Source organism: Magnolia sinica, chromosome 10 (assembly GCF_029962835.1).
Source record: "Magnolia sinica isolate HGM2019 chromosome 10, MsV1, whole genome shotgun sequence".
Lineage (NCBI taxonomy): Eukaryota > Viridiplantae > Streptophyta > Magnoliopsida > Magnoliales > Magnoliaceae > Magnolia > Magnolia sinica.
The window spans coordinates 45,717,649-45,861,827 of NC_080582.1; the positions used below are offsets into that span (position 1 = coordinate 45,717,649).

Here is a 144,179-nt window from a genome sequence, read left to right on the forward strand (position 1 = left end):
ATGCATGCGAGGCCTAGGCTTGGCCCAAAGCTGGGTGGCTTATTGGATTGGGATGGCTACCCAGCCCATAACCACTCTCCGTCAGATTAGGGGTGCACACGGTTCGGTTTGGTTCCGTGATGAAATCGGAATCAAACTGTTCCCAATGGTTCTAGGAAAACTAGAACCGGAACCGGACCGTTTGCACCCTAGAACCAAATTGGAATTGGACCGTAAAAAACCGGTTCAGTTCCGGTTCATTTCTACGGTCCTGTGCTTTTAATAATCTAGCCCAATTGCATGGTTTGTTTTTATAATCCAGCTCAATTGCATGGTTTTTGTGTTTTTTTAACAATCCCTAGGCTCCTCTAGTGAAAATTTTCACAAAGAGTAATCTTGTCATGATTTGTTTTCACAACCTTTTTGCGTTCCAGAATGATTTTGCTGTCAATGTCTATTCATGTTGTGATCCATTTGATATATGGTCTAGTTTTTTATGTTTTAAAAAATAAAATTTAAATATTTATAAACCAAGGGATCTGGTTTCAAGTTCGGTTACAGGGTTTGGTTGTACGGTCTAGTACGGTCCTGCGGGGCCTCAAACTGAGAATCCAACTGAATTAACCGGTTCTTTGATTTTCAGAACTCGAACCGGAACCAGTGCACTTCAGAACTGGATCAAACCGTGTGATCCGATCAGTTCCGTGTGCACCCTTGTGTCAGATCATGTGAGCCCACTTGTACGGACTTTTCAAGGGCGTGCCAGGCTAGATCTAGTCCCTGCCTGACATTTACCAGCCCAACCCGAAAAATTTGGTTGGGCTTAACCCGGCATTAAAGATAAATGGTTGCCTAAGGATTAAATGGACATGTTTGTAGTTTGGAAGCGGATCGCCTGGTGCGTTGACGTGACAAAGTTCTATGGCCTCAATATAATGTATGTGTTATATCTACACCATCCATCCATTTTCTGGGACCATTTTAGGGCATTATCTAAAACAATGAGGCAGATCTAAACCTCAAGTGAACCACCCCACAGAAAGCAGTGGGAATTGAAGCGTATACCATTGAAAAATTCTTGGAGGCCACAGAAGCTTTGGATCAAGCTGTGTTTTTCCTGTGTTTTTCCTTCATCAAGGTCTGTGTGACCTTATGAACAGGTTGGATGGCAAATAAACATCATGGTGGCCCTGGGAAGGTTTCAACCATGGCTTTAATTGTCCCCATTGCTTTCTTTCTGTGGTGTGGTCCACTTGAGGTTTGGATCTGTCTCGTTTTTGGGCTCATGCGGTAAAATGGTCTTTATATATATATATATATATATATATATATATATATATATATATATATATATATATATCGAGGTGGGGCTTACATAACTTTGACAAGTCAACACACCACCGAGGTGCAATCCGCTTCCAATTCGCAGGAGAGAACACATGCATTGTATAGAGGTCTTGCGTTGGGATGAGTGGGAGTCGAGGCCAATGCTGTAAGTAGGGGTATACATCGAGCCGAATCGAGTCGAGCTGGCCTCGGCTCGGCTCGGTCACCAGGCACACTCAGCTTGAACTCGGCTTGGCTTGGTGACCAAGCCAACATCTCCAGCTCGGCTCGGCTCGGTTAGCAATCGGACCAATTTGAGCCAATTTCGAGCTTTCGAGCCGAGTTCAAATCCAGAATAAGCATATCAAAACAAAGACAATCCAAGAAAAATATAAAACTTGGGTTCTTACTCTTGCTCGGGTGGCAGACTCTCAGGAGTTTCAGCTCCCTGTCAAGAGTTCGAGTACCCATAAGTGGTGAAATTCCACTAGGGTGAGTGTGTGGGGTGTTGTGTGCATGTGTCAAAAAAAAAAAAAAAAGAAGAAGAAGAAGAAGAAGAAAGAAAAAGAAAAAAAGAATCAAAATATAAAAACTTAAAAGGAAAAAGAAATCAGAACCAAATTACTTTCGAGATCGCATGCCTAAGGTCTTCAAGCTTCACCATCTACTCCGATATGACCCAATCCTCGAAAGGGAACCGTGCGAGCGGCTTCCTTCCCAGGTCCATCACCACTTTGATCAGCCGCTGGATCTCTTCATGATGGAACAAACCATTCCGCATCATCGGCGGGACCAGTTCTAGAAAAATCTCCAGCTTGGAAACATGCGACCGATCTGGACAATGACAACGACGATGCCGACGTGGAAGGCGTCGAGGGGGATGCGTTGCCATTGGAGAAGCGATCGGCAGGCCGACGGATCGGAAAGAGAGACGAGGAGGAGGTTGAAGATACGATCCCTTTGCGTGTGCGAGGTATTGACGGAATGAGGAGGAGAGGGAAGAGAGGAGGTTGAATGTGTGGAGGTACGTGAAAGCTGAGTAGCCCAACCATCACTGTGAACAATTTTTTGAGGCGGCCAGAGAGAGGAGGGAGAGACCAGAGAGAGGGGAAGGAAAATGAGTTATGGTTTAGGGGTGCCGGGTAAGGGAAATGGCCAAATGGGTTAGGGTTCGTGCGGGCGGCTGTGCAGGTAAGGGAAAATGAGTAAAGGATAACAGGATAAGTAGGGTTTTTTTTTTTTTCGAAGGGTATATATACCCTGCATCGAGTCAAGCTGAGTTCGAGCTGGATTCAATCCGAGTCGAGTCAAGCAGGGGCAAGCTCGAACTCGGCTCGAAATCGTTTTCGAGCTCCAAAAATCAGCTCGACTCAGTTCGAACTCAGCTTCGATCCGAGTTGAGTCGAACCTTTTCAAGTCGAGTCGAGCGAGCCAACCGAGCTAGCTCGGTTCGTGTACACAGTACACCCCTAGCTGTAATACTCTATAGATTCTTCTATAGTTAGTTGTGACAGGACCACCATGATGTGTGTTTGAAATCCACCGTGTTCATCAGGTGACCTTCATCCCAAAAGTCGGTGAAAGGATACCCACAATAGAATAAACCAGATTGTGTTGGGCCCCACCGTGGTGTGTATATGCCATCCTACCCTGTTCATAAGAGACGCCCCACCAAGATGAAGGGACAGCCCAAAAATCAAGCCGATCTAAAACACAGGTGGGTCATACCCACTTGAATTCGAAGGGTTTTTGGCACATTTTATATTGTGCCAGCTTTGTTTTTTAGGAGTCCCAGCTTGATTGATGGTTGGGTGCACTTGAATACAAAGTTTGGATATCACAAACAACATCTCAACCTTTTTTTTTTTTTTTTCCAAACCAAAAAAATCCCTTCCATCTGTTGGTCCACCATTACCAATGGATCATGCTCCATAAGAAACGTTGGCTACTGAAATTTTTTAAAACTAGATTTGGTCTATTTATTGAATGTGGACTGTTAAATGCACCTAATTTATAGTGTGGCCCACCAGATGAAGAAATGGTCTTGGGTCACTGAAAGGTTGTCACACTTACATATTTGCTGGGATGAACCTGAAATGCTGTTTTGGACAGCCCAACATCTCCAGATAATCGAAAAACACAAAATGAGGATTGAAGGTGGGGAACCACCTATTCTTCAGACCATAAAAGCTTACATAAGAAATCATGTTAAATCAATACAATGAAGACTACAACAGCCAGTGAATTAGAATACTTTCCTACATACCCCCGACCCTAAAGCCTGTAGGAAGCCGCTTGCTAGGAAATGGAGTGCTTGGGCTTTAACAGAGAGGATGTCCGTACATCTGAGCTAGAACCTAGAATTCGTTGGGATTCTCACTGCCCCTACACCCGACATGGCAACAGTACGTTTTCGCCTGAAATATACAACCAGTCCGCTTACAAGTAATAGAACCACCATGATTCCCTGTCCAAGAAATGGCAGCATATATAAACTATACTAAAAATAAAAAAATAAAAATAATAAAAAAGAAGCCAAACTACATAAGTGAATAGGAGACAGATATAACCAATAACTCAGTCATGGGTGTCGGGATGTTACACTACAAATTTAATTAAATGAGAAGAGTTTATTGACTGAGCTGTTACTCATGCAGTTCCATCATATGTCAACTGATGGGCCCCACATGGATAAATGATTGACTGATCTTAGCTGCCCCTATCATGGATTGGCCACAATCCAAAATCAACCTGATTAACCACCCTGGCCATCATTCGACGGCATTCAAACAGATTGTTGACATAAAAAACAGAAAAGAAAAAAGAAGCAATGGTACTATGGTCAACATTCATGGAAAAGAATGTGGGATGAGATGCATCATCCATGCTAAGAGCCACCACATGGACAGTTCTGATCATCTGAATATGCGACCATGGGGGTCCACTCAGTGATTCATGATGGTGGATCATGACACAAAATAAATGCATGAAAGTTGTGGTAAACCATAGGGTCATAATGCTAATGCTGGCCAACATCAGAGATTATTTTGGAACCTGTAAGCATCATTTAGCTGGAACATTCATAGTGCTAGATGGGTTCTAATATTCCAACACATCAAAATTTGAAGGGGTATGTGAAAACAAACAAAGCAGCTGTTCAAATTCAATAAACAAAGCATAATAAAAGATTTAAGATGGCATAGAGCTTCTGACGCCAGTTCCTCGACAACATTTGTAAACTTATTCTACTACTATTTGTGGGGCCCACTGTGATGTAGGCCCACATCCTCTCTGTCCATAACATGTGCCCCTTAAAGTTCACGTATCCCAAAAATTAGTCTGATTCACAGAGAACAGTTGGCATGGGGATGCCCACCATTAAAACCTTCAGTGTGTGTGTGGTCCACTGTGCTTTGTATACAACATCCAATCCATTGATAAGATGTGATCCATCAGGATAGATGGACACCCAAGAATCAACCCATTCAAAAACTCAGGTGGGACACACCAAGTGATTTTAGAAGTTTTAGGCATGATTTTTCCTGGTGTCACCCACCTGAGTTTTCGATCGACCTAATTTTTGGGCGTCAAAGAGAAAATGACAGGGATCACATGATGGATGAGTGGATATAGGCACTATATTAGGTAGGCCCAAATATTTAGTTGAAGGATTAGTTTATTCTACAAACATTGTAGAGGAACTAGCCTCACAGCTTCTAGCCTGCTACACCGACACAATATTCAAGAGTTAAAAGACTGACAAGAAAGACAATTAAAAAATGCACTGCTTACAGTAATAATATCCCATGCCAATCAAATAGCTCACAGTCATACGGCAGAATCAAAAGCATCCAGAATGTGAATATAATTGGACAGACATGTTCCTAGTGTGTGCATGCATGAGAAATTGCATGTGCATTTGAGGCTTACCATGTATTTGAAAGATACATTGGGTTCGGAATAACAACATATAGTGCTCAACCAAACCAACTACCGCTTTTGGTTCAGCCATGCAACGAATAGGTGCAGCCCACCTTTTGCTGATCCAGACCATTCATCTGATCTGGTGAGATCAAGTAACAATTGGTAACACCACAAAATTTTCTTCTATTAGACAGGCTTAACTGTCTGGTTGGTTGCCAGCAGAAGTATAGTTTGCATAAAGGTTCTCATTCAATAGGAAAAAGACCAAAGACCATGTGGCGACGATTTTCTACCTGAGGGATTTTTGGTGCCTGACTCACTCATGAAGAGGGCACCAAGATAAATGGTCCAGATCACGGAAACTTGAGGCCAACTTGTACAGTTTCTGATCTAACTGCAAATGCAATTCCATAGGCTGATGATTCAATATTTACTCTCAAATAAAGAATCAATATTTTCTATTTTGAATGTCTGAGGAAGTCCTTGAACACTGAGGTATCAGAAGGCAGTGCTTGACTTCAAAAAGAGAACAGGCAGCTGAAGTTCAACAATAGAAGGCCGAATATTGAAGGCTGATTTCGACAGAATGCTCCTATTGGTTGACAGCCACAATGAGATACATAATACAAAGACTATGATTCACATACCTCACCGATCAAATGACTTTCTGATATCTTTTGAGAAGGGAAGTTTGTTATTGTTTTTTTGGTTGTTGGCTCATCTCATTCACTACCTTGATGGATTATGTATTGATTGATATATATATATATATATATATATATATAGAGAGAGAGAGAGAGAGAGAGAGAGAGAGAGAGAGAGAGAGAGAGAGAGAGTAATGGTTTCCTGCACACTGTACTGCAGGAGACCTTTTACGCATCTTTTCCCACCGATCATGTAACTTGTCTAAGTGTGTTTGAGGTGGGCCTTACTATGACACGTCCTTAAAATCCACATTGTTCATTAAGTTTATGATAGAAATTAAGCCACAAGTCACAAAATTTTGGCAGATTTGTGAGTTAGGTGGGCCACAAAAGGGAAACAATAGGAGAGGAGGGTGCCTACTTTTGAATTTTTACAGGCCCACCATGATGTTTATGTAAAATCAACTCCAACCATTGGTAACCTTGTGGCAAGGTGTCCCGTATCGGTATCGGTTGGCGTAACGGTGACCTCCAAAACCGATACGGATACGGGGGCGTAACGGTGATACGGGGGTGTAACGGCCCATAACGGCGCAAAATTTTTTTTTTGCCAAAAAAATATGAAAAAATATGGATTAAATCCGGAATATTCTAAGCTTCATTTATAAATTGGAACATGTTTATGGTGGTGTAACGGTCCACTCTTTAGTGAGAAGTTGTATCGGACTGTCTGATGAATTTATGAACCAGATAACCTGAATTTGACTACAAATTTCATATATTTAATTTTCTAACTATCTACTATCAATGATAGATATATTAGAATGAATGTAATATGAAAATATCTTACATTTAGGTGTTTGCAATTATTTTTGAGGGCCAAAATTCATGCGTAAATAGAAAAAAAATATAAAATGGCACCCCAAATATGTAAAATGCACATTAACATGTTCTACTATGATTAACACATCATATGGCATCATTAAAACAGCAAAAGAATCATTAAAAAATGATTTTTCGAATTTTCAAAAAAAGGGCCGAAATAAATGCGTAAATAGAAAAAAAAAAAAAAAAATATATATATATATATATATATATATATATATATATATATATATATATATATATATATATATATATATATAAAATGGCACCCCAAATATGTAAAATGCACATTAACATGTTCTACTATGATTAACACATCATATGGCATCATTAAAACAGCAAAAGAATCATTAAAAACGATTTTTCAAATTTTCAAAAAAAGGGCCGAAATAAATGCGTAAATAGAAAAAAATATTAAAAAAATATAAAATGGCACCCCAAATCTGTAAAATGCAAATTAACATGTTCTACTATGATTAAAACATCATATGGCATCATTAAAACAGCAAAAGAAACATTAAAAAATGATTTTTCGAATTTTAAAAAAAAGGGCCAAAATAAATGCGTAAATAGAAAAAATATAAAAATATATAAAATGGAACCCCAAATCTGTAAAATGCACATTAACATGTTCTACTATGATTAACACATCATATGACATCATTAAAACAGCAAAAGAATCATTTAAAAATGGTTTTTCGAATTTTCAAAAAAAGGGCCAAAATAAATGCGTAAATAGAAAAAAATATTAAAAAAATATAAAATGGCACCCCAAATCTGTAAAATGCACATTAACATGTTCTACTATGATTAATACATCAAATGGCATGATTAAAACAGCAAAACAACCATTAAAAACTGATTTTTCGAATTTTAAAAAAAGGGGCCAAAATTCATGCGTAAATAGAAAAAAATATTAAAAAATTATTAAATGGCACCCCAAATCTGTAAAATGCACATTAACATGTTCTACTATGATTAACACATCATATGACATCATTAAAACAGCAAAATATATTAAAAAAGTATAAATACATATTTTTGACGAATTTCTGAAAAATGGCCCACCGAGCTTTGATTCAAAAAAATCTATAATATAATGTGTTTTTCTATCAAATACCTAGCTAAGGTTGGTCGAAATTAGTAGTAGAAGGAGTTAGAAACAGTTTGGAAGCAAGAGGTTTCAAAAAAACAGCAAAAACAGAGCTAAAAAAAAAAAAAAAAAAGTTACCGTTTCGGGCCCGTTACGGCCCGTTTCGAGCCGTTACGCCCGTATTCGGCCGTTTCGGCCCCGAAACGGGTAACGGTTCGTACCGTTACCGTTACGTATCGGCCGATACGGCCGATACGTAACCGATTTGGCATACCATGCCTTGTGGAAATTAATTTATGGAGACCAATCATTGGGCCCATTTGTGATGTAAGTCAGCTACACCAAGTGAAAAAGTTTGGATGGTGGGCATCCTGACACTCTTTCTGCTCATGTGGCCCAGCAGAATTATGGATGTGGCTAATGTTGAATTCACATGTCTAAATTATCTTCATGACCTTTACGATAAGAGTAGATTTTACATGCACATCAAGGTGGGCCCACCATGTATTGGTTGGGATGTTGTTGTTGCAGGTTGAGATGGCCAGTAGCCATCTGGTTGTTCGTCAGTGGTAGTGGCCCAACAACGATGTATTTATTTAATCTAAGCTGTCTGTTCCATTTTACAAGCCCATTGTATAGCATGATCCCAGGAATGAGCCAGATTCAAATCTCAGGTGGACCATGGCACACAAAACAGTATAGGGACGCCCCACGATTAAAACTTTCTTTGGGGCCACCAAAGTTCTAGAAGAAGTTGATATTGTTGTTTTCCCTTAATCCAGGCCTACATGACCTAACCAATAGGTGGGATGGCAAATAAACGTTACAGTGGACCTTTGACCTAACCTATAAGTAGGATGGCAAATAAACATTACAGTGGACCTTTGGAAGTTTTTAATGGTGGGAGTTCAATCCACTGTTTTCTTATGGTGTGGTCCACCTAAGATCTAGATTTGGCTCATTTTTTAGCTCATGCCACACATTGAGTTAGAAAAATGGATGAACAACTTAGATTAAATACATAATTATTGGGTCCGCCAGCACCTGACTAGAAGCAAGGTGGCTACCGACCGTTTCAACATGCAATCCGCTAGGGACCCACCAATACAGAGACGGTTGGAGGTGGGCCCACCTTGATGTGTTTGTAAAATCCACTCTGACCATAAGGGGAATGACGCTAATTTAGGCATATGAATTAAACATCAGCTGCATCCATAATTCTGCTGGGCCACATGAGCAAAAATAGTGCAGAGGACTCCCACTATCCAAACTGTTTCACTTGGTGGGGCGCACCTAAATCACAAACCAACGTATTGTTATGCCCTACGGCTTAATTACTATCACGGATTTAACAGCCGAAGTGGATTTCATAGACACATTACAGTGAGGCCCATCTCAAATACACTTATCTAAGTTGCATGACCGATGGGGAAAAGGTGCGCAAAAGGTATCATGTGGTACGGTGTGTAGGAGACCATCACACTTATATATATATATATATATATAAAACTGTGTGTGTATAAGTTTTTGTATGCTCTGCTAGGGCACCGTATGTATATATTTATAAACAATATGAGGGTTGTGGAAGTGTGTGGTTTTTGTAGATCTTGATTTTAGAAGGATTATGGTGATTTTTGTGGAATTTTTTGGATTATGAAACACACACAACAATTGCCCTAGCTAACTTTTTCCTCCTCTCTTTCTGCACCTTTTCCACTTTTCTTACTGATTTCGTCTCCAATCTAACTCGACTTGGTATTAAAGATTGGATTCAACATGCCGTTTTGCTCGTAGCTGTCACATCTTGCTAACGTCAATGTCCGTATCGCTGATGTCAGCGTTTGTACTATCTGTATGGCCATGTAGCAAATGAAGTGTATGGTTTGGTAGATCTTGATTTTAGAAGGATTATGGTGATTTTTGTGGAATTTTTTGAGCAAGATTAAGGTGAGTTTTGAAGCCCCCGAGGTATTTTCTGGAAATGGCCCATTTTGAGTTTTTTTTTTTTTTTTTTTTTAAGGATTTCTTTCAATTGGATGAGTTTTTCCAATGAAAATCAAAAGGGTGATGGTCGGTTTTTTTTTTTTTTGCATGGAGAGTTATCTTTCCTTAGTTTTGGGGGGAAATTTGGGCGCGGTTATTAGGGGTGCATGTCGAATTGGTAGAACCTTGGAACCAGACCGGAACCGACCAAATGGTCTAGTTTGGTTTGGTTATAGAGTGCACCGGATCCGGTTCCAAAAATCAAAGAACCGGTTACATCGGTTTGGTTCTCGGTTAGGGGTATGTAGAACCGAACCAAACCAGGAACTGAACCTATATTTAAAAAAAAGAACCTAATACCCTAACCCCTATTCACGCTGACCGCCTGACCCTGCTGCGGCTGCTCTCTCTCTCTCTCACGCCGGTCCTCCCTCTCTTTCGTCGGTCCTCTCTCTCTCTCACGCCGGTCCTCTCTCTCTTTCGTCGGTCTTCTCTCTCTCGTTGGTCCTCGCCCAGAACCATGGAACCGATCCGGAACCGAACCGGTTTTAACGGTCCGGTTCTAGGGTGCTAACGGTCCAATTCCGGTTCCGAATATCCTAGAACCGTTAGGAACGGTTCGGTTCCGGTTTCACCCCAAAATCGGACCAAACCGACCTGTGTGCACCCCTAGCGGTTATGACAATTTTATCCTTTTCCTTCATTGTTCATGCGAACTCAGTTGGGGACTGGTGTCCAACACCCTTATAGGCATGTTCTGTCTCTTCAAGGTTCTGGGTTTGGTATGTGGAATTTTATTTTTATTTTTTATTATTTTTTATTATTTTTTTCGAGCTATGTGGGATATTGGCTATACACTGGAAGTCGGGTGACTTGCATCATTCTTGTGTTTCATATGTATCTTCTCTTTCGATCAAGTATGAAAGATAAGCTCTTTACTGAAGCTCGTATGGGGCCTTCTGATGCTCCCATAGTGTTGATTATAACTATAAGTTAAAAGGGAACAATTACTTGCAATGGGCCCAATCCGCAAGCTTTTTAACAATGGAGCACCCCAAGTTCCAATCATGCTCTTGGTTATGGCAGTAGATCCGAAGGTCGAGTTTCTAACAAAGGCGGTTGCAATAACGACTTTCTTAGTGGTCGTGGATGTTGTCGTGATGGATCTTCCTAGACTTTCTCTCATTGCGGTGGCACTAACCATACAATTGATCGTTGTTGAGATATTGTTGGTCATCCTTCGTGGGCAAGCGCTTATATGGCAGGTGTTATATCATCTAGTTCTAAGAAATATCGTCAAGTACCTTCAACATTGCCCTGTGGTATGTTGCCCTTAGGTGATTCAATTATAATCCCTCGAGAAGTATATGATGCATTGATGCACCACCACTCATGTGACCTAATTACTTCTTCCACTACTGGCTTATCCCAGTTAGGTACTACACTCCATGCGTCATCATCTCCCTCCTCGGTCATCGACTCAAGTGCCACATTTGACATGATTGGTAAGCTTCATCTTTTCCAATCTTATGAACCTATTAGTCAGCCTAGTTTTGTTACCGTTGCTGATGGTAATCACTCCCTCATCTTTCGAACTGGATCCATTACCCCTTCTACTATGCAGCTATCTACTGTTCTTCATGTTCCTTCCTTTCCATTGAATTTGTTGTTTGTTAGTCCTCTTACTAAATCATTGCATTGTTCCATAACATTCTTCCCTTCTCATCGTGTATTTAAGGATCTCCAGACGAAGTGGACGATTGGTGGGGGTAGTGAACGTGGCAGGATTTACTTCATCAACGATACCCCTACTAGTCCTATGGGTGCTTTGTCATTAGATAGGGAACTCGTGTAGAGATGACATTGCCGTTTAGGGCATCTACCTTTACCAACACTGAAACTTAATTTTCCTTCTATTTATATTATTGAACCATTATGTTGTGATACCTGTGAATTCTCTAAGCATCATAGAATTGTGTTTCCTGTCAGCTCAACTACGAGGAAGTCTAGATCTTTTGAACTGATTCACTCTAATGTTTGGGGCCCTGGGCCTGTTGACTCTACTCTAGGTTACAAATACTTGGTGTCTTTTATTGATGATCATTCTCGCATGACATGGATTTATCTTATAGAATTTAAACATGAAGCTTTTGATATGTTCAATGGCTTAATGAAGTCACTAATCAATTTCAATGTCCCATTAAAGTTCTTCGTTCTGACGATTATGGCGAAAGCCTTCTTGACATTTTTTGCAGGATCATGGAATTTTATCTTAGACTTCTTGTCCAAGGACTCCTCAACAAAATGGAGTTGTCGAAAGAAAGAATCATCTTCTCGAAATTACATGTGCGCTCATTCGTATGAATGTTCTGAAACGTTTTTGGGATGATGCTTTACTTACTGTTGTCTTTCTTATTAGTTGCGTCCCATCTAGGATTCTACACAAGTCTTCCTTTGAACTTTTATATCCTCATGATAAAGCTTTTCCCTCATCTCAAGTTTTTTTGTTGTACTTGTTTTGTTCATAAACTTGATGGCAACAAGTATAAGTTAAGGCCTCGATTTGAAAATTGTGTATTTCTGGCATATTCTCAATCCCATAATGGGTGTAAATGTTATAATCCCCTGACTCGCAAGAAGTATGTGTCAGCAGATGTCACCCTTTTTAAAGATGTCCCCTAATTCTCATTTGAAGGACGTTCATTACACGATCATCTTACTAATTAGGGTAGACTTTGCTAGATCCACTTATAGCTCTTCCACTTCCCTCTTTTGATGAAGACTCAAATCCTCCTAAACATCAAGCCATTACGTGTGCACCAACAACGGAAGAAAGCCCCCACCACTCAGCCTTTCATCATTCCATCTACTTTCGATGGAGATCCAAGTACTATCCCTTCATCTTTTGATGATCTCCCTATTGCTTTATGCAAACCTAGTCAATCATGTACTCACCATCCTATCCATCATTACGTCTCCTACTTTCGGGGCTTTTGCTACCTTAGTCTCCTCTTCATCTATTCTTCGCACTCTTAGGGAGGCCCTTAGTAGTCTTGATTGGAGGCAAGCTATGATGGAAGAAATGCAGTCTCTTGAACAGAATGATACGCTGGAGCTAGTTCCTTTACCCAAGGGTACGTAGATAGTTAGATGCTGTTGGGTTTAAAATATTAAGTATCTTTCAGATAGAAAGCTCGATTAGTCGCCAAGGGCTACACTGAAAACTTATGGTGTGGATCAATGTTTTAAATATCAATGATATCGGCCGATATATCCCACAATACATCTTGTATCTCACCTGTGTGATACAAAACGTACAAGTATATCCCACATGTTTGATCCAGTGAGCATTTTCAATTTACGATCCTTTTAAAAAAAAAAAAAAAAAAAAATTTATGTTAAATCAGTGTCAAATTATTATAAATCCATTTATTCTTCATGTTTTGCATGAAAATTCATAGAGTTGGAGCTTTTATTTCGATATCCATTGGTTATTCTTGTTCTCCATTTATTATTATTATTATTATTATTGAAATTTTCCTTCAACCAGCTATCAATTAGGACTAATTTCCAATTATTTAGGAGTATTTGATGAAATGATCATCACATACACTCTAATTATAAAATTTGAGTGTAGGTGATCTGATTTTGGAAAAATTCGAAATTTCTCCAATTTATCCCAAATTGCTTGCAATGTTGCACTCCAAACATGAAATCAAGCATGTATGTTAGCTAATCTACTGATTTTTTAAGTCGTTGTCAATTTTCGAAAAATAAAAATTATATTTTAATTAAAATTAATAAAATATTATTATTTTTTTCAAAATTTCCCTTCAACCAGCGATCAATTAAGACTAATTTTGAAGTATTAGGAGCATTTGACGAAATGATCATCACATACACTCTAAATGTTATGCATTCAATTTGAATATAGTTGCATTGGTTTAGTTAGACAATGAATAGCTTAGGACCCCATACAAAGGAAACCTATTATGTGCACTTCTTTTTTGAGATGTTATGATTTAATAGTGTTTATTAAGGTCTTTTTTAACAATCGTCGAAGTTTCATTGAAAAATTCAACCATTTTCAAAATGTTTTCCCATGTTTCCCAAAAAGTGAGATAAATTACCCACTACAAACGATATATCCCATTAGATAACCGATATGTATCTGTATCTCAAGGATGTGATACGTAACGTGATACCGATATTTCGAACACTGGTGTGGACTACTTCGAGACCTCGTCTGTGGCCAAGCTTAATTCAGTTTGTGTGATCATCTCGTTAGTTACAAATCTATCTTGGTTGTTATTCCAACTAGATGTGAAGAGCGCATTTCTTCATAGTAACCTTGATGAGGAAGTGTTTATGGATAAGCCACCAGGATTCTCCCTGACCAGTGGCTCGCAACGGTTTTGTCGCCTCAAGAAGGCTATCTATGGTCTTAAGTGATCCCCCCGGACCTGGTTTGACAACTTCAGCCGTGCACTATTGGACTTTGGCTTTGTTCGTAGTCATTCAAACCACTCTCTTCATCCATTGTCGTACTGCAGGGATTATGGTTTTATTGGTCTATGTAGATGAAATTGTTTTCGCCAGTGATGATGCTGAGGGCATTACTACTCTTAAATCCTTTATTCAAACGCGATTTTCTATCAAAGATTCGGGCACACTTCATTGCTTCCTTGGCATTGAAGTGGCTAGATCCAAGTCTGTAATTGTTCTATCGTAACAAAAATATGCCCTCGATCTCGTCTAAAGGCTAGCATGCTTGGGTGTCAACCTATTGCCACTCCTTTAGATGTTGTTAAGAAATTTAATCTTGATGATGGCAACCTTTTATCTGGATCCGAGCATGTATTGTCGCTTAGTTGGTCATCTTATTTATTTAACTATTACATGGCCTAACCTGTCATTTGTGGTAGGCATTGTCAGTCAATTTATGCACGCACCTCGTGTGGCCCATCTTTCTGTTGTGCATCGGATTCTCCGTTATCTTAAATTGGCTCCTAGTCAAGGCTTACAATTTCAGCAACATAGTCATCTTCATCTCTCTGGTTACTTTGATGTTGACTTTGCCGATAATTTTCATGATCGCCGATCTACATATGGCTATTGCACCTTTATGGATGGTAATCTAGTCACTTGGAAGAGTAAAAAGTAGTCCGTGGTTGCTCGGTCCATTGTTGAGGCTGAATATAGAGCAATGGCCCATGTGGCGTGTGAACTTATGTCGTTGCGCACCTTGGTCACTCTCCTTCTAGTCTGATTCCTTTGTACCGTGACAATCAAGCTGCCATTCATATTGCCAGCAATCCTATGTTTCACGAGTGCACCAAACATATTGAGATAGATTGTCACTTCATCCAGGAAAAGGTGGCCGCTAAAGAAATTGCAATTCCATTCATTCGTTTCGAGGAGCAGCTCGGAGATCTATTCACTAAATCTGCAATATCTGGTGACAGGTTGGGCATTATTGATATCTATGCTCCACCTTGAGGGGGAGTATTAAGATATATATGTAATTGTGTGTATATATGTTTTTGTATGCTCTGTTGGAGCATCATATGTACACATTTATAAATAATATGAGGGTAATTGATGCAATCGTCCCGCATCCCACACGTGCACGCTCTGCACGTGTGTACAAGAAAAGGACCACCTTCCTTTTTTAACCATCCTCACTTTCCATTTTTTCAAATTTCTAAATTAGAAAATCTGCTCTTTCTTTCATATCTTTATTTTTAGGCAAGGAATAATCTTAAATATTTTCTTCTCGAAGTATCTTCTTATTTTAGAAAGCTTTGTTACTTAGGTGCTTTCCTATTTCATAGATTCTTATTTTAGATATTTTCTTAAATATAGAAAGCTTTGTTACTTAGGAGCTTTCCTATTTCATAGATTTTTAGATTTCATATATTTTATTACAGATTGTAAGGTTGATTATAAAAAGGCTTCTGTCCTGTGGAATAAGACAACTTGATCAATATTCTCTTTATGAAATTTTCTTCTTTTCTCTATGGTGGCTGTTGAAGGGAGGGAAAGTGGTCTCTAATTCTAGACTAGAGGACTATTGAGCTTGCTCACAGTCTTGCATTGTGATCTCTAGCATCCGGCTAGAGGATTGTTGGATCTTTTCCACAATCTCTTTATTTTCTTATTGATTTATTTGCTTTCCTTTTCAGGTTTGCATTAGTTGTGCAGATGAAACACGCACAACTATTGCCCTAGCCATTTTTTTCCTCTTTTCTCTCTTTATACACGTTCTCTTCCACTTTTCTTATTGATTTCTTCTCCAATCTAACTCAACTTTATGTACTCAATTTCTACTAAACAAAATTTTGCATTATCAATGAAATACCTATATGCCAACCCCAAATAGCTGGGACAAGGCTATGATGATGAAGAAGAATCAAATATATATATATATATATATATATTTATTTATTTATATGCACACACGACTATATAGGGAAGAGAGTAGAGACCAAATGCCTCTAGAGGATCGGAACTTCTGTGCCTCGACATTTTGTACCGTTCAGGTGGCACATGATTGATGATTTGAACAATGCATCCTGTGGGCTCCAAATTTTTTTTTTTTCTTCTTTTTTGAACTTTCTGTGGGCTCCATCATTGACTAGCTGCAAATTAGAAATTGCCTTCGTCGGACCATCCTGTGTATCTAACGATGAACTTTCTCCTCATTGAATGTCAGTTTTTGCTGACTTCTGTTTTTCAGTTCCATGCGAACGTTGACGATTAAATAGTTAAGATTGTCTAGTCTACTTTTCTTTTTGCCTACTGCCCATTCACCATAGGACTACTAAATGAATGGTTGCAATCTCATCCATGTATCTTAATATGACATGTCTCAACTTGCTATGGAACCCCCATGGTGTTTAGTCATTTTGCACTTGGATGATGTTCTTTTTTTATAGGTACGGGCTCCAACACAAGACCTTGATGTTGAAATGCACTGTCTACAAACACTTGAAATGATATTCTTTGTGGCCAAATTAACTTAAAGGATGTTTACTAAATGTTTTGAAGTCCCATTATTTGAAAAGTTTCCACAAAATGCATTTTCAAAATGCTTAAGTCTGCAATGCTTTCTAAAAATATAAATTAGCATGAATCTATTGTTCACACTTAAACAGAGCGTAACTATTTTTTGGAATAAAATGATATTTCAAATTCCAAGGGCATGTGTTAAATATCTGGACACAACTAGAAACTCACCAGCCGTTCCCAAGCCCAGTAAAGGAGTAGGGTTCATGTTAGATGTAGGCACCTAGTTGTAGAAATTTCGATGGACAATACATGTATGAGGTGCTCTCCAGTCATATTTGGGCCACCGTAAGCTATGGTGGTACTGGGCAAATGTGGGGTCCATGTTATGCAAGAAAATCCAACCTATCTATTAGATGACTCACCACATGTTACCCCTAGGGCCCAAAAATCAAGCTTATCCATGAATCATGTGGACCACAGCATAGGAAACAAGATGAGAGGGAACACCTGTAAGTGCTATAGTATAAATCTAGCACCCGAAGTATTGTCAAATTTTGTTGTGCCAAACCATTTAGAATTTGTATCATACTTTGAGTTGAATTGATCAGGTTCGTACATTTCAAAATTGTTTGCATCTTCGTCAAACTTGTCTACATTTTCAAGTTGAAGAGAAGATTGTTGAAGTTCATGGTTTCAAGTTCAAATTCAAGAACTAAGGCTCTAGAACTCAAGTTCAAGTTTGAAGTTCACATATTGTACGTTAAAGACTCAAGAACTCAAGCGTAACTCAACCATCAAGTTCAAGAGATCGAACTCAAGCTACACGTATCACAAGAAATCAATGTTCTGAAGCAAATGATGTTTCAATTGTTCCAACTCACAAACAAGGTATGGATGACCCTAGATTGATCATAGGTTGTGTCATATTCATTACATATTTTATATGAGTCATTTCATAAGTTTATAGGTCATTTTCTCGACTAGTCTTAGTCATTGTTCGACTAGTCCAAGTACTAGCTTGACCAGTCTAAGAGTTTTCTCGACTAGTCCAAGCTTTGTTGCAATTTTTCAGAATTTTCTGTTGGACTCTCGACCAGTCCTGGAGACTGCTCGACCAGTCGAGTGAACAGTGCTCGACTGGTCGTGCAGGCTCGACTCAAAGTCCAGCAAGCTTTTTTGGTCCCACTCGACCAGTCAAGTACATTGCTCGACCAGTCGAGCAGGCCACTAGACCAGTCGAGTAACGATTTTATCTTATCACGCCAGAAATTTTGAAATATTGTTGATCCTTCAACCAATTGATCCAACCATTAGACCAGTCGAGTGAATAATATTGTCACCTATAAATAGAGCACGAATTTCAGAGTTTATTCATTCATTCTAAGCAAAATCAAGACACCACTCTGAGAGATAAGTTTGTGAGTTTATTAAGTTATATTGTGCTCATTTTAGATTCTCTTTAATTAGCTTTTGTAATTTGATTTTGTGATCTTCATTCCAATCTTATTTTAAGAAGGGATTTGTATTTTACCCTTTCTTGAGATCAAAATCAAATCAAGCTAGCCCAGGTTGATTTAATTAAAAATCATTTAGAACTAGAACCTTTTCATCTGTGAGACTGGACATTGAACATCTTCGTCTACATCGGATTGGTTCTACCGGGCTTCTTCAAGAGGAGAATTTCCAGATAAGTACATTTACATTTTGTATATCTTTTGTGGTTTGGTTTGTGAGGTTGTACCAGAAAATCTCATTTTGGTTTTGTTTGAGGTGATCCAGAAAATCTCAGAGTGTGGGGTTTTTGTAATTGTGTAAGCCCAACTAAAGACACAATTGTGAAAGTTTTAAGGCGAACCTTGGAAAACCTTTTTCATAGTGAACGCTAATATCTCGAGGGAGTGGATATTAGGAGTGGACTAGTTGTGTGGCTGTTTTCTAACAGTTGGTGTACACACAAGTGAACCACTATAATTCCTGGAGTTGTGGTGGATGATTGAATGTACTTATGTGTGTGAATGTTGTAATTTACTTTAAAGCATTTGTGGTGAATGGTGTAATTTATTTTATGCACATGTGATGAATGTTGCAATAACTTAATTTATTTTCTTTACCTATTTATTGGTTTGGGTTTTTAATACTTACAATGTTCTAGTAAGGTTGTCCTGCCATAAGCCTTTGGTTTTTGGTGTTAGGTTGTCCTTAGAACTAAGTTTGTATCAACCTCTCAAGACTAGTACATTTGAGATTGCTATTTACTTGTGCTTCTTTCCTTTTTGATTGTGCTATCTTTCTTTCTATTCCGCATTAAATTTTAATTTGGCATAGTCTTATTCACCCCCCCCCCCCCCCCTCAGGACGTTTAGCTCAACCTTTTCAAGTGGTATCAAAGCCTAATAGCTCTTGTTATTTGGATTTATTTCCTGAGCTAACCGATCTGAGCTTATAATATGTCAAATTTTGATAGCCTCTCAATCACTAGGCCTCCACCTTTTGATGGATCCAATTATGCCTATTGGAAAGCCAGAATGAGGATCTTTTTAAGGTCTATATATGAGAGCGTGTGGCAAGCCATAGTGACTAGATGGACCCCTCCTACCACTGAAGTGACTGACACTGATGGATCCAAAACTATAAAGGTTACACCATATTTTTCTTGGACTACACTTCAGAAAAATGAGAGTAGCGCCAATGCAAAGGCTTTAAATGCAATTACTTGCGCATTATCACCGGATGAATTCAAAAGAATTATATCTAGTGATACTGCAAAGCAAGCCTGGGACATTCTAGAAATGACACACGAGGGTACGACTATTGTCAAGAAATCTAAACTTCAAATCCTCACCACTCGGTTTGAGGAAATTCATATCGAAGAAAGTGAAACTTTCATGGACTTCTATACTAAGTTAAATGACATAGTCAACTCTATGTGGGGTCTTGGTAATAGCATCCTAGAAAGTAAAGTCTGTGCAAAGATACTGCGCTCATTGCCTGATAGGTTCAATTCTAAGGTGACCGTGATCCAGGAACTTCGTGATACGGATAATATGAGGGTTGAAGAGCTGGTTGGTTCTTTACAAACCTACGAGTTAAACTTTAAGGCTCCTAAAGATAAGTCCATTGCCTTTAAGTCTTCTAAAAATATTTCTCATGAAAATGCTAGTAATTCTGATTATGAAAACTCTGAAGATGATACGGCATTATTAGCTAAGAAGTTTTATAAAATTTTCAAAAGTAAAACGAGGGTAGATTTTCAAAAACCTTTAGAAAAGAAAATGACTAGATCTAAAACTTGGAAATTTATTAAAGACAGCCAATGTTTCAACTGCCATGAATACGGGCATTTGGCAAACAAATGTCCAAAGAGGGACAAATCTAAAAAGAAAGGCATGTTGGCTACATGGGATGAATCGTCTTACTCTGAAGCTTCTTCTGAGTCAGATGATTCTAAACTTGAGTCTACTAATGAAGTTAAAGCCTTAATGACTCTAGCCAAAGTCACTTACTCAGACAGTTGTGATTCAACTTGTGATGAAAATCTGAGAAGTGATCCTGAAAATGATGAGGATTTACAAGATGGCTATGATGCCCTATACAGGGAAAGTTGTAAGATAGTTGTAAAATTAAAACTTCAAAAAGAAAAGTTTTTAAAGTTAAAAGAAAATTTTGATAACCTACTTTTAGAAAAATCGCACCTTTTAGATTGTTTTGAAAAAACCAAGTGTGATTTAGATTTCAAAACTTCCCAAGTTAAAAACCTAAAATCTGAAAATGAAAAACTGAAACTAGAAGTCTCTTTTCTCTTGAGTATGAAGGATACTTGGAGGTATGCCTAGGGTGATCCTAAACTAGAAAAATTGTTAATCGGATCAAAGAAATGTGGCGATAGATCTGGTCTAGGCTACGATAAGAATACACCTCCTAAATATAAGAACACTCCTCCAAAATTTGTTAAAGGGGAGTCCTCTAACTCAAAAGAGAAAAGTCTGAATCAAAATACTTTTAAAAATCCTAAAATTTTTCAGGCTATGAAACCTGAAAGCAACCATATCAATTATAGAAATCAAAATCATGACCCCTTAGCTGAGAAAATTATGGATTTACTCAAGGCGCTTCTAAAATCTAACTTGAATGGTAGAATATACAACAACTACATGCATAGAAAAACCAACTATGCCCCAAAACCCAAAACTGTAATGAAATGGCTCCCTAAGGTTGCTTGTCTCGTTGCCAACACCGCTTTCAAGGCTACGAGTCAATCAAAGTGGTACCTAGACAGTGGTTGCTCTAGACACATGACAGGTGACAAAGATTTGTTCACCAATCTCAAAGATATGATTGATGGTTCAATCACATTCGGTGATGGTAGCAACTGCAGACTTGTTGGCCAAGGTACGGTTCAACTCTTTAATCTTCCTCCATTTGAGAACGTCTTGTTTGTAGGTCTTAAACATAATCTCTTAAGCATTTCTCAAATTTGTGATAATAAGCATTGTGTAAAATTCACCAAGAGTGTGAAATTTCTAATGAGAATGGTTTTGTGATATTAACTGGTCGCTTAACATCTGAAAATTGCTATATAGTCAGTAATTTGAGCTCATCTAAGTTATCTTGTTACATGGTCCAAACTGATGAGACCGATTTATGGCATAAACGCCTAGGACATGTATACTACCGTAGTCTTTATAGACTGAGCAAATGTGAAGTAATAAGAGGTCTACTTAAGATTAAGAAATTGGATAAAATCTGTGGCGAATGTCAGATTGGAAAACAAACTAGGAGTGCTCACAAGAAAGTGAACTCCAGTGCCACATCCAAACCCCTTTAACTCCTCCACATGGATCTCATTAGACCTACTAGAACAGAGAATTGAGGCAGTAAGAAATATATTCTGGTAATAGTAGATGATTTTACCAGGTATACATGAGTAGTTTTCATGAGAGAGAAATCTGAAACTCTCGATGAAGTGAAAAGGGTACTCAAGTGTATCCAAACTGAGAAGGAAACACGTCTCTAAAATCCATAGTGATCATGGTTCCGAATTTGATAATAGCAGTTTTGAGAAGTTCTGTAGCGATCACGGAATATCGCATGAGTATTCGGCACCCAAGACACCTCAACAGAATGGGGTAGTTGAAAGGAAAAATCATGTACTTCAAGAAATGGCTAATGTGATGTTAAATAGAATGAAACTTCTTAAAAATCTTTGGGCTGAAGCAGTGAACACGGCTTGTTATGTCATTAACCGTGTTTATACTAGAAAATTTAATAATAAGACTGCATATGAACTATGGTTCAATAAGAAGCCTGCTGTCAAATACTTTTGAGTTTTTGGCAACAAGTGCTACATTTTACATGATCGGGAAAATCTGGGAAAATTCAACACTAAGAGTGACGATGCTATTTTCCTAGGATATGCGCTAAATAGTCGAGCGTATCGTGTTCTCAACAAGAGGACTGGTGTAATTCATGAGTCCATTAATGTGGTTATAGATGATCATCTGAATACACCTGTCTGAAGTTCAGAAGATGATGAAGTCTCTTTAATTGATAAATTAGACTCTTCATCTAGTCAAAATGACACTGAATTGCGGTCAGTTAAAGATCATCCAATTGATCAAATCCTTGGGAATCCTCTTACTAGTGTGCGCACTCGTCGTCAATTAGAAAACATTTGTAATTATGTGTGCTTCACATCCTAGATTGAGCTGGCCAACGTAAAAGAAGCACTTGCTGATGAAAACTGGATAGTAGCAATGTAAGATGAACTTAATCAATTCGTAAGGAATGATGTATGATACTTAGTTCCTAAACCTAATGAAAAACACATTATTGGAACTAAATGGATTTTTAAAAATAAGTCTGATAAACTTGGTAATATTATAAGAAACAAGGCTAGACTGATTGTACAAGGGTACACTCAGATAGAAGGTATCGATTATGATGAAACCTTTGCCCCAGTAGCTCGTCTTGAATTTATCAGACTGTTTATATCCATTGCTTGTTACAAAAAATTCACAATTTATCAAATGGATATTAAGAGTGCTTTCTTGAATGGTGATCTATATGAAGAAGTATATGTAGAACAACCTACTAGTTTTGAAGACCCTAAACATACTGATCATGTTTATCGCCTGAAAAAGGCACTCTATGGATTAAAACAAGCTCCCAGGGCATGGTACGAGAAATTGACTAAGTTTTTACTACGTCATAACTTTATAATGGGAAGTGTTGATAAGATATTTTTTATAAAGAAACACAATGATCACATACTGATAGTACAGATATATGTTGATGACATTATCTATGGATCTACCTGTTCTAACATGACTATTGAGTTTGCAGATTTAATGAAGTCCAAATTTGAAATGAGCATGGTTGTAGAACTGAACTATTTCTTAGGTTTGCAAGTAAAATAGCTTGCTGATGGGTTCTTTATCTCTCAAACCAAATACATTCTAAACTTGGTGAAAAAGTTTGGTTTTGAGAGCGGTAAAAATTTCGATACTCTTATGAGTACGACACTTAAACTCTCTAGGGATTCGACAGGTAAAAGTGTAGATCCTAAGTTGTATCGCAGCATGATAGGTAGTTTATTATATTTAACTGCGAGCCGACCTGATCTTGCATTCAACGTAGGTATTTATGCTAGATATTAATCGGACCCTAAAGAGTCCCACCTGATTGCTATAAAGCGCATTTTGAGATATGTCGCAAGTTCGGCCAAACTTTGCCTTTGGTATCCTCATGATACTAATGTTCAATTAGCCGGTTATTCGGATGCTGATTGGGCTGGTAATATTGATGACTGCAAGTCTACCAGCGGTGGATGTTTTTATGTCGGGAACTGTCTAGTTTCTTGGCATAGTAAGAAACAGAGTTCCGTATCACTTTCCACAACTGAGGCTGAGTATATTGCAGTCGGTAATGCATGCACCCAGCTTGTGTGGATGAAGAGGATGTTAAGTGATTACGGTTTTGCGCAAGATTCTATAGTGTTGTATTGCGACAATTCTAGCGCAATTAACATTTCTAAAAATCCAATTCAGCATTCACGAACTAAGCATATTGACATTAGATATCATTATATTTGTGAATTAGTAGAAGATAAAATTATTTCTTTGGATTATATTCAGACTGAAAATCAACTTGCAGACATCTTTACAAAACCGCTTAACAGAAACAGGTTTGCTAAATTAAAATTGGATATGGGTATGTGCAATATGAACTGAATTGCTTGTGTTTATTTGTACTATATTGCATGTTTTTTTTTTTTTTTTTTATTGTTTTGCTATTTTAAATTTTAAAAATATGAAAAATGCAAAATTTATGAGGTGCATGACCAGTCGAGTACACACTTGACCGGTCGAGTATGTACTCGACCAGTCGAGCTGCTCGGGTTTGGGGCTTTTTATTGTGCAAAAAGCACTTTTTCTCTCATTTTTTCATCTTCCCCAACCAGCCCTACCACGACCGGTTGAACCCACCTTCGATTCCTTCATGGTTAGTACATCTTTTTCATTTTCCTTGTGGATTTAGGTTCTTTGCACTTCCATTTCCTTGATTTTGTAATTTATTTCAAGGTTTTTGGTGGTTTATTGGGGTTTCTAGCAAAAAATCTGATTTCCTTGAAACCCATATTTCCTTTCTTGCATTACTTGTATTTCTTGTATTCTTTGTGCTATGGAAGGTAGAAATAAGAAGAGAGCCTCTCGTGGTTTTTCTTCCATTTTGCTTCAATCACGGTGCGTCATCTTCATTCACCCGAAGAAGATCCCGAATACGTGCGGGATATTCGTCTACGCAATGTGATTGTTGAGCGGACTGTCATTTCAAATCATTTGGAACCATTCGACATTGTTCCCCTCCTTCAAACTATAGGTTGGGCTAACATATTAAATTGGGGCAGTGCTGCATATCGTTCCATTGTGCAAGCCATGTTTGCTTGTATAAGTGACTTTTCTATTGAGAATTTGACTTTTACTATTTCAACTAGAGAAGGTCCTATTGATGTAGACCGTCACTTGATATCTGGATTGATGGATATTCCAGTAAATGATGAAGGTATTCCCATTTCCACTTTAGTGGCAAGACCTTCTGAATTTGAAAAACGAATGCTCACTAGAGTGTTATGCAACATGGATGCTAATTGGAACTCTGGTATTGCACTCAGTTCCAAATATATGTTACCCAGATACAGGATTTTTCACCGTATATTCATTTCAAATGTATATCCTAGGTCTAGTAACAAAACTGAGCTAACATCTTTCATGGCTTGCATCCTTCATTCAATTGTTACTGGTGTTCCTGTATGTCTTTCATCTCTTATTTGTTATATTATCATTCAGTTTCGTCTCCATCCTGGTCATAGTGATATTCCCTTCGCATTTCTGATGACCACGCTAGCTACCCATAGTCTTGTGGTTATGCCTGTTGGAGAAGCTCCTATTAACCATTTACCCTTCAACAATTCAAACATTAATAAGATGAATCTGAGGTTGGCTCCTGGCCAAGTTGATGGGGGTGCTAGTGGAGCTGCTGAAGAAACTGGAGAGGAAGATGCTCTGCCTTCTGATGATGTTAATATGGATGAGTTATTTGATGAGATTGAATCAGATTTTGCGGCTGATCTAGATTTTCAACCTTCTGATTTTGATGAGCGATTGCGATCCCTAGAGGAAAAGGTGGAAGGCCTGCATGTGTCCCAAGAAAATCAATTCAAATACATGCGCAAATACCTTAGGCGCATTAACAAGGGACTACATCAGATAAATCCATCTATTCCTGCTCCATCATCTGGATCTGAGTATCTTTTTATTTCATTCTGGACATGTATCAACTCTTTCTACTCTGTGTTTTTGGATAATTCTTGGTCTTATTCTCTTACTTCTAACTATGTGGACATGATATTATGCCTTAACTTGATATTATGTGATACTCTTTCTTCTCTTATTTCATTTCCTTTGTCATATTGTGACAAAAAGGGGGAGAAATTGTGAAGTTTTGTGTGATTGTGGAACATGGAATGTAGTATGGAATTTATTTATTTTTTCTCTATAGGTTCTGCAAATCACCTCTCCTGGATTGAGGGGTAGTAATGGAATGAGGGGGAGACGTGAACTGTTGATCATTTGTTGCTCATATGGTGCATGATTCTTTATTTGGTTTTGTCACAAATTTGACAAAGGGGGAGTTTGTAAGTGCTATAGTGTAAATCTAGCACCCGAAGTATTATCAAATTTTGTTGTGCCAAACCATTTAGAATTTGTATCATGCTTTGAGTTGAATTGATCAGGTTCGTACATTTCAAAGTTGTTTGCATCTTCATCGAACTTGTCTATATTTTCAAGTTGAAGAGAAGATTGTTGAAGTTCATGGTTTCAAGCTCAAATTCAAGAACTACGGCTCCAAAACTCAAGTTCAAGTTTGAAGTTCAAATATTGTACGCTAAAGACTCAAGAACTCAAGCATCAAGTTCAAGAGATCGAACTCAAGCTTCACGTATCACAAGAAATCAATGTTCTGAAGTAAATGATGTTTCAATTGTTCCAACTCACAAACAAGGTATGGATGACCCTAGATTGATCATAGGTTGTGTCGTATTCATTGCATATTTTATGTGGGTCATTTTATAAGTTTATAGGTCATTTTCTCGACTAGTCTTAGTCATTGTTCGACTAGTCCAAGTACTGGCTCGACCAGTCTAAGAGTTTTCTCGACCAGTCCAAGCTTTGTTGTAATTTTTTGGAATTTTTTGTTGGACTCTCCACCAGTCTAGTGAACAGTGCTCGACCGGTCGTGCAGGCTCGACTCAAAGTCCAGCAAACTTTTTTGGTCCCACTCGACCAGTCGAGCAACGATCTTATCTTATCACGCTAGAAATTTTAAAATGTTGTTGATCCTTCGACCAATCGAACCAACCATTAGACCAGTCGAGTGAACAATATTTTCACCTATAAATAGAGCACGAATTTTAGAGTTTATTCATTCATTCTAAGCAAAATCAAGACACCACTCTGAGAGATAAGTTTGTGATTTTATTAAGTTATATTGTGCTCATTTTAGATTCTCTTTAATTAACTTTTGTAATTTGATTTTGTGATCTTCATTCCAATCTTATTTTAAGAAGGGATTTGTGTTTTACCCTTTCTTGAGATCAAAATCAAATCAAGCTAGCCCAGGTTGATTTAATTAAAAATAATTTAGAAGTAGAACATTTTCATCTGTGAGACTGGACATTGGACATCTTCGTCTACATCGGATTGGTTCTACCGGGCTTCTTCAAGAGGAGAATTTCCAGATAAGTACATTTACATTTTGTATATCTTTTGTGGTTTGGTTTGTGAGGTTGTGTCAGAAAATCTCATTTTGGTTTTGTCTGAGGTGATCCAGAAAATCTCAGTGTGGGGTTTTTGTAATTGTGTAAGCCCAACTAAAGACACAATTGTGAAAGTTTTAAGGTGAACCTTGGAAAACCTTTTTCATCGTGAACGCTTTTTCATTGTGAACGCTAATATCTCGAGGGAGTGGATATTAGGAGTGGACTAGTTGTGTGGCTGTTTTCTAACAGTTGGTGTACACACAAGAGAACCACTATAATTCCTGGAGTTGTGGTGGATGATTGAATGTGCTTATGTGTGTGAATGTTGTAATTACTTTAAAGCATTTGTGGTGAATGGTGTAATTTATTTTATGTACATGTGGTGAATGTTGTAATAACTTGGTTTATTTTCTTTGCCTCTTTATTGGTTTCGGTTTTTGATACTTACAAACATTCTAGTAAGGTTGTCTTGCCACAAGCCTTTGGTTTTTGGTGTTAGGTTGTCCTTAGAACTAAGTCTGTATCAACCTCTCAAGACTAGTACATTTGAGGTTGCTAATTACTTGTGCTTCTTTCCTTTTTGATTGTGCTATCTTTCTTTTTATTCCGCATTAAATTTTAATTTGGCATAGTCCTATTCACCCCCCCTCCCCCCAAGGACGTTTAGCTCGGCATTTTCAACACCCCCCCTCCCCCCAAGGACGTTTAGCTCGGCATTTTCAACACCCACCCTCAGCGTGGGTGGCCAACCAAGTGTGTATATAAAATCCAAGCGTTTAGACCATTCATTTGGCCTAGATGAAGAGCCAGGCCACAAATCAAATTGTTTTACAACTAAAGTGGCCCCTGGTGCAACTCAAGGGTGAGCATTCCCTCTCTCATCTTGTTCCCTATGTTGAGGTCCACTTGAGTGTTGGCAACGATGGAAACAATTCATGGAGGCACCACCATTGATTGCACACGAGGCCTACAATGTCGTGTATCTGCCATCCACTCCATATGACACATTTGAGGCTGATGTAACATATATGGATTGGATGGCATATCATATATACACATCAAGGAGGGGCCCTTCATGCAACCAAGATTGGGCATTCCACCTCAAATGTTTCCTATCGTGTGGCCCACTTGAGTCATGGTGGGCTTGATTTTTGGGTCCGTGGGCAAACAAAGGAGAGTGCTTCTAATGGTTGGAGTGGATGTCATTCATCACCAAATACATCATGGTGCAGCCCACACAAAATGTTCTCACCAAACTTATAGTGAAAATAATACCATGGAATCATATTCCATTTCCTTACAAACATGCATATACATATTTAAGGGCATGCTCCAATGGTACTGGGCAGATGTGGGGCCTACGTGATGTGTTCATGGGATCCAAACCATTCCTTAAATGCAGCATCTCAAGTTGCTCCCATGACCAAAAAATTAGCTTCATCCAAAACCAGGTGGGTCACAACACACTAACAAGTTGAGAGCAGACACCCACCACTAATTTACATTGGGGGGCCAATGTGTTATGTATATAGAATTTATGTTGTCCCTTCATCTAGATTGGATAAAAGTGATACCAAAATCAGTCAGTTTTACAGCTAAGGTGGGCCTCAGTGAAAATCAAGGGTAGGTGTCCCCTTCCACCTTGTTCCCCTTGTTGTGGGCCTGTGGCCCACCAGAGTTTTGGATCAAGCTAATTTTTGGGCCCTGACAACAACTTTAGTGACATATCTGATTGACGGATTGCATGGTGTTCACATCACATGGCCCCACATCTACCTGATATTATCATAAGCTAGGAGCCTGGGACCAATGTTGTCAAATCGCATATGCGATCGCGATCAGCATATCCCATTTGCATATGCGATCGCTTTTTTATATAATAAAAAACTGAAAAAAATCGAAAAAAATCTTTCAAAAATCTAAAGAATTAGGAAAAACTTGCCTAAGTGATTGGACAACTTTTTATTATTATTTCATTGTAGTTTGAGTGTTTCATTAAGTTATATATTTAATTACTTATATTATATTTAATTTTATAAAACAATAAACAAGCTACATTAAGAAAGAACTAATTATTAAAAACTTCGAACATTGCAATTTTATTGACAAATGGATAACTTGGTAACTTAAACAACTTTCAAATTACAACTTACGACTTAATATATACAAATACAATTTACAAAAAAAAGCACAAATTGCAAAATATAAAAATTAAACATACTAACATAGGCTACTAATATAGTAATACACTAATACTATATAGATTGATCCAGTTACCATTGTGGCATTTGATCACCACCATCATCACCGCCATCGTCGTCGTCATAAAAGTTGTCTCCTTCTTCGACATATACTTCCTCTTCTACTTTTTCTTCATCATCAGTTCACACTAATACTTCATCTACATCCAATGGTTGACTTTGATCATCTTTTTCTTACATCTCCTGTATCTCATCCACATCCAATGGGGGATTTGAGTGCCTATTTATAGGCAAAAGTGGCTGAATTTGCAATCCCATCACATCTCCTGCATCTCATCCAATGGGACATTATGTGATCGCATATATGTTTTGATTGCATATGCCATGATGGCATATACAATCCCATCACATATATGCGCAGTGCATATGCAGTCACATTTGACGACATGGGCTGGGACATAATTATTTGAGGTCATGATTCTTTGATTATTTTGGAAACCTAACAAGCTCTATGGGTGGTCCCACCTCCCTAGCCACAACACCCATGACCACACACAAGTTGTTCGTCCAACTAGCAATGCATTTGGTTGAAGTAGAAAACAACTTCTCTCAAAATAACTCTATGATTTTTAAATAATTCTCTCTTATACAATAGGTACCCCCTCATAATGGATTAAGTGAAACTTGACATGGTTTTGGAGGATGGGCACACATGTCAGAGAGCCGGGCCATTCATAAGGTTGGGTGTAGTAAGGAGATGCCATATGCCAAAAGTCGACGTATTATGCCCATCAAGTGAGCCACACATGCACATTGAAACTGAATGGTTGGACTGCTTTTCTAACCAGCTACTTTTCTCATTAGGTTTGACCTGGGAGATTCAAAGGACCATATTCCATGGTCCATGGTAACGTTGATAATGTACCCCACCTGGTGAATGGACCAGATCTCTGATACATGTGTTGATTGACACTATGACGTGTACAACCCCTCACATGCCTTACTCACGTCATGAGTCACAACTGCCAAAATCTCTCCCTCCATGGAAACATTTCCTCCCCCTCATTAACTCTCTTCATTTGTCAGTCTTGGAAAACCCAATTTTTATTTCAAACATATTCTACAACTACGTGCATGGGGTTCACTGTGATGTGTGAATGATATGCACTCGGCCTATCATGTGAGGCCCCTTGTGTTCTTCTTGAATCACAAAAATCAGGTAGATCCAAACCTTAGGTGGGCCACATGTAAAACATTCCTTAAACCTATAAAATACATGGTGCCACCCACCTGAGTTTTTAATGAACTAACTTTTGGGATGTGCATTCATCCTGGAGGGACAAACCCTAAAAATGGATTGGATACCATGTCAAAAAACAGTGGGCCCCATGAACGATTTGTAAGGTCTTAACGGTGGGTGTCTCCATCCCAATTGTTCTCTGTGGTGTGACCTGCCTGTGTTTTCTATTGTACTGATTTTTAGTATAAGAGATGGACTTGAAGGTTGCACCTTATGGACAATGTGGGGCTTACATCACAGTGGGCCCCACACAGTTTGTAGGTTGATGTGCTTTTGGTACACGTGGGCACATGCACACAGAGAGAGAATTTGTGGACCTTTTAAAAAATTATATACGTCGCATACAGGTAATTCAAATCAAACCATCCAAATTACATGTACCTTTTTTAAATATATCATGAACCAAAATTTACACATTTGATTATCTGACTGTTAGATTGGTGGACATCTATTAAATGGTTAAAAATGAAAAATCCAATGGTTTTATCTCAATAAATAGTGGGTTCCACAATTTAGCCAGTTTAATTTGAATTATATATGCTTGTACCATTTCTCAGTGCTTGCGTATCAAGCATCATACATAGCCGAGTATCAAATAACTCCCCAATTATTAATTCCCTCTCATCATACATGAAAAAAAAATCATGTCATCGTTGTAGAAAAAGATTACTGTTTGGAGCCCACCACGATATAGGGCCCACATCAACTCCCTTCATAACGTGTACCACTTCAGGTTCACCCCATATCCCAAAACCCAAAACACGGGTGGGTCCAATGTTTAGAGTATTGATACCATTACATGTACCAAAAAATAAGAATGCAAAAAACATGTATCAACATCACTGTTGATACCAGGAAAAATATTAGAGAAACATTGGGAAAAAGGTTGATTTAAAAAAAAAAAAAAAAACTCCGGTACATGTTATAAGACACATGTTTACACATTTTGGAATTAAATATTGTAAAAAAATTATACATAATAAGTTTCAATTTAGTAGGAGCCTAAACCATGTTTTGACGAAAAGTGCAATTTTAACCAAAAGAGTTTACATCATTCAAACAACATACAATGCAAATAATAAACATAAATAAAAAGTAGTTGTCGAAATTACCAAAAAAAAAAAAAACACTATAAAAACAATAAAATTTTGATTTTTGGAAAATTTTGGAGAAGTTCTTGTGAATTTCCAGATATCTCCCTAGTATTGGCGATAATATCATTGGTACTACCAATACCGGGGCAAATATATACTGGACTCAAGTGAACATATTGACTATATCCCTATCATCGCTAGATATGCTGCTATTGTAGAAAATATTGATAATATCTGGCAATTTCCTATTTACTCGAGGGTTTTGGTACCACTGACCCGTAAAACCAATATATCACTGATAACTGGAACACTGGGCAAGTCACTCATAGGGAACAATTGGGATGGGGACACCCTGCCATTAAAACCTTCCAGATTATGTGTGGGTCCCACAATGCTGTTTATATCCATCCAACACATTAATAGGATAAGCCCCACTAGGATTAATGTACATCCTAAAAATCAGCCAAACAACATAGTGAGGCCCACGGGACTTTTGGATCACCTGATTTTGGGGCTCTAAGGATAAAGTTACAAGGCGCACATGATGGACAAAGTGAATGGCATGCATGTTGGACATTGGTTTGTGGGGCCCACTTGTGGGCAATCACTAGTGGATGGGTCCCACGAGGTTTTTCCTATGATTTTTTAATCCGTGTTTTCTCTCGGTGGTTTGAAGTTGAATTTGAACTTCAACTTTTAACACAGATAAGAGAAGGAGATCGGATGAGACCAGATAACCTCTAGCCTCATCTAAACTCTCTGAGGCTTCCCTATAAAAGGGAAGGAATTCTCTTGTGAAAATCATCTGAAAATCACGAGAGCCCAGAGAGAAAATAGAGAGATAACTATCGTATCTCTCATATGTCCATCTGGCCCATCCCTTAAACGATCCAATCTGTAGATCGTAATCTTGGACCATCCTTACCATAGAATCAAAGCGGTGATCAGACCAATCTACTCTTGTAGTGGTCAGGTGGACCGCTGGACTTGCGTCATCTATCATTGGCTTTTGCAAAGGTCCCATATTGTATAGATCATTGGATCCTACAGGCCCACTCTTCTGCACCGACTTTCAGTGGTATCAGAGCAACTCAACGGCGGATCTCTGATTTAACGTTGAACGGATCGTATTGAGGTAAGTAGGCCTTTATTATAAAATCTTTAAAAATAAAAATAAAAAAATTGTACTTTTATTTTTAATTATAAATTGATCATCACCAAGATTAATTATGTTTATCTTGATTGTTCTTTAAAAAAAAAAAAATCTCCGAGGTATGGGGATTAATAAAAAAGAGAATAATATTAGATTATTTGCAAAGGCTTCCCGGTTGAGAGACATTGAGGATTTGAATGATAAAGAGATTTGGGGTTTATGATTTGGATTATCATCGATAAAGATAATTTGGGAGGGTTTTGTTTTGGTTGAAACCAGCTGTGTCAAAAAGAGGAACGAGATATCTGGGATCGATATTGAGATTAAGAAATAAAGAGATCAGGGATTTGATAAAGCCTTAAAATAATGACATGCCATGAATGGAGAATGGAGGAAATGACTAAGATGGAATGGTCATTTGGGTTTCAAAACCCTAATAGAGGAGGGAAGAAAGTTTGGACAGCTGCAACCCCTACCGCAACCTTCCTGTCTCACCCTCGCATATCCATACTAGACGTACCCCATTGCCAGCCGCGGCTGCAGCAGCAGCCATAGCTGCCGCCACGAGGGAGGCCCCCCTGGCCTGAGATCTCTCTAAATCTCTCTCTATCGGTGGCTGGGGCAAGTGCCACCACCACAAGTAGCGGCAGCACTCCCCCCCTCTCTCAGTTTTTTTTTTCCTTATGGTCCTGCCACCCGCAGCAGCCACGGCAGCGGCAGCCCTATCCACACACAAAAAAGGAGTATTCAGTGGCCCTTTGATTAATGGGAATGGCGGCCATAATTTTGGTTTGTGTGTGGTGGGTTTTTCTGTTGAAACCCTAATAAAGAGAGAAATTGGGAAGATGAGATGGGCAGTGGGCCTGTAGTACAGGCCTGTTTGCAGCCCAGCAAATCCTGACTTAAATATGGGCCTGAAGAACTGAACTTTCAGCCCCTTATAAACGATTTACTGGACTTCCAGCCCCATCAATTCCCACTGATTTCTATATGTTAGAGATGACGTTGAGATGGAGAAAAGGAAGGTTACATCTCTTGGGTTTGTTAAATGGCTTAAGAGGGCCTGGCTGGACTTTGGGTTAAGGTATTGTGTTTGAGCCCATTCGAAAGCCCAAGATTGTAATAGATTGCGGGCCTCCGCTCAAGTAAATCTACGGACAATATTTATAGTTTGTTTAAAATCTGTTCATAAATTTTATTAATCTAGTGGACCCATTTTTTTTGGCTTAGGCCCTTTAGCAATTAATATCCCTTTCTAATGATCTTAGTGAAGTCATTTAATATGTACATATTTGTTGCACCAAAATTTGGGGACCTTATTATGCTATCCTCGAGTGGTTATACAACTCACTAGGGCCCCCACATTTTTGCACAAATAGTATGGGCCAGATTAGAAGCCCAAACCACTTCTTTTCAAGATTGAGTGCATCTTGTTGAGGGCCTAAAATAAGCCATTTGTGGGCCGATTTAGGCCAAGTGTTGGGCAGTGACTTGGGGTTTTTCGGCGAGATCTAACCGATGGTGCGGTCCATTTTTCAAATTAACGGTTAAGATCTCTCATAATGATGATGATCGATATGTAAATAAAAGGACATAAAGTTTTAGATTTTCATAATCTTCATTGTGATGTATTAATATTATTATTGTAATCATGTTAGGTGGGCCACATATTTTGGAACACAATAACCAAAATGTGTAACCCCATGTGTCTCTTGATTATAAAATGCTAGGATGCATGCATTAATGTATGTGTGCATGCATGGGAATATAGATCCCTCTCTATATCCATCTAATCACTATTGATCATGGGTCCATTGACGATTGGAACCATCGTCAACTGTGATGATCAACGTTGATGAAAGGATCCATCATCAACGATGATCATTAATAGTGATGATCAAATCCACCACAAATGGAAACGATCAATAGTGATGATTAGATTCATCATATTTTAGCCCATGTTTCTATTAAATTTGATGATAAGGTTTATGTGTGTGTTAGAATTAAGCTTGATCTGATTAGATCTAAGCTCCATTTTCATTAGAAAGTAGAAAACTTAATGCTAGGATGACCGCTATAATTAAGGTTGCACATAACCTGAGTGGGGGTTAGTCTCCTCCACCAAATGATGCATGCACCCATAATGACAGGTAGCATGCTATACAAAATTTTTGTCATAAATGAGTTCTTTTCATCTTACATTAGAGAACTTAATTGATCTACACCACCCATTCAGGTATGTGGACTCTCAAATCTCATCTAAGATGGATTGATCATTTTTATAACTTGAAAATTTGAATAACAAGTAGAAACATTGATGATTAGTGCCAATACTTTATATCATAGCTAAGTAATAATACTTGATGCAATGTAGAAATGGTCACCAAGGCATTAATTGTTGAACAACTCGAGAGTCAACAATTCAACGACAACAACAATAAAGACTGGTCTCGTGCAATGCGAAGCCTTCTAAATGAGGATGACATTTCGCATACTCCGAATGAGGTTCAAGAAGAACCTATAATGTCTAAGAACAGAAATTTAGCAAAACATAGGGCCGCAATAAACCGCTACAATAAATGGTGTGAACAAAATTGTTCTGCCCGTAATGTCCTAATTAGCACCATGCATAAAGAAATCATACCGACGTATGAAGTGCATGAGACTGCTAAAGGGATTTGGGATGCACTAGTAAATGCTTATGCGCAGAGTTAGATGCAAAAGTTCGGACAATGGAACTAGAGTTTCAGGAATACAGGATGCCAGTCGGTTGTCCCATCAAGGATCATATCCGTAAGATGGAGTAGATGATAGGCACCCTTAGGAACGTAGGGTGCAAATTGACTGAAAATCAAAAGATAATCGCAATACACCGTTCCTTGCCTAAATCTTAGGCCCCAATCAAAAGGATTCTAAACCATATTGATTATATCACTATGTTCAGAGACTTTTGTAGCCACCTGGTATGAGAGGTTGAAATGAATGAAATTCAGTCGGGTTCATCCAAGGCCTTTGTAGCAGAGACCCACTCGCGAAAAGCTAATAGGAGACGGTCCAAAGCTCACAAGAAGGCGAAGAAGAATGACCGAGAATAGAAGTCCATAACGCTTCCTCCAAATCTCAAGAAGGGAAAAGGAAAGGAGAAGTCAAGAAAATCCAACTTGGTTGCTATGTTTACGGAAATTCCGGCCATTATGCTCGACAGTGCGCCCATAAAAATAGGATAATTCCTAGGTCACTAGATACTTTGTTTGTAGTCGTTTGTTCTGAAATCCTTTTCGTTGATACTCTATCTAACAAGTGTATTTTGGATTCAGGCACAACAAAGCATGTGACACGAGATCATCGAGGACTCAAGGAATTTCGGCCTATAGCCACGAGGAGTTACAAGGTTTACATGAGGAATAACGTTGCTAAAGACGCGCGCTAGGGATTGGGGTTTACCATCTCCGTATGCGCGTAGGGCGGATAATAACCCTCCGTGATACTCTTTTTGCACCAAGCATGCGTCGGAATTTAATTTCTATTTCTAGGTTGTTAGTTGATGGTTTTGATATTCGTTTTTCTGAAACAAGAGTCTCTTTAAGATTCAATAACCTTATCTTTGTATAGGAAAATTTGATTGTAGATCGTAATCCAGGACCATCCTTACCATAGAATTAGAGGGATGATCAAACCCATATGCTCCTGTAGTGGTTAGGAGGACAGCTGGACCCGCATCGTCTATCATCGGCTTTTGCAAAGGTCCCATATCGTGTAGACCGTCAGATCCTACAGGCCCACTCTTCTGCACTGACTTTCAATGCATACATCATCATAAATCCCACACGTGGTTGTACAATAAATTTTTTAAAAAGTATAGTCTTTTAAGACTAATAAATGAAGAGAGAGTGAGAGAGAACAAATGTAGGAAAATTTTCAATTGGGAAAGAGAGATTTGGACAATCGTAAGTCATGCATTATGTGAGGGCCAATACATGTTCGCAGATTCGAGCAGGTAACACGCGTATCGGAGATACCAGTCAATCATCCAATAGGATACATTGTTAACATTGCCATGGACAAAAAAAAGTGATGGCCAGCAAATCACGCAAGTCAACCTTTACTGAGAAAAGTGCTTAACCAGCAAACAATCCAACCATTCATATTCAACAAGTATGTGTGCCTCACATGATGAGCGTAATACACTAATTTTTAGTATATGGCATCTCCTTGTCACACCCTACCAGGTTTTTTTTGTAATTAAATGAAAGATGATAAAATTCATTAAAAGGTGGCAAAAACGCCAAAGACAAAACTGGAACCCGAAAACAACTGAGAGAAACAATCTGCGTGGATATTAAATTAAAAGCCCATTCTTTTACATAAGACTGAAGCCCTCCCTAATGATAAGGGGTATGACCCACTTTTGTCCCAAAAGCACCAATTATTTCTCTGATGCAGGACATGAATTTAAATATGATATGCAAGATTTCAGGCTTAGATCATACCAATTCAAAAACAATCACACAAATTCCACATCCCACATGAAAATCCAAACACTCAATTAAAGGGGAATCTATGCGGGTCCAGGCCTACACATGTTAGGGCCGGATCAATGAAAATTATGAACCAAACAATACTCAAAGAGAAATAGAAATCAACCACACATGCATAAGAATCAGTCCTTAATCCAAGGGATTCCCCCATCTCAATTCAAGGAGCCCTAGGGTGAGAAAATTGACAAATAACTTAGGAAAAACGTAATCTAGGGCTAGGATTCATGAAAAAAATGGCTATGAGAGGATAAAAGAAGATAAAAACCTGAGCTAAAAGACGATCCCGCGTGTGGACAGCGGGCCTGGGGCGCTCACACGTGCGCAGGTACCTGGCCGCACGAGGGAGGGGGCGTCGATTGCGGAAAAGCTCTCCTTGGCCCTGGTCGGGCAGGGGTATTCTCTAAAACCCCAAAGTTTTGGGTCGATCCGAGCTACGACGTGTGCGTGGTGCTCCGCCGAAGTTTCAGCACTCCTACGGGCCGAAATCTGGAAACCTACTGTAATGAAGAAAACTGATGCAACAAAGAACGAATTCGAAGTACGGATGGTAGTAGAAGATGGAAAAAAAGAGATGACAGAAGATGGAGTGAATTGGGATCGATGTGGCTTCGCACCACGGTACTTAGCCCTTTGAAAATGGAGGGCTTCGCACCCACTTTTGAATTCTTATACAACTCACGAAGAGAGCAGAAAAATAAAGCAGGAATTTTTTATTAAACTTGAATGAATCAAAAGAACTACAAGGGGTGCTTATTTATAGGAAAAACCCTATACCCCAAAAACTCGCACCATGTGCGCAACTTATTACTTGGTGATGAAGTAAACTAAAATAAAAACCAAACAGAAAAATCTAAAGCGTTCACGATGTTCTAAATAATAACAATAAGCAAAACCTAAAATATGAAATCAATCCGACGAGTGGGCCACGATCATGAGATCTCATGATGGACTTTTCTTTACTATCGGGCCCACTTTTTTTGAACCAAAACTTGTCTTCTAGCTAGGAGGCCTTCCCTGGACGTCGTCATTGAGCCAGATCGATGGTGGGGTCCTCCTTCTGCATACGTACATGCGTAGGGGTGGTGGTGTGCGGGCATGCGTGTGCACAATGTCCTTATCAACTCTCCCCGGCTGCGAAGATTTTGCCACTGGCAAAATAAAACTCCTGAATCACTCTATGATGTCAAGATCAAGTCTCTGAAGCTCCTCCTCAGTGAACCATGTGCTGTCTGAAGTTAGGCGTGACCTCCATTTAACTAGGTATTTCTGAAACCAGCCATCCGACGTGGAAATTATCTCATGGTCCAGGATATCCTCTATTTCCTCTCACGGTGTGTGAAGGCTAGGTATGGGAGGCAGAGGCTGGGATGAAAGGACGGGAAGAGGCTATGGATCAAAGGGTAAGTCTAGGGAATCAGGATGGGTGGGCGAAGGGCCGGACAAAGTATCAGTGGGTCCCTGAAAAGCAATTAGATCCTCCACATTGAATATGGAACTAATTCCTATGGAAGGTGAAAGATCTACCTCATATGTATTGAGACCGTTTCGCTTTATAATTTTGAAGGGCCTAACGCTACGCGCGTGTAACTTACGAACAGCTTCTGAAGGGTACCGCTCGGGCCTGATGCGGACCATCACAGAGTCCCCAATATTGAACTCTTTGAAACGTCTATGTTGGTCTGCAAAAAATTTGTAATGTTCATTACTAGTAGTGATCTTTCGCCTGATTTCTTGATGCAATAAATGTAAGTGACGCGCAAAAGACTCTGCAGACTCTAATGGCCTATAGGACAATGACATGGGGATAAGATCAATAGGCTTCCTAGGCTTGTAACCAGTAACGACTTCAAAAGGACTTAGACCTATAGACCTATTGATAGAACTATTGTATGTAAACTCAGTTATGGGTAGTACGGCGTCCCATGTCCTGGTATGCTCCCCCACTAAACATCGAAGTAAACTCCCTAGGCTCCTATTAACCACCTCAGTCTAGCCATCGGTCTGAGGGTGGTAGGCAGAAGAAAATTGGAGCCTAGTATTCATCATGTGCCATAGTGTCTTCCAAAAGTAATTCATGAATCTCACGTCACGGTCAGACACTATGGTTTTTGGTAACCCATGCAGTTTGACGACTTCACTAAAGAACAACTTGGCAACATAAGATGCGTCGGAGGTCTTAGAAGAATGAAGTGGGCCATTTTAGAGAAACGATCCACGACAACAAATATGGAGTCATACTTTCGAATAGTCTTGGGAAGTCCAAGCACGAAGTCCATACTGATGTCCTGCCAAGGGATGAATGGGACTGGCAAAGGTGTATATAATCCTGTATTCTGTTTCCTCTACTTTGCCAGTTGACAAGTACGGTATTGCCCTATAATTTTGCCCACGTTCCACTTGAGGCTTGGCCAGTGAAATCATTCCTCCACTAGGGCAATGATCTTGTCACGACCAAAATGACCCGAGACCCCCCCTGAATGTAACTCCCAGACAAGAAAATCGCGAAAGGAGGTACGTGGTATGCACAAGCGGTCACTCCTAAACAAATATCCGTCCAAAATCAAATACTCACTGTTAGCTCCTGACGGACTCTCTAATAAAGACGTATACATAACCCCAAAATCTGGATACTCAGAATACTCTTCTTTTATGCGCTCAAGGCCCGTAACTTCAACGCTCATGGAGTTGAGTAATGCGACTCGACGACTCAACGCGTCGGCAGGCTTATTCTCTACACTGGCCTTGTGCTTAAGCACAAAAGTATATTCTTGAAGGAATTGAACCCACTTAGCGTGCCTGAGACTTAATTTCTTCTGAGAGTTCAGGTATCTCAAGGCCTCGTGATCTGAGAACAAGACGAATTCTTGCGGTAACAGGTAATGTCGCCAATGGCATAGTGATTGCACTACCGCGTAGAATTCCTTGTCATAGGTGGAATATCTTTACTTCACCTCATTCAGTTTCTCACTAAAAAAGGCGACAGGGTGCCTTTCCTGGCTAAGTACTCCTCCTATGCCGACTCCTGATGTGTCACATGTGACTTTAAAAACTTTTGAAAAATCTGGAAGTCGCGTGACTGGAGCGTCGGTCATCTTGACCTTTATCTCCTTGAAGGCCTTCGAAGCGGCCTTTTCCATTGAAACTCTCCTTTTTCTATGCAGTCCGTGATGGGAGCCACAATGGAACTGAAGCCTCGAATGAACCACATATAAAAAGTGGCTACGCCATGAAAGCTGCGCACCTCATGAGTATTGCAGGGTTCAGGCCAAATAACAATGGCCTTGACCTGTTCGGGATCCGCCGATACGCTCTCAGCTGACACAATAAAACCTAAGAATATCACACTACTAGACAAGAACGCGCACTTCTTTAGGTTGGCGTACAACTTCTCAGCCCTAAGGATCCCACAAACCTGCCTCAAATGGTTGAGGTGTTGGTCCTTAGTCATGCTATAAATCAAGATATCATTAAAGTATATGACCAGGATCTTCCCCATGAAGGGTCTCAATACTTGGGTCATCACATGCATGAAAGTGCTTGGGGCATTAGTTAACCCAAAAGGCATAACTAGTCACTCATATAGCCCATCCTTCGTCTTGAAGGCCGTCTTCCACTCATCACCATGGCGTATACGGATTTGGTGATACCCACTTTTGAGGACAATTTTTGAGAAAATAGTAGCATTGGCCATTATATCTAGCATGTCATCAAGATGCGGTATGGGAAACCGATACTTGACTGTGATTTTGTTGATGGCCCTACTATCAACACACATCCTCCATGTGTTATCCTTCTTATGTGTAAGAAGGGTGGGCACGATACACAGACTCATGCTCTCTCGAATGAAACCCTTCTCTAGGAGTTCATCAATTTGTCTCTTCAACTCAGCGTGCTCTTTTGGGTTCATTCTGTAATGCGGGAGATTTAGTATTGCCCTAGGGATTAAATCAATGGCATGTTGTATATCCCTTATAGGGGAAGCTCATTTGGTAAATCATCAGGAAAGACATCATGAAACTCATGTACCACCTGAATGGCCTCAGTGGGTAATTCTTCGCTAGTCTCTGGTACACTCTCCCTAGCCACAAGGGCGTATATCATCGAGTCCGCCTCTGTCTCTCACTCAAAGTCTTTGGCATTCAAAATATGGAGCGGTTTGGACTTGGACTTCGACTCCTTCACTTCTTTTGGGCCGCTCACACCACTCTGTGTGGTGAACTCTTTTCCAGTTGTATTCTTGAGTGGCAGAGGATTTAGCTTGACCTTTTTGCCCTCAAACCAGAATGTACACACATTTGAATGACCAAATATGGAAACATCCCTGTCATAGAGCCACGGCCTACCCAGAATGATATGGCCCACACCCATAGGAAAAACGTTACACCAAATTGAGTCTTTATATGATCCGAACTGAATAGGGACAAGACAGCAGTGCGAGACTGGAATGGATGTTTCATCAACCTAGGAGACTCTATAGGGCTGAGGATGGGCTTCCAGCTTCAAGCCCAAACGACTCACAGTGCTAGTCGATGCCACGTTGGCACAACTACCACTATCCACGATCATCTTACAGCTCTTTTTCCCACATTTTGCATAAGTGTAGAAGATCGTGTTGCAACGCCAGTCATCAGTGTTCTTGGATTGAGTCAGGGCACAACGCACAATTGCAAGGGTCACAGACTCTTGTGCTCCCTCTTCCTCATCACTAGGGGTTTCGACTGGCTCATATTCCTCCTTACTATCACTCTCTGGGGGCACTACTTCTACTTGCCCATCAATAAGGAGTACTTTGGTGCCCTCTCTCGCGCTGCACTGGTGAGCAAGTGATGACTAGTTTCCCTTGATAGCTAAAACACCTAGTGGCCCTACTTCCATGTGAACTAGACCCAACAATCTCTTTACCCTTATCATCATTGGGTCTAGGCTGAACATTAGGGGAAAGTTTGTTTTGGAATCCCGTGTTAGGTCTAGCCCCAGAGGGGTTGGTCTTAGCACCGGATTCGCGAAAGTCAAACCGTCTTCCTACAGATGCTTTAAGGTATTGCTCGACATCTAACACTACTTAGTACAATTATTCAATAGTGTTATCTCTTTAGAGAGTAATTCTCTCTTGATGTCAGGACGGAGGCCCATTTTGATACGAGCAAGGGTAAGTACTGGGTCCTCATCAACCTCACAGCGTGTCGAGTTTTCTTTAAACTTCTCGATATAGTCTGCAACACTCATGGAACCCTATTGAAGAGACTGCCACTCCTCAATCAATCATCAGCGATAAGAGAAAGGGAGGTACTTTTCTTTAAGCGTTTCTTTCATCTTTACCCAATGAACTATTGGGAGTTCCCTCACTCTTTCTTTCTTTCGCGCAACCGTTGCCCAAAACCTCTTTGCTTGACCCACAAGCTTCATCTTGGCGAATCGGACTCGTCAAGTCTTGGGGCATTAGTTAACCCAAAAGGCATAACTAGTCACTCATATAGCCCATCCTTCGTCTTGAAGGCCGTCTTCCACTCATCACCATGGCGTATACGGATTTGGTGATACCCACTTTTGAGGACAATTTTTGAGAAAATAGTAGCATTGGCCATCATATCTAGCATGTCATCAAGATGCGGTATGGGAAACCGATACTTGACTGTGATTTTGTTGATGGCCCTACTATCAACACACATCCTCCATGTGTTATCCTTCTTATGTGTAAGAAGGGTGGGCACGATACACAGACTCATGCTCTCTCGAATGAAACCCTTCTCTAGGAGTTCATCAATTTGTCTCTTCAACTCAGCGTGCTCTTTTGGGTTCATTCTGTAATGCGGGAGATTTAGTATTGCCCTAGGGATTAAATCAATGGCATGTTGTATATCCCTTATAGGGGAAGCTCATTTGGTAAATCATCAGGAAAGACATCATGAAACTCATGTACCACCTGAATGGCCTCAGTGGGTAATTCTACGCTAGTCTCTGGTACACTGTCCCTAGCCACAAGGGCGTATATCATCGAGTCCGCCTCCGTCTCTCGCTCAAAGTCTTTGGCATTCAAAATATGGAGCGATTTGGACTTCGACTTCGACTCCTTCACTTCTTTTGGGCCGCTCACACTACTCTGTGTGGTGAACTCTTTTCCAGTTGTATTCTTAGGTGGCAGAGGATTTAGCTTGACCTTCTTGCCCTCAAACCAGAATGTACACACATTTGAATGACCAAATAAGGTAACATCCCTGTCATAGAGCCAGGGCCTACCCAGAATGACATGGCCCACATCCATAGGAACAACATTACACCAAATTGTGTCTTTATAAGATCCGAACTGAATAGAGACAAGACAGCGGTGCGAGACTGGAATGGATGTTTCATCAACCTAGGAGACTCTATAGTGTTAGTAGGATAGACAACAAACCTACCATATATTGTTGTACCATATATTGCTGTTATGCTGTAATTAAGGGCTGTAATTAGGGGATATAGATGCTGTTGTTATGCGGTAATTAAGGGCTGTAATTAGGGCACAACGCACAATTGCAAGGGTCACAGACTCTTGTGCTCCCTCTTCCTCATCACTAGGGGTTTCGACTGGCTCATATTCCTCCTTACTATCACTCTCTGGGGGCACTACTTCTACTTGCCCATCAATAAGGAGTACTTTGGTGCCCTCTCTCGCGCTGCACTGGTGAGCAAGTGATGACTAGTTTCCCTAAATCCCTTGTGAGGAGGCACCTATCGTATAAAAGAAATAATTTTAAAAAAAAAATATTTTGAGATTTATTACGAGAGGGGACACCTCAATTGTTACCTATCATGTGGCCAACTAAGCCATGGATGGGCCTGATTTTTGGACCCATGCCCAAACGAGGGAGGGTGCTTCTAATGGTCAGAATGGAAGTCATACATACAACATGATATACATCACAATGGGGCCCACACAAAACGTTTTCACTGATATTTCAATGAAAACAATACCTCGGAATCATTTCCCCTCATTGATGTATTGATATATTTATGGGAAATGATTCCATGGTAATGTCAACACCATAATAATGGTGGCAACGTTTTGAGATGGGCCCCACATGATGCATGTTGAATGTATACTCAAACCATCGTGCACAGCCTATCTTGTTTGGCCAAGGCCCAACGAAAATTTAGGTGGGCTGCACGAGTAGGAACAATTGAAAGAGAGGTGGACACCAACCACTGACTTACACAAGCCCCACTTCATTGTCAGAATGGCCTAACTGTTATGGCACCCCTACACCTAGGGAAAAAACTTTCTAATCAATGAATTGGATCACACATACACCACAATGGGCCCTCCACAAAATCAAGGGTCGGAGTCCCTTTCTTGATTGTTCCTTGTGGCATTGCCCACTCAAGTTAAAATAGGCCAGTTGCAAACCAAGCAGCTTTAAGTGTGTATGTGCGCACGCGCGCATGCATGTCCAAGCCCAGCCTTTCCATGCCCAGGCTTGGACCAATACATATGACAAGGCTCCAAAGGCCCATTCCTGATTAAAATTAATAGGCCCAAGCCCAAATCCAAGCCTAGGACTAAATAAACCTAATATGCACAACCCATTTCACATAACTAGATAAGAACAATTACAGGTTCCAATACAATTTATATTGTATTCACTTTCACATAGTAAATATAGGATGGTAATGTCGCTTCAAGCTGCTCAAATCAATGAAGGCCCCGCAATTAATCAGACAACCAAAGGAGAAAAGAGAAATAAGGAGAATTCAAGGAATTTGAGGACAAATCAACCCCCTCCCCAAATCCATCCATTCTAGGTATGCATGCTCCTCCATTAGTCTCCCCCATTTGGAGAGAACAACAAGATATCGAGTTGATCTATGGAATGAGATGCTTGACATTAAACATGTCGAGGGTGTAGATATGACTCGATAAACATAGGAAGAACGCATTGTTGTCGATCTTCTCAACAATTCTATACGGTCCAATCTTATGTGCATGCAATTTATTATATTCCCCAACGGGGAACCTCTCCTTGTTGAGAACAACCCATATGAAATCACCCACCTTGAACATGACCTTCCCATGTTGCTTATCAAACGCTGCTCTGTACTGCTGATTACTATCTCAAATTGAGCCCTTGCCTTCTCGTGTATAGCTTTGATATGATCAGCCAAGTCCTTGGCCTCTCCACACACTCAGCCCAAATTAAATTCAGAAGCATAGCTAAATCCAAAATACTTGCCAGATTCACACTATACACAATTTTGAAGGAGCGAGTTGTGTAGTCCAGTTCTTAGAACAATAGTGAGCAAATTTGGCTTGAGATAGCCCTTTATACCATTGCCTCTGCTTCTTTCCCGCAAGGCTTCTCAAAAGATTTCCCTAACTACTATGATGACCTTGGTTTGATCATCTTTTTGGGTAATACGCACTACTAAAACTTAATTGTGTTCTCATCCTCTTCCACAATGACCTCCAAAAATGGCATATGAATTTGGAATCTTGATCCAAGCTAAGGCTCTCTGGATCCCCTTGTTGGTGCAGAAGTAGAGAATGGGAATATTCAACACATCCATGGTTTTCCTAAATAGGATGAAATGTGCCAGTTTAGATAATCGATTCACCACAACCATGATAGAATCCACAAACCGTTGGCTTTGAGTCCTCGGTAACCCAAACACAAAATCAATACATCCTTCCGCAGCCCTTCCTTTCGACACTTGACAATCCTGACACCGATGGATCCATCTCGCCACAGTTCAATTTGAACTAGGCTAAAAATACCTTGACCAAAACAATGTATGTTTAAGTTAATGAGCCTGTCGGCTGTACAATCATATGGCCACTATAATCTGGACCGAACACTTGTATGGTCCATCTTATCTCTTTTCTCACCATCAATAACGAGTGACGTGCATTTTGTTTTTTAGCTTGAGTAGTTTGTTTTTTAGCTTAAGTGAATCTCTCTCTCTCTCTCTCTCTCTCTCTCTCTCTCTCTCTCTCCATCTTTTCATAAATGAGCATGTTCAATCAAGCTAAAGTCTTTGCCTCCTTTCTTCTTCTCCTAAAATTCATTTCTTGTTGTTCTTTTTCTCTTCTTGTTCTCTTTCTTTTCTCTTGTGCTGAGAGTTCCTCAAAGAATCTAGGATTTTCTTTTTTGTGGGCCGGGCTTGTCATGAAGATTTGATCATGTGAATAATGAATGTAGTCATCCTTGTGGTGTGAAGACATGTGAAACCATGCAGTCTATGGTGATGTGTTAGGCTGATTGGTGTGTCTCATGAAACATGTTGGTTGTACCGTTGGAAGTGATTGAAGCTTTCATGCGTACAAGAGTTTCGGCCTGGAGAGAGAGAGAGAGAGAGAGAGAGAGAGAGAGAGAGAGAGAGAGAGAGGAAATCTGCTTTTATTAGTCTATCTGACTTTCTAGGTGCTCAAATGACCTCTACAAAGTCAAATGGAAGAAATTATCTTCAAAGGTCAGAGTCATATGACTTCTTTACAGCTAAAGGGAAGTTAAAATATTTGACCTAACGAAGCCTGAAATATGATGAATGGGTTCAGGAGAAGATTCAAATCATGACATGCTTATTAAATAGTATGGAACAATCCATCAGCAAAAATGTTGTTTCTTGACATTGTGAAGGAAGTGTGGGATATTGTATGAGAGATGTATTTATCTGACAAAAACATCTCTCATATAGTCATATATATAAATTGTTTAAACAAATATTTACATCCCCACAACGTGATAAGCCCCTTGGAAAATATTTTCGAAGCTTAAAGGCATTTGGGAAGAGTTGAATGTATATCAGCCCCTTAAAACTGATCTGGAAAGACAGCATCAACAGCATGAAGAACTCATGGAAGCCACTAACTAGCTAAACATCCATGGAATTGCCAAAATAACCTCCCAACCCAGTGAAGGATATGGTATCAAAACAACCACAAAAAACATGAGTTGTCGTTGGACTCCAAGCGGACTACATCAGGTAGGTCATCATATGCAGCAAGCTGGTCCTCACTTCCCTCAACCCATTCATTCTAGATAGGTGTCAGGCACATGCCCCTGCATCAAATGGCCGTGCTCAGCCCCTGTTTTGGCCCCAAGTCTGGCAAGATTAGCAATCAGGCTTCAAATACTATGCTCGAGCCCAGCCTGCATGTAAAATGCCTAATAATCAAGCCTGAGCCTCACTAATGTCAGGTCAAGACCGAACGCCTGATGGCTGCCCAGACTGTTTACAGCCCTAGTGTACCCACATATTTGGGTACATAAATGAAAAATTCAGTTCGTTTTTCTCTTTTTCTTTCAAACCTGCAACTGGTTTAGCCTAGGGGTTTAGCACTCCTAATTAGTGGTTTGAATCCACTCCAGTTTTGAACATGAAGCGATTCCAATTCAAGAACTGCTCCCCGACAATTTTTCCCACCGTAAGGTCGTGTTTGTTTGCATATGTTTTGGATCTGCAATAGCTGATCAACTTCTCTCAGTTAGGGATTCCACAAACACATTGGATGAATTTAGCTGAAGGTTCCAATAAACCCTTAGTGCTCACGTCTAATTTCAGATTCCCACATCAGTAGTCAGATAGGCAGTTACAGGGTAGTCAACATCAAATACCAATTAATGAAAAAATTACCAGCACAATCTAATATCTAGACAAGATAAGCATGTGTGAGCAGGACCCAAATGCAAGAAGAGCATAACCAATCACAATGGATAGAGAAAGTAATTAGATTTCCATACCTCAAAACCTAGAACTGTCAACTTTTCCTCTGCTACTGCCGGTACACAGCTCCTATAAGTAATGTAAGTCTGTTTCCCACCCTCCGATGTGAATGAGACATCCAGTAATCTCCTCCATCTCAGACGTCTTAGTGCAGCATGCACTCGTGGGTGGATATAAGACTTAAATTTAGCGCCATCTTCTAACACAGACCGCCTTTTCCGAAATTTATTGCTTTTTGTTTCCTTTGAGACACCCCCAATTTCAATGCATTTCAGAGGAATACGATAGCCAGTTTCACTGCAGCGATACTTTTCATCGTTCTACCAAATCAAAAAAAAAAAAAAATGGAACTACAATTGAGCAAAATAAAATTTAAGAATCCTATTAATAGAACAAATGAAACATGGTATGACTCAAGAAGTCCCAACACAATGTTATATATGATGCAAGCAAGCATGAATCCCAATGCATGTGCATCAGTGTTCAATGCAACCAGAAAATATTGGACATTGTGTTCGTGAGATTCCATTAAGACACCAGAAATAAGTTTTGGTGAGTACAAAAAACCTCTGGATTGGCATTGCCAAGAAGAAAAGGCATCTGCAAAGCCACTTCTGTAAAAACATTGCCATATAAGTATGTAAGCTTGTCCACAATGTTAAATGCATCATCTAGGGGCAACCACACCTTTTCACCCATTTTCAATGGGTTTTAAGTATCAGGTAATAGAACTAATAATTGAGGAAGTATCTAGATCAAATCAATTTGCATTGGTGAAAGGCTGAAACAATAGGCCAGTTGAGGGAACGGTCTGGACTTGTAGTTTGAGTTGAAGTTTGGGACAGATTTTGTGGAAGAAGATGAGGAAGAAAATAGAAAAAGAAAAGAAGAATATCAAGATTGTGAGCAGTGCTCAGCAGCCCTCTAGTCAAAACTAGAGATCATAACTCCTTCCCAACATTGCAACTGTAATTTCTGCTCGAGAAAAATATATTATGATAAATGGCTTGGGCTTTATTTATAAGAAGAGGGATATCTCTATTACAATCTAGAATATATATATATATATATATATATATATATATATATATATATATATAAAAGGATTCATATCGGATTCGTATCTCTAGCAAAAATCTAGGAGATCTACACAAAGATTCTTAGCTAGCAATGATCTCTAGATTGATAAAATAAGAAACCTATAAAACAGAAAAATCCTAATAAAATTTATTCCTAACAATAAAATAAAAAAATAAAAATAAATAAATAAAAAAAGAAAGAAAGAAAGGAAACTAGATCTTTGATATGCTGCATGTAAATACTAGAATGGCCCCCCATCTAGTCCTTCTTTTATGTCCATGTGTGGAGTGTGCACATGTGGGATGGGGCATGATTGCATCAACATGCTGTTAAGAACCTAATCAATAAGCCAAAAGTGCCAAGACTTATGGAATGCCTCAAGTTAGGGTATTAAACCATTAGGATCCTAACATTCCATCACACTCTGTAGCTGACATCTGCAGCAACCTAATCTATGGCAACACACACTTTGACCTCTTTTCCAGGTAGCTCTTTCCACTCACAACATATGCACCCTAGTTGTCCAAGTAGCCCCCTCCACGTCATGGCGGCTTTCATTCTGGTCCAAGTTACCTTCCACGAGCCACCCCTTTTGTGACTCGAACATAGGACGTAGTGTTGGCTCTAATACCAAATGTTAAGAACCTAACAACTACGCCAAAAGTCTCAAGACGTACGGAACATGTCAAGTTAGGCTATTAAAGCATTGGGAACATAACATTCCACCACGCTCCGTAGCCAATGTCCACGACGGCCCACTATCTTGCGGCACTCACTCTAGCCTCTTTTCCATGTAGCCCTTTCTACTCATGGCAGTTGTAATTTGGTTGTCCGAATAGCCTCTCCACGTTGTGGCAACTTTCACTTTGGTTCAGGCTGCCTTTTTCCATAGGTCACCTCTTCCGTGACTCAAACATAGGACGTGGTATTGGCTCTAACACAAATTATTAAGAACCTGACAATATGCCAAAAACCCCAAGACGTATGGAACATGTCAAGTTAGGTTATTAAAGCATTGGGATCGTAACATTCCACCACACTCCACAACCGATGTCCGCGGCGACCCACTCTCCAGTGGCACTCACTCTAGCCTCTTTAACAGGTAGCCCTTTCCACTCATGGTAATTGCACTCTCCACTTTAGGTGTCCAAGTAGCCCTCTCCATGTTGTGGCGGCTTTCACTCTAGTCTGGGTTGCCCTTCTATTAAGAATCTAACCAATACGCCAAAAGCCCTAGCACTAATGGAACACGCCAACTTAGGCTATTAAATTATTGGGACCATAACATTCCACTACGCTCTACAACCGACATCCGCGGTGGCCCACTTTATGGCGGCACTCACTCTGGCCAGTTTTCCAGGTAGCCTTTCTGCTCATGGCAACTGCACTATTGTTGTCCAAGTAGCCCTCTCCATGTTGTGGCGGCTTTCATTGTGGTTCAGGTTGCCCTTTCATTAAGAACCTAACCTATACACCAAAAGCCCTAGGACTGATAGAATGTGCTAAGTTAGGCTATTAAATCATCAGATTGTAGCATTCCACTACACTCTACAGCCAATATCCGTGGCATCCCACTCTATGGTGGCACTCACTCTCGCCTCTTTTCCAAGCAGCCTTTTCCACTCACGGCATCCACGCTCTAGTTGTCTAGGTAGACCCTCTCCACATCGTGGTGGCTTTCACTCCAGTCCAGGTTGCCCTCTCCACAAGTTGCCCCTTCAGTGACTAGAACACAGGATGTGGTGTTGGCTCTTATACTAGTTGAGAAGAACCTAACAATACACCTAAAGCCCCAGGACTGATGGAACACGTCAAGTTAGGCTACTAAACCATTGGGACCGTAACACATGCTCCCAGAGTTAAGCCAGCCGAACCAGAAAGCAATTCGGGGCTGGAATGAGCTCTTTCAGGATGCAATTTCCATGAAAAGGACAAAAAAAATCCACCCACACCCAGCACATCGCTAAACAGATGTCCCCTACTTCACCATGAACACCCGACCCAAATGTGATTTTAGTGTACTGCCCTAAACAGGCCCTTCAATGAAACTAATTTTGGATTCAAACACCAACCTCAATTGAAACAAAGATGAAGAAGTTTTTTTTTTTTTTTTAATATTATATACGAGTACATTTGAAGCAAGAAGAGATGACAGAAAAATAGATAGGATTGGATCCAACCTTCTCAGAATATTGACAGGCGACGCAGGGTCCTGACGGAGAGCATTCGAAGGATGTGTTCCCACCAATTTCTCGGAAACTCAGAAGAAACCGACGCCCTTCTTCTTCTTCAACCCTATTACTGCCGCTACTAGTCCTGCAGAGATAATAATTCCAATTTTATTTTATTTTTACTTAAATTCAATTGATTTGACTTCCCTCATTCCAATATGATCATGCTAGTGTTTTGAATCTGACCTTTGTGTTTGAGATTGGCAGTGTATTGTCCATAGAAAAGATGAGAGCACAACTAGGGCTGTCAATAAGGATGGAAGAGAAGCGGTTACGTGAATTCTCATCTTCGGAAAGAAGAGCAGCTGCAGCAGCGGATTCAAAGGCAACAACAAACACACGAGGATCCTCTCCCTCTCTCTTCATCTCTCTGCCCGCTCCAGTTTCATCTGGTTTGCTTATTCCACACGCGTGACGTGTGCGAGATTCAATCTGTCCATCAGGTGGGCCTAACCCCGTAAATCAGGGTCGCAATGGGTCGCATTCCAACAGGTCGGATTCGGGTCGGTTCCTAGAGTTGCCGTGTTGGGGTTTCGGGTCTCGGATGTTGAGGGCCTCGACCTCGACGGATCAGGTTTGAGTTAGCGATGGCGATGGGCTGGGCTAAGCCGTGCCAGACCTAGTCGCCCATTTGGGAGCGTGGATTTGGAACCCTGGATTCAGGACACTTGGATTTGAAACCCTGTGGATTTGAAATCCTCCTATTGGCACCCTGTATTGGGAATAACTTTAATCCAAAAGAAGTTATGCTTAGTATATTTACATGAGTTTGAATTTAATTAGTAAATCCACTTAATATCTCTAATTAGCGAAAGTAAGTAATGTTTGACACAATGGTTGTAATAAGCCTACTGAAATATATACTTTGCCCAAAAAAGATGAAATTTCAAGTCTCAGATGGGCCTCAAGCACAAGATCATGTCCGAGTGACTAACCAACAATTTTTAACTGTTGATTTAAATAGACAATGTTTGGACAACGCTGATTATCATATTAAAATAATTATAGTGATGCATTTGATAATCTAGTTGTTTTGGGATATCATTAGTGGCATGTCCCCAATAATTTAATAGTCTAATGACACACATAGTACACATGCAACTTTTGAAAGGATTTTAGATGTAATCCAATCTTTGACCATGGATTTGAAACCTCCATTTACTTTGTGGTGCCCTCCGATGCCTAAGTAAGGACCTTGGGTCTTTTGTAGGGTAGGATCTCTTTAGAAAAAGAGTCACCAGTCGAGCATAGGAATATGTAATGTGTACCTTACATTGGTTGGGGGTACTTCTATTTATAGGAGAAGGAAAACAACCGTAAGGAGGAGTCGTTTCAGATACGCCGGAGATGAATCCGTTCAGAGATTCATCCGGGATCTTCTCGAGATTATCGTTGTCCGAGGTTCTCAAGATTTGATTTGATCCTCCGAAGATCTTAGGAGAGATCTTTGGGCCGTTAGAGAGATTCTTGGACTATTGATTCGAGAGAAGATCATACAAGCCATATTAAGCTTTTCGTTGAATTGGCGTTTGCCTTGTTTTAGAGATTATACCGAGCTATAACCGAGTTATGGCTGAGCTATGATCAAGATATGGATGAGCTGCGACCGACCTATGATCGAGCTATGGTCAACCTATAGTCGAGCTATGGCTGACCTATAGGTTAGGTCGGCAATTGGCCATTTGAGTGGACTTACAGTTGCATCCTCTTTGAGTATCCTTATAGTAGCACCAACCTCCTTGAAGGTTGGTCTGTTTTTGGAAGTAGATGTCCCTTAGGGCTCGAATCCCTTTGGGTTCGTGCTGATTAGTAGAGTTGGTCTATTCCATAAGTCGACCCATCAAACTTATCTGATTTTTCACATAACAATAAGCCCCCCTTACTTTTCGGGCCGAGCTATAGAGGCTTGGAAAGTAAGTTCAATATGGCTAGGTCGGGTTATGTATGATTTAGGTCGGGTCAGGTCGTCATAAATGCTAGGTATAGCGGCCAGTACGGTAATCGAGGTATGTTATTAATTAAACATGGCGTGATATTTCGTGGTTCGAGGTCATGTGGGGTGTCAGGCCACCGTTTTGGTGACAGACCAACGAGGACATGACACGTGGCTTAGTACTCGATATAGAGTCGAGCAACGCATGGGGTCGCGCCATGTGTTCGGAGGGGGTAGTCGAGGGGACATCGTACGGACCCAGCATTAATGGGCGTACTCGAGCATTGCCACGTGGCTTCCCTATATAAGAGAAGCCCTAACCCTCGGTCGCTTTCGCTTGCATTTTACCTCTCCTATTCAATCGTCTTGCCCAGCAAGAACAGGCGATTTCCGGCGACTATATTCACCGGCGTCTGGGTGTCCATTTCCCCGGTGAGCTTTAAACTCCATTTGCCCCCTCCTCCTTTACTTTCTCCTTTCAATCAGCGACTCTCAATAGCTATAAAAAAGCTGTCATGTCGGACTCTCTAAGTTCATGGGAGGAGGCCTCCGGCAGCGACAGTGGGGCGAGTAGCCTTCGGGTGATGTCAAACCCATTGTCACCATTGGTGATGATGGCCGATGTTGATTTTTCAGCATCACAGGCTATGGAGGGGTCCTCGACGGAGAGGCCGGTTAATGTAGAGCGCGACCTTTCTGGTGAAGAGGACCCGGAAGAGTCCACTGGTGAGGAGGGTCCGAGGGGTCCAGTGCCCTCAACCCTTACTAAGGAGGAGTTAGCTTGGATCAGACTTGGGTATCTGTAACGTCTCGAAAAAATCCTTATAAGGACCCGAGTACCACCTCTGGCAAAATCACTAAGGACCATATTCTATGGAAATTAGACGAAAATTAATTAAGTACTAAACTAAATTAATCGATGGATTAGTTTGAACCACTATCTATACAAATGGTAGGACCCAAAATTGTCAAAATCGCTGACTCAACATTACTTAAAAACCTAAGAGGAATCCCAAAAGCCAGTCGCTCTTGGGAGCACATTGAAACTCTATATCAAACCTGGACCGCACGTCAGAAGTCCAATAACCGCGAAACTATAGGGTTATGACCACCTTATTGAGCTTGACAACCATCGCGAGAATCGAGCCCAGATGGTGTCCCGAAACGCACAACTTGAGCCCTGAGAGAAGTGTGTGAGAAACACAAATATCCTTAGAAAAAGTATTGAAACTTAAGTGAATTGGATCATTAGCTTGCAGGCGAAATTGAAGACTTCAGACCGTCAGATTCTGACCGAACTTCACCCATGGATCAGGGAAATTTTCCTGCACATATCTGTATACTTGTGCCCCTATCAAGTGATAACGACCGTTGATCTGATACAGGTTCGTCACGGTTGATCGGCCTATCTAAACACACTTAAATCACATCCTGGCCTAAATTCATTGTTAGGGAACTTACTATGTGACATAGATAGGTAATGGACCCCCAGATGATCCCCATTCGTCAGAAACAGTCGCCCTTTGGCTATAACCTAAGTATACCATGGCCCTAGAGCCATTTACACCAGTTCTAAGCCTATATAATGCCCTAAACCACCCCATTTCTATTTCATACGAATTTCTCTAACCCTAGGAGATAGAAGAGAGAAAAGAATAGAAAAGAAAGAGGAAAAGAGAGAGTTTGGGAGATCGTTGCCAGGATTCACTCCCACTACTCCTCGAGCTGATTCGTCTTTCCACATCACTACATGACTCGTTTCAACTACGATTTGGGTAAGAAATCTTAACCCTAATCTTGATTTAGGAATCTAAATAGAGTAATCGACGAAATAGCTAACCTATTTTAATGTTTAGGTAATCGTTGTTTTGTATACGGGAGCGTAGGATTCAAACCGAGTTTGAAACGAGCAATCCGACGAAAGGCGCGGACTATAAACGTTTAAGTTATAGTTTTCAAGGCTTTCAATGTCAGCTAATGATTTATGTCTGACTTGATTGCTGTCATACGATCTTAGTTACAATGTTTTTGATAAATTATACATGTGTGAACTATGTTGAATATAAGATGTATTCCATACGTTTGTTGAAATGTTTAAATGAGTGTGAAATCCTGATTTGTGCTTGTCATGATTTCTAATCTAAGATCCATGTATGTTATATGCTTTATAACCGATGTTGTGTAATGATTTGTTATGGTTCATGTCGTAACTAATTTAGTCTATGTAATTAGTTATGTGTAGTCTAAGTGTTTGATAAAATGTCTGAATGAGAATTTGTTGATGAAATGTATTAAATAAGGGTATTGAGATGGAATTCTCAATTACCATACCCATATATATAGTTCCTTCACAAAATCTTAATTTCGACTATGCAATTTATGAATGAAATGCAATGTTTGATAACATGTTCAATATGTTTGATGAAATGCTCAAATGAGATATTGATTTGAATTGTTTGTCAAATGCTGATATGACTTTCACATGTATTTACATACTACATTTGAGTAAGATTGGGATTGCAACGTAGTCCAGGAAATCAGTAATGATTTCCATTGAGTGGCCGAATTCGTCTTGCCTCATTTGATACATTCGGTGAATCCGGGTCGTACGATGATTGTTGACAGTGGTTAGGCCACGGAGAGTGCTTACGCGCTCCATGTTGATTAATTCTTCGTACACCCGTACCAATCGAACTTGTCTAATAAACCGATTGGCTTATTGTGTGTTTACCATGTATGAATATTACCGCTTGAATCTAAGGTACCACTTACCAATATAAAGGCCCGTTTCAACCATGGTACCATGATCCGCTGAGACTCACGAGCCGGGTATGGTGGTATGGGACACCGTGGTTGAGCTGTCAGCCTACGCTGGGGTGACTAGCCTCCCCGTAGTGACCAGTGAGCAACCCAAACTCGTGAGCCGAATACGGTGGTATGAGACACTTATTCGAGCTTTCGACCTACGCTGAGGTGACGAGCCTCCCTGTAGTGACCTCGAGTATAAACTCTTGAATTTGCCTATCCACTACTTTTCATTAGGGGTGATGCCCTACAACTTGCCTATCGTATGTGATTAATTAGGATTGATGACCCTAGATGGATCCCCTTTTGGGTTAATGATGTAAAAGGAGGTACCTTAGCTTTCCAAATCTGCTGTATGAATAAGCCTAATTAAGTACTCGGGTAACACGACCATGCATCGCATTGCATGTGTTTTGGTGAGGAAGTGCACGTTTAGGGAGCTTGCCATGCGCGAATGGTTGATGAAGTCGCTTGAGGGAGTTTTGTGTGAGGGCATGCATCATTACTGCACACCATCCTTACATTAACAAGAGTAGCTAGGAAGTGATTGTTGTATTTCTTTATCATTACTGCTTGATTGAATTGATAACATGTTAACCTTTGCCTTATAGTACCACTAAGTTGATTACTCACTCCCACTCTGGGACGGTGTTTTAAAACACTAACCAAACTCTGTTATAGATGCAGGTGATGAGGACGTATATGCAGCGGAGTTGGACTTCGTAGACGAGGAGGAAGAGTTCTCGTATGTTCAGCTCTCTAGCAGGTCTATGTATACCTCGTGTTGCTTTGGTGGGATTACAGGGATACACGGATTAGCTGAATACTCCACATTCTGATATTTTATTTAGTTTGAACTAATACATGTATAAATTTCAGTCCGGTTATATGATCACACTCCAGAGGTTGTTGAACCCTTGCTTATATATATATATATATATATATATTTCAGTCTTCTACTTGCTTGAGTAAATTATATCTGGAGTATGATATGTTGTTTTAGTATAATCCCCCTCATGTTTAATGCACTAATATGGACAACATTTAAACATCATTATCTATGTTGCATAAGTGATGCATTGGGTCTCGGGAGTTGAGCATTGCTCGACCCTCGAAATCCAGAGGGTTATAGTATTACATTCCCGAGTTTGTAGTCCTTCGGATCCCCTCACTGGACGAGCTACCTGATCGGCCTCTAGAGGGAGCTGTAGCTATTTTCCACTTTGCTTTTCAATGCGGCCTAAGGCTTCCTATGCAGGGGTTAGTGAGACGTTTGCTCGCTTGTCTGAATTTGGCCTTGGGATAGATGATTCCCAACGGATGAAGGGCTTTGATCGGCTACGCGATTCTGTGGTTCGAGCTAGAGCAGCCCGAGCTAACTGTTGAGGAGTTCCTCCAAATGTACCAGCTGAAGTCGTACAAGTTACAGCCCGGCTGGTATTATCTCTTCACTTGGTGGGGGACTGGAGGGGGCCTTATTACTGACCCTCCGTCATCCAACAAGAACTAGAGGGATAAGTGGTTTTGGCTTTTAGATGTTGGGAGGTAATCGGCCTACCTTTGGCCTCGGATCAGCACTAGGTCCCTACAACATTTTTTGACCCAAGTAAGTGTTCCTCGGACGTAGTTATCTTTTAGCTCATCCTTGGTTGGTCGGTCTTCGAATTTTCTTAACCCATTTTCTCATGTCCTCTGTCGTAGTTATCCCTAAGCATCCTCCATTGCTTGATAGTGGATCGCTTGCTCGGATCAGAGGGGCAAAAGTACTAGGAGAGGAGAAGAGGTCTTGAAGAGTACTTCTCCAACCTGAGCTGCTCCTCAAGTCGGGCTTGGACCTCGCCCTCATCGGTAAGACCTCTGGCCGAGCTTTAGAACTTAGAAATTTTCGTAGATTTTCATAACTGATTTTTTGTGTGTTTTGATTGCAGAGATGCCTGAAGCTCGTCCTCTGCTAAGGCCTGCTTCCAAGCTCCAAGTGCCTTCCTGAGAGGAGCTAGCGGCGTTAAAGAGGAAGAGGCAGAAGACCTCCTCTAAGAGGAAGGGGAAGGTCGACCCCTCTTATCCAGTTGTAGTGGAGGTGGAAGGAGAAGGAATGGAGGTGGAGCCCTCCTCTAATGCTACTGGAACGGCAGGAATGATCGTCCTGGAAGGAACTTCCTCTGCCTAGGCACAGGGAGTTCTCGAGGAATCTCGCTCTTCAAGGGTGGAAGAGGTAGCTCGCCCTTCTGGAGCGTAGGAGGAGCGTAGGGGTCTCTGTTGAACTATTGAGGAGATCCTTCCTTAGGCGAATCGTCACGTGCCCGAGGCGGAGTTCAACAATTTGTTCAACTCCTCAATGGAATCAGCTCTCGCGTTCCCGATGACAAGTCTCCTTGGGGTAAGTATATCTTCCAAAGTTAGGTCCTTCTTTGTTTTCAGTTGCTCAGCTTGTAAGACCCGTATTCTAGCCCGTACCGTCTCCTAGGCTTCCATGGTCCTCCTGGTAGAATTCCGGCGACCCGCGATCTTTTATTGGCAGTTACGCGCGACCCCGAGTGGTATCCCGTATTCCAGAGTCAGTTCGACCCGAGACCTATACCCTTGCGACCGCGCAGTCGCTGCGATTCCAACGCCGTGTCTCGCTCGCCGAGGCGATACTCAGGCCAGAAAATGTGGGCCCGCGTTCGGTTCGAGAAAAACACCGGGCGTCGCAATTTCCAAGAGAATCTCTAGCCTAAATGTCACATCAATCATTAATCAAGTCTAAGTACACAACCTTACTTAGCCACTCCCTTTTCACCAACAAGGCATGGCACCCACTTCTTTTTCACCCAAAAGTCAACATGCACCATCCCTTTCTCCCATCACCCATCTCTTTCTCACTCCTCTCTCTCTCTCATTCTCTCTCTCATTTTTCCCAAGCATGGAACCGTCCATGGCATTCCATGGGAGAGAAACTAGTGTGGTCCCCTTCCTACCACTCAATCCAACCCTTGGATCATCATCTCAACTGTCGAAATTGTTCTCTTGGGGTTCTAGATTGCATAGGCAGAAGAAGGAATAGAAGATCAAAGGTGGGTGCTCATTTCTTTCTCCTTCTCATTTTTTTGTGATGTGTGGCCCACTTGGATGAACCACACCTTGAGGTATGTTTTATCCAAACCGTACAAGTCATGTGGACTTTATCTTATAATGGTGGAAACACATAAATATCAAGTTGATTCAATTATGGTGGGCCACGTTCATGTGGGACCCACCTTGGTGACAAGTGGGCCACCTACACATGGGACCCACCATGATGATTGTGTTATATTCAGACAGTCCAATGTCTAGGGGACGCTGGACAGGGAGTGCTAACGTGGTGTGCGTGTACTGACATGGTGGTGCACTAACAACCAAAGAAAGGAAGAAGAATAGTATTTTAAGGTGGGCCACTCATATAGGCCCCACCTTGATGTATGTAATAAATCCATGCCGCCCATTTCACTTCTCAGCCCATTTTAGGCGTTGAGCCAAAATATGAGGTTGATCTGACAATCATGCGGGCCATATCATAGGGAATAGTGGTATTACCATCGAAACTCACTTTGACCCTCCTATTCGCCAAAAACACATTGCATATTGGTATCATTTGGTCGATCATGGGCCGTAGAATACAATGGATGGGTCGGATCGATCTAAAGTGGGCCCTACCCCAGAAATCTCTAAAATTCTTTTAAAAAAAAAATAAATATAGGCAGCAGCTATTGCTGCCGCCGTTGACACAACGCAGCACCAGCGTCCTGCGCTGGCGGGCGTAAAAACGGACTGGGCGAACATCACACGTATGTACTGGACACAATCGGTGGGCCATACCATCTAAAACCATGTGATAACATGCCTAAAAATATAAAATCATCTGGTGGGGCCTTCTTGAGTTTTGGATGTGATTGAAACTTGGTTTGGACCCCTAATTATATGGGACACCTATAATGGACGGAGTGGATCTGATTAATGTGGGTCCCACATAGTATAAAAAAAGAAAAAAATAAATAAATATGCATGCATGTACATTGACGTCCAGACTCTCTGGACGTCCAACGTTAAGTAGGGAGGGTCCCATTGGCCCCAATGGTGGACCCTACCATGATGTATGTTCTACATCCATGCCATTCATTTAATAGGTCCCCTTTTTTGATACGTTGGTTCTAAAAATCAGTCATAAAAAGTTCTCGTATGACCCACACCATCACCTTTCATGCGGTGGTATGTCAAGCCACATGGAATCAACTGCTGGGGTCCACATGCAGCTTGGATCCACCTGAAATTCGGTTTGGACCCTTAAATTGGTGGGACACACACAATGAGTGGGTTGGATTTGTGAACTACATCACGGTGGACCCCCAGGACCACATAACCATACCAAAAAAATAAAATTTGGTGGACAAATAAATATTACAGTGGGCTAAAGGCCCACGTGACCTTATAAACTGGTTGTATGGTAAGTAAACATTGCAGTGGGCCCCTGGCCCATGCGACTTTATCAACAGATTGGATGCAAGTAAACATTCCAGTGGGTCCCATGATCGTGTGACCCTATCATCAGGTTAAAAAAAAATATAATAAAAAAATAATAATAATAAAAAAATGCTGTAGTGGGCCCCATGTCTGTATGACCTTATCAACAAGTTGGATGCAAATAAATATTACAGTGGGCCCTAGGCCCATGTGACCCTATGACCAGTTTGGATAAAATAATAATAATAAACATCATGTTGGCCCCAGTTTGGATGGACAGTATGTTGGGCCCTAGGTTGGGTGGAAAGTAAACATTTTGGTGGGTCTTGCTTAAGACCCATTTATGTATATTTTGTGTCCACAATTGTGGACCTCCATCACAGAATATGTGACTTATCTATACCTTCCATCCCTATGGGACCCACCATGATGCATGTGTTTCATCCAACCGTCCAACCATTTTTAGAAAATGATTTTTTTAAGGTTTGGGACGAAAATAAGACAGATTTATTTATCAAGTAGACCATAGTGCACGGTGAGGATTGAACGACTATCTTTGAAATCTTTGAGATCTTAGGATTAGATTGAATGAGAAATAAATGTCATGGCGGGCCTTGGAAATTTTAGTAGTGGAAATCATTATCACCATTTATATTTGAGTGTGGCTCATTTGATATACACGTGGCCATGTGGTGTGGCCCACTTACCATATTTATGGCCCATTGTTAAGGCCCACCTTGTTATATACGAGGTCCCTGTGATGCGGCCCATTAGATGTATTTGGGGCTCATGGGTCGAGGCCCAATATGATGTATATAAGGACCTTTTCAATGTGTGATTCCGCCATGATAAATGCATTGTATACCCGCACCGTCTACCCGACTTGATGGCGCAGGGTCCACTTGCTGCATGTGCTGGGCCTGCCTACACTGTACAGGTTCACCATGCTGTGTGTACTTCACCCACACCGTCCACTTGTGCGGCCCGCCTAGATGTTTCTATTTGGTATCCATCCCGTCCATAATGTTGGGATAGTGCTGGACAATGTTTGGTTGGCGCCGATTTACATGGATATGTTTGTACCAGTGTTAATCATCATACGTGGGCCATGGGTGTAGTGATACACATATTATACCTACAACTATTGAAATGATTTTTGGTGCGGCCCATTTAAAGAGGCCCACCTTGATGTATTAGTGCGGCCCATTGCGACGTATTTCTGGCCGTATGGCGTGGCCTATCGTGATATATTTTCGATCCATTTATTGAGGCCCGACTTGAATTGCATGAGGCCCATTGGTGCGGCCCAATGATGCGACCCACCATGATGTGTATATTAGGCCCAATGGTAAGGCCCAATGTATCGACCCACCGTGATGTGTAGGCCCACGTGCTATATGTGTAAGGCCCACCTGTGATGACTGTTTGAGGCCCACTTGTTGGATATTTGGGCCCATCTTATGTTTGACTCTATGTGGACCACTCCTTGGGAGCAATGTTGGTTAAATGTCCACATTGCTGGGCAGTGATGGTTAGATGTCCACATTGTGACCCTTCCTTAGGCCTTATCAGGCCCATTCTCATCATTCTCTTAGTGGGTCAACCCAAATAAGTGGGCCCCATTTACTATGGACGGATGGCTCCATGCTACCAGATTTGATATAACCATAGCTGAGGGCTGATATTTATATTATGATTGATCAGATGCTCATCTATGGACCCAGTCTTGTCTATGGACCAGTCATCGGTGTTGATTATCGATGCTGATTGTCGATGTTAATTATAGATGTAGATTATCGGTGTCGATTTGTCGAGGTCGATTGTATTGGCCGGTTCCAGTTGTCGAGGCCGATTCTGAGTATCGAATTCGATTGCCAAGGCCGATTGTCGAGACCTACATGATGTATATGTGACCCGTAGTTGAGGGCCATTGTGATATGTATTAAGCCTATGATGCATGGTCCATTTAATGTATTCAAGACCCATGTGTAGGGCCCACATGTCCTGTGTTTGAGGCCCATGGGCAAGGCCCATTGTGATGTATTCATGGCCCATGGGCAAGGCCCATTGTGATATGTATTAGACCCATGGCAGGGTCCACTTGTTGTGTATATGTGGCCCTTGAGTAAGACCCATTGTGTTGTATATTAGGCCCTTGTGTGAGGCCGTGGGCCCATTATAAGTTTGACTCTATGTAGGTCATTCCTTGGGGGCAATGTTGGTTAAATGTCCACATGGTCGAGGTCGATTATCGATGCTGGTTGTGGATACCGATTATGAGTATGTGTCAGCATAGCATCATGATACATGCCCATGCGCATCATCTGCATGCTTGTTATGAGAGGTGGTTGATCATTGCATATGTCATTGAGCATGTTGTTATGAGACTCCCTGATAGGTGGAGGTTATCTCACATGAGCACGCGGTATGTGCAGGACCGATGCATGACTGGATTGTATGACTCATGCATCTCGCATTATGATTACTGTATGCCCTAACGACATCAGGGCCGTAGCCTCCACAGACATATCGTGGATGGCCAAATAGGACACCGAAAATATTTGGTTCTAGCATACGGGCGCCATAGATGTCCCTGGGTGAAAATCCCTAAACCTCCGTGGCCAAGAGACGCCCCAACGTTGAGACCTTGTGGATACATGAGCGCCCGAGTGCCGAATACCAGGAGGCCGCGTCTCCCACTGTGTCGTGGTCGGTTGGGAGGGGGTGTAGCCTTACTCGCCCGAGGGTAGGGGGCAATACTAGGCTGAGTTTGACCAGCTCGTGAATGGGTCCGCTATCGACGTGCCGGATAGGTATTGGCAGACTATTGGCAAGGCGGATAGTGAGGTTTCTTATGCTCACTTGGGCTGTGTAGAAGAGCGGCAGTGCCATTTGGAGTGTACTAAACCCCGGTGATGATCCTAGAGATGAACTGTACTGATATGTGAATTTAGTGAGTAGGAGTTGCATACTCATTTATGCATTCATTCATTCACTATCCACTCAGGTTGGTGGTGCGCAACTATTTGTTACGAGTGCTTTCGCAATGGCCAGGATTTCGGTTGGGGCGCGCGACTAACCTGAGATCAGGAGTTTACCACATTGAGTCTAACTATCCAAATTTAGGTATGGGACTGGTTTGGATAGAAGTCGCTTGTGATGGACCCCATAGCCTGCGATACTACGTACCATCATCCCGACTTCACACTCCAGTATGGTCATTCCATTCGCACCGCATATTGCAGAACATTCGCGGCATATGGCATTTTGGGCTATTGTGTCTCTGCATTTATATGGTTTAGGTACGGCTGATGCTATTTGTGTTACTCATTAGGAATGTATATTGTATTGCATCCTCTGCATATGATATTCAGCTATCTATGATTCCTCATTTGCATAGTAGTTCTATATTGCATATTCTGACATTGATTGACTAATGGACTTTCCGTATTTTTGTTTACTCTGTTATCGTATGATCTTGTCAATATTCCTGCTTACTCTGATAATTCATGATCTTATCAACATTTCTGCTTATTCCGATATTGTATGATTTATGGATTACCAGTATTTCTGGTCTTATATGATGATGTCATTATGTTGAATACTTGGCACTTACCTTCTACGCACTTACACCACCCTCTAAGCTTTCTATAAGCTTATGCACGATAGATGCGTGCAGGCGATGTTAGGTTGCAGCAATGTTGAGCTTGGAGCGTGCGGCGGTCTTCCGGAGCTTGGTTTTTAATTATGTATTTCCTTTCAGCATTGTACCCAAATGATTATATTAGTGGATATGTGATGATGATGTTGCCTTGGTGAATTGGGTAATCTTGTGGTTATGCTTATTACGGGTTAAATGTATATACAAAAAAAAAAACCCTCCTTGTAGGACCCCAGGATCGGAATCTGGCACATGAATGCTAGGAGCCGAGAAGGGGGTACTACGGAGGCTGTCAGCACCGGATTCGGCAATCGGGATTCCTGTGAATCCGATTTCAGGGTTTGGGGCGTGACAGAAGTTGGTATCAGAGCATAACTTGGGAATACCTGAAGATAACATCACATATTTACTGATAGCTACCCTGCACTTTATGATTGTTGAGAACCTAGAATGGTTAGATCCCCGAGTTTGAATAACTTAGAGATTTCTAATATAGCTCCCTTTCGTTGAGATTGTAAAGCTGCATAGTACACCAGTTTCAATCATTTCTCATTCGGGATTTAAGATTCAGTAGAGTCACCATAATGTTAATGAGGCATCTTGGAAGCAAGAAGCTAAGATTCGTGGGTGTTATCCCCATCTCTTAGGTGTTGATTGTATTGTTATGGAGTTTTTTTTTTTATATATATAGTGATAGGTTTTCCCTCTCTTAGTAAGCTTTGTATTGGTTATAATTGTGATTTGAATTTCGAGGACGAAATTCTTATTAGGAGGGGAGAGCTGTAAGACCCGTATTCTAGCCCGTACCGTCCAGTAGGCTTCCATGGTCCTCTTGGTAGAATTTCGGCGACCCGCGATCTTTTATTGGCAGTTACGCGCGACCCTGAGTGGTATCTCGTATTCCAGAGTCAGCTCGACCCGAGACCTATACCCTTGCGACCGCGCAGTCGCTGCGATTCCGACGCCGCGTCTCGCTCGCCGAGGCGATACTCAGGCCAGAAAATGTGGGCCCATGTTCGGTTCGAGAAAAACACCGCGCGTCGCAATTTCCAAGAGAATCTCTAGCCTAAATGTCACATCAATCATTAATCAAGTCTAAGTACACAACCTTACTTAGCCACTCCCTTTTCACCAACAAGGCATGACACCCACTTCTTTTTCACCCAAAAGTCAACATGCACCATCCCTCTCTCCCATCACCCATCTCTTTCTCACTCCTCTCTCTCTCTCTCATTCTCTCTCTCATTTTTCCCAAGCATGGAACCGTCCATGGCATTCCATGGGAGAGAAACTAGTGTGGTCCCCTTCCTACCACTCAATCCAACCCTTGGATCATCATCTCAACTGTCGAAATTGTTCTCTTGGGGTTCTAGATTGCATAGGCAGAAGAAGGAATAGAAGATCAAAGGTGGGTGCTCATTTCTTTCTCCTTCTCGTTTTTTTGTGATGTGTGGCCCACTTGGATGAACCCCACCTTGAGGTATGTTTTATCCAAACCGTACAAGTCATGTGGACTTTATCTTATAATGGTGGAAACACATAAATATCAAGTTTATTCAATTATGGTGGGCTACGTTCATGTGGGACCCACCTTGGTGACAAGTGGGCCACCTACACGTGGGACCCACCATGATGATTGTGTTATATTCAGACAGTCCAACGTCCAGGGGACGCTGGACAGGGAGTGCTAACGTGGTGTGCGTGTACTGACATGGTGGTGCACTAACAACCAAAGAGAGGAAGAAGAATAGTATTTTAAGGTGGGCCACTCATGTAGGCCCCACCTTGATGTATGTAATAAATCCATGCCGCCCATTTCACTTCTCAGCCCATTTTAGGCGTTGAGCCAAAATATGAGGCTGATCTGACAATCATGCGGGCCATATCATAGGGAATAGTGGTATTACCATCGAAACTCACTTTGACCCTCCTATTCGCCAAAAACACATTGCATATTGGTATCATTTGGTCGATCATGGGCCGTAGAATACAATGGATGGGTCGGATCGATCTAAAGTGGGCCCTACCCCAGAAATCTCTAAAATTCTTTTTAAAAAAAAAAAACTATAGGCAGCAGCTGTTGCTGCCGCCGCTGACACAACGCAGCACCAGCGTCCTGCGCTGGCGGGCGTAAAAACGGACTGGGCCTCACGGCCCAGCTGTGGGCCCCACCGTGACGTGTTTCGAACATCAACACCGTGCATTGGGTGGACCCTTGTGGCAGTGACACCCCTGTCAAAAATCAGCCGTATACGGAACTCAGGTGGGCCATACCATCTAAAATCATGTGATAACATGCCTAAAAATATAAAATCATCTGGTGGGGCCTTCTTGAGTTTTGGATGTGATTGAAACTTGGTTTGGACCCCTAATTATATGGGACACCTATAATGGACGGAGTGGATCTGATTAATGTGGGTCCCACATAGTATAAAAAAAGAAAAAAAAAATATGCATGCATGTACATTGACGTCCAGACTCTCTGGACGTCCAACGTTAAGTAGGGAGGGTCCCATTGGCCCCAATGGTGGACCCTACCATGATGTATGTTCTACATCCATGCCATTCATTTAATAGGTCCCCTTTTTTGATACGTTGGTTCTAAAAATCAGTCATAAAAAGTTCTCGTATGACCCACACCATCACCTTTCATGCGGTGGTATGTCAAGCCACATGGAATCAACTGCTGGGGTCCACATGCAGCTTGGATCCACCTGAAACTCGGTTTGGACCCTTAAATTGGTGGGACACACACAATGAGTGGGTTGGATTTGTGAACTACATCACGGTGGACCCCAGGACCACATAACCATACCAAAAATTTGGTGGACAAATAAATATTATAGTGGACCAAAGGCCCACGTGACCTTATAAACTGGTTGTATGGTAAGTAAACATTGCAGTGGGCCCCTGGCCCATGCGACTTTATCAACAGATTGGATGCAAGTAAACATTCCAGTGGGTCCCATGATCATGTGGCCCTATCATCAGGTTGGGAGAAAAATAAATGCTGTAGTGGGCTCCATGTCTGTATGACCTTATCAATAAGTTGGATGCAAATAAATATTACAGTGGGCCCTAGGCCCATGTGACCCTATGACCAGTTTGGATAAAATAATAATAATAAACATCATGTTGGCCCCAGTTTGAATGGACAGTATGTTGGGCCCTAGGTTGGGTGGAAAGTAAACATTTTGGTGGGTCTTGCTTAAGACCCATTTATGTATATTTTGTGTCCACAATTGTGGACCTCCATCACAGAATATGTGACTTATCTATACCTTCCATCCCTATGGGACCCACCATGATGCATGTGTTTCATCCAACCGTCCAACCATTTTTAGAAAATGATTTTTTTAAGGTTTGGGACGAAAATAAGACAGATTTATTTATCAAGTAGACCATAGTGCACGGTGAGGATTGAACGACTATCTTTGAAATCTTTGAGATCTTAGGATTAGATTGAATGAGAAATAAATGTCATGGCGGGCCTTGGAAATTTTAGTAGTGGAAATCATTATCACCATTTATATTTGAGTGTGGCTCATTTGATATACACGTGGCCATGTGGTGTGGCCCACTTACCATATTTATGGCCCATTGTTAAGGCCCACCTTGTTATATACGAGGTCCCTGTGATGCGGCCCATTAGATGTATTTGGGGCTCATGGGTCGAGGCCCAATATGATGTATATAAGGACCTTTTCAATGTGTGATTCCGCCATGATAAATGCATTGTATACCCGCACCGTCTACCCGACTTGATGGCGCAGGGCCCACTTGCTGCTGGGCTTGCCTACACTGTACAGGTCCACCATGCTGTGTGTACTTCACCCACACCGTCCACTTGTGCGGCCCACCTAGATGTTTGTGTTTTGTATCCACCCCGTCCATAATGTTAGGATAGTGCTGGACAATGTTTGGTTGGCGCCGATTTACATGGATATGTTTGTACAGTGCTAATCATCATACGTGGGCCATGGGTGTAGTGATACACATATTATACCTACAACTATTGAAATGATTTTTGGTGCGGCCCATTTAAAGAGGCCCACCTTGATGTATTAGTGCGGCCCATTGCGACGTATTTCTGGCCGTATGGCGTGGCCTATCGTGATATATTTCCGATCCATTTATTGAGGCCCGACTTGAATTGCATGAGGCCCATTGGTGCGGCCCAATGATGCGACCCACCATGATGTGTATATTAGGCCCAATGGTAAGGCCCAATGTATCGACCCACCGTGATGTGTAGGCCCACGTGCTATATGTGTAAGGCCCACCTGTGATGACTGTTTGAGGCCCACTTGTTGGATATTTGGGCCCATCTTATGTTTGACTCTATGTGGACCACTCCTTGGGAGCAATGTTGGTTAAATGTCCACATTGCTGGGCAGTGATGGTTAGATGTCCACATTGTGACCCTTCCTTAGGCCTTATCAGGCCCATTCTCATCATTCTCTTAGTGGGTCAACCCAAATAAGTGGGCCCCATTTACTATGGACGGATGGCTCCATGCTACCAGATTTGATATAACCATAGCTGAGGGCTGATATTTATATTATGATTGATCAGATTCTCATCTATGGACCCAGTCTTGTCTATGTGACCAGTCATCGGTGTTGATTATCGATGCTGATTGTCGATGCTAATTATCGATGTATATACTTATTACGGGTTAAATGTATATACAAAAAAAAAACCCTCCTTGTAGGACCCCAGGATCGGAATCTGGCACATGAACGCTAGGAGCCGAGAAGGGGGTACTACGGAGGCTGTCAGCACCGGATTCGGCAATCGGGATTCCTGTGAATCCGATTTCAGGGTTTGGGGCGTGACACGGCTTCACCTAACTTTTCTGTCTTGCAGCTCGCCCCATGCATGTTGAAGGCGCGTGTTGAGGTTGCTCAGTTGCTAGAGCAGGTAGGCGAGACCAGCCAAAAGCTCGCCCAATCGGAAGCTCGTGCTTCTACTATGGAAGTCGAGCTAGAGGCCACTAGGAAGCTTCTTGAAGAGGCTTTGGTAAAGTCGGCTTAGAGGGAGGCCGAGCTGGAGGTGAAGCTCAGGGAATCTGAGATGAATCTCGGGGAGGCTGGGGTGAAGCTCGAGAAGCTTAAGGTAGGGACTCGAGCCACTTTGACTAATGCTTGGGAGGACGCAGTTAAGGAGTTTGAGTCTTCCCAGGCATACATGGAGGATAGAAATGCCCTCTATTGCTAGGGCTATGCCAAGTGTGTCAAGACCATGAAGGAGGCCTTCTCAGAGCTGGATCTTTCTAGCTTCGACGAATCCGAGTCGGGCTCCGACGCATCGGGCGATGAAGTGGCTCCTGAGCAGCCCCCCAAGGCTTGAAGATCATCTTCCCCTATAGTGCCTTTTCCTTGGCTTACCAATACCTTTCCTTGGCTCTGCAATACCTTTCCCTTCTTCCGTAAATGTAGACTAATGTAAATATGTCCTCCGTGGCTTGACCAATGTAAACACGCCCTTCGGGGTTTTATCAATGAAAACTTGTTTCTTTTTTGGAATGATCTCCCTTGTCGTAGAATTTTTCTAAGTTAAGTAGATCTACTTAATTTTAAATAGGTGGATCAGGCTAAATTCAAATAGGCCAGACCCTAGTTGGATCTGATAGGTCGGACATTGGTCCGACCTTGGTTAGATCCGATAGGTCGGATGTAGATCGGACTTTGGTCGGATCCGACAGATATAGTAGGTCAAGTAGGAATCATGTTGTAATAACTTTATTAGTACTAGCTTAAACTTGTTCGTCATACAATAAGCTTCATGCTGATCTACTAAGGGTAATAAATCTTGAGATGTTCAACGTTCTAAGGATGCAGCAAGAGCTGACCATCCAGATCTTTGAGTCGGTATGAGTTAGGTCGGCTTGTACTTATTACTATGTAGAGTCCCTCCTAGTTTGGGCCCAAGGTCCCCGATCCTGGTTCCTTTGTGTTTTAGAAGTTCCTTCGAAGGACTAAGTCACTGGTTCAGAATACTCTAACTTTTACCCTGACATTGTAGAAACGTGTCACTTGTTACTGGCGGACAACAGTTCAGACCCGAGCTTGCTCTCTCCTTTCTTCGAGAAGGTCGAGACTTAACATCATTAGTTCGATATTGATTTGTTTGTTGAATGACTCTGTCCGAGCTGTGGGTAGTCTGATCTCTACTAGAGTGACTGCTTCTGCTCCATATGCTAAGGAAAAGGGTGTTTCCCTAGTAATCATCTGCACAGTTATTTGGTATGCCCAAAGGACTTTGGGGAGTTCCTCAGCCCATGCTCCCTTGGCATTCTTGAGCTTAGTTTGGAGATGATGCTTGATGATTTTGTTAACTGCCTCGACTTGTCCGTTTGCCTACGCATGTTGCGACAAAGAGTAGACATTGCGAATTCCGAAATTATTGCACATCCCTTGAAATTTCTTGTTATCGAATTGCTTTCCATTGTTGGAGACGATGGTCCGAGGAATTCTGAATTTGCATATGATGTTCTTTTAGATGGAGTTTGTGATCTTTTGCTCGGTTATCTTCGTCAATGGTTCAACTTCAGCCCATTTTGTGAAGTAATCGACTGCTATTACGACGAACTTAGTTTGACTCTTACAGTCGGGAGAGGACCAATGATGTTGATTCCCCACTGAGTGAACGGCCATGATCCAGTCATAGAGGCGAGCTCTTTAGGTGGCTGTCGAGGTATGTTCGCGAAGCATTGACACTTATCACACTTCCGAGCGAATTGCCGAGCATCGGATTAGATGGTCGGCCAATAATAACCTTGTTGAATGACTTTGTGGGCTAAAGCTCGGCCTCAGAGTTGTTTCCACAAATCCTTTCATGGGTCTCCCTTAGGACATACTTTGCTTCCTCCAGTCAGAGGCATCTGAGATAGGAGAGATAAAATCCTTTTTTGTAGAGGACGTCGTTGAGTATGATGTAGCGGGCCGCTTTAGTTCGCAACTTATTTGCCTCCATCTGATCTTCGGGTACTTTACCCTCTTTGAGATAGTCGGTGTTGGGTCCATCCAAGTTGGTTCCAAGCTTACTTGAAGTACTGCAGCGAGGTCGGCCTCGTCAATACTAGGTCACGTAAGGAACTCGATTAGGACGAATCTCGGAATGTCGTCTTCATCTGTAGTGGCTAGTTTTGCCAGCATGTCGGCTTTGGAATTCTCAGCGTAAGGGATCAGGGCCGCACTACATTTTTGAAACTTTCCGATTAATTCTTTGGCTTTTTGTAAATATGCTTTCATGCGTTCCTTCTTGGCCTGGTATGCTTCAACTATTTGATTGATGACCAATTATGAATTGTTGAAGACTTCAAGGTGCTGAGCCCCCATGATGGCTGCCGGCTTTAGTCCGACGAGTAGGGCTTCGTATTTTGTTGTACTGTTGGAGGCTTGAAATTTGAATCTTAAGGCATATTTCATGCATGTATGGTCTGGTGTCTCGAGGACTATCCCGGCCCCACTTGCCTTAGAGTTGGATGAGCCATCAATATAAAGCGTCCACTTGGGTGGGTTAGGAAGTGCTTGGGAGTCGGACGATTCGGTAGATGTTTGGTTGGGAGCTACACTTGGGACGGGCTCTAACCTTGGTGGGTCAGTAATTTGCTCGGGTGTAGGAGTTAGCTCGACGATGAATTTGGCCACTACTTGACCTTTAATGGTGCTCGGGGCCTGTACTTGATGTTGAACTCACTTAACTCGATCGCCTACTTAGTCAGTTGTCCCGAAGCTTCGGGTTTTTGGAGCACTTGACATAATGGTTGATCAGTTAGGACAACGATGGAATGAGCTTGGAAGTACGGCCGTAAGCGTCGAGAAGAAATGACCAAAGTCAATGCTAATTTTTCTAAGGTTGGGTATCTTGTCTCGGCTGAAACTAGGGCTTTGTTGACGTATATATTAGGAATTGCTTTCCCTCATGTTCCCTAATTAAAGCCAAGCTGACCGCTGCATTAAAAATAGCCAAGTATAATAGTAGGGACTCCCCTTACTTGGATTTGGAGAGCAGTGGTGGTGACCCTAGATATTGCTAGAGCTACTGGAATGTCTCACATTCTTCTGCCTAGTCTACCACTTTTTCCCCTTCAACTATTTGACGAAGGGGAGACATTTATCTATAGCTCGGGACATGAAACGATTGAGGGCAGCGATCCTTCCTGTGAGTCGTTGAACGTTTTTGGTCATCTTTGGCGATTACATATCAAGGAGAGACTTGATCTTCTCGGGGTTCGCTTCAATTCCTCGTTGGCTGACCAAAAAGCCGAGGAACTTTCTCAAGCTAACCGCGAAGGCACATTTGTTCAGGTTTAGCTTCATCTGGTACTTGCAAAGGATAATGAACATTTTCTTGAGTTTAGCGATATGGTCTGTAGCTTTATGCTCTTGACGAGCATATCGTCGACATAGACTTCCATTGTTCGTCCTATCTGTTGGGCGAATATTTTGTTGACCAATCACTGATAAGTGACACCTGTATTTTTCAATCTAAAAGGCATGACTTGGTAACAATAAAGACCTTTGTCAGTGACAAAGGTGATTTTTGTTTTATCATGTGGATGCATTATAATTTGATTATAACTGGAGCATGCATCCATGAAACTTACCAGTTCGTGCCTAGCTGTGCTGTCGATCAGTTGGTCAATTCGGGGGAGAGAAAAGCTATCTTTGGGACAAGCCTTGTTCAGGTCTATATAGTCCACATAGACCCACCATTTCCCATTCGCCTTCTTTACCAACACAATGTTCGCTATCCAGTCTGGATAATAAACTTCTTCAATGAATTTGGCTTTCGGGACCGAGCACATAATATTTCTGTCGAATTGGTCGGTGAGCAAGGTCAATGTTCAGCTGGTGCACGATGATCATGGAGTCGATGTCGGGCATGTCTTCATGAAACCATGCGAACACGTCTGCGTAATGTTGAAGGAGAGCTATCATGTTGTCCCGTAATGGTGCCATTAGGGACGAACCAATTTGAACAATTTTGGAAGGGACAGATTCGTCCAGTGGGACGGGAACAGGGTCTTCCAAAGGGCGACCCCTTTCTTCAGACTCTTCACGAGGATCCAGTGAAGTAATAGTCATGGTCTGGTGCGAGGTTCTTAGTGCCATCACATAGCACTGTTGGGAGTCATGTTGGTTGCCCTTTACTGACCCAACCCCTTGTTCGGTCGGGAACTTCATAGCTAAGTGGTAGGTCAAGACCACAGCTCAAAGCGCATTCAGACATGGTCAGCCAAGGATTGCGTTATAAATGGAAGAGCAATCTACTACCAAGAAGTTGACCATTATGGTTACTTCATTTTGTCCGTCCCCGACCGTGAGCAGGAGTTGAATTGCCCCTTCAGATATGACCTTCCCACCTGAGAAACCGAGCAACGGGGTCTTAACGGGCTGAAGTAGAGATCGACCAATCCTCATTTTGTCGAATGCCTGAGTGAAGAGGACATCATCCGACGATCCAGTGTTAATGAGGATATGAAACACCTTTCGGTTAGCTATGGTTAGAGCTGGGCATTGGACCGAGTCGGATCGGATTGGGTCCAACTCAATTTGATCCGGATTCTATGGAGTCTGACCTGAACTTGATCCGTTTCGGGATCGGATCTAGATCATTTGCCTCGATTCGATCCGATGCGCTGATAGTCTGACCCGAAACTCGGTCGGGAAAATCGAATCATATCGAGTTGGGTACAGTTTGGATCAGAAGAGAGAAGTGGGGGATTGATCCAAACCGTCCATCCATTTAGAGAGCTTGTCTTAAGGCTTGAGCCAAAAAATAAGACAGATCTAAAGATCAGTTGGACCACATTACAAAAAACAATGGGGGATTGATCGTTTACCATTAAAACCTTTCTTTAGATCACAGAAGTTTTAGATGAATATGAAATTTGTTTTTCCACTTTATCCATGTGTTTTTAACAGTATTAATAGATTAGATGGAAAATAAACGTTAAGGTGGGGCCCATGTAAGTTTGATCTCATTTGAGCCGTTCTTACAATTCGGAGCTCGAGGTGCATACGTGCTCGCCTTTGCACGACACATATGTACTTGTAGGTTGCGTGTGAGAGCGGATTATGATAGGTGACGTTGAGTAGCTAGACTCCCTTGCCCCTGCTGAAGTGACGTGACCAAGTTATGTGGGACCCGCCATGATATATGTGTTGGATCCACACCGTTCATTCATTTGGAGATATCAATTTAGGGCCTGAGCCAAAGAATGAGTCAGATCCAATGCTCAAATGGACCCCACCATAGAAAATAGTGGAGAGAGTGACGTCCACCATTAAAATTTTCTAAGGCCTACAGAAGTTTTTGATCAAACTGAAATTTGTGTTTTCCCTTCTTTCATGTCTGTATTAACTTACTATATTAAATTGTGAACACGTTGGATCTCAGATAAACATCATAGTGGACCTTAAGAAGGTTTCAACGGTAGGAGTTACTCTTCCCACTATTTTCTGTGGTCGGGTCCACTCCAAATCTAGATCTAACTCATTCTTTGTCTCATGGCCTAAAATGATCTCTACAAATTAATGGACGGTGTGGATCCAACACATACATCATGGTGGGTCCCATAGAAACTAATGTCTTCACTTCAGCTGCTACTTAACCTGTCATTATCACTATCATTACTGACAGTAGCTTGCGTGAGATGCAAGCAAAAATTTGAAGTTATCCTGGATATATGGCATGTGATATATGTTGAATACGACTTAATTGGATCCTAGAGTTTCCATGCCGGTACCGAGTCATGAACTAGATGAAGAACACAACGCCTGGTTGGTCTTTCTGATCGTGACCCACTTGGAAAAAGAAAGCAATGCATATCTTGCTTGTGAGTGTACCCAATATCCATGAACTGGTGCCGCCCTGGCCAACCTCATGCTCACTCACTAAGCTATTTTTTTCTCTGGAGAGAGACACATGGACCAAGGGCCCGGTGCGGTCCGGATTGAATCGGATCAGATCCAAACGGATCGGATTTCGGTTTGGTTCGGTCGGATTTGCTACCTACTCGAACCCGATCCGATTGTTGTTCGGATCTGACCGATCCTACCCGAACCTGACTGATCCAGGCCATCAGTTCCATTTGAATCGGAGTGGATCGGGTCGGATCCGCCAGATCGGGTCCATTTTGCTCACCTCTAGCTATGGTTAAGGTGACCACGAGCACATCATTGTGTGGGTGATGGATTCCTCGGCCATCTTCTTCAGTGTAGGTCAGGTTATGGTTCTCCACTTTTTGTTCTTTCAGAGGTCTCCCAATTAGTAGGACTTCATCTTCGGGATGACCAATGCTCCTGGCATGTACCTTCCGAGCATCGTTTAAGTCTTCTTCGCCTTCGTGGCCCCTAAAGATAATGCGGATCTCCGTAGTTGATTTGTTGCTGACGGGCTGATTATCTTTCGTTGCGACCCGATCTCCTCTATGGTTAACATACTCCCCAAGATGGCTGCTACAGATGAGTGCTTTGATCTCTTGTTTAAGATCAAAGAAATCACTTGTGTTGTGTCCGTGATCCCGATGAAAGTGGTCATACTTGTTCTTACCTCTATTTTTGGGATCGGACTTCATCTTATTCGGCCAGTTGAGGAGACGCTTATCCTGGATTTCCATCAGAACTTGTTTGGGAGTTTTATTGAGGGGAGTGTTAGTCTTAAACTTACTATTGGGCTGCTTGTTGGGGCGGCGATTGTCCCGCGATTGGTTGTCCTTCATTTTCCTATTTGTATTGGCCAAATTTGGTTCTGCCCTTGCCTGCTGCTCCTTGGTCGGAGGAACCTTGTTCTGGACGGCCTCTCATAGGATTCGGGATTTCTCAGCATTAGCATACTTCTATGACCTATTCAATAGTTCGCCCATTGTTGTAGGAGAATTCTTATCTGGTCAGAAAAGGAACTGCTTATCTCTCAATTCAGTAATGATGGCGTTGAGGGCGAGCTCTTCTGAGTGCTTACGGACCTATAAGGCTTCCAGATTGAAGCGCTTGATGTAGTCTTTTAGGAGCTCGCCCTCTTTCTGGACGATCTGAAGGAGGTGGGTGTTCACATCTGGATTCATAAGCGCAACTGGATTCAAAGTCCTATCTTCATCCAGTTAGAAGATATTCCATTAAAATCCAAATCTGAACTTCATTTGATCCAGTTTTCAAGAGAAGATAGGTATGAGAATTAGAATTGATTCCATCACAAAACCATGCCCATGAGACAAAGCAAACAACAAAATTTAGCCAATCCACATCCAATCTAAGGGATGTATGAATGTTAGGAAGGATTCCGTCATCCAACCATGCCCAGGAGACGATGGTGAACAATAGGGTTCCCAAATTCACAAACCCTATAATGCTAAGAACATGCTCAAAGCTATCGCAGATCCACTATAATTTAAGTCACAACAAACCATTAAAAATTGAAAGCATTCCTTAATATCACACTATAATCAAAAGAAAGTTTAACTAAAGTATGAATCAAAGCATAGAAAACCATCCATTATGCTACAAGCTTCACCTCTTAGCCCTAGCTAAGAGGTTTAGTCTATCATAGACATGATTAGCCTAAAATCTCCTAGAAAAACATAAAGGAAGATGAAAGAAAACTTGAAGAGGAAGGAAGAAAATCCTAAGGATGTTGATGGCTGGCCACACCCTTTTCTCTTTCTCTTTTTCTGTTTCTTCCCTCCACAGCGGCCCGAGATCCACACGTCCTTAGATGGATCTTCACGTCCCATTCTCTCTCTCTTTTATAGCCCTCAGAGTCGGTCGAGTGGATTGAGTTGGTGGTGAAAGCATGCGCAGCAGCAATAGAAAACGCGAGATGAGTTGCGTTTGACATGGATTTTTGGGATAGGGATCATCTAATCCACCCATTCGGATACCATAGGAAGATGTGTGACCCCCTTCTCGAGACTTTGAATGGTCTGGATCATCAATCCGACCTTGCACTTGACCATATAACTGGCCCACAACGTCTAGTTTTCACGGACGCAGGGCCTGCATAAGAAATTGTGCTGCGATGATCCGTGGGCTCGTGATCTGCTTTGGCGAAGAAATCCACTCCGTTCAATGGGTTCACGTCAAAAAACTGGTCAGAGATGGATAGTTTTGGATCGGTTTAGGTGTGGCCCATGGGGTATTTGTTTCCACCATCCATCCTGCGTTAGAATGGTTAAAAACTGATCCAGCTGTCCTTTCACGAATGCTTCTCCTAAGCTTGGTTCGGACAGCCTGTTGGAGTCTAATGGATGGTCCAGATCAGACTGATGGCTCAAGATGGTGGCCCACAATGCAATCGCAGCGTCTGACCTTGCTAACGCTGCGTAAACAGAGGAAAGGGGTCGAGTCTTGCGTGCATTGACTGGAGTTGTGATCCGGTGTTGTGCGCATGCTCGTGTGTTGTGCACACACGCACCCAAGGTGGGTCCCATCATGATGCTTGTGGTAATTCTTCTCCATTCATCTGCTTCACCATATCATTTAAGGGGTTGAGACCAAAATTGAAGTATATCCAGATATCAGGTGGGCCCCAAATTAGAGTATTATCAGCTGATATGTCCATTGGGCAACTTCCACAAGGATCCAATGGCTAAAATTTGACGTGTAAGGTTAATTTATAGTCCTCAGACCATATATAAAGTTTCGAGATGAACGGATGATGGGAACCCTGTGATCTTGCATTCTGGACGATTTTCATGCCTCTTGGACTTCAATTACTTGATTTTCTCGGATCTTTGTCATGTAAATTCCTCGATCTCGGTCCCCCGGGGTCAGTCCCTTGCCTTGGTGACTTCTGAGCGTTAAATCTAGGCTTTTAGCATTCTTTTAAGTCCAAGCTCCTAATTCACCTTGCAACTAAAAAGATGATTAAAATAGGACGTTAAGCATTATCAGGTTCGTAAAATTAGGTTATAATTGGGGTCCAATATGCAATATTTAACCCTCAACACAATCCGCAACCAGCATTTTGCTAGTCACGAGCAAAGTATGCGAAAAATAAGTTGAGAACCACATGATAATTTCTATAAACTCGAGTGATTGTTGAAAACCAATAGGATAATTGATACATCAATGTTGGGCATTACCTTCTCCTAAACTCAAGCACATGGTAAACCTCATAGTCAAGTTCAAAGTATTAATCCATCAATTAGAAAAATTCTAAACATTGAGTTCCATGGGTGTATAGTGAAACCTAAACTTATCACATTCAAAGATTCAATTCTTTATTTTCATGATAATATTGATAATCACAAGAGGGTTGTGATGTAGTAATAATCTCGGTAAGACCGAGGTCGAATCCACAGGGACTGGATCTTGTATGTAATCTGAAAGTAAATCGAACTAGAACTAGGCGAAGATGTAATCTAAATTAAGAAATTTTTAAGAGAATAATTGTGAACTATTTATCTAAAGCTTGTAAAATTCAAAGGTGGGAAACTAGGGTGCCAAGGATCCACTTGTAGTGATCAGGGAAATCTATGCTTGATTTATAAGCGCAACTAGATTCAGAGTCCCATCTTTATCCAGTTAGAAGATATTCCATTAAAATCCAAATCTGAACTTCCTTTGATCCAGTTTTCAAGAGAAGATAGGTATGGGAATTAGAATTGATTCCATCACAAAACCATGCCCATGAGACAAAGCAAACAACAAAATTTAGCCAATTCACATCCAATCTAAGGGATGTATGAATGTTAGGAAGGATTCCGTCATCCAACCATGCCTAGGAGACGATGGTGAACAATAGGGTTCCCAAATTCACAAACCCTATAATGCTAAGAACATGCTCAAAGCTATCGCAGATCCATTGTAATTTAAGTCACAACAAACCATTAAAAACTGAAAGCATTCCTTAATATCAAACTATAGTAAAAAGAAAGTTCAACTAAAGTATGAATCAAAGCATAGAAAACCATCCATTATGCTACAAGCTTCACCTCTTAGCCCTAGCTAAGAGGTTTAGCTTATCATAGACATGATTAGCCTAAAATCTCCTAGAAAAACATAAAGGAAGATGAAAGAAAACTTAAAGAGGAAGGAAGAAAATCCTAAGGATGTTGATGGCTGGCCACACCCTTTTCTCTTTCTCTCTTTTTCTGTTTCTTCCCTCCACAGCAGCCCGAGATCCACACGTCCTTAGATGGATCTTCACGTCCCATTCTCTCTCTCTTTTATAGCCCTCGGAGTCGGTCAAGTGGATTGAGTCGGTGGTGAAAGCATGCGCAGCAGCAACAGAAAACACGATATGAGTTGCGTTTGACGTGGATTTTTGGGATAGGGATCATCTAATCCACCCATTCTGACACCACAGGAAGATGTGTGACCCCCTTCTCGAGACTTTGAACGGTCTGGATCATCGATCCGACCTTGCCCTTGACCATATAATTGGCCCACAATGTCTAGTTTTCACGGACGCAGGGCCTGCGCAAGAAATTGCGCTGCGATGATCCGTGGGCTCATGATCTACTTTGGCGAAGAAATCCACTCCGTTCAATGGGTTCATGTCAAAAAACTGGTCGGAGATGGACGGTTTTGGATCCGTTTAGGTGTAGCCAATGGGGTATTTATTTCCACCATCCATCCAGCGTTTGAATGGTTAAAAACTGATCCAGCTGTCCTTTCACGAATGCTTCTCCTAAGCTTGGTTTGGACGGCCTGTTGGAGTCCAATGGATGGTCCAGATCAGACTGATGGCTCAAGATGGGGGCCCACAATGTAATCACAGCGTCTGACCTTGCGAACGCTGTGTAAACAGAGGAAATGGGTCGGGTCTTGCTTGCATTGACTGGAGTTGTGATCCGGTGTTGTGCGCATGCTCGTGTGTTGTGCACACACGCACCCAAGGTGGGTCCCATCATGATGCTTGTGGTAATTCTTCTCCATTCATCTACTTCCCCATATCAATTAAGGGGTTGAGACTAAAATTAAAGTATATCCAGATATTAGGTGGGCCCCAAATAAGAGTATTGTCGGCTGATATGTCCGTTGGGAAACTTCTACAAGGATCTAATGGCTGAAATTTGTCGTGTAAGGTTAATTTATAGTCCTCAGGCCATATATAAAGTTTCGAGATGAACGGATGATGGGAACCTTGTGATCTTGAATTCTGGACGATTTTCATGCCTCTTGGACTTCAATTACTTGATTTTCTCGGATCTTTGGCGTGTAAATTCCTCGATCTCGGTCCCCCGGGGTCAGTCCCTTGCCTTGGTGACTTCTAAGCATTAAATTTAGGCTTTTAGCACTCTTTTACGTCCAAGCTCCTAAATTCACCTTGCAATAAAAAACATGATTAAAATAGGACGTTAAGCATTATCATGTTCGTAAAATCAGGTAATAATTGGGGTCTAATATGCAATATTTAACCCTCAACACAATCCGCAACTAGCATTTTGCTGGTCACGAGCAAAGTATGCGAAAAATAAGTTAAGAACCACATGATAATTTCTATAAACTCGAGTGATTTTTGAAAACCAATAGGATAATTGATACATGAATATTAGGCATTACATTCTCCTAAACTCAAGCACACGGTAAACTTCATAGTCAAGTTCAAAGTATTAATCCATCAGTTAGAAAAATTCTAAACATTGAGTTCCATGGGTGTATAGTGAAACCTAAACTTATCACAATCAAAGATTCAATTCTTTATTTTCATGATAATATTGATAATCACAAGAGGGTTGTGATGTAGTAATAATCTTGGTAAGACCGAGGTCGAATCCACAGGGACTGGACCTTGTATGTAATTTGAAAGTAACTCGAACTAGAACTAGGCGAAGATGTAATCTAAATCAAGAAATTTTTAAGAGAATAATTGTGAACTATTTATCTGAAGCTTGTAAAATTTAAAGGTGGGAAACTAGGGTGCCAAGGATCCACTTGTAGAGATCAAGGAAATCTATGCTTGATTTATAAGCGTAACTGGATTTAGAGTCCCATCTTCATCCAGTTAGAAGATATTCCATTAAAATCCAAATCTGAACTTCCTTTGATCCAGTTTTCAAGAGAAGATAGGTATGAGAATTAGAATTGATTCCATCACAAAACCATGCCCATGAGACAAATCAAACAATAGAATTTGGCCAATCCACATCCAATCTAAGGGATGTATGAATGTTAGGAAGGATTTCGTCATCCAACCATGCCCAGGAGATGATGGTGAACAATAGGGTTCCCAAATTCACAAACCCTATAATGCTAAGAACATGCTCAAAGTTATCGCAGATCTATTGTAATTTAAGTCACAACAAACCATTAAAAACTGAAAGCATTCCTTAATATCAAACTATAATCAAAAGAAAGTTTAACTAAATATGAATCAAAGCATAGAAAACCATCCATTACGCTACTAGCTTCACCTTTTAGCCCTAGCTAAGAGGTTTAGCCTATCATAGACATGATTAGCCTAAAATTTCCTAGAAAAACATAAAGGAAGATGAAAGAAAACTTGAAGAGGAAGGAAGAAAATCCTAAGGATGTTGATGGCTAGCCACACCCTTTTCTCTTTCTCTCTTTTTCTGTTTCTTCCCTCCACGGCAGCCCGAGATCCACACGTCCTTAGATGGATCTTCACGTCCCATTCTCTCTCTCTTTTATAGCCCTCGGAGTCGGTCAAGTGGATTGAGTCGGTGGTGAAAGCATGCGCAGCAGCAACAGAAAACACGAGATGAGTTGCGTTTGACGTGGATTTTTGGGACAGGGATCATCTAATCCACCCATTCTGACACCACAGGAAGATGTGTGACCCCCTTCTCGAGACTTTGAACGGTCTGGATCATCGATCCGACTTTGCCCTTGACCATATAACTGGCCCACAGCGTCTAGTTTTCACGGACGCAGGGCCTGCGCAAGAAATTGCGCTGTGATGATCCGTGGGCTCGTGATCTGCTTTGGCGAAGAAATCCACTCCGTTCAATGGGTTCACGTCAAAAAACTAGTCGGAGATGGACGGTTTTGGATCAGTTTAGGTGTAGCCGATGGGGTATTTATTTTCACCATCCATCCTGCGTTTAAATGGTTAAAAATTGATCCAGCTGTCCTTTCACGAATGCTTCTCCTAAGCTTGGTTCAGACGGCCTGTTGGAGTCTAATGGATGGTCCAGATCAGACTGATGGCTTAAGATGGTGGCCCACAATGCAATCACAACGTCTGACCATGCGAGCGCTGCGTAAACAGAGGAAAGGGGTCGGGTCTTGCATGCGTTGACTAGAGTTATGATCCGGTGTTGTGCGCATGCTCGTGTGCTATGCACACACGCACCCAAGGTGGGTCCCATCATGATGCTTATGGTAATTCTTCTCCATTCATCTGCTTCCCCATATCATTTAAGGGGTTGAGACCAAAATTGAAGTATATCCAGATATCAGGTGGGCCCCAAATCAGAGTATTATTGGCTGATATGTCCGTTGGGCCACTTTCACAAGGATCCAATGGCTGAAATTTGACGTGTATGGTTAATTTATAGTCCTCAGGCCATATATAAAGTTTCGAGATGAACGGATGATGGGAACCCTATGATCTTGCATTCTGGACGATTTTCATGCCTCTTGGACTTCAATTACTTGATTTTCTCGGATCTTTGGCGTGTAAATTCCTCGATCTCGGTCCCCCGGGGTCAGTCCCTTGCCTTGGTGACTTCTGAGCGCTAAATCTAGGCTTTTAGCACTCTTTTACGTCCAAGCTCCTAAATTCACCTTACAACCAAAAACATGATTAAAATAGGACGTTAAACATTATCATGTTCGTAAAATCAGGTAATAATTAAGGTCTAATATGTAATATTTAACCCTCAACACAATCCGCAACCAGCATTTTGCTAGTCACGAGCAAAGTATGCGAAAAATAAGTTGAGAACCACATGATAATTTCTATAAACTCGAGTGATTTTTGAAAACCAATAGGATAATTGATACATCAATGTTGGGCATTACCTTCTCCTAAACTCAAGCACATGGTAAACCTCATAGTCAAGTTCAAAGTATTAATCCATCAATTAGAAAAATTCTAAACATTAAGTTCCATGGATGTCTAGTGAAACCTAAACTTATCACAATCAAAGATTCAATTCTTTATTTTCATTATAATATTGATAATCACAAGAGCATTCAGGATAACCATAACCTAAACCAAAACTTGCCTTACAGTTCAACTTTTCATTCTTCTAGCTTTTGATTTCTCCATTGATGGCTTTCACGTTATGTCAACCTTTTAAAGGTAAAGCCAAGGAGGGGAATCGAACCCTCACTTATAGGGAGCAAACCCATGGTGAAGACCATTCGCCCAACCATTTCTGAAGACAACTGTTTTTTTTTTTTAGCTTGGTATTAATTTTTTCTTTAAACATGATGGACAAATTCCCTAGGTTGGCTCCTTCCATGTCTAGTGACTACCAGGTTAACAATTTAATATCGAACTGAAACCTTAATGTGTAAGCTAGATGTGACATATGAAATCATGACTCAATTAATGTTTAAAATTTCTAATCATGGATTAACAATTCGAACTTAACTGTGAAATTTAATAGATAACTGAATCCAAGGGTCATAAATCACTAATATTAAGTATCTTATAATTCTCAATCAAAGATGGCTGTGTCAAAATCACTTCGAATTCACAAGAATTTCTAGAAAAAATTTAAAAAAAATTCTCAATTTTTGCTTAAGACTGAGAAAACACTGATTATGTAACCTAATCTCCTATCCCCAACCTGAAATCTTCATTTTCCTCAACGTAAAAGAAATAAGCTTGCAATGCACATGGGACAATGAAAGTATAAGAGAAGTGATGGAAAGATAGTACTTGGTGAGGAAATTGAATGGCCTTTTCAAAGAGATATCAACGTGAGATTATCTCGAGCTATAGCCGAGCTATAGCTGAGCTATGACGAGCTATGACTGAGCTATGATTGAGCTATGGCCGACCTATAGGTTAGGTCGGCAATTGGCCATTTGAGTGGACTTATAGTTACATCCTCTTTGAGTATCCTTACAGTTGCACCGACTCCTTGAAGGTCGACTTGTTTTTGGAAGTAGATGTCCCTTAGGGCTCGAATCCCTTTGGGTCCTTGCTAATTAATAGAGTTAGTCCATTTTATAAGTTGACCTATCAAACGTATCTAATTTTTCACCTAACATATTACATATGCAACTCTAGTAAAGATTTTAGATGTAATCCAAGCTCTCACCATGGATTTCAAATCCCCTCTTTGAGGGGATTTGAAATCCACTGGATTTGAAACCCCCATATACTTTATGGTGCCAAACAATGTTGAGGGTCAAATATTGCATATTAAACCCCGTTTATTACTTGGTTTTATGAGCATGATAATGCTTAATGTCCTATTTTAATCATGTTTGTGTTGCAAGGTGAATTTAAGATCTTGGATTGAAAAGGATGCTAAAAACATGAATTTAATGCTCAAGAATCACCAAAGCCAAGGATAGATCTTATGAGACCACATGCCAAAGATCTAAGAAAACTAAGTGAGGAATGAACAACATTAAAGACTTGAAGTGAAGAAAAAGAACTCTAAAAATCTACATCCTTTGACTAGTCTTTTCCCATCTCCGACTAGTCGAAGGCCCCTGCTCGAGTAGTCAAAGATTCCTCGACTTGAACTCTAGTGACAAAATCCTCTAAATTCTAGTAATCCTCGACTAGTCGAAGGAGACCCTCGACCAGTCAAAGGTGAGCCTCGACCAGTCGAAGGCTATCCTCGACCAGTCAAGGGTTACGTAGATGTTGTGCGGACTGCGTAAATTTGAGGCGGTTTCTGAAATTTTCCAACTCGGTGCGAAAGGAGGTGATGCACAACTATAAATAGAAGTCCCCAGGGCATCCCTAGGCATCTTCTAGGGTTTGAGGAGTAAAACAAAAGCATGGAGAAGCCATCGCCAAAAGTTTTTCTTCTTTTTTCTTAGTTGTTTTTATGCTTTTCTTAAGAGATTTTAGTTTAATCATGTCTATGGTTGGTTAAACCTCTTAGCTAAGGATAAGAGGTGAAGCTTGTAGCTTGATGGGATATTTTCTATTACTTTGATTCATGTTTATGTTGAACTATCTTTGATTCTAGTTTGATATTTACGAAATACTTTTAGTTTTTAATGGTTTGTTGTGACTCAAATTACAATAGATCTGCGATAGGTTTGAGTCTGTTCTTTTCATGTATTAAGATTGTGAAATTAGGAAATGCTATTGTTCACCATCGTCCCATGGGCATGGTTGGGTGATGGAATTCTGCCTAATCTTCCCAATTCTCTTATGATTGGTTGTGGGATTGGTAAATCCTATTGTTTGCCTTGTCTCATGGGCATGGTTTTGTGATGGAATCACTTCTAGTTCTCACACCTCTCATCCATTGAGAATTAGGTCAAAGGAAGTTTAGATTTGGTTTTACTGAGATATCTTCCAATTGGATAAGATGAGACTGATTCCAGTTGTGTCTTTGAATCAAGCATAGATCTCCTTGATCTCTACAAGTGGTCCTTGGAAACCCTAGTTACTACCTTTGAATTTATTAGTTTTAATCACTTTAATCACAATTACTCTTTCAATTAATTCAGATTTAGATTCACATCTTTTTCTAGTTTTAGTTCTAGTTACTTTCAGAGCACACACAAGATTAGTCCCTATGGATTTGACCTCAATCTCACCAAGATTATTACTACATCGCGACCCTACACTTGGGGTTGTGAACAAACAACTAAAGGGGTTTGAAATCCCCTCAAATCCATGGTACCAAACGACTCCTAAGCATTGGCTCATGCCTTAACAGGTTGAAAATGCCTTGGCCCTAGTCTTAGCCCTGATGAGCTAAGATGTGTATGGATGCCTTATTAGAAAATATCTAAGTGATTAATGGTTTTTAAAACAGATTCAATTTAATAGCCCTGTTGAGCTAAGCCAGGCATGATGCCCTATTAGAAAATATCTAAGTGATTAATGGTTTTTAAAATAGATCCAATTTATTTTTATTCTTTTTAATCTTTTTAGATGTCATCTATCCATGATAAATCCTACATATAAACCGTTTAAATCATTAAAATATATCGCATCTAATGCTTATATTTAAACTACATGCAATGAAGGGGAATCATTAGCAAGTGTCTTTAAACCATTATGATGGTGGCCTACTTAATGATTAAATCGGGCCAAACGGGCTAGGCAATGCCATTCATCATTAGCCCTGGCCAAGCCGAGCCCAAGATTTTAAAGCTTGGGCCTATCCCTTAGGCCAAATTTAGGGGCCTAAGCCTTGGGCCTACAAGGCTGAATAAGGTAAATTATTTCACGTACCATTGGGTTCTTGGGCTTGGTTGGTGGTGTGTATTTTGGATCACTTGTTTATGAGTCTGGTTTATTCTGGATAATTAAGCATTCACAAATCATGCACAAACATTACTAGATATGCACAAACATTACTAGATATGCATATGAAAGGAGTACACATAGCTGATGAGTTTTATTGATGTTTGAATTCTTATTATATCCCAGTTCATAATATGGCATGGGTACTTGATTACATTCCATATAAAAATACCCTTCATTCCAAGATGCAACATAGAAGGCATGAGTAATAAATGTGAATATGCATTTATCTTGAATAAGAATAACAATGTTTTTGACCTCTGGGGGAGGCGGAACCCTTAAGTAATTGGAAAGGACCCTTAAATAATTAGAACAAACTTATCAAGTACATGGCATTCATGCAAGGGTGTGAGAATACATGAGCACGGCGGTTGTCGGGAGTGCACTAGGGGTAGGCCCATATGAGTATGTAGGATCCAAGTCAGGGTGTAACTAGCAATCTTCTTGCACAGGGGAGGTACAACTGGAATCCCACCCCAACCAATGGTTTGGACATCTTGGGGCACAATCCTTGTGGGAATGCAATCCTTTTGAAGGACAACAACCAACCTAAATGACAGGGTCTTGTACAGTGCAGACTACATAATGCGTGATCCGCATGACTGTGTTATCCATGTGAAGAACAAGGACTAGCCTAATTGGCTAGATTTTAGTGGTGGCGTCGACCTCTCGGGCATTGACTTACATGCTAGTAACTCAGGCTCCCCTTAGAGTCCTTGAGGGCCTTTGCAGGGTGTGCAAGGCTCGTTAGTGGAGCGCGGCTCTTATCAATGTGTGGTAATTGTAAAGTGTGATGTCTCGAGGGGAGAGTAAGAGGGGGAGATCAAGATTCAGAGAGAGAGAGAGAGAGAGAGAGAGAGAGAGAGAGAGAGAGAGAGAGCCCTTAATAAAGGGGGACTATGGGGTATTTATGGACTTATGAACTCGACCTTGGCGTGACCATTGCCACATGTGGCAACTTGTGTGGGGCCTACAAGGAGTCTCCATCAAAAGGCGTGCCACCGGGGTGGTATGTCATCTTTATGGCTTGGCCCATCTTGGTGCATCATACAGTTTGTCTTCCTTGTAGAATGCTTGTGCTCTAGCGTGGCCTAAGGCACGGCGTTTGTGTGACGCAATGATCGATTTATGCCATCTACTGGTCCTTGACGGTCCACGCTCCTATTTAGCTTAGGGTGCAAATTTGATATTTGTCTATCTGGTTTCCTCCTTTATACATTTGAAAGGCTATCCACGCTCTCATCAGCATGAACTACATGATAGTGCCAACATGTGTGCAACTACTTGGTACTTATCCAAATAGAACGCCTTTCTCCGATGCACGACAAGTAACTTTAGTGTAACAACAGATGGCCTCCACACGTTCTTGGTAGCCCCCTCTGTTTGAGGCACAGACTTACCGACCCAGGTGAACTTCCTGAGGAAAGGTGTGACTACGCCGCATGTTCACAACCCCAAGTGTAGGGTTGTGATGTAGTAATAATCTCGGTGAGACCGAGGTCGAATCCACATAGACTAATCTTGTACGTTTCTGAAAGTAATTAGAACTAGAGCTAGAAGAAGATCTAAATTAGAAATCTAGAATAAAGGGAGTAATTGTAAATATTGTAAATTGAAACTTGTGAGTTTAAAGGTGGGAACTAGGGTGCCAAGGATCCACTTGTAGCTATCAAGATGCTACCTTACTTGATTCAAGAGACACAATTGGAATCAGAGTCCTATCTTATCTAGTTGGAAGAAGAGAGATCAAATCTCTAAAATTTCATTGAATCAGTCTCAAGAGATGAGAATTGTGAAGATTTGGAAGGGATTCTGTCACCTAACCATGCCTAAGAGACTATGGCAAACAACAGAATTTACCAATCCCACAATCTCAAATAAGAAAAGAAGATATTCAAAGCTATTGCAGCGTCTATTGTAATTTGAGTCACAACAAACCATAGAAAACTGAAAATATTCCTTAAAATCAACTAGAAATCAATGAAATTCAATATAAACATGAATTACAGCAAAGTAAACATCCCAATTATGCTACAAGCTTCACCTCTTAGCCCTAGTAACCATAGACATGATTAAACAAAAATATCTTAAGAAAAGCATAAAAACAAACTAAGGAAGAAGAAGAAAACTCTTGGCGGTGGCTCTCCACCCTTTTGCTCCACTCCTTAAACCCTAGAAGATGCCTTGGAGCATCCTAGGAACTCCTATTTACAGTTGGGAAACTCCAACTTTCGCACCAAGTTGGAAAAGTCCGGAAACTGCCTTAAATTTATGCAGTCCGTGCAAAATCTGGTAACATTCGACTAGTCGAGAGAAATCTTCGACTGGTCGAGAGTCATCTTCGACTAGTCGAGTGAAATCTTCGATCAGTTGGATTTCACTCGAATTTGAAAGATAATGTTGTTGGTGTTTGAGCTGAAGTTTCTCGGGCTAGTCGGACGACAACTCGGGCTAGTCGAATTTCACACAAATTTTTAGGATTCCTTTTCTTCATTTTAAATTTTCGATTCTCTTCATTCCTCACCTGATTTCCTTGGATCTTTGGCATGTGAATTCTTCAATATTGGTCTTCTAAGATCCATCATTTCCCTTGGTGATTCTTGAGCATCAAATCCATGCTTTTAACATTCTTTTCAATCCAAGCACTTCGATTCATCTTGCTATACAAACATGTATAAAATATACCCATTAAGCATTATCATGTTTATAAAACCAAGATATAAATAGGAGGAAATATGCAACATTTGACATTTAACACACTCCCCAACTAGCATTTTGCTAGTCCCGAGCAAAACATGCGTGAAGTAATTATCAATTCTTAATGTTCAAACCCTTTTTTAGAAATCAATCATTTATGCAATCAAGTATGGATGAGTAAAATTAAGACGAGAAAGTGGGATTTTGAAAACCTAGATCCGAATCATATAAGTAATCCATCAAATAAGTTCTTTATCGATTAAATCAAAGCATAAGTTCATCTATCAAGTTTTTCAATGTGCTTAGTGAAAATTAATTTACTTTTCATAAGAATACTATCATTTCATAATGTTAGCCATGCTCACCATATCAAGATTAGTTGAAAACTTAAGTACTAATTCTGAACTTATCCCATTTTCCTTCTTTTTATAGTTTTTGATTTTATATCGACGGTCTCTTTCATTCTTTTTCAGACTGTACATTTTTTCATTTTCATTCTTTTTTAGTCTAGTCTTTTCATTATTCATGGCCTTTTTGTCGATCTTTTGTTTTTTAACTGGTTCTTTTCATCTTTTTAAGGTGGATAAATTTCTCTAGCCTCAATTCTCAACATCTATTAATGATTCTCATACTAACAAATAGAAATTCTAACACAACTCACAGAAAGTAGCTTGAACGTGTCTTGTGAATTAGATTAACATGATATTCAAACTTCCTCTTTATCGATTGAGTGCAAGAACTGTAAGTGATATACTACTTAGTTGATCAAACTCCAACAATTCAAAATTTAATCTCTATCTTATTATTATACTCAAAACATTCTTAAGAGCACAAACTATCGATCTCCAAATAGGTTTTTACTTTGAAAAATTGAAAATTTTCAGACTTTTTACTCAACGATTAAGAAAACACTGATTAGTTTACGTAATCCACACCCCAACCTAAAATCTACATTGTCCTTAATGTAAAAGAAATAAGCATGTAATGCATACGAGGTAACGAAAAGAAATGGAGTAGTGATGGAAAGATAGTACCTGAAAAAGAAAATTTGAGGCTTTGCCAAGGATCTCAACATGAAGATGGGTCAACAAAAAAGCTAGATAAATTGAAAGCAAACTATCCTAATCCTAAATCTTATGAAAGCAATAAATCTAACTACACCTCCATCAGACTAAGAGGTCAATCCTGATATACAGGATCAAGTAGAGGTATGGACATATCCTCTGAATCAAATTTCTCAATAAACGGCTTTAAACGATGTCCATTCACTCTGAAAACATTATCATTCGTTGGATTCTTTATCTCGATGGCCCCATAAGGATAGACATTAGTAACAGTGCAAAGGCTGGTCCAACAAGATTGGAGTTTACCCAAAAAAGATATAACTAAGAATTGTAGAAAATGACTTTTGACTGTTTAAGAATGATTTTTGAAGGATGTTCTTGTCATGAAATACCTTCATCCTATCCTTATAAATTCTCGAGTTCTCATATGCGTCATTTCAGATTTTCTCGAGTTCATTTAATTGAAGTTTGCGTAATGAGCCAGCATTGTCCAGGTTAAAATTCAGATTTTTGATGGCCCATTAAGCTTTATGTTCTAACTCCACAAGTAAGTGGCAGACTTTCCCATAGATAAGTCTAAAGAGAGACATTCTGATGGGGGTCTTAAAAGCTGTACGGTAAGCCTATAAAGCATTGGTCAAGCAGATTGACCAATCCTTACGATCAGGGTTAACTGTTTTCTCCAAAATGTGTTTAATCTTCCTATTAGAAATCTCAACTTTTTCACTTGTTTGCGGGTGGTATGGAGTGCTTACCTTATGAGAGCTGATATATTTCTTCATTAAGTTCTTAAATAGCCTATTACAGAAGTGTGAACCTCCATCACTAATGATGGGTCGAGGCATTCCGAACCGGGAAAGGATATTTTCTTTTAAGAATCTAATGACCATTCGAAGGTCATTGTTCTGGTACGGGATCGCTTCGACCCATTTAATGACATAGTCTGTTCCTAGTAAAATGTATAAATTCCCAAAGGATTGAGGGAATGGTTCCCTGAAATTGATGCCCTAACAGTCAAATGCTTCAATGATCAGAATGGGATTCAGAGGCATCATATTTCGACAGGACAAAGCTCCCAATTTCTGACAACGCTCATGGGCTTTGTAGAACTCATGAGTGTCTTTAAATATAGTGGGCTAGTAAAAGCTGCACTGCAGAATTTTGACCGTGGTCTTTTTAGCAGAAAAGTGACCACCATAAGCCTGAGAGTGACAAAAGGAGATAACACTTTGGTGTTCATTATTTAGCACACATCTTCTTAAAATTTGGTTTGGGAAATATTTGAATAAATACGGGTCATCTCAGAAGAACTTATGAGCCTAGGCGAAGAATTTTTTCTTATCTTGCGCAGTCTAATGTGTCGGCATGAAAGCTATGGCAAGATAATTAGCAATATCAGCAAACCAAGGTAATTGGGAGAGTTTAAATAGTTGTTCATCAGGGAACATGTCATTCATCGTTGTCATCTTAAGGGAATCAGGAAGATCATGTCGTGAAAGATGGTCAGCCACTACGTTTTTTACTCCCTTTTCATCTTTTATTTATAAATCAAATTCCTGGAGTAAAAGGATCCATCTTATCAAGTGGGGCTTAACATCATTCTTAGAAAGACGATATTTTAGCATCGTATGATCAATGTAGATGATGATCTTAGATCTAATCAAATAGGACCTAAATTTGTCCAAAGTGAACTATAAGACCCGTATCCTAGACCGTACTATTCCATAGGCTTCCGCGGTCCTCCTGGTCGAATTCCGGTAACCCTTGACCTGTATCCGATGTTTACGCGCAATCGTAAGCTGAGTCCTACATGCCGAGGTCGGCTCGACCCGAAACTTGTACCTTAGCGACCGCGTCGTCACCGCGGTTCTAACACTGTGACTCGCACACCGATCCGATACCTGAGCCTGAAGATATGGGTCCGCGTTCATTCCAAAGAAATGCCGTGCGTTACAAATTTTGAGGGAATCTCTATAACATGTTATATCCATTAAGTCAAGTACATTACCCATACCCCATGCCACCTCACCCTATCTTAAGTACAAATGACCACTCCCTCTTTTCCTATAAGTCAAACTCTCTCTCTCCCTACCCATCACTCTTTTACCAAAATTCAAACAAGCCCATACCATCCATATCCTTTTCTTACAACACCCATTCCACCCACCTATTTTCATCCCATCACTCTCTCTCTCCATCTCATTCCATTCCAAGCTTCCATGAGAGGAAATCTCTAAGGAGAGAAGAATGCAAGAGAGGACCCATTTTCCTAACCCCTCATCCAACCATTCAACCCTTCAAAATTCATCTCACTCCCTTAAAGAAGGAGCTTAGGATCCAAGGAGTCCAAGGAGCTAACAAAGGAGGCCATAGGTGGGTGATCCACCGTTGATTCTTATTTTAGGGCCCACTTGTTGGTGGGACCCATTTTGATGTATGTAATGTAACCATGAGGGGCCCATAGTGGCGGGGTCCCTCCATCACCATCTCTCTCTCTTTCTTTCTATCCATTTCAATGAAGTGGGCCCCACCAATCCGTATTTCATTCGCATCGACCATCATGGATGGTGGAACTCCACTATGAAATTTCATCTATATAGGGGCTGTTCAAGGTTTGGACATACCCATGTCCAAACAGCTCAACCAGCAGGCAGAGAGGAGATACCTCGTTTCAACACTTGGGGTCTTGGTATCAATCCCTAGTGGGGGTGGCTAGCGTGAAGTGCGTGCACTAACGTGGGGTCTGTGGGACCCATCCACGTTACCCATCCATTTAAATTGGCCACACCATCATGTGTGTGGACGTAATCCACACCGTCCAGCTATGAGGGCCCCACTGCATGATGTATGTGTTGCACAAAACCGTCTGTACATGTGGGCCCCACCATCAGCTATCCGTCCAGCGTCTTTGGACGCTGGGCGCTGACAGCGCTGATGCTACTCCCCTCCCTCTCACATGCATATGATACTTTATATAATATAATATAATATATACGTTTGAGATTTTTTTTGATGGGCTGCTCTTATAAGCCCCACCTTAATGCATGGTCCTAATCCAAGATGTTCATTCCATTTCCCAGATCATTTCAGATGTTGAACTAAAAAATGAACCTAATCTGACTATCTGTCGGGCCATAGCATAAGAAATAGTATTTCCTACCGTTAAAACCCACCCGATGATTCTGTGCACCTAAACATACCCAATATTGGGCTTGATGGGTTTGTATTGAGCCATGGGGACCAATGGTTGGGGTGGATTCATCTGATGTGGGCCCCACCTAGGAAATTCCTCAGAAAAATTTTTCTTTTAAAAAAAAAATCAAATAGTAGCAGCAGCGTCTGCTGCTGCTATCCAGAGACGTCTGTGCGTGGGCGAGAAAGGCAGGGACCCACGGTCCCAGTCGTGGGCCCCACCATGTCGTGTGATTAACATCAACACTGTGTATTTGGAGGGCCCCTCCTTGCAGCGGACCTACCCCAAAAATCAGCTGTATACAATACTCAGGTGGCCCACATGGCACGAATCAATGGTGATTGAGCGTCTGCCATTGGAACCCTTTTTGGGTGTCCCAAAAGCACTGGAACATTATGAAATTTGTTTTCCTATCCATCCAGGGTCTGTGTGACCTTAGCAACGATCTGGATGGCAGATAAACATTATGGTGGGCCCCACATGGGACCCACTAATGTATGTACGTATACCCACGCCGTCAGCCCTTTTGGTGGGACCCACCATGATGCATGTGTGCATCCAAGCCATTCAACCATTTTGAAAGCTCATCTTAAGGCTTGAGACTAAAAATGAGACAGATCTAGTTGTCAGGTGGACTACACTACAGAAAATAGTGGAGTGAATGCCTACCATTGAAACCCCTTTTGGATTATAAAAGCCTTGGATCAATATGATATTTGTTTCTCCCCAGGTCCTTGTGACCATGGGGATAGTGTGGATGGAAATTAAAAGTTGTGGTGGGCCCACTGGAAGTTGAAAGTGGGAAGTTAGTATCACCACTATTAGTTGTAATATGGTCCAGATGATCTTTAGATATGATTCATTTTATTATTTAATTCTCTATAATGATTTCTGTTGATGGATGATTGGCGCGGCCCATTCGATCGGTCAATTGATTCAGCCCGATGTGATATATGAGACCCAATGTTGATGCCCACTTGGATATAAATGAGGCTCACGTGATTAGGCCCACCTTAATGTATTTTGTGGCCCATTTGTTGGGCCCACTTTGATGTATTTTGTGGCCCATTTGTCGTGCTCACTTTGATGTATTTTGTGGCCCATCCGTCAAGCCCACTTTGATGTAATTTGTGGTCCATTCAAGGTGCCCACCTTGATATACTTGTGACCTATCTGTGAGGCCTACCTTGATATATTTATGGGGCTCATATAGTGCGGCCCATTTGATGTAGACGAGGCCCATGCAGCACGGCCCATCATGATGTGTGTTAGGCCCATGAGATGTGGCCCACAGTGACGTGTATTATGACCATATAATGCGGCCCATAGTGATGTGTATGTAGCCCTTGTATGAGGCTCAAAGGGGTGTATGTTGGCCCATATGACGAGGCTGATGTGACATACATGAGGCCCACGTGATAGTTTGTGAGGCCATGGGCCCACCATATGTTTGGCCCTATGTAGGTTATTCCTTGGGAGAAGTGTTGGTTGGATGTCCACATTGTGACCTTCCCTTAAGCCTAGTTAGGCCCATTCTCATCATTCTTTAGTGAGTTAACCTGAACGAATGGGCCCCATTGATATTGCTTGTACCGTCATCGGCCGTCCATTTATGGACCCCGCCTTGCGCTGATTATCGATCGAGGCCGATTATCGATTCTGATTTATCATTACCGATTATCGATCGAGGCTGATTATCGATCGAGGCCAATTACTGATTCTGATTTGTCATGGCCGATTGCCAATTATCGATCGAGGCCGATTACCAATTCTGATTTGTCGTGGCCGATTGCTGATTATCGATCGAGGCTGATTATTGATCGAGGCCGATTACCAATTCTGATTTGTCGTGGCCGATTGCCGATTATCGATTGAGGCTAATTATCGATCGAAGTTGATTACCGATTCTGATTTGTTGTGGTCGATTACCAATTATCAATCGTAGCTGATTATCGATCGAGGCTGATTATCGATTTTGATTTATCATTGCCGATTATCGATCGAGGCTGATTATTGATCGAGGCCGATTATCGATTCTGATTTGTCGTGGCCGATTGTGGATTATTGATCGAGGCTGATTATCGATCGAGGCCAATTACCAATTCTGATTTGTCATGGTCGATTACCTATTATCGATCATAGCTGATTATCGATCGAGGCCGATTATCGTAACCGATTATCGATTTCGATTATCGTGGCCGATTGTCGATTTTGATTGTCGGAGCCCAATGTAATGTATATGCGGCCGGTATTTGAGGCCTGTTGTAATGTGTATTCAGCTCGTGTTTAAGGCCCAATGTGTGATATATATGAGGCCTATGTGATGAGGCCCATTATGATGCATTTAAGGGCTAGGCGATAGAGCCCATTGTGATGTATGTTAGGCCAATGTGAAAGACCCATCGTAATGTGTATTAAGCTCTGGAGTGGGGCCTATGGTGTCGTATATATATTTGGCCCTCGTATGAGGCCATAGGTCCACTATATATTAGGCTCTATGTGGGCCATTCCCTGGGGACAATACTAGTTAAATGTCCACATTGTCGGGGCTGATTGTCGATGTCAGTTGTTGATACTGATTATGAGTATGTGACAGCATAACGTCATGATATATGCCCATACGCATCATCTGCATGTTTGTTATGAGATGTGGTTGATCATTGCATATGTCATTGGGTAGGTTGTTATGAGACTCCCTGATAGGCGGAGGTTATCTCACATGAGCGCACGACATGCGCAGGATTGATGCATGACTCATGCATCTTGCATTATGATTACTGTATGCCCAAGCGACATCAGGGCCGTAGCCTCCACAGGCATATCGTGGATGGCCAGATGAGACACCGAAAATGTTGGTTCTAGCATACGGGCACCATAGATGTCCCTGGGTAAAAATCCCTAAACCTCCATGGCCAGGAGACGCCCTGATGTCGAGACTGAGTGGATACATGAGCGCCGAAGTGCCGAATAGCAGGAGGCCACATCTCCACTGTGTCGTGGTCCGTTGGGAGGGGGTGTGGCCTTACCCGCCCGAGGGTAGGGGGCATTGCTAGGCTGAGTTTGACCAGCTCATGAATGGGTCCACTATCGACGTGCCGAATAGGTATTGGCAGACTATTGGCCAGGCAGATAGTGAGGTTTCTTATGCTCACTTGCACTGTGTGGCTGGGAGAGTGGCAGTGCCATTTGGAGTGTACTAAACCCCGGTGATGATCCTATAGAGGAACCGTACTGATATGTGGACTTACTGAGTAGGAGTCGCATACTCATACATTCATTTCATTCACTATCCACTCGGGCTGGTGGTGCGCAACTAATTATTGTGTACCTTCGCATGGCCAGGATTTCGGTTGGGCGCGCGACTAGCCTGAGATCAGGAGTCACCACATTGGGTCTAACTATCCAAATTTAGGTATGGGACTGGTTTGGATAGAAGTCCTTTGTGATAGACCCCGTAGCCTGTGATACTATGTACTATCATCCCGACTTCACACTCTAGCATGGTCATTTCATTCACACCGCATATTGCATTACATCCGTGGCATATGGCAATTTGGGCTATTGTGTTTCTGAATTTATATGGTCTAGGTACGGCTGACGCTATTTGTATTACTCATTAGGAATGTATATTGCATTGCATCCTCTGCATCTGATATTTGACGCTTTATGACTCATTTGCATAGTTGATTCGTATTGCGTATTTTAATATTGTGTGACTTATAGACTTGTCAATATTTTTGCTTACTCTATTGTCTTATGATTTGTGATCTTGTCAGTGTATCTGCTTACTTTGAAAATTCATGATCCTGCCAGTATTTCTGCTTATTCTGACATTGTACGATTTATGGATTAGCAGTATTTTCAGTATTATATGACTATGGCATTGTATTGAATACTTGACACTTACTTTGTGTACACACTTACACCACCCTCTAAGCTTTCTATAAGCTTATGCACGATAGATGCATGCAAGTGATGTTAGGTTGCAGCAGTGTTGAGCTTGGAGCGTACAGTGGTCTTCTGGAGCTTGATTTTCGATTTATGTAGTTCCTTTTTAGCATTGTATTGAAATGATTATATTAGTGGATATGTGATGATGATGCTGCCTTTGGGAATTGGGTAATCTTGTGGTTATGCTTATTACGAGTTAAATGTACACAAAAAAAATCCCCCTTGTAGGATCCTAGGATCGGAATCTGGCATATGGATGCTAAAAGCCGAGAATGGGGTACTACGGAGGCTGTCGGCACCGGATTCAGCGATCGGGATTCCTGTGAATCTGATTTTCGGGTTTGGGGCATGACACGAACACTACGGTTAGGAGTTCCTTTTCCGTAGTAAAGTAGTTCATTTGGGCAGAATTTAGAGTTCTACTTGCATAGTGAATAACGTAGGGATTCTTCTCTTTTCTCTGGCCTAACACTGCCCCAATAGCATAGTTTGATGCATCACACATAATCTCAAAAGGAATGCTCCAGTCGGGTGGCTACATGATGGTGCAGTAGTTAATATGCCCTTGAGCTTAGTGAAAGCTTCCTGACATTGCTCAGTCTACTCGTATGGTACATCCTTTTGAAGTATATTGCATAAAGGACGAGAGAGGTGACTAAAGTCCTTTATGAATTGTCTGTAAAATCCTGCATGTCCTAAGAAGGATCGTAGTCTCGTATGTTCTTAGGTGGAGGTAGGTTAGAGATAAGGTCAATTTTAGCCTTGTCCACCTCAATTCCCTTAGATGAGATTATATGTCCAAGAACTATTCCCTTAGAAACCATGAAATGATACTTCTCCCAATTTAGTACCAAATTCTTTTCCTCACATCGCTTCAACACTTTTTTTCAGATTTTCCAAATACTCGCTGAAAGATATACCAAAGACAGAGAAGTCATCCATAAAGACCTCTAAATATTGCCCTACCATGTTAAAAAATATACTCAACATGCATCGCTGAAAAGTGGCAGGGGTACATAGTCCGAATGGCATCCTTTGGTAAGCAAAGGTGCCATAAGGATATGTGAATGTTGTCTTTTCTTGATCTTCAAGGGTTATCTTGATCTGATTGTAGCCCAAATACCCGTCAAGGAAACAGTAGTAAGAATGACCAGTTAGCCTTTCCAAAATTTGATCAATGAAGGGCAAAGGAAAGTGGTCCTTCCTCGTGACGGTATTTAACTTCCTGTAGTTAATGCACATTCTCCAACCAGTAGTAACTCTAGTTGTCATGAGTTCATTATTGGCATTGGCTACGATGGTGATTTCAGACTTCTTAGGAACCACGTGAGTTAGACTCACCCATTAACTATCGGATATGGGGTATATAAACCCACATCCAACAACTTAAGCCCTATATAGTCAAGATAGATAAGGGCTTGAAAAGTGAAGCGAGCCAGAGTAGCGCGCTAGCTAGCTACTCTTCCATTTATCTCACCTTTTTCAAATGTCCACCCCGAACCGAAGGGGCGGAGGGCGCACAATCCCTTCTCTGCTCCTTTCCTGAGCGTTTCACACTAAGCTCTTCGATCCTGCCCTGTGCCTCTTTAGGCTTCGTTATTGCTCATGACTGGTATATGATCTCTCTATGTAGTGGTCGGCCTTTGACGAACTTCGCCAGAAGTGACTAGTCGCTTCCCGAATGCCTCTTGACTATAGTATGGTCTAGTCTTTCCAATGCCTCCTTCCTTGCCACTGCTACTAGGAGAGTCAGCAACGTCGCTTTCATTCTATTCTATAAGTTAAGCGACTTGTCGAGTCTACGAAGCTTCGTAGTTGCTTCCCCCCTTCGCCTCGCCATGCCACTAGATCCATAATGACCGGCGAGTCGGAACATGTACGAATATAACCACGCGGAGCGCCGGGCCGGCCTATCGAAGAAAGAGATCATTGAGCCTATTTAGCCGTACCGTAGGGCTGGGAATCGCAAGAATGGATAAGTCCTCTATTGAATTGAATGGGGTGGGAAAGGCAGGTTCGGAAATGGCCGGATTAGCAGGAGGGAGGGCGGCCCCACCCTGAAACAAAGGTGTACGTACATAAATAAAGAGGCTGGTTATGTCCGTCTCCTTCCCATCTATCTTGACCGGGAAGAGGGGGGAGGCTCTTGCGGAAGCCCTGTCCGCCCTTCTCTATTTTGAGGGATCCCTCATATTGATGATTCCAGGCTTCCCGGACTCGTAACAGACGGCTAGGAACAAACAAGAAGAGGGTCAGTAGTCTCTGCCGTTGCAGGTCCTTCTCCTTCCGCGGAGACGGCCCTCTTTTTTGTTTTGTTCGTTCACCGCGGCACGAAATCATGAAGAAGCTGGAATAACTCAGAAAGAGAGTGGCGCCTAGCCGTTGAGAGCGTCTGTTGTCTTTGTAGAGGAACAGTACGATCTTGGACTGGCCCCCTTCGCATGACCTAGAAAGAAAAAGAGGTCCGTGCTACTATAAGGCCTCTAAACTCCTCCCTCAGGACACTGTTGCGTTGCCATGGGGACGGGGTAGCCCCGACTTCCATAGGTCCTTGGTTCGACCTCCTAATGAGAATTGAGGTCCTTGCGCGGGCGTCTCATCCCTAAGACTTGCTTGCTCTGTATGGAGTGCCCCGTGGTTCCTCGAGTGCCAGCCGCAGAGAGGAATGCCATCAACTAGGGCGCTATTGGCCACTAACCACTCGCTCGCCGGCCGCTCGGGCTCCGCGTTTCAAGTTCGTTATCCTAACCGTCTCCTCTGCTCCACCGGGAGCCTGGCCCCTTCTTCTATCTTATCTACTGCCTTGCTCCTCGGCTCCCTACTGCTCCAGCCGCTCGCTGTAATAGCTTGCTTCTCGGGTGGCTCGCACCCCGGGTGGTGCGGCTGAGCCAGAGTGGGCTCAGCAGTCGGCCTATGTATCCGGGCGCACGCGTAGAGGCATGATTAGTTCCACGAATCTCACTGCACTGACCATAGTAAACTCCTTCTCGTTTTACCGAAATGGAGGTCTGATTTGAACGACCAGGTACAGCATCACATTTGACACCTGAGGAAGGTACAGCCCAACTATGAAGTACATCAGCAGGTGTTACAATCATACGTAGATGAGTTTTGGCTGGTACAACCACTCTATTGTCCACTTCTAATAAACGTGATTGACCCAATTCTGGATCATCTTCTGGAATCGTATAACTGTCAAAAGTGAGTGACTGTTCATCGGAACTGTTATAGTCCGAATACTCATAAGGTTGGGTCGACGCCCGCCTCCCTCCAAACTGTACTTGCAAGTTTCCCCGCAAAAAGCTCTCCACGCCTACTCTTAGAAAGAGCACTATTCTTCTTTAGTTAGGTAGTTATCCCCTCTCTCAGAGACCGTAAGACCCCGGTGGAATCGAAGGCCCTACAGACAACAGGGGACCGTTTCTCGCCCAGCCCTACCTACTTCAGTGAAGCTGGAACCCGCAATCTACGGCCAAAAAGCAGCGCCCTATTACGTAAGCACTAGATAGGGGCTTCACGAAGCGAGCCAGCTTCAAAACGCGACTATAAAGTCTAAAGTCAAAGGCTTTAGCGCGTTTGACTATATAAGCTTTGAAGCTAGCCGTTGCTTGCTCGCGCGAGGCGCTCACGTTTTTTGGCCTGGTTCCACACACATGAGACACGCAGAAGGTATGGGACGACCAGTTCACCACGGAAAGCGAATTCGATCCTATAGTCGTCTTCTTTGTTCGATAAATGCGCAGTGGAAAGGGATGCTAGTCGGCTCGGCGAAGTTGTAGGCCCCAATAGATCAGATCAAGAGTGATTCCTCACCTATCCTGTCAGGGGCCCAGTCGAACGCTCGAGTATAGATTCCCTATGCTCATGTGAACGGCCGGGGCCGGCCGGCCCGTAGATCTAAAAGGATCCATCCATAGGCCTGACCGGAAATCGTTTGTCCACGAACAAAACAAAAACAAAGTCAAAGTAGTAGTATAGTAGTAGTTCATGAGACCTCGAATTCCCACGTTTCAGCGTGCATTATGCCAGCAGGTCCCACCCCCATTGAGTCACCCTTTTTGTTTCTTTCTTTTCTTTTTTGAATCGCTGCAGCAAGTCAGTTGCGAGGCGCTCAAGACCTGTTCGGACGTGAGTGAGCTGAGCTTCCAACAAGAAGATCCTACTACTGCTCATTCCAGCGGACGGACCGCTCCCCCTAGCTTTTGAGAATCGCATACTTCTTTTTCTCACCAGAATGCATGTGAAAATCAACGGAACGGCCGGTGGGTGATTCTGGTTCTATCTCCGCTTGATCCCAGTTTCAATTCCCCTTTCTTCAGGAGGTGAGGTTCGGGTCGGAGGGACGGGGCGGAGCGCTCCGTTGTTCACCGCTAGTTTCTAGTACAAGTCTATCAGAAGTGGTTTCGGTTTTGTTTTAGTATGGTCCAGATCGTCGGAGCCCGGAGCCAGGTGATACCGCGATTGATTGAGCGGGGCGGGGAGGTGCGAGCTTCCACTCGAAACCCTTTCGGTCACTCGCATTAGGGCATTCCGATCGCTTCTCGTACTACTCCCTCGCCCCTGACTGGAAAGGAGACATACAACATAGTTAGTCGGCCCTATTCATTCCATTCCTGAAAGGAGCAAGCAGCAAGCAGCTTCAAAAAAGCCGTAGCGCGCGGGGGGGCTTTGGGGGGGGCCTACGCGTCGCTGCTCCCGCGCACCATCACTATTGACGGGCCGAAGCGCGCAGGTTGTTCCGGCCCGTCAATAGTAATGGTGCGCTAGCGCGCCCTTCCATTTTAGCAGCGCGGGAGCCAGCTTCAAAACTACAGCGCCCCCCCGAAGGGGCTATGGAGTCAGGGGCCTGGGCCCTAAAGGGGCCCTTTGAAAAGCGCAACGGCTTTGAAGCTTGCTGAAAAGCCCCTATTACGTAAGGCGCGCGTTGGCCTTTGACTTAATAGTCATAATCGTTTTGAAGCTTCAAAACTACTGCGCGCGTTTTACTAATAGGCTTTGAAGCCAGCAAGCAACGGCCGCGCATACGTTTTGAAGCTGGGTCGCTTACGTTTTTCTGCTGAAAAACGGAGTCATCGCGCGCGTACTCATCTTTTTTTCATAAAAAGAAAAAAAAAGTCATTCAGACCGATCACGTCTCGAGTAGAATTGTCCAGTCTTGCCCCGGAGTCACGGTAGACCCTATTGAATGACAAAGGATAGACTAGACTGGACCAAATTGACCAATGAATCCAGAGATTTCTCCGACATGGATCGATGTATCTCCAGAAGAGATAGATAGGAGGTATATGTCTTTCTTTCGAAATCAAAATCTTCTTTATAGAATAATAAGAATAAGGAAAGAGTCTATATCCTATATCGATCATAGGATCACTCGGTAAATTCTCTGTGACCTCCCACCGTTCACGACATCCCTTGCTTCTCGCTGCGAACGGCTCCTCGGTGGAGGAGTAGAAGCGCTGGTCCCCTTCGGTCAAGTGCTTGTGCCTGCTGTTACCTACCGTAGGACCTCCGTCCCCGAAGCGAAGAAAGAGGAGCAGGAACAACAGGTTGTCCTCTCCCGGCCCAGTAGTTCCGCAACTACTACCGTGGTTGTTGCCAACGGGGATCCCCCATTCCGAAAGGTGACGGGGCCGGCCGTTAGGTCCAAAGTTGTATGCCACTGCTGTGGTGCCGATAGATTGACTACTTCAGCGCCGTTATCGGACATTGCAGGCTGAGCATCTATTTCTCGTATATCGCTCCACACCGAGAAGAGGGATGTGTACCTCCAGCAACAACGACGAATGGAACCATAGGCTCCTATGCTGGGAGCATTTCGGGGTATAGGTCTAACCACCCCAACTCCCTGTTTATGGCATGCTATAGTTCTTATAGTCTCTCGACGACGGGAATGGGAGATTACCGGTAAGCCAGATGCTTCGCGAACCACCGGTACATTTCGTTGCACTTAAATCACCCTCGTGAAGAGGCGCACTCCGATACCATTGATGTCCAATAGCTTTGATAGTAATGGCTGGATCTACTACTACCTCGTCCATTGAGTATAACAGAGCAAATGATGGTATAGCAATGAACATCGGGATGATACTAGGAAATATGGTCCGAATAATCTCGATAGTAGTTCCATGAACAATCCTTTGCGGGAAAGGATGAAATTCATAGTAGAAATGCCATAAAACGCGAACCAACATCCGTGATACGAAAACCAAAATCAGAATGAGGAAGAACAGGATATCGTGATGCAAGTCAATAATTCCTTGCATCATAGGTGTTGCTGCGTCTTGAGATCCTAATTGCCATGGTTCCGCAGCATCACAAGGAGCGACGATAGTGAGGAGCCATTCCAGAACAATCATGTGGTTTGGTGCATTCTTTGACAGTTCTGCTCTCCAACCAATAGAGAGACTTGCCCGAGCGTGCGTGGGTTTTTCCCACAAACGTCTGATGGGAGAATAGAATGCAATGCGCATTCTTTTCGATACAGTACGGTACACTGAACACCAACAAAATCTCGATAGACCGCGATATATGATAAACGCGTTAGGTGCTTCGCTATACGGTTTCATCAGTAGTCGTATACGGCTCTTTACAGCAATCGTCAGCCGCAGGTGCTTGGTGGAATGCGGTCGGGCGGGGAGTTAATATGTTAAGTAACCTATACATTATAATTATATAAAGTCAATCAACAAGCGGTTGCGGCTCAACGCCGAACCAACCGCAACAACAGGATAAGCTTATTGAGCTTGTTTGGCCCAACACCTTGTTGTTGGCTTCGTAACGAATACGAACCCACACCAACGTACATACTGCTAACTACACACCACTATAAGAAAGAACGTCGTTGGCTATCAAAGGCCCAACGTCATCATAAGACATTTTGATTCTATATAAGATTCATGAGTTATATCTTTCTTAATAAGATTAAGATAAGAATTTTCTATTTTCATTGGATTGATTCAAGTAGGAGTTATTGGGCATCATTGAATTGAATTGGATAACCGGTATCCCATGAGGTGTTGATGAGGCCAACCAAGGATGGATATCTTCAAAGGGATATCTATCGGGGCACCGGGAATTCGTAAAAAAAAAATGATATGATTCAACCTCAGACCCATTTGAATGTAGCGGACAACAGCGGGGCTCGAGAATTGATGTGTATTCGAATCATAGGAGCTAGTAATCACCGATATGCTCATATTGGTGACGTTATTGTTGCTGTAATAAAAGAAGCAGTGCCCAATATGCCTCTCGAAAGATCAGAAGTGATCAGAGCTGTAATTGTACGTACATGTAAAGAACTCAGACGTGACAACGGTATGATAATACGATATGATGACAATGCAGCAGTTGTCATTGATCAAGAAGGAAATCCAAAGGGAACTCGTGTTTTTGGAGCGATCGCTCGAGAATTGAGACAGTTGAATTTCACTAAAATAGTCTCATTAGCTCCTGAGGTATTATAAATACTAGTAGATGAGACCATGATATAGTAGGGTATCTGAAATGGATCAATTAGTAGATTGTGTTTCACGCATATACTTTTAATAATTCATAAATAAAGAATCCAAAATTCACATAAAAAAAAACGGAACATGTTGATTATATCAAAATTAGTAGGCACCAATAATTATAGTTCGTCATGGGTAGGGACACTATTGCCGATATATTAACTTCTATAAGAAATGCCGACATGAATAAAAAAGGAACGGTTCGAATAGCATCTACTAATATGACCGAAAGCGTTGTTAAAATACTTCTACGAGAAGGTTTTATTGAAAACGTTAGGAAACATCGGGAAAACAACAAATATTTCTTGGTTTCAACCCTGCGACATAGAAGAAATAGGAAAGGAACATATAGAAATATTTTAAAGCGTATCAGCCGACCCGGTCTACGAATCTATTCCAACTATCAACGAATTCCTAGGATTTTAGGTGGTATGGGGATTGTAATTCTTTCTACTTCTAGAGGTATAATGACAGATCGAGAAGCTCGACTAGAAGGAATTGGAGGAGAAGTTTTGTGTTATATATGGTGATCCTTCTGGTATCCGAATTTGATCCGTAACTTCCTATTTATTTGTGAAAAAAGAGAGGAAAGACGGGTTGTTTAATATCACTCCTCCTCCATTAGTTGATACTTCAAGGGGTGGAATGAAAGAACAAAAATGGATTCATGAAGGTTTCATTACTGAATCACTTCCCAATGGTATGTTCCGGGTTCGTTTAGATAATGAAGATCTGATTCTAGGTTATGTTTCGGGGAGGCAAGTTTCTGTAAACAGTTCGGAATAATTGATGATGAGCCAGCCCGCCATCGCCGCCATAAGAAGTCCTCCAGTTCGTTCGGCAGGCGCCGATCACTGAAACGACGACCCAAGACGGTGTCTGACAAGCGGCGCCCGGGCCGTTCACACCAGAAGTCTGGCGACAGACAGAACCGCACACGGTGTTTCAAATGCAATAAGTTCGGACACTTTGCAAAAGATTGTAAGTCCAAGCGAATAGGACTTGCAGAAAGAATCTCCGGAGACCTCGACGACGATGACGACTCGGAAGAATGGCCGTCGAACACAGATTTCTCCCGCTCCGAATGGTCAGGTTCCGAAAGCGACACCGACGACAGTCTACCGGAAAAGGAGAAGAAAGTCAAGAAGGACAGGCCTGAAAAGCCCGCTGTCCCAGAAAAGGGCACCATCTCGATGATGAGTGCCTCTTCTTCTCAAAGGGTTCATCATCGAAACCGCCAGGTCGACCCAGCACATTTTGTCTCGATGAAGGCCGTAAATGATCTTGTGCTGGCCCACGACTCTCCCAGGAAGACCCTCGATATCCAAACCCTGCAGGACGAAATTCGAAAGTTGCAGGAAGATGGCAAGGATCTCAAATCCAGAATTCGCCGTCTGGAACAAACGTGTCTCAGGGATAACTCCTTCCACCCTTCCGATTTCGAAGCACCAACTCCCCGCAGCGTTCCTGATCAACACGAACCATCGGACACAAAGCAAGATAGCCTGTTCATTAGCGCCCTCACGATGCGCTCCCAGAAATGGATGACTCGAATTCTCCTTACTATTGGGGGAGAGAAGCGCAGTCTCACAGCAGTTCTAGACTCAGGCGCCGATTTCCATTGTCTTCGAAAGGACCGACGTCCCCGTGTCCTTATGGGAACCCGGAAGTCAGTGCGGTTGATGGGCATCCCATTGACACACCTTACGTTGCCCGAAAGATACAAATCCATAAAGGAGAGTCACGGCTCACGTTTGACTTCGTCCTGTTAGCTGGGATCGAGCAACCGGTGCTCCTGGGAGCACCTTTTCTCTCTGCAATAAGACCAAAGACGGTCCGATCTAATGGAGTTATCGGCTTCATCAATGGCAAGGAGGTACGATTTGACGTTCTCGGTTCCACCCCAGTCCTCTCGCATTAGCTATCTGCACGAACAGAAGCGAGCAATCGAGCAGACACTCTCCAACGTTAAGGTCGAACTCCCGCGCCTAAAACAGATTGACAAACGTCGAGGATCCCGTGATTCAAGGACAGATCTTGGCGATCCGTAAACGTTTCGAAGCAACAGTCTGTTCGCTCAACCCTACAGCGTTCTGGGAGCGCCACACCTGGGAGGTAGAACTGCCCTATAAGGAAGGTTTTGGAGATCAAGATATTCCATCAAAGGCTCGTGCGGTACAGATGAGCGAAAAATGACGCGAGCTTAACAAAAGGGAACTCGATGATCTCCTAGAAAAGAAGCTCATTCGTCCAAGCCGTAGCCCTTGGGCCTGCCAGGCGTTTTACGTCAACAACCGTAATGAACGAGAAAGAGGCATGCCACGTCTGGTCATCAACTACAAACCTCTTAACGAGGCCCTCCAGTGGATCCGCTATCCAATTCCGAATGCGCAAACACTACTGCACCGAATCGCCGGATCCTGCATATACAGCAAATTCGACCTCAAATCAGGATTTTGGCAAGTCCGCATTGCCGAAAAGGATCGCTATAAGACAGCCTTCACAGTTCCGATGGGTCACTACGAATGGAATGTGATGCCTTTTGGATTGAAAAATGCGCCATCAGAATTTCAGCGCATTATGGATCAAATTCTCCGGCCATTCGACAGTTTTGCCATTGCCTATATCGACGATGTTCTCATCTTCAGTCCAGATATCTCGTCACACATCAAGCACGTCGAAGCCTTTCGAAAGGCCATCGAACGCTACGGAATGGCACTATCAGCTCGGAAAATGAAGCTGTTCCAGGGGTCCGTTGATTTTCTCGGTCAAAGGATCCAACGTCGGTCAAATTCTCCCGCAAGAGCACTCGATTGAGTTCGCCACTCGATTCCCTGATAAGATTGGTGACCGTAAGCAGCTACAGCGCTTCTTCGGCTGCCTCAACTATTTGTCTCCCTATTACCAGGACCTAGCAGCCGACCTATCTATTCCTTTCGCTTTTCGAATCGTCTCAGAAAAGATTCTCAAGAGCCTTGGGGCCCGCAACACACTGAAGCAGTGCAGCGCATAAAGGCCCGTGTTCAGCGTCTTCCAGCACTCGCCCTTCCTTGCGAAGCTTACCCCAAGATCATTGAGTCCGACGCTTCAGAAATCGGCTGGGGCGCTATCCTTAAGCAGCTAGCTCCAAGCGGTACTGAGGAACTAGTTCAATTCGCCTCTGGCACTTGGAACAAAGCAGAGGCCAATTACCCTACAATTGACGAAGGAGATCCTTGCTGCTCTACGAGCAATTCAAAAGTTCCAAGCTCACGTTCTCAACCAGGAGTTCACTCTTCGAACAGATTGCAAGTCAGTTAAAGGAGTCCTTGCCAAGGATGTTAAGGCCCTAGCTGCCACTCAGATCTTTGCACGATTGCAGGCAATGTTCTCCATGTTAAACTTCACAGTTGAAGTTGTCAGGAGGTCTTCGTATTATCCTCAAGATGAATGCGATGAGTACAGATCAAAGGGTCAATTCCCTTGAGGTCCGTAATCGACCATCCAAGGGCTCCTTTATACTCAATGAGAGTAGAGATAAACATACTCTCCTGTTCTTACTCAAGGTGGGAAGAAATCACCATTAGGTATATCTCATCTTGACCTAAATAGACATATTTGAGATCAGAGGGCAAAGGTTTTAGGCCAAGCTTTGGTGCTTTGAGGATAGACGGTAGAGGCACTACGTCGGTTTGGGGCAATTATTCAAATTGTGGCCTCCACCGTTAACTTCAAGTATCGGTGCAACATCAAGCATGGCATCCATCTCCCTAATCATGTCATCATCCAAATTGGAGGAGTGTGCTAAGCTCGTCTCAAGAGTGTCAGAGTATAGAGTCAAAAGTGCTTTATCTTTCACAAAAGAATTGATTATGTTAATGTCACGGGCCTCTTCATCATCCTCTACTTGTCTGCTCATGTTAAAGAAAATATTGAGATCCAACATCATATTTCCAAAAGACAAATTCATGACCCCATTCTTACAATTGATGATAGCATTGGTGTAGCAAGGAATGGGCGACCAAGTATGATAGGGATTTGAGTGCTCATATCTACAATGGGCTGAGTATCCAAGAGTATCCAAGACGATAAAATCTACTGGATAGTAGAATTTATAAACTTGGATCAATACATCCTCAATCATCCCCCTTGGTACACGAACTGAGCGATCAACAAGTTGTAATGTGGTCCGAGTGGATTTTAATTCACCTATACCCGATTGTTCGTAGATCGAGTAGGGGATCAGATTTATGCTCACCCCCAAGTCAACGAGTTCATTCTCAATCTGGTGATTCCCAATTATACAAGTGATAGTTAGGCTATCAGGGTCTTTATATTTTTATGGCACATCTTACTTAAGGATGGTACTCACTTTTTTCCTTTAGAAAAATTTTCGTTTTAATACTCTGCCGCCTCTTAGTAGTGCATAGGTCTTTCATAAATTTGGCATATGAAGGAATTTGTTTCACAGGGTCGAGCAGAGGGATGTTAACTTTCACTTGTTTCAACACCTCTAGAATATCCTAAGAGTTAGCTAGAGGTTTTGGTGCAATCAACCATTGGGGGAATGGCACAACTGGTTTGCTTTGAATCTTCGGTTCTAACTCATGTGGAGCATTACTAGGTCTATCAATTTCATCTACTTTCAGGTCCTTAGACTTTTCAACCCTTACCGAAATAGATTTGTCAATTATTTTCCCACTCTTAAGAGTTGTGATAGATTTGGCTTGCTTCATTTGATTTGAAGAGCTTGGGCCACTGATTTCACATTGTGGTTTCGGATTGGGAAGAGCTTGAGCTGCAAGCATCCCTTTCTCCCCAATTACTAAGTGTGACTTTATCCTTTGAATAGACGATGCAAGTGTTCCCATTGTTGATTTAATATCTTGGAATGCTTCTGTAGTATTCTGATTGAGTAACTCTTGGTCATGAATATGTTTTAGAACAGGGTCCTCTTAAGGTTTCCTTTGAACCAAAAATTGGATAAGGATCCCTTGACGAGTAGCAGTTTGTCCATTCCTCCAACTGAAATTTGAATGGTTTCTCCAGCTAGAATTGCAAGTATTTGACGAATTTCTTTATGAACTCCCTTATCATGTCATTCCATTTGCCAATGGATCGTGGATGTAGTGAATGCAACCACGTCTTAGCTTTTTCTTTCAAAGAGAAGGGAAAGAGTTTAAGCCTAATCGTGTCCTCGGACACATTAGGAAAGTATAAAGTGGCTATTATCTCATCAAACTCTTTCATGTGTAAATATGAACTTTCTGATTCAAGTCCATGGAACTTTGGAAGGAGTTGGATCACTCCTGGCTTGATATCCATATTTCCTATATTTTTTGAAAATATTATACAGGAAGGTGTGCTCAACCCACCGGTTATAAATAATCTCATAAAGTACGAGGCGGGGGTGCATGATGCACTTCATTCTCATCCCGGGCTTCCTCTACTGGAGGTTGAGGTTGATTTGTAGCCATCACTCCTATTGACTTTAAGGATCTCAAGTGGTGTCTAATCCTATGACGGATAGGCAACCCTTCGACTAATCCTCCTTCACTTAAGAGATGTAAAGTGTTTTCACGGACCCACTTGGGCATGAAACACTCACAGTCCTCAAGCAACTAAAAACTAAACCTAAGAGAGAAAACTAGAAAAATTGAAATAAGTAAGAGATCTAAAAAAATATAAGAGAGAGAATTTGAAAGAGGTTGCCGGATTGGTGATTGCTATGTTAGAATCCTACAAAACAGAAAACTAAGTTAAATTCTAAAAACAAGTTCAGAAAAATCATAAACTAGAAACAAAACAAAAAGTTAATCCTAATCTTAACCTAATTCTAATACTAATTAAATTCAAAAAAATGTAGCCGTAGCCCCTGGCAACGGCGCTAAAAACTTGTTCACAACCCCAAGTGTAGGGTCGCAATGTAGTAATAATCTCGATGAGACCGAGGTCGAATCCACAGGGACTGATCTTGTACATTTCTGATAGTAATTAGAACTAGAAGGAAGAAGATCTAAATCTAAATTTCAGAATAATTGGAAGTGATTATGAATAAAGTTAACTTAAACTTGTGAATTTAAAGGTGGAAATAGGGTGCCAATGATCCACTTGTATCTATCAAGATACTACTTTACTTGATTCAAGAGACACAACTGGAATCAGAGTCCTCTCTTATCCAGTTGGAATAAGAGATAAGCAAATCTCTGAAATTTCATTGAAATAGTCTCAAGAGATGAGAATTGTGAAGATTTGGAAGGGATTCCGTCACCCAACCATACCCAGGAGACTATAACAACCAACAAGATTTTACTAATCCCACAATCTCAATTAAGAAAAGAAGATATTCAAAGTTATCGCAGCATCTATCGTAATTTAAGTCACAACAAACTTTAGAAAACCAAAAATATTCCTTAAAATCAACTAGAAATCAATGAAATTCAATATAAACATTAATCAAACCAAAGCAAACATCTTAATCACGCTACTATTGAGACTCACATATATCGCATATTTTCCCCCATTTATATCTTAGTTTTATGAACATAATACTACTTAATGTTATATTTTATGCACATTCGTGTTGCAAGGTGAATCTGAGAGCTTGGATTGAAAAGAATGATAAAAGCATGAATTTAATGCTCAAGAATCACCAGAGTTAAAAAAGTCAAGAAATCGCCTTAAATTTACGTAGTCAGCGTAAAATTTGCGTAACCTTCGACTAGTCAAGAGAAATCTTCGACTGGTCGAGAGTCATATTCGACTAGTTGAGTGGAATCTTTGACCAGTCGGATTTCACGTGAATTTAAAAGATAATGTTACTAAAGTTTGAGCCGAAGTTTCTTGGGCTAATTGAATTTCACATGAATTCCTTTTCTTCACTTCAAATATTTGATTCTCTTCATTCCTCACTTAGTTTCCTTGGATGTTTGGCATGTGAATTCTTCAATCTTGGTCTTCTAAGATTCATCCTTTGCCTTGGTGATTCTTGAGCCTCAGATCCATGCTTTAAACATTCTTTTCAATCCAAGCTCTTAGATTCACCTTGCAATATAAGCATGTATAAAATATACCCATTAAACATTATCATGTTCATAAAACCAAGATATAAATAGGGGAAAATATGCAATATTTGACAGTCATCACCGCATGATGGCACGACACATGTTAATCTCTTCTATAAATACTATTGTCTAACTCATTTTCATCATTTTTTTCTTTTACTTTCATTGTCATTTCATTATTGGCACTCAATGCGCTCTCGACACTAGGGCATGTGAGCATATTAGACTATAACAAGCACGGGAGTGTTGCAAAGGGATTGTTCGGGTCTGACCTGGAATGGTGAATAGGGTAGGCACCCGAGTCCTTATATTCCTAAGCTCCACCACTGGCACTTCCCACTCGCCCAATGTGTAACATCTCGAAAAAATCTGTACAAGGACCCGAGTAACACCTTAAGCATAACTACCTGAGGACCGCATCCTGTCATATAATTTAGGCAGAATTTAGTTAAGTACTAAACTAAATAATTTTTGGATTAAGCTTAGGCCACCATTTTCAAAAATGAGAAGGCCTAAAACCATTAGTACCACTGACTCAATGTCATTTTAAGACCTAAGAGAAATCCCAAGAGCCTGTCGCTCTAGGGAGTACATTGAAACCCCATATCGGACCTAGAGCGCACGTCGAGGGTCCCATGACCGTGAAACTATAGGAATATGTCCATCCTACTGGGCTTGACAACCATCACGAAAATCAAGCACAGATAGTGTCCAGAAACGTACAACTTGAGCCGTGAGTTAATTATGTGAGAAACATGAATATCTTTAGAAAATGTATTGAAGCTCAAGTGAATTGGGCCATTCACTCACGCATGAAATTGGGGATTTTGGACCGTTTGTTTCTAACCAAATTTCACCCATGGGAAAAGAAAATTTTCTTGCATATATCTGTATACTTGTGGCCCTGATCGAGCAAGTACGACCGTTGATCTGACACAGGTCCGCCACGATCGATCGGCTTGTCCAATCACACCAAAATCACATTCTAGCATAGATCCATTATCAGGGAACTTACCCTATGGTGTATGTGAGTATTGGGCCTCCCTATGAGCCTTGTTAGTCAAAAACAGTTGCCCAAAGGAAATAAACCATGTATATAGTGGCCCTGGGGCCATTTACATCACTACCGGGCCTATAAATAGCCTTCCACACACATATACGAATTTCTCTAAACCCTTAGAGAGAGAAGAGAGAAAAGAAGATAAAAGAGGAAGGAGAGAAGAAATCTTGGGAGATCGTTGTTGTGATTCTCTCCCACTACCCCACGCACTGAATCACCTTCCCGTTTCGCTACACGATCTATTTCGGCCACGATTTAGGTAAGAAACCCTAACCCTAATCTTGATTTAGAGATCCAAATAGAGTAATCAAAAAATAAGCTAACCTATTTCATTGTTTAGGTGCTCGACGTTCCATTTACGAGAACATAGTGTTTGAACCGAGTCTGAATCGAGCATTCTGACAGAAGGTGCGGACTATAAACGTTTAGGTTATGGTTTTCAATGCTTTTAATGTCAGCTAATGATTTATGTTTGACTTGATTGCTACCATATTGTCTTAGATACAACATTTTTAATATAACATACATGTATGAAATATGTTGAATAAAAGATGCATCCCATGTGTTTGTTAAAATGTTTGAATGAACATGTAAACATGATTTGTGCTCGTCATGACTACTGATCTAGGATTCATCATTGTCATATGTATGTTGACTTCCTTATGTAAGGAATTACTAAAATATACGTATTCACTAATCTAGTATATGTATTTGGTAATATGTAGTCTAAGTGTTCGATAAATTGTCTGAATGAGAAATTGTTGATGATTTGTATTTATTAAGGGTATTGAGATAGGATTCTCAATTACCTTAATCATATGTATTGTATATGCTCAATGTGTATGATGAAATGCTCAAATGAGATATTTATTTGGATTGTTTGCTAAATGCTAAGATTATTATTACATGTGCTTACATATTGCATCTGAGTGAGATTGGGACTACAACGTAGCCTAGGCAATCGGTAAGTCCCCGTTTAGGTGGTCAAATTAATCTCACCACATTGGATATATTCGATAAATCCGGGTCACACAACGATCGTCGATAGTGGTAAGGCCATGAGGGGTGCTTACACGCTCCATGTCAATTAAGTCAGCGTGCGCTCGTACCAATTGAATTTGTCTAATAAATCGATTGGCCTATTAAATGTTTACCATATATAGACACCACTGCTTGAATCTAAGGTACCCCTGACTAATGTAAAGGCCCACTTTAATCATGGTACCATGATCCGCTAAGACTCATGAGTTGGGCATGGTGGTATGGGACACCGTGTTCAAGCTGTCGCCCTATACTGGGGTGACGAGCCTCCTCGTAGTGACCAGTGAGCAACTAAGACTCGTGAGCCAGGCATGGTGGTATGGGGACACCATGTTCGAGCTGTCGACCTACGTTGAGGTGATGAGCCTCTCGTAGCGACCGCGAGTATAAATTCTTGAATTTGCCTATCGACTACTTTTCATTAGGAGTGATGCCCTACAACTTGCCTATTGTATGTGCTTAAATAGGAGTGACGACCCTAGATGAATCCTTCTATTCGTGTTAATGATATAAAGGGAGGTACCCTAGCTTTCTAAATCTGCTGTATAAATAAGCTTAATTAAGTACTCAGCTAACACAACCATGCATCGCATTGCATTAGTTAGGATGTGATTTTAAGGTGATGAAGATGCATTGTTTTGAGGGAGTGCTGTCATATGCGAAGTAGGTTGTCATAGTTGCTTGTGAGGGAGCTTTGTGCGAGGACATGCATAATTACAACACGTCATTCCTACATTAACAAGAGTAGCTAGGAAGTGATTGCTGTATTGCTTTATCATTACTGCTTGATTGACTTGATAACATGTTAACCTTTGCCTTATAACAACACTGAGTTGGCCACTCACTCCCACCCTAGGACGATGTTTTAAAACACCAACCAGACTCTGGTTTAGATGTAGGTGATGATGGAGTCTATGCGACGGAGCAAGACTTCATGGACGAGGAGGAAGAGTTCTCCTATTTCCAGCCTCAGGCAGGTCTATATAGACCTCGTACTGATTCGACGGGAACACGGGGATACTTGGCTTAATTGGACATCTTACATTCTCACATTTTATATATTTTAAAATAAAATATGTATATATTCAACCCGGTTACATACTCATACTCTGGAGGTTTTGAAACACTTACCTATTCAAATATATATGTTTTAGTCTTCTGCTTGCTTAATTAAATTATATATGGAGTATGATATGTTATTTTGGTATAATCCTACACATGTTTAACTCATTAACATGGACATAATCTGAACATCATTATCCATGTTGCATAAGTGATGTGTTGGATCTCGCGAGTAGAGCTTTGCTCGACCATCGAAATCTAGGGTATTACGGCATCCCTCACCTAAGAGTGTGTTTAGTGCCTTTCTCTTAGGTGATGACGTAACTATAATTAGTCATGTTTTTAGTTGTTGTCTCCTTTCACAAAGTACTTATTCTCTTAGCTTGGTTTTGTAGAGTAATAATGGGGATGAAAAGGGCTCTTAGGGGCTTTTGCTTATGTCGGGCACATGAGGTATCAAGATAAGGCCTCCTGTTAGCATGTAAACTAAAGAGATTGCTTTCAAGAAGTGTCGGGGAGCAAAGCAAGGCCGAGCAATCATGGAAGTAGTCCTTCATTTGTTGAATGTGCTTGAGCTTTGAAATGTCAAGGACGACTTTGAGTTGTGGCTAGACTTCTAAAGTGTGAGGAACTCTTTTAGTGCCATATTACCATTAACCAATCCTACTACTAAGCAAAAATGGAATTGAAGTACTTATTGGTTATGCTCATGGTGGAAAGCGGGACAAGCAATATTTGGGGTGCTTTCCTCGAATTGACTTGTCTATGAATGTAAACCTCATCACCATAGTTGTTTTTAAGTTCGATTTGCTCATAACGTTGAACTTCACTTTGAGGGATCTCGTTTTCATGATGTAGTCTTGCGCTAGAGATATGCCTAATGGACATTGGGGGATTATTCAACGAGGCTTTATGATTTTGGAGGATCATTCGACAAATGGAGATATGCTTGATCGGCGTCACGGGGACCTCTCAAGGAGTTTGCCAACCAAGGTAGTTGCGGCGACATTTTGAGATTTTCTTAAGTTTTGCTGAGTCAATGAGATGGAGTCTTGAGGGGTATAAGACCAAGTCATGACCAAATGAATCTCTCGTTAGAGTTAGTGCCCTAGAAAATCATCTGTGCCTTTATCTACTAACCACGTCGATGTGATGGAGCAAATCTCAGCTATTGATCGTGGTGACCTTGGGTCCCAAATTGGATATGCAATATGCCTTAGATAGATTTAGTGTTGCTCTCATTTTATGATCATTAGGCTGGTTGAGGAGTGATTCCTCTGGCAATCTTTGGGAACTTGAGATTAGATAAGGCAATCAGTAATATAAAAGTGTAGAGTCGCAATGTAGTAATAACTCAGTGAGAACGAGGTCGAATCCACAGGGAATGGGGATCAAGGTCTAGAATGAATCTGAGTCTAACTTAGTTTATTTGAGTTTTTAATCTAGCGATTTAGAAAAAAAGGGTTTTAAAATAATAAAGATAAAAAGACTAAGGATCCAGAAATCCATCTACAGTTATCTCAATATTTAATCTACTTGATTCAATGATAATGTGATTGGAATGGAAGTCCTATCCCATCCAATCGGATGATGGAGTAGTTAAAACAATATCTAAACTTTCATTAGTTTAGTTCGTAAATATCCGTCTAATTACAACGATCGCAGGGAATTCATTCATCCACCATGCCTATAGATGATGGTGAACAATGAATTTTATAGATCACACAATTCCAAAGCCAATAAGATCGTATTAAAAGCTTCCATAGCATCTACTGTAATTTCAGTCACAATAAATCATAGAAAACTAGAAATATATCTTTATTCAAACTAAAACTTAATGGAAGTTAACATATACTTAAATCAAAACAAACTAAACACCAAAATAGGATACATGTTTCATCCCTAAGCCTTGGGTAAGAGATTAGCATGAGAAGATTAACATCCTAGAAGAAAAATAAAAAGATCAACTAGAATCCATGAAGAAATCGAAGTAGAAGATGCTTTCTCTCCCTTTCTAAACCCTAGAAGATGATTTGGAGTAGCATAGGGACTCCTTGAAATAGTTTCATAACTCAAACTTTTGTACTGCCCCAAAAAATTTCACAAATCGCCTCAAATTTACACACTCTGTGTAACACCTTCGATGTTATCGAACATGAAATAAGCTTTGCTTAGACCAACTTTGAAACTGCCTCAATCTTACGCAAGAAGTTACGCTTCAGTCGAACCGAATTAATGCTGAAAATCTCACTTTATCGCTTGAATATTTTATGTGATTTCAGTCAAATTGAAGTTGAACTTCCGTGGGACTGAAGTCTGTTTTTGAAATTATTTTAGGACTTTCTTTTTTAAACTTGGAATTTCAGAATATGATTTTTCTGGCCAATTTTTAGGATTCCTTTTCTTCACTTCAAATCTTCTATTCTCTTCATTCTTCGCTTGATTTTCTTGGATCTTTGGCATATGAATTCTTGATTAGTGACTTTTAAATCTTCAAATCTTCATTATCTTCTTTTGAGCTTTAAATTCATCCTTTTAAGCACATATTCATCTTTAGGTCCAAAACCACCTCGCTTGACAAAAGCATATATAATTAAATCAAATTAACACTTAAATACCAGGAAAACTAATGTAATTGAAGGGTTAAATATGCACTATTTGAGTCCTAACAGTCACCATGCATTCCTTTACCAATGTCGTCATAAACGCATGAAAGTATTAACGGATCCAATTGGGGTTCCCTCTCTCCAAACTCTCCCACAATGACATATTCTCTTTCTCCTTTGATAGTAAGGTAATTCGGGAGTGGAAAAGCAGTCATCTTATGCTAGGGATGAGTCAAAACTAGTCACCATCTGCAGATGAACACCTAGCCAAAATGGCCCACGTGCAAACTGTCCTTATGAAAGAATGCAGAAGCCTAAGAGAAACTTTGGCTATGCTGGCACATAATGTAGCCCTGATCATTACTCCTCCTTTAATGGCCACAGTCAACAGCTATGAACGACAATTGGAAGGCTCACGGCCATCAAGAACAGGATCACACAGGTCAGCTCCGACAATGTAAATCATAACGCAAGATGAAATACGATAATTACTGGTAGAGGTTGTGAGAATAGAAAGGGAACGAGAACATCCTAGCAGATTCCATTTCAGAACGCCATACCCTCGTGAGGTTCAAGATGTACCATTTTCTGTAACCTTTAAATGCCCAGACTTTTAGAAGTTTAATGGGGAGGGATCACCGGAAGAAAATCTCATACATTTCATCACTACCATGGGCAATTTTTCATCGATTCTGCAGTATTTCTGACACAAAAAAATCAAAAAATTTTAAAAAATTTATAACAAAAAATTTAACAAATTTGCTCAAATTTGAATAATTTTTAAAGGAAACTTACCCCCAATCTAAAATCTACATTGTCCTCAATGTATAAACATATGCGATAAAAGCAATATTGAGAGCAACGAAAATAAAAAGGAGTAGATAAAAAGTATCTCGACAAACAAATAGGTTAGTGTGATATTCCTATTAAAAGTTGTTCCAGCAACTAAACTAAACTAAACTAATATAAATCAAACTTATCTTAAGAAAGTAATAAATTCCTAATCCTAAACTAGGAAAGTAAGGGAAAACTACTCAGTTATGTCAACAAGATTCCTCCTCCGGCTAGTATCTCGACAAATTTCTCAGTAGGTTTCTTAACAAGATCATCCAAAAGCTATTTTTGCAGTAAGTTTGGATGCCCTGGATATGAATGTTTAGAGAAATTTATAAACCTCAGCATAAAATCTTCTATTAATCCCCTGAGGTATCCAAAGTGGATAATATTCACCTATGTCAGAAAAAATTTCAACGTTAGCACACCACGGTGAATTAGAGAGTACAATTAGTTAAAATTCAAAAAAATTCTCATTAGGCAATGTAGTCTCAATGCATTCCGAAGTTTCGGACTTTGGTTCAAATTTCAGCTCTTCCTTCTTTAATGGTAAATATTAAGGATTTGTGAAAGGAGGTTCTTTAGAATAATGATGCCCTCGTCGATCAACTAATGAGGTATTTTCTATGAAGGCATTCATTGCCTTTAATCATGTAATCATTAAAATTTTCAAAGTGTGCCAAGCAATCTTCAAAAGATTTCAGGACATGTAGTTGAAAGGGACTCATTCTTCACATTGGAATCAAGGCTTTTCATGTAGGTGGAGTGGGTCAACATCACTACATTTGAAAAATACTCGTGTCTCTTGATCATTAACTTGGACCGTCATTGAGATCGACTCATCGGGTCGACTCAAACCGACGAATCTGACCCGACCGAACCGATTGGATCCAATCAAACCCAAACCGAAGGCCAAGATCGGGTCGGATTGAGTAGGCCCACTCAAATTCGACCGCATAATGAGTCGAGTTCGGGTCAGTAGCCAATCTAAACCGATCCGATTCAGGATCTGATCTGATCCTATCTACACATCGTTCATTCAAAACTGTTTCCTTTAATGTTGTCCACCCTTTGAAAAGTGCAACGGCTTTTCAGCTTGCTTCTCTACCCGATCGAGCGGCGCAACACCCACTCAGCAGACCGATAACCCATCTTCACCGTTCATCCTCCTCCATTCATTAGGTAGGTTCCATTTAATTTTTTTTAATTTTTTTTTCTTTATATTTTCGAGTAGTGGCCTGCCCTGGCTTGCTAATGGACCACACTAGCTCGGGTGGGTCTCGCCTTGGCTTGTTGGCTCGGCTGCAGCGTCCTACCCTTGCTCACTGGTGGTCCGGCTCCAGGTTGTTGTTAGTCCGGCCCTAGGTCATTGGTTACCCTTAATTTCTTATTTTTTACAAAATTTTAGATTTTTTTAATATTTTTTCAAAAAAAAAGACGACTCGATCCGATCCATACCTAACCCGATCAGACTCGGTTTCCCTGACGAGTCGAACTCGATTCGGGTCAGGCCAGCAATGCATCGGATCGGATTGAGTTAGCTGACTCGGACTTGGTCCCAGATCGGATCGAGTTCAGGTCAGTTACTTGAAAAATCCGGATCGAGTCGAGTTGGACTCAATCCGGTCTGACTTGACTCGATGCCCACCTCTAGTCATTGAGATTGACTATTCGAAAAACTGAACTGTATACTCATGAACATGATCCAACTCCTCATTCGCAAAGTTAGTATACTCCACAAGCAAGTTGGAATCACTCTCCTCGCATTGTGTTTCTTTATTGGGCTGAGGCTGGGATAAACTAGCCTCTTCCTCAATAATAAGGCGCGACTCACATTTTTTAATGGATGAATCAATCAACTCTAATGATTTTCTAATGTCTGTGAATGATTGTGTGACATATTGATTGAATTGTTCTTGAGCATCCATGTATTTTTGAAGTGAATCCTCTTGGATTATTTTTGATTGGATCTTAAAGGTAGGGGATCCAAGAGGATAGTAACTAGAATCAATTATTAGTTTACCTCTCAAATTTAAACTTTGATGCTTTCACTGATTATAGTCATATGGGTCATATGAGGGAGAGTTTGATGGTTGTTGGTATGCGTTATCACCCATAATATAATCACGCATTGTTTTCTTCTTACCAGATGGGTAATAATTGTTCTCACTCTAATAATCACATAGTGATTTCTTAATCGATGGAGTATAATTATTTCCCCTCATATGATCATGTATGGACTTCTTAACTAGTGGAATACCATATCCTGGTTGACTCTTAGTCATATTTTCGATTAATTTTCGAGACATAGGTTATTTCCTAACATAATCATCTGACATCCCTTCAACATATCTCTCATCTTCTAGAAGTAGATTATAGTATTCACTCTTGCATGAACATGATGAAACCGTAATTCTAAATCTGATCCTAAAATAAATTCCCGCAAAAAAAATCCTATAGCAATATGGAAAGCAATTAGGTGAAGTAAGGAAAGATGTTACCAAAAGAGAGGAACTAGAATGAAGATCTTATAAAACAAAAACAGTAAACTATATTAATAATTGTTGATGGAAGAATTTGGACCACCCTCCACTCAACGCTAAGGACTCGAAACGAACCCTGGACCTGCACAGAAAGGTGAGCAAAGGAGACCTTGGCTTAAACAGGGGACCCTCAGATGCCTAAGTCAGGCTAGGGAATCTGGGTCTAAGTTGTGTAATGTAGAGAGAGGGTGTAAGATATTATGTACAAGTTGTAATGGGTTCCTCTAGTATTTATACCCATGAGGCGATGGGATCATGGCTGTCAATCTCAGCATGATTTTCTCAATCAAGCGGATGTCGGGCGTGCGAAGATGTCAGCTGCTAGCTTTAGATCATGCGCCAGTTCACTCTCTCATATGCCTTAATGGGGCATATCTATGGGTGTGATCTTTGGCCATGTCCATATTGGGGTTGGTTCCGGAACCCGGTCTCTCGAGCTATTGATCGGACCTTATGGTCGAAGTACGTCTCCAACCTCTGAGACATGAGTAGGGCTTGGCTCGGCCGATCCAGGGCCGTAGTTCTTCGAATGAGAACTCTAGACAAGAGCTCGGCTCAGCCGATCCAGGGCTATAGTTCTTCGGATGAGGGTTCCAGACAAGAGATCAACTCGACTGATCCAAGGCCGTAGTTCTTCGGATGAGGGATCCAGACAAGAGCTCGGCTCGGCCAATCCAGGGCCGTAGTTCTTCGAATGAGGGCTACAGACAAGGGATGGCTCTGATTACCTCGTCTGTCTCTCCCAAGTAACCCTAGTTTTGGAATCATAGTTCGGAAGCAAGGCTAGACTTGTCGTAATGTTCTCCTTCCGAGGCCCTATTGATCGATTCGGTTTGCTTGAGTCGGTCCTTATCGGGTCTGCTCACATTTTCCCATAACAGAAGCCCCCTACTCTCTTAGTTCGAGCCTGAACTTAGAGAGTAAAATCCCTGGGGAAATGAAGGCTGCCTCCACTCATGATGACGGGTTGGGGTAATCGAAGCGGAATCATCATGTTGATTACGCTTCAAGATACGTGCGGGATACGTCGGCCACATTATTTCAACTTCTGACCTCTGGATGAGGGAAGCATGGTAGGCGGTTACGGATTACAATTAATGAAGCAGGTGAAACGATTCGCGTGCTCATGGGGGTAGGCGAGAGGTCATCTGCGTCGTAACGGTATTTAATGCAGAGGGTGCTTGGACCAAGGCACAGGGGTCCGGACGTATAGCTTCCTTCCATGTCCTATTAGGCTCAGGTCCGAGCCGTTTCAGCTTCACAGATAACTGTCTGTAATGATGGTGTTCGGCTGGCGGAGGTTATATAAACCGTTCCACGCCTTCCCTTAACCTCTCCTGCATTTGAACCTCTGGTCTCCTGCTCTCCATTTTCTCTGTTCTTCTCAAATCGCCTTCTGCCGAGAAAGGGTTTTTCCTGCCGGATAAAGGGATTCCGTTAGTCGGAGAATGGGTTTTGCCTATTCGGAAAGGGTTTTTCTTATTGATAATGGGATTCCATTAGTTGGAGAAGGGGTTTTGCTTGGAGGAAGTCGCCGGAATAGAGAAAACTTCTGCGGGACTAAATCACCTATAGCGTAGTGAGTCCTTCACCATTTACTTTTTCTTTTAATATGTCAAGTAACTCAAACGAAGCCCAAGAGATCTGAGAAGTGGGAGTGGACTCCGAGCCGGAGACTACCGACTCAAAGCTCAGAGACCCCGAAGGCCCCTTGGAGGTCATACCATTACATCTACCAGCCAAGAAGACTGCAGGTCTGAAGGCCAAGAGCCGAGGTGTGAAATCAAAGAGGGCGCCTCCAGACTCGGCGGGAAGGTCCAAGGCTGGTCCTTTAGGGGGTAAGTCCCAAGCGATAGTTCCTGGAGGATCGGTTCTACTCAAATCTCAGATGGCCCAGCTTCGGGTTGATTACCAGATTCCTGACTTGGTACATGTCCGAGCTCCCTCACCTCAGGATCAAGCGGGAAATCCCCCTGATGGGGACGTCATGATATTCCACTGTGCCCTCCAGTGTGGGCTCCAATTCCCCATCCATCCGTTCATGCTTCTGGTACTGGCGGGTCTACAGCTGGCTCCGGGTCAGTTAGCTCCAACACATGGCGGATTCTGGTCTCCACTTTCATTCTCTAGCATTAGGTGAAGAACCAACACTTGATGCCGGATGAGTTCCTGCATTTGTACATGGCCAAGTTTAATAGGTTCGACCCGACTTGGCACTATTTTTCGGCCAGGCCCCAATGTTCCCCGGGTCTGGTAACTCGATTCCCCACCTTCAACAAAGACTAGAAGGGAAAGTGGTTTTGGACCTTGGGAGAATGGTAAGCTCCCGCCGCTAAGCTCGGCAACTTGTGGGTCCGAGTTCCCACCAGATTCTCTAATCCAGGTGGAACACTTTCTATTCGTCATTGTGTTTCTTATAGCTGACCCATCTTATTGCATTCTGATCTGTCTTCTGCTTTTGCCTGCAGTCAAACTGAAAGGACAGCCTGATCTCTCTTCTTTACACCAAGCCCAGGTTGCTAGGGCTCGGGTGCTTGGCGAGGATCAGCGCATTTGGCATGACCTCATTAGTAGGGATAACCTCGTGTCTTCAGGCTTCTGCCAATTTTTACCTCACCCTTTTACTTTGGGTAAGCGGAGTAGGTGTTATAACTGTCCAAGGATTCCTTCGTAAACTTCGTTCAGACTGACTGACTTCTTTTGGACAGGAATGGCCGAAGCTTCTGGCTCTAAGAGGAGGAAGATGACCATTGTGCGCTCTCCCATGAGTGAGATCCTTGCTACCGAGTCGAGGACAAAGGTGATGGAGAAGAAGAGGAAGACTCCCGCCTCAGATTTTGCATCGGTCGAAGTCAAGGCTGCTCTGGCTCCGACCGCAGTCCCTGAGACACAACCCTCCGAAGCTCTTGCTAGAGCCGAGCCCATCACCATTCTGTCCCCAAATTTTGAGGAGTAAGCTCCCAAGGTTCCTCCCGTAATTTCTTCCTGCCCTCCGGGGATTGAGAGAGAAGTTGTCGCAGAGACCCTCGACACCGATTTCTCCCATCACAGGGGAGCCTCCGAGGTCTCGGCTTGCTCTGTGGCCCGTCTTACCTCTACCGAGGTTGATTTCCTGGTCGGTAAGACTGATGCCTTGGTTGGATATGCTGCCACGCCCGAGGTTGAGGCTCAAGCCTCTGAGGCCAGCGGGGTGGGGAAGATGGTTGAGCCTACCCCTCCAGCGACTTTCCCTATTGACTACCACATGTCGCTGTTGAACGAGTGGGCAACTAGACATGTGCCTGAGTCGACCATTGCTGACACCCTCTCCCAAGCTCATGACTCGTTCATGAATGACGATGCCATAACCTGCTATCAGTGGTTGCTGATGTTTGTGGCTATCAAAAATAGGCTGAGGGAGATAGATCAGATTAAAGCGGACAAGGTCGAGCTCGAGAAGCTCTTAGAAGCTTCAGTGGCAGATAAAGCTGAGGTCGAAAAGCTCTTAGAAGCCTTAGCTAGCAAGCTGGAGGAGCTGAAGAGGCTTGCTTAGGAGGGTTGTGTTAGGGAGCTAACGCTCCAGGGTGAGGTCAACCAGCTCCAAGCCCGCTTGGACGTAGTTGAGCCCAAGCTCGTGCATCTGTAAGGCATCATCGAGCAGTCAGAGAGGCTTTTGCAGAGCGTATAGAGGCAGAAAATGCACAACTCACGGATGACCTTGGGAGGGCGAGGCTTGAAGCTACCGAGGGGTTGATGTTATAAAGGGCTGTCCTTGAGGCCTGGGCTGCTGCGGAACTGGACAAGCAGTGGGCGGAGCTCAAGGCTTTGGTAGCCTCACGAGCTATTATGGCAGTGGCAGAGTACAAAGAATCTTCGGAGAGGTCTGAAGAATTGGATAAATTGTATCTCCATGCTTATAACACCGCTTATGACAACTGCCTCGCCGACGTCCGAGAGCTCCACCCCAGCATCAAGCTCGATCCTCTAGTTGCGGATGGAGCTAAGGGGATTAAAGCAGCTCCAACTGATGCTCAAGAGGTCGGAGATGCCCCTGCTACTATCGGGAAGAGTCCCGACACTCAATTCCCCGATTCAGCAGCTGGCCCCTCTTCTCGGAGGGAATGAAACATCTTTGCTTTTATATATATATATATATATATATATATATATATATATTTGACATGGAATATTTGTGGATGATGATTTTTAACCATCTGACCCTTAGTCGAGGGCATGATTCTATATGCTAATTGTTAAATGATGATCTGTAGATGTTAAGCCTTTGTTGAGTGGCAAGCTTACCTCTTAAGGGGTTGGCTCACCTAAGGTTTTCTTCTCCGCGCATGAGAGGCGATCCTTAGCCATGTTGTAAGTGTTATGTTTTCTAGCTCCTATTATTATCAAATTTTGTAGTGCCAAAACCTCTTGGAATCTGTGCCTTGTGTAGCTCATCTACAAGTTCAAGACATTGCATCTCATGTACAAGATCAAAGGTCGTTAACTTAAGAACTTCAAATGCAAGATTAAGAGATATACAAGTTCAAGTACATAGTTCACTCCTTCAAACTTCAAAGTTCAAGGTTTCAAAGCTTTATCTAAAGGCAAGGCAATAGTCTTCGCTTTGGTACTTAAAACTCAAGTTGGAATACAAGACAAGTACTTCAATTTCAAGCTTCAAAAGGTCTCAAGATCAAGCTTCATCGTATGTCAAGATCTAAAGCTTCGTGAACTTCAAAGAACGATTATCAACTGAAGCAAAAGAAGATTCAATGTTCATACATTGCTTATAAGGTATGAATGACCCTAGATTGACCACAGGATAGGTCATTTTGAATACATAATTTAATTGGGTCATTTTATAAGTGCATTGTCTGTTTTTTGACTAGTCCTAGACTAAGTTCAACTAGTCCTAGCACTGGCTTGACCAGTCCAAGAAATCCTTGACCAGTCCTAAGGTTGTTACTTATTTTCGGTACTTTTTGTTAAAGCCTTGACCAGTCCTGGAGATTGCTCAACTGGTCGTGTGAACAGTGCTCGCCCAGTCCTGCAGGCTCGACTCAAAGTCCAACAATTAATTTGAGTTCCACACGACCAGTCGTGGACAGGACTCGACCGGTCATGGAGGTCACTCAGCCGGTCGAGCAGGTCCTTCAACCAGTCGTGGAACGGTCTGATCTTATCGCGCCCAAATTTTCAAAAGTTTGTTAGTCCTTCGACCAGTCGAACCGACATCAGGACTAGTCGTAGATGCGATTTCTGCACTTATAAATAGAGCACGAATTTCAGAGTTTAATATCTAATTCAAGCAAAATCAATACACCGATTTGAGAGATAAGTTAGTGATATTCTTAAGCTATCTAGTTCTTATTTCATATTCTCTTTAGTTCACTCTTTTGCATTTGATTTTGTATTTTGCATTCCAATTTTATTTGAAAGAGGGATTGAAGTGTTCCCATTTCTTGTAATCAAAATCAAATCAAGCTAGCCCAAGGTGATTTAATTTAAAATCAATTTAGAACTTAAAACCTATTCACAATTGAGTGTGAACAATGAACTTCTATGTTGAACTTCTACTCCGAATTGGTTCTTCCGGGCTACATTAAAAGGAGAATATCCAGATAAGTATTTTACTATTTTGTAAATTCATTATTTTGGTTTCATTGAGATTGTGCCAGAAAAGTTTCTTTGTTTTGGTTTGTCTAAGGTGATCCAGAAAACTCAGAGTGTGGGGTTTTTGAATTGTGTAAGCCCACTTAAAAGACACAATTGTGAGGGTTTTCGGTGAACCTTGAAAAACCTTTTTTCATAGTGAATGCTAATATCCACCATGTGAGGATATTAAGAGTGGAGTAGTTGTGTGGTTGTTTTTCTAAACAGTTGGTGTACACACAAGCGAACCACTATAATTTCTGGTCTTGTGGTGATTGATTGAATATTTCATTTTGTGGATGTTGTAATTTCCCTTTATGCATTTATGGAGAATGTTGTAATTTCTTTTATGCAAGTGTGGGAATGTTGTAATAGCTTAGTTATTTCTTTAGTTGTTTATTTCTTTATTCCTCTGTATTAGTTTGAGTTTTGATACATAGACCGTTCTAGGAATCAGGTTGTCCTACCATAAGCCATTGGTTTTTGGTGTAAGGTTGTCCTTAGAACAACATCTATATCAACCTCTCAATACTTGTACACTTAAGGTTGTTTTACATTTCTGCATTGTGAATTATTTAAGTTCTATCTTTATTTATATTTGTTTAAATTTCACATTTAATTTTTAATTTGGCATAGTCCTATTCACCCCCCTTCTAGGACTCTTATCTCGGCCTTTTCAAGTGGTATCAGAGCATAATAGCTCTCTTTAATTATTATTTCTTTTGGATTAATTTCCTGAGCTAATCGATCTTAGCCTTGTAAGATGTCAAATTTTGATAACCTTTCGGTCACTAGGCCTCCACCATTTGATGGCTCTAATTATGCCTATTGGAAAGCCAGGATGAGAATTTTCTTAAAATCCATACATGAGAGCGTGTGGCATGCCATAGTGACTAATTGGACTCCTCCCACCATTGAAGTAACTGGTGCCGACGGATCCAAAACTATGAAAGTCACACCTTATTTCTCTTGGACCACTCTTCAGAAAAAGTGAGAGTAGTGCCAATGCAAAGGCTTTAATTGCAATTACTTGCGCGCTATCACCATATGAATTCAAAAGAATTATATCCTATGATACTGCAAAGCAAGGCTGGGATATCTTAGAAATGACACATGAGGGAACAACAATTGTCAAGAAATCTAAAGTCCAAATCCTCACAACCAAATTTGAGTAAATATGTATGGAAGAAAGTAAAACTTTCATGGACTTCTATACAAGATTAAATGACATTGTCAACTCTATGTGGGGTCTTGGTGATAGAATCCCAGAAAGTAAAGTATGTGCAAAGAGACTATGCTCACTACTTGAACGGTTCAATTTAAATGTGATTGCGATCTAGGAACTTCGTGATACGGATAATATGAGGGTAGAAGAATTAGTTGGCTCATTACAGACCTATGAGTTAAACTTTCAAACTCCTAAAGGTAAATCCATCCCTCTTAAATCTTCTAAAAGTATTTCTCAAGAAAATAGTAATAATTCTGATTTAGAAAATTTTGAAGATGATATGGCCCTTTTAGCTAAAAAGTTTTGTAAGATTTTTCTAAAGTAAAAAGAGGGTTGATTTTCAAAAACCTAATGAAAAAAAAAGATCTAAATCTAAAACGTGAAAAATCTTTAAAAGACCGTCAATGTTACAACTGCCATGAATATGGGCATTTAGCAAACAAATGTCCTACAAAGGACAACCTAAAAGGAAAGGAATGTTGGTTACTTGGGATGAATCTTCCTGCTTTGAAGCCTCTTCTGAGTTAGAAGATTCTGAAACCGAGTCAGTTAATCAAGTCAAAGCTCTTATGACTCTAGCCAAGTTCACTTTTTCAGATAATAATGATTTAATTAGTGAAGAAAATCTGAATAGTGATCATGAAAATGAAGATCTTCACGATGCTTATAATGCCTTATACAAGGAAAGTTGTAAAATTGCTGTAAAACTAAAACTTCAGAAAAAAAGTTTTCAAAACTTAAAGAAAATTTTGATAATCTTATTTTAGAAAAATCTCACATTTCAGATTGTTTTGAAAAAACTAAGTGCAACTTAGATTTTAAAACCTCTCAAGTTGAAAATTTAAAATCTGAAAAAGAAAAGCTAAAACTTGAAGTCTCTTCACTTTTGAGTTTAAAAGACACTTGGAGGTATGCCCAAGGTGATCCTAAGTTAGAAAAACTCTTATCCGGATCCAGAAAATGTGGCAATCGATCTGGATTGGGCTATGATAAAAGTATTCCTCCCAAACATAAGAATACTCCACCTAAATTTATGAAAGGGGAGTCTTCAAATTCAAAAGGGAAAAGTCTGAATCAAAACTATTCTAAAAATGCTAAGACTTTTCGAACCTTAAAACCTAAAAACAATCATATCAATTATAAAAATCAGAATCGTAATCCTTTAGCTGAGAAAATTGTTGACTTACTTAAGGAGCTCTTAAAATCTAACTCAATGTGTCGGTCTTATAGCAACTACAAACATAAGAACACCAACTATACTCCTAAACCCAAGACTGTAATGAAATGGGTTCCTAAGGTTACTTGCTTAGTGGCCCATACTGCTTTCAAAGCTTCTAGCCATTCAAAGTGGTACCTAGACAGTGGATGCTCCAGACACATGACTAGTGACAAAGGTCTATTCACCAATCTTAAAGATATGACTGATGGTTCTGTCACATTTGGTGATGGTAGCAACTGCAGAATTGTTGGCCAAGGTACGGTTCAACTCTTTAACTTTCTTTTATTTGAGAATGTTTTATATGTAGAAGGGTTAAAACACAACTTATTAAGCATCTCTCAAATATGTGATAATAATCATAGTGTAAATTTATTAACCAAGGGTGCGAAATTCTAAATGAAAATGGTTCTGTAATATTAATTGGTAGTAGAACGTCTGAAAACTGCTACATTGTGAGTGATTCAAGCTCATCTAATCTATCGTGCTACATGGTCCATACTGATGAGACCGAATTATGGCATAAACACCTTGGACATGTACACTACTGCAATTTATATAAATTAAGCAAAAGAGAGTTGGTAAGAGGCTTACCCAAAATGTAAAAAATAGATAAGATATGTGGCGAATGCCAGATTGGCAAACAAATCAGGAGTACTCACAAAAAGGTAACTCCAATGCCATATCTAAACCACTCGAACTTCTCCACATGGATCTTATTGGACTAACCAGAATGGAGAGTCAAGGAGGCAAGAAGTACATACTGGTAATTGTTGATGACTTTACTAGATATATGTGGGTAGTCTTCTTAAGGGACAAATCAGAAACTCTCGATGAAGTAAAAAAGGTACTTAAACGTATCCAAACAGAAAAAGGATCTCAAGTCTGTAAGATTCATAGTGATCATGGATCAGAATTTGAGAATAGTAGTTTTGAGAAGTTTTGCAGTGATCAGGGAATATCACATGAATTCTTTGCACCCAAAACACCACAACAAAATGGTATAGTAGAGAGAAAAAATAGAGTGCTTCAAGAAATGGCAAATGTAATGCTAAATAGTATGAATCTCCCTAAAAATCTTTGGGTCAAAGCTGTAAATACTGCTTATTATATAATTAATCACGTTTATACTAGAAAATCAAATGGTAAAATGGCTTATGAAATATGGTTTAATTAAAAGCCTACTGTCAAATACGTTCGAGTTTTTAGTAGTAAGTGCTACATTTTATGTGACCGAGAAAATTTGGGTAAGTTTGACACCAAAAGTGATGAAGAGATATTTTTAGGGTATGCTCTGAATAGTCAAGTGTATCGAGTTCTTAACAAGAGGACTAGTGTAATTCAAGAGTCTATTAATGTGGTTATTGACGATCACTTAAATACACCTGTCTCAAGTTCAGAAAAATGATGAAGTTCTTTTAATTGATAAACCAGATACTTCATCAAGTCAAAATAACATTGAACTAAGGACTGTTAAAGACCATCTAACTAATCAGATTATTAATAAACCCTCTCACTAGTGTACGCACTCGTAAACAACTGGAAGATATGTGTAATTATGTGTGCTTTACATCTTAGATAGAACCGGATAACGTAAAAGAAGCTCTTACCGATGAAAACTGGATAGTTGCGATGTAAGAAGAGCTCAATCAATTTGTTAGTAATGATGTTTGGTATTTAGTTCCTAAGCCTAAAGATAAACACATTATCGGAACAAAATGGATTTTTAAAAATAAGTTTGATGAACTTGGTAATATTATTAGAAACATGGCTAGGCTAGTTGTACAGGGGTACACTCAAATTGAAGGCATCGATTATGATGAAACCTTTGCCCCAGTAGCTCGTCTTGATTCAATCAGACTATTTATATCCATTGCATGCTTTAGAAAGTTCAAAATATACCAAATGGATGTAAAGAGTTCTTTTTTTAAATGACAATTTACGTGAAGAAGTGTATGTTGAATAACCAACAGGTTTTGAAGATCCTAAGAATGCTGATCATGTATACCACCTAAAAAAGGCCCTTTACAGTTTAAAACAAGCTCCCAGGGCATGGTACGAAAAGTTGACTAAGTTTTTACTAAGTCATAACTTTATAATGGGAAGTGTTGATAAGACATTGTTTGTAAAGAAACATAATGATCACATTTTAATAGTGCAAATCTATGTTGATGATATTATATATGGATCTACCTGTGCTAACATGACTGTTGAGTTTGCAGATCTTATGAAGTCTAAATTCAAAATGAGCATGGTTGGGGAATTGAATTATTTCCTAGGGTTGCAAGTAAAACAGCAACCTGATGGTTTATTTATCTCTCAAACCAAGTATGATCTGAACTTAGTTAAAAAGTTCAGATTTGAGAGTGGGAAAAATTTTGATACTCCTATGAGTACTACTTTAAAACTCTCAAAAGATTCTACAGGTAAGAGTATGCATCCTAAGCTATATCGTAGTATGATAGGAAGTTTACTTTATTTAACTGCGAGCCGACCTGATATTGCATTTAGCGTAACAATTTGCGCTAGATATCAATCTGACCCTAAAGAGTTACATTTAATTGCTGTTAAGTGCATTTTGCGAAATGTCGCTAGTTTAATTAGCTTGTTACACGGATGCTGAATGGGTTGGTAACATTGATGACCGAAAATCAACCAGTGGTAGTTATTTCTATGTAGGGAACTATTTAGTTTCTTGGTTAAGTAAGAAAAAAAGTTTTGTATCACTCTCAATAGCTGAGGCTGAATACATTGCTGCAGGTAATGACTGCACTCAGCTTGTATGGATGAAAAGAATGCTGAGCGATTATGGAATTATGCAAGATTCTATGGTTTTATATTGTGATAATTCTAGTGCAATTAATATATCTAAAAATCCAATCCAGCATTCACGAACTAAGGACATTGACATTAGATATCACTACATTCATGAATTAGTGGAAGAAAAGACAATTTCTTTGGAATATATTCGACCGAGATTCAACTAGCTGACATATTCACAAAACCGCTTGACAAAAACGAGTTTGCTAAATTGAAATTTGATCTTGGTATGTGCAATTTGAATTGATTAGTCATGCATTTCTATATCATAATGTACATATTGTTATTTTAAATGTTTAAAATTTTAAATTTTATGAAAATTACATTTTTTGGGCTGTGCATGACCAGTCGAGTACATACTCAACTAGTCGTGGCATGACTGGTCGAGCATGTACTCGACCAGCCGTGTAGCGTGGGTTGGATGCTTTATTTGGGGGAAAAATTACTTTTTCCTCATTTTGGATGTCTTTTCCAACGGCTCCTAGGTCTACCGGTCAAACCCATCTCCTATTTCTTTAAGGTTAGTGCATGGTTTTCATTTTCCTTATAGAATCAAGTTCTTTGCATTCCCTTTTCATCATTGGTGTAGTTTATTTCTTAATTCATAGAGTTTTTGGGGTTTTCTTCTCAAAAATCTGATCTAGTGAAAACCCTCTCTACCTCTTTTGTAATCTCTTTGTTCTTTGTTATCTTTGGTGCAAATGGATAGTAGAACCAAGAAGAAAGGATCTCGTGGTCATTCTACTTCTCAATCAACTCCTATAACAATGCACCACCTTCGGTCACCTGAAGATGATCCCTCTTATGTATGAGATATTAGGTTGCGCAATGTTATAGTTGAATGACCTATTAATGTTGATCATTTAGCTCCGTTTGATATCCTTCCTCTCCTTCAGTCTGTAGGATGGGATAACATACTGCATTGGGGTGGGCTGGCATACTGCTCCATTTTGGCAAGCTATGTATGCTTGTATTACTGATTTTTCTACTGAAAATCTGACATTCACTATCTCAACTAAAGAAGGTCCAATTGATGTGGATCGACATCTTATCTCTGGCTTAATGGATTTACCTGTCAATGATGAAGGTATTCTAGTTAGCACTCTAGTAGCAAAGCCATCTGAACCTGAGAAATGTATGCTTACTAGAGATTTATGCAATATAGATGTCGAATGAAATACTAATGGAAATGCGCTTGCCTTAAAGTATTTGTTACCCAGATACAGAGTCCTTCACAGGATATTCATTTCAAATGTTTATCCTCGTTTTGGTAACAAAACCGAACTCACTATGTTCATGGTCTGTATTCTTCATTTCATCATCTCTGGTTCATCTGTATGTCTTCCTTCCTTATTTTGTCATTGCATCATTCAGTTTCATTTCCATACAGGACACAGTGACATTCCCTTCGAGTATCTTATGACTGTGTTGACCACACATAGTTTAGTGGCTATGCTTGTGGGAGAAGCTCTCATTCATCACCTACCATTCAAAAATTCCAATATGAATAAGATAAATTTGAAGTTAGCCCCAGGCCAAGTCAGTGGGTGCTGGTGAAGTTGATGTCACAAATGAAGAAGAAGGTGATTTGCCTCTAAATGACATCAATATGGATGATATTTTTGATGAGATCGAATCCAATTCAGCAGATGAACCTGATTATCGGCCATCTGACTTTGATGCGCGGTTACGCTCACTTGAGGAGAAGGTAGAAAAAATGAATGTATCCCATGATTTGCAATTCAAATATATGCGTAAATATCTTAGGCGCCTTAACAAGGGACTTCATCAACTTGATCCTACCATACCTGCTCCTTCTTCAGGTTCTGATTAGTATTTTCTTATGTGGTTTATAATAACTTTTAAGATACTTGGATTTCTTTTATTTTTTGGGTTGAACATGGTTGATCCTGCTTGAACAATGCTTATTTATGAATTTACTATCTTGAATATCTTGTTCATTTATTCCTTGTTACTCTTCTTATTCTTCTTTATTTATCTACTTCTATTATCATTTAGTGGTTCCTTCCTTTGTCATATTGTGACAAAAAGGGAGAGAATTTTATCATGCCTTATGATATGTGGCATGTAGATTGTGGATTGTGGATGTGGATTGTGGATTGTGGATAGGTAGCCATCCAATTTTTTGTATGGGGGAGTAAGTAAGGGGGAGTATTGTTGGGGGAGTAGATGTGAATTGTTTTGACTGTTAATAACTGCTGCATGATTCTTTAACCAGGTTGTAACTAGTTTATATTGATAATTGATGCATGATTCTTTATTGTGCATATTATGCTTATGAAGTGTGTTTTGTCACAAATTTGACAATGGGGGAGATTATAAGTGCTATGTTTTCTAGCTCCTATTATTGTCAAATTTTGTAGTGCCAAAACCTCTTAGAATCCGTGTCTTGTGTAGCTCATCTACAAGTTCAAGAGACTGCATCTCATGTACAAGATCAAAGGTCTTTACCTCAAGAACTTCAAATGCAAGATTAAGAGATATATAAGTTCAAGTACATAATTCACTCCTTCAAACTTCAAAGTTCAAGGTTTCAAAGCTTTATCTAAAGGCAAGGCAATAGTCTTCACTTTGGTACTCAAAACTCAAGTTGGAATACAAGACAAGTACTTCAATTTGAAGCTTCAAAAGGTCTCAAGATCAAGCTTCATCGTATGTCAAGATCTCAAGCTTCGTGAACTTCAAATAACGATTATCAACTAAAGCAAAAGAAGATTCAATGTTCATACATTGCTTATAAGGTATGAATGAACCTAGATTGACCATAGGATAGGTCATTTTGAATACATAATTTAATTGGGTCATTTTATGTATATAGTCTATTTTTTGACTAGTCTTAGACTAAGTTCGACTAGTCCTAGCACTGGCTCGACCAGTCCTAAGGTTGTTACTTATTTTCAAGATTTTTTGTTAAAGCCTCGACCAGTCCTGGAGACTGCTCGATTAGTCATGTGAACAGTGCTCGACCAGTCCTACAGGCTCAACTCAAAGTCCAGCAACTAATTTGAGTTCCACATGACTAGTCGTGGATAGGACTCGACCGGTCGTGAAGGCCACTCGACCGGTCGAGCAGGTCCTTCGACCAGTCATGGAACGGTTTGATCTTATCGCGCCTAAATTTTCAAAAGTTTCTTAGTCCTTCGACCAGTCGAACTGACCTCAGGACCAGTCATAGATGCGATTTCTGTACTTATAAATAGAGCACGAATTTCAGAGTTTGATATATAATTTAAGCAAAATCAATACACTGCTCTAAAAGATAAGTTAGTGATATTCTTAAGTTATCTAGTTCTTATTTCATATCCTCTTTAATTAGCTTTTTGCATTTGATTTTGTATTCTACATTCCAATTTTATTTGAAAGAGGGATTGAAGTATTCCCATTTCTTGGAATCAAAATCAAATCAAGCTAGCCCAAGGTGATTTAATTTAAAATCAATTTAGAACTTAGAACCTTTTCACATGTGAGTGTGAATATTGAACTTATACGTTGAACTTCTACTTTGAATTGGTTCTTCCGTGCTGCATCAAAAGGAGAATATCCAGATAAGTATTTTAATGTTTTGTAAATTCATTATTTTGGTTTCATTGAGATTGTGCTATAAAAATCTCTGCGTTTTGGTTTATCTGAGGTGATCCAGAAAACTTAGTGTGTGGGGTTTTTGAATTGTGTAAGCCCACTTGAAAGACACAATTGTGAGGGTTTTAGGTGAACCTTGAAAAACCTTTCTTCATAGTGAACGTTAATATCCACTGTGTGAGGATATTAGGAGTGGACTAGTTGTGTGGTTGTTTTTCTAAACAGTTGGTGTACACACAAGCGAACCACTATAATTTCTGATCTTGTGGTGATTGATTGAATATTTCATTTTATGGATGTTGTAATTTTCCTTTATGCATTTGTGGAGAATGTTGTAATTTCTTTTATGCAAGTGTGGGAATGTTGTAATAGCTTAGTTATTTCCTTTCCTATTTATTTCTTTATTCCTCTGTATCAGTTTAAGTTTTTGATACACAGACCGTTCTAGGAATCAGGTTGTCCTACCATAAGCCATTGGTTTTTGGTGTAAGGTTGTCCTTAGAACAACATCTGTATCAACCTCTCAATACTTGTACACTTGAGGTTGTTTTACATTTCTGCATTATGGATTGTTTAAGTGCTATCTTTATTTATATTTATTTAAATTCTACATTTAATTTTTAATTTGGCATAGTCCTATTCACCCCCCATCTAAGCCTCTTAGCTCGGCCTTTTCACATTTTGTAGATCTTTGTTGTATGATGAGCCGACCCCTTCTTTAAGGGATCGGTTCCCCTAGGGGTTTCATCTCTGCACATGAGAGTTGACCCTTAATGATTCTGTAGATTTTCGTGGATTAACGAGCTGACCCCTTCTTTAAGGGATTGGTTCGTAAAGTTCACCTCTGCTCATGAGAGATGACTCTTTGTATGATAGATAAGCTGAACAGGTAGACCATGTAGAAGAAATGACGCTTTTATTAAGAGCCTTAAAAGGCTAGTAGATCCGAGCTGTACATTGCTTTTATTGAGGGCCTTAAGTGACCAATAGCTTCTTTTTCCTCATGGATAGTAGATCTTTAAGAATTATATCCTGTGATACTGCAAAGCAAGCCCAGGATATTTTAGAAATGACACATGAGGGAACAACAATGGTCAAGAAATCTAAGGTCCAAATCCTCACAACCAAATTTGAGGAAATACGTATGGAAGAAAGTAAAACTTTCATAGACTTCTATACAAGATTAAATGATATTGTTAACTCTGTGTAGGGTCTTGGTGATAGAATCTCAGAAAGCAAAGTCTGTGCAAAGATACTACGCTCACTACCTGAACAGTTCAATTCAAAGGTTATGGCGATCTAGGAATTTCGTGATACGGATAATATGATGGTAGAAGAATTAGTTGGCTCATTACAAACCTATGAGTTAAATTTTAAAGTTCCTAAAGGTAAATCCATCACCCTTAAATCTTGTAAATGTATTTCTCAAAAAAATAGTAGTAATTTTGATTTAGAAAATTCTGAAGATGATATAGCCCTTTTAGATAAAAAGTTTTATAAGATTTTCAAAAGTAAAAAGAGGGTTGATTTGCAAAAACGTAATGAAAAGAAAAGATCTAAATCTAAAACCTGGAAATCTTTAAAAGATAGTCAATTTTACAACTGCCATGAATATGGGCATCTAGTGAACAAATGTCCTAAAAAGGACAAACCTAAAAAAGAAAGGTATATTGGCTATATGGGATGAATCTTCCTACTCTGAAGCCTCTTCTGAGTCAGAAGATTCTGAAACCGAGTCGGGTAATGAAGTTAAAGCCCTTATGACTCTAGCCAAGTTCACTTTTTCAGATAATGATGATTCAACCAGTGAAGAAAATCTGAATAGTGATCATGAAAATGAAGAAGATCTTCAAGATGCTTATAATGCCTTATACAAGGAAAGTTGTAAAATTGCTGTAAAACTAAAACTTCAGAAAGAAAAGTTTTCAAAACTTAAAGAAAATTTTCATAATCTTATTTTCGAAAAATCTTACATTTCAGATTATTTTGAAAAAACTAATTGCTACTTAGATTTCAAAACCTCTCAAGTCGAAAACTTAAAATCTAAAAATAAAAAGCTAAAACTTGAAGTCTCTTCACTTTTGAGTTTAAAAGACACTTGGAGGGATGCCCAAGGTGATCCTAAGTTAGAAAAACTCTTATCCGGATCCAGAAAATGTGGCGATCGATCTGGATTGGGCTACGATAAAAGTATTCCTCCTAAACATAAGAATACTCCACCTAAATTTGTGAAAGGGGAGTCTTCAAACTCAAAAGGGAAAAGTCTGAATCAAAACTATTCTAAAAATGCTAAGACTTTTCAAACCTTAAAACCTAAAAGCAATCATATCAACTATAAAAATCAGAATCGTAATCCTTTAGCTGAGAAAATTGTTGACTTACTTAAGGAGCTCTTAAAATCTAACTCAATGGGTCGGTCTTATAACAACTACAAACATAAGAAGACCAACTATACTCCTAAACCCAAGACTGTAATGAAATGGGTTCCTAAGGTTACTTGCTTGGTTGCCCACACTGCTTTCAAAGCTTCAAGCCATTCAAAGTGGTACCTAGACAGTGGATGCTCCAGACACATGACTGGTGACAAAGGTCTATTCACCAATCTTAAAGATATGACTGATGGTTCAGTCACATTCGGTGATGGTAGCAACTGCAGAATTGTTGGCCAAGGTACGGTTCAACTCTTTAACCTTCCTTTATTTGAGAATGTTTTATATGTAGAAGGGTTAAAACACAACTTATTAAGCATCTCTCAAATATGCGATAATAATCATAGTGTAAAATTTACTAACCAAGGGTGCAAAATTCTAAATAAAAATGGTTCTGTAATATTAACTGGTCGTAGAACATCTGAAAATTGCTACATTGTGAGTGATTCAGGCACATCTAATCTCTCGTGCTACATGGTCCATACCGATGAAACCGAGTTATGACATAAACACCTTGGACATGTTCACTACCGCAACTTGTATAGATTGAGTAAAAGAGAGTTGGTAAGAGGCTTACCCAAAATACAGAAAATAGACAACATATGTGTGAATGCCAAATCGGCAAACAAACCTGAAGTACTCACAAAAAGGTGAACTCTAATGCCACATCTAAACCGCTCGAACTTCTCCACATGGATCGTATTGAACTAACCAGAACGGAGAGTCGAGGAGGCAAGAAGTACATACTAGTAATTATTGATGACTTTACCAGATATATGTGGGTACTATTGTTACGGGACAAATCAGAAACTCTCGATGAAGTAAAAAAGGTACTTAAACGTATCCAAATAGAAAAAGGATCTCAAGTCTATAAGATCCGTAGTGATCATGGATCAGAATTTGAGAATAGCAGTTTTGAGAAGTTTTGCAGTGATCAGGGAATATCACATGAATTCTTTGCACCCAAAACACCACAACAAAATGGTATAGTAGAAAGAAAAAATAGTGTGCTTCAAGAAATGACAATTGTAATGTTAAGTAGTATGAAGCTCCCTAAAAATCTTCTAGTCGAAGCTGTAAACACTGCTTGTTATATAATTAACCGCGTTTATACTAGAAAATCAAATGGTAAAATGGCTTATGAAATGTGGTTTGATAAGAAGCCTACTGTCAAATACTTTCGAGTTTTTGGCAGCAAGTGCTACATTTTACGTGACCGAGAAAATCTGGGTAAGTTTGAAACCAAAAGTGATGAAGGGATATTTTTAGGGTATGCTCTGAATAGTCGAGCGTATCAAGTTCTTAAGAAGAACACTAGTGTAATTCAAGAGTCTATTAATGTGGTTATTGACGATCATTTAAATACACCTGTCTCAAATTCAGAAAATGATGAACTTCTTTTAATTGATAAACCGGATACTTCATCAAGTCAAAATAACTCTGAACTGAGGACTGTTGAAGACCATCCAACTAATCAGATTCTTAGAAACCCTCTCACTGGTGTGCACACTTGTAAACAACTAGAAAATATGTGTCATTACGTGTGCTTTACATCTCAGATAGAACCAGCTAACATTAAAGAAGCCCTTTCTAACAAAAACTGGATTATTGTGATGCAAGAAGAGCTTAATCAATTTGTTAGAAATGATGTTTGACACTTAATTCTAAGACCAAAAGATAAACACATTATCAGAACAAAATAGATTTTTAAAAATAAGTCTGATGAACTTGGTAATATTATTAGAAACAAGGCTAGGCTAGTTGTACAAGGGTATACTCAAATTGAAGGCATCAATTATGATGAAACCTTTGCCCTAGTAGCTCGTCTTGAATCAATCATACTATTTATATCCATCACATGCTTTAGAAAGTTCAAAATATACCAAATTGATGTAAAGAGTGCTTTTGTAAATGACGATTTGCATGAAGAAGTGTATGTTGAACAACCAACGGATTTTGAAGACCCTAAGAATGCTGATCATGTCTACTGCCTAGAAAAGGCACTCTACGGTTTGAAACAAGCTCCTAGGGCATGGTACGAAAAGCTGACTAAGTTTCTACTAAGTCATAACTTTATAATGGGAAGTGTTGATAAGACATTGTTTGTAAAGAAACATAATGATCATATTTTAATAGTGAAAATTTATGTTGATGATGTTATCTATGGATCTACCTGTGCTAACATGACTATTGAGTTTGCAGATCTTATGAAGTCTAAGTTCGAAATGAGCATGGTTGGAGAATTGAATTATTTCTTAGGGTTGCAAGTAAAACAGCTACTTGATGGTTTCTTTATTTCTCATCCTAAATATGCTCTGAACTTAGTTAAAAAGTTTGGATTTGAGAGTGGGAAAAATTTTGATACTCCTATGAGTACTACTTTAAAACTCTCAAAAGACTCTACAGGTAAGAGTGTGGATCCTAAGCTATATCGCAGTATGATAGGAAGTTTATTTAACTGCGAGCCGACTTGATATTGCATTTAGCATAAGAATTTGCGCTAGATATCAATCTGACCCTAAAGATTCACATTTAATTGCTGTTAAGCGCATTTTACGATATGTCGCTAGTTTAGCTAATCTTGGTCTTTTGTATCCACATGATACTAGTGTGCAATTAGTTAGTTACATGGATGCTGATTGGGCTGGTAACATTGATGACCGAAAATCAACCAGTGGTGGTTGTTTCTATGTAGGGAACTATTTAGTTTCTTGGCAAAGTAAGAAACAAAGTTCCATATTGCTCTCAACTGCTAAGGCTGAATATATTGCAGTAGGAAATGCATGTACTTAGCTTGTATAGATGAAAAGAATGTTAAGCGATTACAAAATTACACAAGATTCTATGGTTTTATACTGTGATAATTCTAATGCAATTAATATATCTAAAAATCTAATCCAGCATTCATGAACCAAGCACATTGACATTAGATATCATTGCATTCATGAATTAGTGGAAGAAAAGATAATTTCTTTGGAATATATTCTAACCAAGAATCAACTAGCTGACATATTCACAAAACCTCTTGACAAAAGCAGGTTTGCTAAATTAAAATTTGATCTTGGTATGTGCAATATGCATTGAGTATTCATGCATTTCTGTATTATAATGTATACATTTGTTATTTTAAAATTTTAAATTTCAAATTTTATGAAAAATTGCACATTTTGGGCTGTGCACGACCAGTCGAGTACATACTCGACCAGTCGTGGCACGACCGGTCGAGCATGTACTCGACCAGCCATGTAGCGCGGGTTTGGTGCTTTATTTGGGGGAAAAATTACTTTTTCCTCATTTTGGGTGTCTTCTCCAACAGCTCCTAGGTCGACCGGTCAAACTCATCTCCTATTTCTTCAAGGTTAGTGCATGGTTTTCATTTTCCTTGTAGAATCAAGTTCTTTGCACTCCCTTTTCATCATTGTGTGGTTTATTTCTTGATTCATAGTAGTTTTTGGGGTTTTCTTCTCAAAAATCTGATCTAGTGAAAACCCTCTCTACCTCTTTTGTAATCTCTTTGTTCTTTGTTATCTTTGGTGCAAATGGATAGTAGAACCAAGAAGAAAGGATCTCGTGGTCATTCTACTTCTCAATCAACTCCTATAACAATGCACCACCTTCGGTCACCTGAAGATGATCCCTCTTATGTATGAGATATTAGGTTGCGCAATGTTATAGTTGAATGACTTGTTAATGTTGATCATTTGGCTCCGTTTGATATCCTTCCTTTCCTTCAGTCTGTAGGATGGGATAACATATTGCATTGGGGTGGGCCGGCATACCGCTCCATTGCGCAGACTATGTATTCTTGCATTACTGATTTTTTTACTGAAAATCTGACATTCACTATCTCAACCAGAGAAGGTCCAATTGATATGGATTGACATCTTGAAATCCTGGCGTAATGGATTTACTGTCAATGATGAAGGTATTCTAGTTAGCACTCTAGTAGAAAAACCATCTGAAAACGAGAAATGTATGCTTACTAGAGATTTATGTAATATAGATGTGGAATGGAATACTAATGGAAATGCGCTTGCCTTAAAGTATTTGTTACTCAGAACAGAGTCCTTCACAGGATATTCATTTCAAATGTTTATCCTCGTTCGTAACAAAACCGAACTCACTATGTTCATGGTCCGTATTCTTCATTTCATCATCTCTGGGTTCATCTGTATGTCTTCCTTCCTTGATTTGTCATTACATCATTCAGTTTCGTCTCCATCCAGGACACGGTGACATTCCCTTCGAGTATCTTATGATGTGTTGGCCACACATAGTTTAGTGGCTATGCTTGTGGGAGAAGCTCCCATTCATCACCTACCATTCAAAACTCCAATATTAATAAGATAAATTTGAAGTTGGCCCCAGGCCAAGTCAATGTGAGTCTGGTGAAGTTGATGTCACAAATGAAGAAGAAGGTGATTTGCCTCTAGATGACATCAAAATGGATGATATTTTTGATGAGATCGAATCCAATTCAGCAGATGATCCTGATTATCAACCACCTGACTTTGATGCGCGGTTGCGCTCGCTTGAGGAGAATGTAGAAAATATGAATGTATCCCATGATTTGTAATTCAAATATATGCACAAATATCTTAGGCGCCTTAACAAGGGACTTCATCAACTTGATCTTACTATACCTGCTCCTTCTTTAGGTTCTGATTAGTATTTGCTTATGTGGTTTGTAATATCTTTTAAGATACTTGGATTTCTTTTGTTTTCTGGGTTGAACATGGTTGATCGTGCTTAAACTATGCTTGTGTATGGATTTAATATCTTGAATATCTTGTTCATTTATTCCCCGTTACTCTTCTTATTCTTCCTTATTTATCTACTTCCATTGTCATTTAGTAGTTCCTTTGTCATATTGTGACAAAAAGGGGGAGAATTTTATCATGCCTTATGATATGTGGCATGTGGATCATGTGGATTGTGGATGTGGATTGTTTTATAAGGGGGAGTAAGTAAGGGGGGAGTAATGTTGGGGGAGTATATGCGAATTGTTTTGACCTGTTTATAACTGGTGCATGATTCTTTAACTAGGTTGTAACTGGTTTATATTGATAATTAATGCATGATTCTTTATTGTGCATATTATGCTTATTTTAAATGAAGTGTGTTTTATCACAAATTTGAAAAAGGGGGAGATTATAAGTGCTATTTTTCTAGCTTCTTTTAGTGTCAAATTTTGTAGTGCCAAAACCTCTTGGAATCTATGTCTTGTGTAGCTCATCTACAAGTTCAAGACATTGCATCTCATGTACAAGATCAAAGGTTTTTACCTCAAGAACTTCAAATGCAAGATCAAGAGATATACAAGTTCAAGTACATAGTTCACTCCTTCAAACTTCAAAGTTCAAGGTTTCAAAGCTTTATCTAAAGGCAAGACAATAGTCTTCACTTTGGTACTCAAAACTCAAGTTGGAATACAAGACAAGTACTTCAATTTCAAGCTTCAAAAGGTCTCAAGATCAAGCTTCATCGTATGTCAAGATCTCAAGCTTCGTGAACTTTAAAGAATGACTATGAAATGAAGCAAAAGAAGATTCAATGTTCATATATCATGTATAAGGTATGAATGACCCTGGGATAGGTCATTTTGAATACATAATTTAATTGGGTCATTTTATGTATATAGTCTATTTTTTGACTAGTCTTAGACTAAGTTCGACTAGTCCTAGCACTGGCTCGACCAGTCCTAAGTTTGTTACTGATTTTCAGAAATTTTTGTTAAAGCCTCGACCAGTCCTGGAGACTGCTCGATCAATCATGTGAACAGTGCTCGACCAGTCCTACAGGCTCGACTCAAAGTCCAGCAACTAAATTGAGTTCCACATGACTAGTCATGGACAGGACTCGACCGATCGTGGAGGCTACTTGACCGGTCGAGCAGGTCCTTCGACCAGTCGTAGAATGGTCTTATCTTATCGTGCACAAAAT

The 144,179-nt window shown here is 40.9% G+C and overlaps 2 protein-coding genes across 2 annotated transcripts; both read right to left on the bottom strand.

The window, feature by feature from the left end:
- Window positions 1-3,251: 3,251 nt before the first annotated feature.
- LOC131258350 (uncharacterized) lies at window positions 3,252-51,986 on the bottom strand. The gene is made up of 4 exons (XM_058259614.1): window positions 51,648-51,986; window positions 51,411-51,546; window positions 48,168-48,470; window positions 3,252-3,772 (listed from the first exon to the last, which is right to left on the bottom strand). The coding sequence occupies exons 1-4, from the start codon at window positions 51,746-51,748 to the stop codon at window positions 3,656-3,658; spliced, it is 657 nt and encodes a 218-aa protein (XP_058115597.1). The 5' UTR covers window positions 51,749-51,986; the 3' UTR covers window positions 3,252-3,655.
- Window positions 51,987-99,533: 47,547 nt separating this feature from the next.
- Window positions 99,534-104,635, bottom strand: LOC131258351 (cytochrome c oxidase subunit 2). Its single transcript, XM_058259615.1, has 2 exons — window positions 103,593-104,635; window positions 99,534-100,865 (listed from the first exon to the last, which is right to left on the bottom strand). The coding sequence occupies exons 1-2, from the start codon at window positions 104,182-104,184 to the stop codon at window positions 100,414-100,416; spliced, it is 1,044 nt and encodes a 347-aa protein (XP_058115598.1). The 5' UTR covers window positions 104,185-104,635; the 3' UTR covers window positions 99,534-100,413.
- Window positions 104,636-144,179: the final 39,544 nt, after the last annotated feature.

Excerpts from the sequence above, each read along its gene's own strand:
- LOC131258351 (XM_058259615.1), bottom strand. The coding sequence starts at position 104,184 with ATGAAACCGTATAGCGAAGCACCTAACGCGTTTATCATATATCGCGGT. Across the intron at positions 100,866-103,592 it reads TGGACATCAATGGTATCGGA|CTTATGAGTATTCGGACTAT; the intron begins GTGCGCCTCTTC and ends CGTCGACCCAAC.
- LOC131258350 (XM_058259614.1), bottom strand. The coding sequence starts at position 51,748 with ATGAGAATTCACGTAACCGCTTCTCTTCCATCCTTATTGACAGCCCTA. Across the intron at positions 48,471-51,410 it reads CCTGTCAATATTCTGAGAAG|AACGATGAAAAGTATCGCTG; the intron begins GTTGGATCCAAT and ends TTGATTTGGTAG. Across the intron at positions 3,773-48,167 it reads TGACAGTTCTAGGTTTTGAG|GGAATCATGGTGGTTCTATT; the intron begins GTATGGAAATCT and ends TTTCTTGGACAG.